General features: G+C 45.0%; 3 protein-coding genes across 7 annotated transcripts; all 3 read right to left on the reverse strand.

The window, feature by feature from the left end:
• Window positions 1–4394: 4394 nt before the first annotated feature.
• On the reverse strand, window positions 4395–58437 carry LOC109905387 (histone-lysine N-methyltransferase 2A). Of its 5 annotated transcripts, none has more exons than XM_020502734.2 (34): window positions 57625–58437; window positions 46204–46276; window positions 41068–44435; window positions 40070–40247; window positions 39593–39827; window positions 39369–39433; window positions 38721–39284; window positions 38434–38513; window positions 36274–36516; window positions 35345–35491; window positions 34581–34679; window positions 34229–34349; window positions 32937–33050; window positions 32409–32593; window positions 30428–30601; window positions 29968–30078; window positions 28230–28303; window positions 21806–22005; window positions 21511–21611; window positions 21279–21416; window positions 18305–18463; window positions 17874–17991; window positions 17322–17400; window positions 17073–17233; window positions 16669–16836; window positions 11949–16557; window positions 11748–11816; window positions 11457–11635; window positions 11181–11255; window positions 10863–11037; window positions 10064–10168; window positions 9759–9842; window positions 9435–9564; window positions 4395–9086 (listed from the first exon to the last, which is right to left on the reverse strand). In XM_020502734.2, exons 1-34 carry the CDS (start codon window positions 57868–57870, stop codon window positions 8811–8813), a joined length of 12903 nt encoding a protein of 4300 aa, XP_020358323.2. In that variant the 5' UTR covers window positions 57871–58437; the 3' UTR covers window positions 4395–8810. The 5 variants fall into 5 exon arrangements, with proteins under 5 accessions (XP_020358323.2, XP_031646303.1, XP_031646301.1 ...); XM_031790443.1 differs by having other exon boundaries at window positions 21806–22008; window positions 34581–34676; window positions 36274–36513; window positions 57625–58436; XM_031790441.1 differs by having other exon boundaries at window positions 21806–22008; window positions 36274–36513; window positions 57625–58436.
• Window positions 58438–63118: 4681 nt separating this feature from the next.
• LOC109905388 (ubiquitin conjugation factor E4 A-like) lies at window positions 63119–85546 on the reverse strand. Its single transcript, XM_020502736.2, has 20 exons — window positions 85438–85546; window positions 83550–83721; window positions 83058–83228; window positions 82102–82214; window positions 81620–81772; window positions 80627–80786; window positions 79872–80074; window positions 79463–79654; window positions 72895–73228; window positions 72624–72750; window positions 71785–72092; window positions 70368–70500; window positions 68191–68381; window positions 67974–68074; window positions 67709–67822; window positions 66920–67094; window positions 65272–65452; window positions 64839–64986; window positions 64587–64744; window positions 63119–64333 (listed from the first exon to the last, which is right to left on the reverse strand). Exons 2-20 carry the CDS (start codon window positions 83677–83679, stop codon window positions 64198–64200), a joined length of 3228 nt encoding a protein of 1075 aa, XP_020358325.1. The 5' UTR covers window positions 83680–83721; window positions 85438–85546; the 3' UTR covers window positions 63119–64197.
• A 4220-nt stretch (window positions 85547–89766) lies between these two features.
• On the reverse strand, window positions 89767–105417 carry nherf4a (NHERF family PDZ scaffold protein 4a). Its single transcript, XM_020502737.2, has 11 exons — window positions 105287–105417; window positions 103968–104150; window positions 103750–103811; window positions 103364–103575; window positions 98865–99069; window positions 92727–92863; window positions 92358–92565; window positions 91816–92012; window positions 91325–91543; window positions 90816–91040; window positions 89767–90677 (listed from the first exon to the last, which is right to left on the reverse strand). Exons 2-11 carry the CDS (start codon window positions 103979–103981, stop codon window positions 90645–90647), a joined length of 1512 nt encoding a protein of 503 aa, XP_020358326.1. The 5' UTR covers window positions 103982–104150; window positions 105287–105417; the 3' UTR covers window positions 89767–90644.
• Window positions 105418–134625: the final 29208 nt, after the last annotated feature.

Below are 134625 nucleotides of genomic sequence, written 5' to 3' on the forward strand. Positions count from 1 at the left end.
GAGCCTTGCGTCTGTAAAAGTTTGTCAGGGTTTTGGGTGACAAGCCAAATTTCTTCAGCCTCCTGAGTTTGAAGAGGCGCTGTTGTGCCATCTTCTCCACACTGTCTGTGTAGGTGGACTATTTCAGTTTGTCTGTGATGTGTACGCCGAGGAACTTAAAACTTTCCACCTTCTCCACTGCTGTCCCTTCGATGTGGTTAGGGTGGTGCTCCCTCTGCTGTTTTCTGAAGTCCACGATCATCTCCTTTGTTTTGTTGATGTTGAGTGAGATGTTGTTTTCCTGACACCATACTCCGAGTGCCCTCACCTCCTCCCTTGTAGTCTCGTCGTTGTTGGTAATCCAGCCCACTATTGTTGTGTCGTCTGCAAACTTGATGATTGAGTTGGAGGCATGCATGGCCATGCAGGCATGGGTGAACAGGGAGTACAGGAGGGGACTGAGCACGCACCCTTGTGGGGCCCCAGTGTTGAGGGTCAGCGAAGTGGAGATGTTGTTTCCTACCTTCACCATCTGGGGGTGGCCCGTCAGAAAGTCCAGGACCCAATTGCCTAGGGCAGGGTCGAGACCCAGGGCCTCCAGCTTGATGATGAGCTTGGAGGGTACTATGGTGTTGAATGCGGAGCTGTAGTCAATGAACAGCATTATTACATAGGTATTCCTTTTTTCCAGATGGGATAGGGCAGTGTGCAGTGTGATGGCGATTGCTTCGTCTGTGGACCTGTTGGGGCGGTATGCAAACTGAAGTGGGTCTAGGATGGCCGGTAAGGAGGAGGTGATATGATCCTTGACTAGTCTCTCGAAGCACTTCATGATGACAGAAGTGAGTGCTATGGGGCGGTAGTCACTTAGTTCAGATCATCTTTTCCTTCTTGGGTACAGGAAAAATGGTAGCCACCTTGAAGCATGTGGGCACAACAGACTGGGATAGGGAGCGATTGAATATGTCCGTAAACACACCAGCCAGCTGGTCTGTGCATGCTTTGAGGACGCAACTAGGGATGCCGTCTGGGTCAGCAGCCTTGCAAGGGTTAACACGTTTAAATGTTTTTCTCACGTCAACCACGGAGAAGGAGGAGGGGGCACTCCATGTTAGCGGGCCGCGACGGTGGTACTGTATTATCCCCAAAGCGGACAAAGAAGGTGTTTAGTTTGTCTGGAAACGTGACGTCGGTGTTCGTGACGTGGCTGGATTTCTTTTTGTAGTCCGTGTTTTCCTGTAGACGTCTCGTGCCTGAGCCCTTGAATTGCGAATCCACCTTGTCCCTGTACTTGCAGTTGCTTGTTTGATTGTATTGTTGAGGGAATAGCTACACTGTTTATATTCAGACATATTCCCAGACCTCTTTCCATGGTTAAATGCGGTGGATCGCGCTTTCAGTTTTACGCGAATGCCACCATCCATCCACAGTTTCTGGTTTTAATAGTCACAGTAGGTACAACATCTCAAATGCACTTCTTTATAAACGCACTCACCGAGTCGGCGTATAGGTCAATGTTGTTCTCTGAGGCTGACCGGAACATATTCCAGTCCGCATGTTCAAAACAATCTTAAAGCGTGGCTTCCAATTGGTCGGACCAGCGTTGAATGGTTCTCGTCACTGGTACATTCTGTTTTAGATTCTGCCTATAAGACGGAAGGAGCAAGATGGCCTCAGTGGTCGGATTTGCTGAAGGGAGGGCGGGGGAGGGCTTTGTATGCATCACAGAAGTTAGAGTAGTAGTGGTCGAGGGTGTTGCGCATGCGCGTAGCGCAATCAATATGCTGGAAGAATTTAGGTAGACTTGTTCTCAAATTTGCTTTGTTAATTAAAATCCCCAGCTACAATAAATGCAGCCCAGGATGTATGGTTTCCAGTATGCATATAGTCCAGTGAAGTTCCTTGATGGCCGTCCTGTTGTCTGCTTGAGGGGGAAGGCACACAGCTGTGAGTGACGAGAATTCTCTAAGGAATTCTAGATCGGGTGAGCAGAAGGACTTGAGTTCCTGTATGTCTTTCTCTTTCTTGTCCTCACCCTCTCTACTTACATCTTCTCCTCCATATCCAGCTTCACACACTCCACCTTGTCATTCCATTTCTCAAATATCTCCACTTTGTTCTCTTTTCTCCCTCTCTTTTGCCTCTCATCTTCTTCAATCCCTCCAACTTCTTTCTTCACCTCCACCTTTGCCTTCTCTTCCACATCGGTTTTCATTCTGACCATCTCCTTTCATTTTCTTCCATCTCTTATCCAGTCAACCTTTTCACTATTTTATTCCTCTTCAACTTCTCTTTCTCCTTGTCCGACTCCAACTTTTCTCCAGTTTCTCTTTGTCTATCCAGACACTTGTCTTTCATAACGGCCTCCTCCCGCTTCTTCTCCTCCTTCCTCACCCTGTTTGTCCTTCTCTGCTACATTTCTCTGCATTGCCTCCTTCTCTTTCCTCTCAACCTCTTCCCTCCTAATTTCCTCCTTTGTGCTCTCGTATCCCTAATCCAACACTTTTATTTAGATTTTCTCTCCTGCCTGGATTTTCTCCAGCAGTCCATAGAGAATTCAGTCCTTCTTCATCTCTGCATCCACTCTCCTTAACGCTATCTCTCAATTTCTTTCCTCCAGCTCTCTCGTTCTGAGGAGCTGGCTGGAAAAGCAATGAGCATGTGAATTAAGCTTTAAAAGGTAGAGGCACGCTAGTATCAGTGGGGTGATCTGGTTAGCTGATTTGAGGAATCCCAGGTCTGGGAGAAGAATATCTAGTGAAATGTGATCAGCTCAATCAGAGGGCTGCTAGCAGGATTATATCTGAGGTGCCACCTGTTGTGTCTTGGAGCACTAAACCCAAAACACTGCCTATTATTTCTATAACACAAACTGCTTCTCAGTTGACCAAAGATGGTTATCTGCTACTACACGTTTGGAACTTGCATTACAATGGAAGTATTTATGAACTAGATTTGTATTCTGAATTGACAACTTAATTTAGGCTTTGTTATAGTTTGGGTTACCCTGCTGCCTTCAAAATAGGTTATGTCAACCGAGGAAATCAAGTTAAGTTTGCAAACTAGATAAACTTAATACCTCACACTTTATATCAGTGGGATACACTTTTTACAATAGGGTACTATGGGGTTCATAAAAATAGAAACTGAGAACTGAACAAGGAGTGACAGATCTGGCCACGGTTTCCCAAAAGCATCCCAAGGCTAAATTCATCATTAGAACCTTTGTAGGAGCATTGTTCAATCTCTGAGCCGTTTCCCAAAACCATAGTTCCTAAAAGTGCACTGAAACTCTCGATATTTACCAACTGCCTCATAAAATAGCTAAAGTGCGTTGTTAGATGTGTTTTTTCCCCCCTATGGCGTCACTTTATACACAGAAGATTTCCGCTAAACATAAAGAGCTCTATTCTAATCTGCCTCTGTGACCGTTAATATCAGAACAAAGTTGACTACAAATAAAGTTGCCAATGTCTTTGCAATTGAACAAGCGAAGGTAAAAAAAAGTTTAAACTTTTCCATGACAGACTGACCAGGTGAATCTAGGTAAAAAGCTATGATCCCTTACTGTCACTTGTAAAATCCACTTCAATCAGTGTAGATGAAGGGGATAGATTTTTAAGCCTTGAGAAAGGGATTGTGTGTGCACCATTGAGGGTGAATGGGCAAGACAATATTTGAGTGCCTTTGAACGCGGTATGGCAGTAGGTGCACCGGTTTGTGTCAAGAACTGCAACGCTGCTGGGTTTTTCACACTCAACGGTTTCCCGTGTGCATCAAGAATGGTCCATCACCCAAAGGACATCCAGCCAACTTGACACAACTGTGGGAAGCATTCGTCAACATGGGCCAGCATCCCTGTAGAACGATTGAGTTTGTAATCTATGCCCTGACAAATTGAGGCTTTTCTGAAGGCAAAAGGGGGTGGTGAAAGTCAATATTAGGACGGTCTATATTTTGCCTGAATCATATGTAAAGTGCGCAATGTGCCAAATGAATGCGATTTAGTGCATCAGAGTAAGCATTAGAATAAGCCCCCTCAATATTTGTAGTCATAAGGTGATGTCTCTCTCTAGGTGCCGATCCATCATCAGGATTGTGAAATAATTACAACGTTAACGTTAAGATTTGAATGGAGAAATCTGATCAGAGAGCAGCACTGCCTTTCTTTCGATCCTATCAGTATCTACATGCTCCAAACGACACTTGGCGAACGCTCTTTCTGCGCGGCGTTTTGGAAAACGCATGTTACATCGTCGGCCGTTGTAGGAACAATGAATGGTTAAAAACATTTGGAAGCCTACGGTGCGTCGCTAAATCGGGGAAATCTAACCCAGCATGTTCTCACTAACACATACGTGGACTATATTCTAGGTTGACAGAACAAGGTACAGAAACGGAGACAGAGCCTTAAGAAAGAGTAAACGAGACATGTTTATTATTTAAACTATCACTTAAATAAAAAAAGTGCATAGAAAATAAACATGATTAGAAACTTTTCTTTTTACAGTTATGTACAATTGTGTTTCCTAATTATACATTCAACCTTAAAGTAGTTTGTGGTTTACTATTGTGGTTCAACTTTCCTTCATTTCTGTGACAGATGAGAGAACACTGATGTACAACTAATAGGGAAAAATAGTATCATCATAATCATCATTATTCTCATGGAGTTCAGGAGGAAATGTTAACAAGACAAAAGGTATATTCAAGGCATAAGAAGAGCCGTTTAACTGTTCCCAAGTCCTACCGCCAACTCCCCTTGATGCCACGTCCCTTCTCAGGCTGATAAGTTCTATACACAAGGAACAATTATAAAATTACAAATCCAGTTCAGTATTTTTTTCCCCAAACTTCTTTCAAGCAGGTTCCCGGCAACTACCTTGACCTGTAAATTCATGGATGTTCCAATACACAAAATAAATAAATAAAAACGTATCATCATTATCACTTTCTATAAAACAAGACATAAGTACAACCAAAGCTTCCAAAGAGAGAGGGGGGGGTGGGTGGTAAGGGAGACATGGAAGACTGTAAAATAACATTTTGGTGGGATTCGTTTTTTCCCCCTGGTCTCCACAAACTCAACTCAATTATACCACCATCAAGTAAGCAGTCTAAAATCCCTGTTAAGAATTTACAAAGAATAAAAAATAAAAAAAAACATTCACTACAACAATCAAACACAAAAACAAAATGGCTGACTTCAAGAAGTTCACAACCACGTTATACATCTCATCACATAAATACTGTTTCTTTTCGCAAAAAAAATGAAAAAAAAGTGAAAGAAACTGCAATGCTCCTGCCAATGGAACATACACAGGCACAGGAAAACTGGTACTGGACATCAATATACAAAGATGATGTACGTTAGTTATTTTAAACTGATACTGTAACATAAAACCATTATAGAGTACATTGAACATTGCTATTAACCATTACAAACCTGCTGTTTGCTACTGTAACTAAGTTTGTCTGTTCATTCCGTATATTGTATAGATACTGAAGTACATGTTACTATTTCTGTTTCGGTATATGTTTTTATGTATATATAGCATAATTACAAGTGAAGGAAAAGGGCCACTGGTGTGGCATGTTATTATGAAGTCCAAGAAACAACGGAATCTATCTGCCATTTAAAAACACTTGACTAATGGGTTGTTGTTCACCAAGTACTGAAACGTCACACTTTACTGCTATGGATCTGTAGTAGAGTCAGAGACGGAGCCTTTGGGATTAGTAAAAGGATTACCAAAGCGATCTTTGAAGTCTTAGTTTATTCAGTGTGACCTTTTGACGTTAAACTAGAAAGCCGTCCCTCAATCTTTTTCCCTCTGAAATGAAACAAACAAACTGTCCTGTGAGGTCATCTTCCCCAGTCTTTTTGTGGGTTCTATTTAACTCAAAAACAAAAACGTGGTTGATACCAGAAATCACCACAATTCAGTTTTTGTATATACATTCATTAAAGACCTAGCAGCAGAATTCAGCATGACCCTGTGCCTCACCCTAAGGCTAGCCAGGATGGGAGGACAGCGAGAGCTGAACCAAAACTGTATCCCTGAATTAGCTGGCAAAACCCAGGCTGCAAGGAAGTTGAGGAGTGTTCACTGTTGGCCTCCAGAGTGGTCCCTGCACTCGGAACGTCCCTTACACACTTGGGAGAAGGTCGAGCAGAAGTGCACTTTCCTGGGGGCCACAATTCCTAAGGGAGCTTAAACAGCATCTGTGCTTGTGGTTTTTAAAACATAGGAACCCATTGTGTTTACAATGAGTAGAACGTCATTTCCCATGTTAATTCAGTGCCTGTCACAAGTGTTGGCAAAGTTATGGTTTCACTTCACAGCCTGGGCAGGGTAAGGGTTGGAGAGATTCTGCGACGGCCTTACAAGATATAAAGTCAACAGACTACGAGGAAAAAACGGATTACAAACCAAAAACATAACAAAAAAAAGTCACTGGCCTGAAGTGGCTCGCTATAGGATAACTGGAGCCAGAGTTGTACAAAGCAGCAATTTGGTGAGCTTCGTTCGAGGAAATATATGCCGGTCATCAACCTATCCACTTTTTGACCCAATGTCCCCATTCTCACCAAAACCGGGACTACTTCTGTCAATCTACTACTGTTACATTTACAAGTCACAGAGTTCTCTAAGCAAAGCGTGCTCAGTTACAACAAATGCAAAGCAAGAGATGTTGATGAACTCTAACAGGGGTTGCATTGTGGTCAATGGTAAACAGTGAGCCTCATCCAACCTTTCCTAACTTCATCAGCTTCTAAAAAAGCTTTCCACGTGTAGCCTGTCTCATGTAAATGCCACAAACCAAATGCTGGACTTTACGAGGGAGTCGATTAGAAACATAAAACATTGACAGGTATTAATATGAAGGCAACACCCCCATGGGGAATCTTGGAGCACTGATGTGGCTATAGGCATTAAACCGGGTTGTCCTTACAGTTTGCGGATTATGGAACGCGTTTGATCCCAAAAGGGAGATTTGGAAATTTGTAGACATGTTTTAATTGATTTTTTAAAGCGTGAATGAACTGCGCACGGTGAAACGCCCAGGTCTGAATGGCCTGGCTGGAGCCTCCGCGTGACGCGTGGAATTAAGGCTGGGAAAAGGTGATATCAGACAGCTATTCCAAAAGATGAGCACTAACAGACTCCATCAAGGGCATATAATAATTCCATGCTGCTAACATGCAGTCAATGGAAATGTCCTTGATTGACAAATAGAGCTACTGGTGGACTGGGCTCAGCGGGGAGCGACAGCTTCAGTCTTTGGAATACAAAAAGAAACATTCAGGCTACAAAATGAAATTAACAGCAACGAAAAAACAGCTTTGAAAAAAGGGCAGCTCAATAAAAAAAAAAATGTAGAGACCAAGCATTAGTGTTTGTAAACCTCTATTTCCTACAAAAATGGCAATAAAATAAATAGGATTTCTTAAAAATATAAATACTATTTATAACATTAAGTGCTATTCACTAGTGAGTGCTTTTTAGTCGTTTGTATAGAAAAATATATATTATTTACATTCTCAAAGCAAGCATGATATTTTTCTGCCCATAACAAAAAAGAGCCAGAAGAGACAAGACTTCAAATGACCCGATAAAAAAAAAAAATTCCTTTGCAACAGTAATTCATGAAATAGGCCATAATTTCAAACGGTCTTAAGGGGAAATCAGATTTAGGGGGATGACGTTTGGTTCTCATCGCTGTAATTCCGGACTCTGTTCTCACCAAATTTCGAATAAGACGACATAACGAGTGCATACCTGCGACACAAATAGATGGCTCAGTCTATCATTTTTCCTATACAAAACCAACAATAACATTTACTACAGCAAAAAAAAAGTCCCTCAACTGTCAGTCCACCAGAATCTCCGCCTAGCTTGCTAGTCACGGCCACGACAATCTAATGACCGCCGCCCGACTACGTGTCTGACAATGACTCTGTACAATTACAGTCGCGCTTAACAATAACATACAACTAGAAAATAAATAATCTACAGGCTTCTTTCTTTCCTTCTGTCGTTTCGACCCCGACTCCCTCTAGTGTTTCTCTTCCTAACACATCTTGCGACTTGTTGCTCTGGACAGGCATAGGAACTATTTACAGTGTCTTTGAATACACAGCGAAGCAGCCCAAGCAAAGCTTTATGTTATTGCGGCTACTCCGAAGGCTGCACGGGATGCACATTCCGACAGGCAGATGTGTATAAACAGATGAGGCCAAGAGAAAAGCGTCCTCTGATCGGTTCTAATACGTCCTCGTTCTATTTCTAAAATGCAGAGAAAATTCCCTTCCACAAATTGCACTTTGGTGTGTAAAATGGAACTCTTACAAGGTGGCAATTCTTCTTTTTGTGTGTGCACATAATCAATGGATTCGATGCTCACACAGAATTGAGATATCATCTCTAGAAAAATAATGCGAGGTGATGTTAAAATTCAGAACAAAAAGGGAGAAAAAAAATATTTTGGAATCAGAGACAGAAAACGTTGACAATTGCTAATCTTACAGTTACCATTTCCTTTGACTTCTCAGAGTCTGAAAAGTAAACAAAAACAACCAGAGGCACAATAATAATTTGTTCTCTTTCAAAAACATAGCTTGTATCGAACTTAACCCGGTCTGTAACGCGCCTCTTTCTGCACAAGCCGTACAGCAAAAAGAGAGGTCAGTACTGGAAGCATCACTTTGCGCTCTAAGACCTGGCATTGCCTGGATGGTGCCACGCTAGTCGAGGCGACTGCTTCGGCAGAGTGGGAGAAGGACCGCTAACGCCACTACCATCACACAGCAGCGTGGGGGGGGTGGGCTAGTTGAGGAACTTGCGGCACTTCTTGGTTCCGCAGTTGCATGGAAGCTTATTGCCCGGCTCCTCGATGGGGAATTTGTAGTCGTAGGTGAGCTCCTCGCCGCGGTAGATCTTACGCGTGGCGAATATGACAATGTGCTTCTGCCCATCCACATTGATGACTCGTGAGTAGCAATTGGGCTCGCACGAATGGTTGATGAAGCGGGCGGCGTTGCCGTGCACGGTGGCGTCCACCACTTCGTAGTCATCAATACGGAACATGTAACAGCCAACGCCCTGTAGAGGGAGGAACGGGAGGAGAAGAGAGTGAGACGCCATTGGCTGAGGATTGCATTATCAAATGACTAAAAGATCCTGACTGATCCTGACTGGTTTAATGATGTTGACACATGAAAACCACATTCAGCAGGGCCCAACATTATAGAACATTCAGACAGAAAATCATTATTCATTATGCAGAACGTCCCTCTCTGACAAGCAGAATAAGGACTCGCGCAAGTTCTTTTCATGACATTTCTATCTGCAACGTTCCACAACGTTTGCCTATCGAAAGGGACCCTGTTCAGACTCGAAACGAATGAGCACAGAGGACTGTGTTCCATTGACGCCTGGCTTCTCCCTCACCTTGCCGTCGTAGTACTTCTCCCGTTTGTCGGTGAGGACAGAGCGGATGACGTTGCCCGAGTACTCGATCACCATCTCCCCCACGTCGATGCTCCTCTTGCAGAAAAGACCTCGGCCATGTATGGCTGACCTGTGAGGGGAGGACACACAGGGGCTAAGTGACAACTGGTTCAACAAAAGGTTTCCCGCTTTTAAACCCACTCTCTGGAACAAGGACGTAGCTACAGCAAAGCTACGGTAGTAGTTCCTCTTCTTGTTAAAAACCACCCCGCTGCATTTGGATTTGTATCAGGCGAAATGTCACGGAGCCAGCGTTTTCCTAACCTGAACACCCCCACCGCCTCCTTGGACGTTCTCTTCAGGTGTCGGAACCTCATGGGCATGGGGAGGTCCATGCTGGTGGCCCGGCTGAAAAACAACAGTAGCACAGTGTGTTACAATGAAGGAAGGATGGTCTACTACCACCGTGAAGCTCCAACCGGTGGATACGGGTATGTGAACAGAAAACCAAGACGACAGACTACAAGTCCATTGTAATAATGATACGGAGAATAAAGAAATAGTCCCTGATTTTCTGAAGTAAAAATAAACTAAAAACAGGAATTGTGTAACGGGGCGGCGTGACTCACCGAGCAGACTTGAGCTGCACCTCCTCGTCCTCCTCGTGAGGGTTGTACTCGGGAGGCTGGCGGTGCTTGGAGGCCAGGAAGTTGAACATGTCAAACACAGACCTCCTGCGGCGAAGGCAGATGGAGCAGACACACAAATCAATGATGCAGACTCTTAACCCTAGGAAGGACCTCTCCCAAATAGGGACTTGAGATTTGTTAACGAAGATGCACAGTTATCGGCTCCAAAACAACAGTGTACAAGCGGCTCACTACATTTTAATTGCTGAAGTAGAATGCATAGATCTGAATTTCTTCAACAATTAAAAGAAAACTAATAGACTCGGGTCCAGCTAAATAAAATAAACTTTAGAAGTGCTTCCTGAACTAATCAATAATTAGACATGATTCATCAGGGTCAAGGTCTCCACCTGTCCAGTCATGACTCAGTGATGACATTAACTTCTTGGTGACAGGGGGGCAGTATTGAGTAGCTTGGATGAATAAGGTGCCCAGAGTAAACTGCCTGCTACTCTGTCCCAGATGCTAATTTATGCATATTATTAGTAGTATTGGATAGAAAACACTGAAGTTTCTAAAACGGTTTGAATGATGTCTGTGAGTATAGAACAGAACTCATATGGCAGGCAAAAACCTGAGAAAAAAATCCAACCAGGAAGTGGGAAATCTGAGGTTTGTAGTTTTTCAACTCTTTGCCATTCCAATATACAGTGTAAATGGGGTCATATTGCACTTCCTACGGCAAATACTGTACATTTGTCTGCATCCTATGCCTTTATGTGTTGGAAGAGGGCTGTACCTCTGGTGGAGCTCGGCGCGGGCCGAGCCATGAGGGTTGATCGGGGGCTTGTCGGCCTCCTCGGGCTTGTGGAAGCGGAAGCGGTAGCTGCGACAGTGCCTGGAACCATACAGCTGCTCCAGCAGGAACACCACGGCATCGTGGAGGACCCCCAGCATCCGCAGACCGTTCACTCCTGAGAGAGAAAGAATGAGAGAGAGAGAGAACAAAAAGGAAGGAGTCGAGGGGTACAGAGGATACAAAGTTTGTGATGAGTGATCATTTCATTCTTCAAAAGAAATGAACCGGCATAAACAAAATAAAAATCTGAAATGGTACCTTCAAAGGAGAGCTCTTTGAGTCTGGCATTGGAGCGGGCCTCCTGGACTTTATCTGTCAGGGACTTCCAGGCCTCTGTGGGTGAGAGGGAGAAGACACGACAGGTCATTGAAGTACACATGTAGTTTTCTTAATCTGCGTGAGGATTTGGAAATGAGAGATCTTGACTGTTAAACATTCACTTCAATAAATGTAGAGCTATTTTCTACCATTGGGCTTCATAACCATGCTGCATGGAAACACGGAGCAAGAGGAAAAGGTCAGGACTTCGGATACCTTCGATACTCTCGCAGCGGATCTGGAAGCCATCATCGCTGCAGATCTCAAAGATGAGTCCCTTCTTGGGCTTGTGGTCCATGGAAGAGTCCCTGCAGCTGCCCTCCTGGTCAGGGGTGGCCACCAGTAGAGAGCCAGCGGTGGTCTCGCCTTTCTCCTCAGGGAACTCACTGGTTTTACTGGTTAGAGCAGGATAAATATTACTGGTTAGAGCAGGAGAAACATTACCCATTGACATTTTAATAGTATAGGAAAAAAATTGGAAATGGATGACAAGCTTGCATGACTTACCTTTTGCAGGTGCCCCTGTCTCTGGGCTTGCCTGTGTCCATGGATTCAGGAGAGACTGGCTCTCTAGAACTGCAGTGGTAGAGGGAATTCAAATATGGATATGTAGCGGATGCCAACCATAGTATCATAACACACTTGTCGTGAAATCAGTATAGTACTAGTTGATTATTTCATGAGTTATCTTTTATGTGAGAATCTTACCCAGGAGTGGAGGGTGCTGCCCGGTCTCCTTTCGTCTCCCGAGGAGACTCTGTCTGCCAACCCTTGTGTTTCTTCCCGCTGGCCTTGTCTGGACTCTGCCTCGTCCGCTTGGCTTTCTGCTTCCCTTTCCCAGAGCCCGTAAATGCCGTTGCTGCAGCGCTACACCTCAGCTCTTGTTTCTGCTCTGATGAGGACCTGGATATAGGCATGGCGCTTGAGCTTTGAGAGCGGGAACTCTGGGAGAACACCCCAACTGGATGTCCCTTGCCGGCGTCTTGTGAGACCGGGCTGGGGGCCAGAGCCACAGGTTGTCCACTAGCATTTGGCGGGTGTTGCTGCCTCTGGAAAGCGCTGCTTTCTGGGTCCACCTGCTGGCTTAAGGACATGCTGATGGTCTGATGGGAGGGAATCACACAGATGCTGCTGGCGATGGAGGTCTGGGCGGGGCTGCACAGCTGAGACATCAGAGGTGCTCCAGACTGGAGGAGCATCTGTTGCTCCGGAAGGCCCAGGTTGTGCGGGGTGGCTTTGAAGAGGAGGCTGCTGATGGGTCCTGTGATTTCAGCAGAGCTGAGCACCGGGGTGCTGAGAGAGACAGAGCCTGGCGCAATGAGGCCTCCGGGCCCGCTGGGCTGAGCCATGGACACCATGTTCAGCACTGCTGACTGGTTAGGGTTGAGCCCCGAGACAGTGCAGGGCAGCAGGTGGGTGGAGGAGTCGTGGCCCAGGATGCCAGGCTGCCCACTGGGAAGAGGCCTCCTCTGCTGGATGGGCTCAAAGTACATGACTCCTGATTTGGGTCTCTTGATAATGTTGGGGACATTGCGGTGAGAAGTGGTGGCGGCCGTGGTCAGGGTGCCCAGCTCGACCAGTCCGGACTGGGCTATCTGTGGCGAAGACAGGTTGATCAGAGTCATGTTGGGTCTCACCTCAGACGGGGCCAGGGTGGGCTGGCTCCTGGAGCGGGCTAGTTTCTTGGTCTTCCGCGGCTGGAGACGGGAAATGGGTCGCTTCTTGCCGTGTCCAGACATGAGCACGGCCGAGGACGTGGAGATGGAGGCGGCGCTGGACACGATGGTCACGTTGGGGGCCAAGTCGTGCCTCCGTCCGGCCTCGGTCACCAGGATCTGGGGCTCATGGGAGGGCACCCCAATCAGGAGGCCGGAGGTGGTGCTGGGAATGCCAGGCTGGAAGCCCGTCTGGGTGGTGCCGGTGAAAGTATGGATTTGAGGGTGATGGGACATGGTGCCCAACACTTTACCCCCAGCAGGATAGATGGGCTGGGAGGTGGTTATCCCGGTGGTGAGCCCTGTGGTTAGAGTCATGGTATCCATCACTCCTGTTGCGCTGACCGATGGGGTGATCTGGATCTTCTGAGTGACACCATTGGGGAGCGTCTGTAGGACGTAGAGGGGCTGCAGATGCTGGTTGACCACTATGAGTTTTTCTGGGCCTTGTTTTAAATGAGAGGTGGTCTGGACAGCCATGCTGGCCACCTGGGAGGGTCCGGGGCTGGCTGAAGATGGAGCAGAGATGTACTTCTGTCCCTGGAGAGGTGGGGTGGGGGAGCTGGGTAGGACGGGGGTCCCAGAGCTCCTGGTCAGATCCTGGTTATCTGCTTCGACCACCTGGCCCAAGGAGGGACTAGTGATATGCTCAAACTGCTCCGGGGTCATGTGGCCTTCTCTTACCTGAGATTCTCGGCTACCTCCACTTCCTTCCTGCTGGCTCTCAGGGGACACACCGGCCCCTCCTCTCTGCTGCTTGTCCTCGCCTCCTTTCTCTGCAATGGTTTCGTCAGAGGCTGCCAGGGACAGTATGGTGCGTTCTGAGCCCTCTGAGATGAGGCCGCCATGGTTCTGGTTGTTGACCGTGGGGCTGCGAGTGGTCAGGACAGAGAGGTCAGAGGGCAGCTCCAGAGGCAGACCATATGGCTCTTCGACCGAGATGGACGTGCTCACCCCACTCTCCGCGGGCTCAGCACTGGCCAGCGGCTGAGGGAAGTCCTCGAAGAGGATGTCTTTGCGGCGGTTGACACCCACCCCATAGCCCTCGTCCAGGGAGAGGAGCTCGGAGGAGGAGGCTTCAGGCTGCTGCCCGAGGGCCTGCATGGAGGGCGTGTTGAGGACAAACTCCATGATGTCCGATGGCAGGATGTTGCCGCAGTCATCACTGTTGTTGTTGTCTGAGTCTGACTTGAGCAGATCAGTGCTAAGTGAGAGCTGGGCCTCCAGGGGGTCCTGTCTCTGGGACGACTTTACCCCACCCAGAGGGAGAGAGCTGTCCTTCTGGCTCTTCCTGCCTTCTCGGCTGTTGTTGCTACTGCTACCGCTGCTCCCACCCCCTCCGCTGCTGTTGTCCACCTCCTTCCCAGAGTCGTGCTCCAGCTTCTCCATGTGCCTCTCTCTGCCCTTCCTCTTTCCTGTGCTCTTGTGGGAAGAGGACGCTGCGGTGGCCGTGGTGGTGGTGGTGTTGGTGGTGCTCGCGCTGGCATCACTCTCTGAGCTGTCATCAATGCCGTCCAGCTGGCCAATCTGCTGGTGGCCCAGGAGGCTCCGGGTGGGAACTCCATCCACAGCAGCAACAACCCTCTCCTCCTTCTCATCCTTCAGGAAGCGCTGCAGCTGAGAGCCCCTCCCCAGGCACTGGTCAATCCCCTCGATTGAGGGCATCACAGGGCCGGGGTTGATGATGGTGCGGGTGAAGTTGTAATAGTATGGATCCTTGTTGGAACACTGGCTGAATCCCCCTTCCTCTTCTTCTCCGCTGTCCCCTGAGGAGGAGTTACTCCTATCGTCTGCCCCGTCCACTTGGCCTTCGGCCGAGCGCCTGCCGCCCCCAGCCTTCCTCTTCCCAGGCCCGTCCCCGCTGCTGCTGTAGAAAGGGATATCCTCCTCTCCATAGGAGCGCACCCCGTAGAAAGGAGTCAGGCCGAAGAACATGTTGGAGCGGGCCCTGGCGCTGCGCCTTGGGTAACGTCGCTTGGCCGAGCCCGAGCAGTCACTGTCGTCCTCGTGGCGTTTGTCCCCGTCGCCGCCTTCCTCCTCCAGTAAGGTGTGGTCGTCCCTGTCGCTGGTCCCCTCGTCCTCGGTGCAGTGAGCCAGGAGTCGCTTCTCCTCGCGGTCCTCGGGGTGCAGTGGCGGGTTGTTCGACACTGAGCAGGCCGACGGGGAGAAGAGCATGGAGCAGGAGGACCTGCGGTGGGGGGGTCCCTCCAGGCCTACTGGACAGATGGAAGTGGTAGTGCAGGAGTCAGAGGAAGTGCTCACGGTGTTGGTCCCGTTCGGGTCGGTCTTCAGCGGCGTCAGGGACGCCTTGACTATAGCCCGCTTTTTGTCTCTAGCAGCCGCGACTTCGTTGGCTGTTACTCTTGCTTGAACCTGTGAAGCCCTCATGCTTCTCTCCGAGGCTATCCTGGGCTGCTTAATGGCCTCTAGGCTGGAGCTGTTCTCAGGACTGGAGAATCTCTCCCTGCTCTTTGAAGATCGTCCTCTTCCCTGATTCTCCAGCTTTTCCACCTCCTGCTTGACAATGGCTTTGGTGTTGTTACTGAGGTTTGCAGCTTTGCTGTTGCAGTTCTGCGAAGTCGGGGTTGGAGCGTTAGTGGTTCCACCAGTCTCGTTAGCATTGTTGTTGTTGAGCGTGGGGTTCTTGTTGCTGTTCTGAGGGGTCTTCTCCCTCTCTTTAGATGCCTCTCGGCTGTCGATTGTTCTGACTTTGGAGTGCTTGTCTTTGGTGGTGGCGGCCGAGTGGCTGGAGGGAACAGCCGGGGTGGCTTGGGAGCTCCGTTTGATGACGTCATCATCGGCCTCCGAAAACCACAGGGGCTTTGTGGCGGCGGCAGGGGCTGGCCCCGACAGATAGTCCTGGGACTGCCTCCCAACGCTTTTGTGGAACAGGGGCTGGGGAGACCCCAATTTCACAGAATCTTTAGAGGCTTGCGCCAAGGTCACACTTCCCTCCTTAGCCAGGTTGCTACTACTACCACCACCACCTCTGTCCTTGGACAGGGTCGTGGTGATATAGTGGCGGGAGTGGAGCGTGACGCCAGCCGACAGGTCAGGGACCTTCCCGCCCTGCTTCCCCTTCTCCGCCTGGGATTTGCTGTTGCTGGCCCTTTGGTGCCCTGTCAGGACACCTGTACCTGGTGGTGGGGAGGTCTGGCTCGCTCCTGCCATCCCTGGGGCCATTGGGGAAAGTTTGGGGTTCTCCCCCACAGCCTGCTTGCAAGGCGCACTTTCTTTCCCACCGTCTGTCTTCATCTCAGAGATGCTGTGGTGGTGTCGGTGTTGACCTCCAGGGCTGGGTGAGCTAGTCTCGCGGCTCTGCGTTCGGACTCCGCCGGCGGGCGGCTTCCCTGTATCCCTTAGACCCAGGTCTCTGGAAGCAGAGGAAGAGGAGAGCACAGGGGGTGGGGTGGAAGAAGAGAGCAGGGCCAATTGGTTCATGGCGGCAGCCACCCCGGCCTGTGGAGGGGAGACTACCTTCTGTCTGGGCTGGGGAGAGAGGGAAGAGGTGCTGTGGCGCCGGGAGCCGATGCTCCTTAGGCTGGAACTCAGAAGGGGGTCCCCCACCGTCACAATCTCATGGGCCGAATGAGAGGATCCGCCTGCAAAACAACATGGACATAAACACATTTTACCATACTGCATGTCTCCACGTGTGAATGGGAGTTTACAATGACAGTTTGAGGTAAATGGGGTAAAGAGTTTGAAGATACCTGGGGATGGAAGTGGTCTAGAGCCAGGGGAGCGCTGGCACGGGGGGTAGCTGGGGTGCCTGTTTCGTGTGTAAACTTTAGGAGGATTGGGGCTGGAGGGCAGCAGGGACAGGCGGTTGGAGGGCTTCAGAGAGTCAAAAGGATCGGGCACCGGAGACAGGGCTTTGTCTGTCAATGAAAAGTTTAATGCAATCAATTCTTCAGATTACTGCATTTTGGAGGAAGAGCTCGCAAGTAAGCATTTCACTGTACAGTTTTCTGCCTGCTGTACCCTGTGCACGTGTCAAATAAACATATTGAATGCGTTTACACGCCGGCAACAAACTAGACCAAATGCAGTGCCGCATAAATTTGAATAATTAATAATGTAGTGATGCAGCATTCTGACTCACACACACACACACCTAAAATGGGCGTAAAAGGGCTATGGGAGATGGTGCGGTTCTCCTCTGGAAGAGCACTCTTCAGGTCAGGCTCCACCACAGTGGGACGACACACCAGGATCCTGCAGGTGTAGACGCAACGCTTCCGGGCGTCTAGAGTGCTCCAGTACACCCTGGAACACCTGTGTTGACAGAAACCAGCAAATTGATCAGCCTTCTGTTGCACTGACTACTTCACATAAAAAGACAGGCGCAGCACTGTGTACTTACTGGTAGCCGATGGGGAAGAGTTTGCGCTCGCAATCCGAGAGCTCGGTCAGTATTCCAAGGCAATCGATGGTCATGGAGCCTACGATGGGGGGGGGGGGAAAGAGAAAAAAAGAGTTAAGAGCCCCTAATCCAAGGAGGCCATTCAGAAACATGTTTGTTGGGCCAGCTAGTGTCTCAAAACGCCGCGGACGTCCCCTGGCCGTTTCACTACTTTGGGAAAGCCCTGAACTAGCACTGCTCATTCACCTAATTCAAGGACTTGATGATCAGTCGACCATTTGAAAAATCAGGTGTGCTGCATAGCGCTGGAATATATGATCAGATAACGGCTGGGGGTCCCAGGGAGAGGTTACAGACAGAGTAAGCAGAGCCATATGTAGTGTGCGTCGCAAACGGCACCCTAATGTCTAAACAAGTACTCTACTTTTGACCAGAGCCCTATGATTCCTGGTCAAAAGTAATGCCATAAATAGGAAATCGGGTGCTGTTTGGGACTAGTCCATAGAGATCTCTATATATGGCTGTGAAGGGGGATAATATAAACATACACACCTATCATCATGTGGATGTTCTCCGGCTGAAGGCCGGTCAGGAATTTCCTCCGCATGCTGATCCCCTCCAGGTCCACTAGGATCCTCCGCGTGACCTCGAAGCCAGACTCGGACACCACCTGGGCAAGGAAGTCATGCATTTCAAACGAAGTACCTACAAGTGCGCCCTTCTCCACACCATGACCACAGTTCGACCCATGCTGCAGTATGATTTCGATAGATACTGGCTAATTGCATGCATGTTGTTTTTACCTTTTACCGGTAAGCCAGAGCTTTAAAAAGAACACACAAAAAAAAAAAACTGACATTGAGTCAACATTTTCATCTGTAAAGTCTTGGTATCTCCTAGATGTTTGTTTGTGTGTGATGCTGCAGGTGGGTAAGGGAGGTGGGCTGAAGAAGATGAGGAAGGAGTTCAGCTTTGCGTCTCACCTCTCCTTTGATGAGGTCCCGGTGGCGCTGGCAGTAGACCTTCTTGTCCTCCAGGAAAACACACTGGCGCTGCCGGGCGCACATGAAGTGGTAGTTTCTGGTGCAGGAGGTCAGGCAGCAGCCCACTGTTGCGCCGGGACGTTGGCAGTTCTCGCAGCGCTGCCGAGAGGAAAACAAACATCACAGGACACTGCCATTAGACATAGATAATCAACAACAACTCAAGGTCATTTGAGTAATAATAATTATGATTTTTTTTTAAAGACACTTTTGTATATTTAGTATCAAGAGCATGCATAATAGAAGACAATGTAAATTATGCACCGAACCAAGTAATGGCAACATGCGTTTTCAAGTGAAACATGCACTACATGACCAAAGGTATGTGGACACCCGCTTGTCAAACCTCTCATCCCAAAATCATAGGCATTAATATGGATTTGGTCCCCCCGTCGCTGCTATACCATCCTCCACTCTTCTGGGAAGGTTTTCCTCTAAATGTTGGAACATTGCTGCGGGGACTTGCTTCCATTTAGTCACAAGAGCAATAGTGGGGTCGGGCACTGATGTTGGGCGATTAGGCCTGGCTCGCAGCCGGTGTTCCAATTTATCCCAAAAGGTGCTTGATGGGGTTGAGTTCAGGGCTCTGTCATGTTCAGGGCTCAGTCATGTTCTCCCAGACCGACCTCAACAAACCATTTCTGTATGGACCTTGCTTTGTGCACAGGGGCGTTGTCATGTTGAAACAGGAAAGAGCCTTCCCAAAAGTTGGAAGAACAGAATCGTCTACAATATCATTGTATGCTGTAGCGTTAAGATCGCCCTTCACTGGACCTAAGGGGCATAACCATGAACCACTCCTCCACCAAACCTTACAGTTGGCACTATGCATTGGGAAGGTAGTGTTCTCCTGGCATCCGCCAAACCCAGATTTTTCCGTTGGACTGTCAGATGGTGAAGCACGATTTATCGCTCCAACTGACGAACTGATGAAAGGTGGCATCCTATGACGGTGCCACGTTGAAAGTCACAGCTCTTCAATAAGGCCATTCTACAGCCAGTTTGTCTATGGAGATTGCATGGCTGTATGTTCAATTTTACACACCTGTCAGCAACGCGTGGCTGAAACAGCCAAATCCACAAATTTTAAGGGGTGTCCACATACTAAATTAATACACACACATACAAAAGATGGAATATCCATTTACTAAAAATAAACAGAGCGTTCGCAAAGTATTCGGACCCCTGGACTTTTTCCCAAACAAATTTACGATAAAGCGTAAATGTATTTAAAAAAAATGTTTTCCCCCCCTACACACAATACCCAATTATGACAAAGCAAAAATTGTTTTTTTTACAGAAGTATTAAGACCCTTACTCAGTATTTTGTTGAAGCACCTTTGGCAGCGATTCCAGCCTCGAGTCTTCTTGAGTATGACGCTACAAGCTTGGCACACCTGTACTTGGGGAGTTACTCCTATTCTTCTCTGCAGATCCTCTCAAGCGCTGTCAGGTTGGATGGGGAGCATTGAAGCACAGCTATTTTCAGGTCTTACCAGAGATGTTTGATCGGGTTCAAGTACGGGCTCCGGCTGGGCCACGAGGACATTCAAAGACTTGTCCAGAAGCTACTCCTGCATTGTCTTGGCTGTGTGCTTAGGGTCATTGTCATGTTGGAAGGTGAACCTTTGCCCCAGTCTGAGGTCCTGAGTGCTCTGGAGCAGGTTTTCATTAATTTTTTAAAGGTTTTATTTAATTTAACCTTTATTAAATAAACTAGGCAAGTCAGTTAAGAAAAAAAATTCTTATTTACAATGACTGCCTACTCCATCCAAACCCGGACGACACTGGACCAATTGTGCGCTGCCCTATGGGACTCCCAATCACGGCCGGATGTGATACAGCCTGGATTCGAACTAGGTACTATAGTGACGCCTCTTGCAACGAGTTGCAGTTTTTTAGACCGCTGCGCTACTCAGGAGCCCAAAATCCTTCAAGGATCTCAACATTGCTCCGTTCATCTTCGCTGTGATCCTGACTAGCAGTCCCTGCTGCTGAAAAACATCCCCACAGCATGATACTGCCACCACCATGCTTCACCCTTTGGGATGGTGCCAGGTTTCCTCCAGACGTGACGCTTGACATTCAGGCCAAAGAGCTCAATCTTGGTTTCATCAGACCAGAGAATCTTGTTTCTCATGGTCTGAGATTCCTTTAGGTGCTTTTTTGCAAACTCCAAATGGGCTGTGCCTTTTACTAAGGCCACTCTACCATAAAGGCCTGATTGGTGGAGTGCTACAGAGAGATGGGAGAACCTTCCAGAAGGACAACCATCTCCACAGAGGAACTCTGTCAGAGTGACCATAGTGTTCTTGGTCACCTCCCTGACCAAATCCTTTCTCCCCCGATTTTGGCCAGGTGGCCTGCTCTGGGAAGAGTCTTGGTGGCTCCAAACTTATTCCATTTAAGAATGATGAGGCCACTGTGTTTTTGGGGACCTTCAATACTGAATAAATGTTTTTGGTACCCTTCCCCAGAGCTGTGCCTCGACACAATCCTGTCTCTTCGACCTCTTGGCTTGGTTTTTACTCTAACATGCACTGTCAACTGTGGGACCTTCTATAGACGGGTGTGTGCCTTTCTAAATCATGTCCAACTAATTGAGTTTACCATAGGTGGACTCCAATCAGGTTGTAGAAACATCTCAAGGATGATCAATGCAAACAGGATGCACCTGAGCTCAATTGAGCCTCATAGCAAAGGGTCTGAATACTTTAGAAAAGCAAAAGTTTCTAATAACCCATTTTCACTTTGTCATTATGGGGTATTGTGTGTAGATTGCAGAGGACTGTTTTAATACATTTTATACTCAGGCTGTAAAGTCAAATCATGCGGAAAAAGCCAAGGTGTCTGAATATTTTCCAAAAGCACTGTACATCTCATACAAATAGCTATTTTGGTTTATTAGTCTTACCAACTGTTTCCCTCGGATCACGGCCATGTGGACGTTTTTCAGAGAGCCATCATCATCCTCGAACACCTCGGCTGACCACAGGGCACAGTTCACGTGGGTCCACTCGTTCTGCCCGATGTACAGCAGCCTGCCGCCCTCCTGAAACCAGACACAAGCACAAAGAACACGATCAAGAGCTGTACCACGACTAATCGCGACTGCTAAGGTGGTGTTTAGCCCAACTTTGACTTACGTTGGTGTTATCATCTCCGTACATGAGACACAGCACACACTGGCGGTTGTCACTGACACCAGGGGGTGGGAGCAGCTCAGGACCGTCTTCACAGCTCAGGTCTGAGAGAGACAAGAAAGCAAGTCACAAACACATCATTTCCTGCAACTGAAACAGTATCAAAAAGTGTATCCATTAAATACTTCGTGTAGGTGTGTAACCCAAATGGCACCATATTCCCTATATAGTATATAGGGAACGGGTGCACTACTTTTGTCCCTAGGTGTTGCCCTATAGTTGTGTTGAGCAGACTCACCGTGGAGCATAGGGGGTGTTTGAGGAAGTAGAGGCCGGGGCGGAGGGGGGGAGTAGGGCTCTCCGGGGGTCTTGGGGCAAGGGGCCGGGATGATCTTCTTCCTGAGGGGCTGCCCGGCGCGGGCGATCTCCTCGCGCTCCTGCCACTGGGCATAGTTGTGGTCCAGGGAGGGGGGCAACACAGCGTTGGGGAGGAGGCCACTGCTGCAAGAAAAACAGACAGGTATAGACTCAGACCCGCTTTGAATCGTATATAAAATGCATCCTTCCACACTTTGTTGTTGTTGAATTTTTACCCCTTTTTCACCCCAATTTCATGCTATCCAATTGTTTAATAGCTACTATCTTGTCTTATCGCTACAACTCCCGTACGGGCTCGGGAGAGACGAAGGTTGAAAGTCATGCGTCCTCCGATACACAACCCAACCAAGCCGCACTACTTCTTAACACAGCGCCATCCAACCCGGAAGCCAGCCGCACCAATGTGTGTCGGAGCAAATACCGTGTACCTGGCAACCTTGGTTAGCGCGCACTGCGCCCGGCCCGCCACAGGAGCCGCTGGTGCGCGATGAGACAAGGATTTCCCTACCAGCCAAACCCTCCCTAACCCGGACGACGCTAGGCCAAATTGTGCGTCGCCCCACGGACCTCCCGGTCGCGGCCGGTTACGACAAAGCCTGGGCGCGATCCCAGAGTCTCTGGTGGCACAGCTGGCGCTGCAGTACAGCGCCCTTAACCACTGCGCCACCCGGGAGGCCGGCCTTCCACTCTTGAAGAGTCAACATTGACTTGGTGAAAGCAAGTTCACACTGCATTGATTTCACCAATTATTGCAATTTAGATGAGTGAATACAGTACTTCAAGAAAGTACAGCAAGAACATAGGAACAGGGTCTAACACAGATTGCAATAATTCTCAAACACAACTGTTATACCGAAAAGCAGTACATTTTCAAGAGCGCAGACAATCCAAAATGTAAATTATAATCTTCTGAACGACTCACTAAAAATTGGGTTTACAACTTTAATTAGCCAAAACACAAAAAAGGCCAAGGTAGCAGATAATGGACCCTATCAGATATTTATGTAGTTGGTTCTGTTTAGTACCTAATATATACATTGCATTCGGAAGGTATTCAGTTGCAGCCTTACTCTAAAACGGATTAAAATTGTTTTTCCCCCTTCTATCTACACACAACAACCCATAAAAAAACGTAAATATTACATAAATATTCAGACCCTTCCCTCAGTACTTTGTTGAAGCACCTTTAGTTGCGCTCCACACTGCCCTTTCCCACCTGGACAAAAGGAACACCTACGTGAGAATGCTATTTATTGACAACAGCTCAGCGTTCAACACCGTAGTGCCTTCAAAGCTCATCACTAAGCTAAGGACCCTGGGACTAAACACCTCCCTTTGCAACTGGATCCTGGACTTCCTGACGGGCCGCCCCCAGGTGGTAAGGGTAGGCAACAACATCTGCCACGCTAATCCTCAACATGGGGGCCCCTCCGGGGTTCGTGCTCAGTCCTCCTATACTCCGTTAACCCATGACCGCAAGGCCAGGTATGACTCCAACACCATCATTAAGTTTGCAGACGACAAACCAGTGATAGGCTGATCCCCGAGAACAATGAAACAGCCTATAGGGAGAAGGTCAGAGACCTGGTTGTGTGGTGCCAGGATAGCAACATCTACCTTCAAGTGTTCAAGAAAAAAGGAGATTATGTAGACGACAGGAGAAGGAGGACCAAGCCTGCCCCCCATTCTCATCGACGGGGCTGTAGTTGAGAGTTGGTTGAGAGCTTCAAGTTCCTTGGTGTCCACATCACCAAAAAACGATCATGGTACAAACACACCAAGACAGTCGTGAAGAGGGCACGACAAAGCCCATTCCCCCTCAGGAGACTGAAAAGATTGGCATGGGTCCTCAGAGCCTCAAAAAGGTTATACAGCTGCACCATCGAGAGCATCCTGGCTGGTTGCATCAACACCTGGTATGGCAACTGCTCGGACTCTGACCGCAAGGCACTAGAGGGTAGTACATACGGCTCAGTACATCACTGGGGCCAAGCTTCCTGCCATCCAGGCTGTGTCAGAGGAAGGCCCTAACAATTGTCAAAGACTCCAGATACCTTAGTCAAAGATGGTTCTCTCTGCTACAGCAAGGCAAGCTGTACCGGAGCGCCAAGTCTTCACAACTTCTACCCCCAAGCCATAAGACTCCTGAACAGCTAATCAAGTGGCTACCCAGACTATTTGCATTGTCCCCCCGCTCCCCCATCCCCTCTTTTAGCACTGCTGCTACTCTCTGGTTCTCTGCCTACATATTAGAGGTCGACCGATTATGATTTTTCAACGCCGATACAGATTATTGGAGGACCTAAAAAAAGATGATACCGATTAGTCGGCCGATTAAAAAATTTTAATTTGTAATAATGACAATTACAACAATACTGAATGAACACTTATTTTAACTTAATATAAGTGGTTAAGGGCACTGTACTGCAGCGCCAGCTGTGCCACCAGAGACTCTGGGTTCGCAGCCAGGCTGTCGTAACCGGCCGCTTCCCGGGAGGTCCGTGGGGCAACGCACAATTGGCCTAGCGTCATCCAGGTTAGGGAGGGGTTTGCCGGTAGGGATATCCTTGTCTCATCATGCACCAGCGACTCCTGTGGCGGGCCGGGCGCAGTGTGCGCTAACCAAGGTGCACAGTGTTTCCTCCGACACATTGGTGCGGCTGGCTTCCGGGTTGGATGCGCGCTGTGTTAAGAAGCAGTTGTGTTGTGTATCGGAGGACGCATGACTTTCAACCTTAGTCTCTCCCGAGCCCGTACGGGAGTTGTAGCAATGAGACAAGATAGTAGCTACTAAACAATTGGATACCATGTAATTGGGGAGAAAACAGGGTCAAATTTAAAAGTTGGTTTAAATAAAGCAAAAACAAAGTGTTGGAGAAGAAAATAAAAGTGCAATATGTGCCATGGAAGAAAGCTAATATTTAAGTTCCTTGCTCAGAACACGAGAACATATGAAAGCTGGGGGTTCCTTATAACACGAGGTCTTCAATATTCCCAGGTAAGACGTTTTAGGTTGTAGTTATTATAGGACTATTTCTCTCTATACCATTTGAATTTCATTAACCTTTGACTATTGGATGTTCTTAAAGGTACTTTAGTATTGCCAGTGGAACAGTATAGGTTCCGTTCCTCTCCTCGCTCCTCCCTGGGCTCGAACCAGGAACACAACGACAACAGCCACCCTCGAAGCAGCGTTACCCATGCAGAACAAGGGGAATAAGTACTCCAAGCCTCAGAGCGATTGACGTTTGAAACGCTATTAGCCCGCACCCCGCTAACTAGCTTGCCATTTCACATTGGTTACACCAGCCTAATCTCGGGTGTTGATAGGCTTGAAGTCATAAACAGCTCAATGTTTGACGCACAACGAAGAGCTGCTGGCAAAACGCACGAAAGTGCTGGTTGAATTAATGCTTACGAGCCTGCTGCTGCCTACCACCGCTCAGTCAGACTGCTCTATAAAATCATAGACTTAGTTATAACATAGTAACACAGAAATACGAGCCGTAGGTCATTCATATGGTCAAATCCGGAAACTATCATCTCGAAAACAAGACGTTTATTCTTTCAGTGAAATACGGAACCGTTCCGTATTTTATCTAAGGGGTGGCATCCATTAGTCTAAATATTCCTGTGACATTGAATGTTGTGTAATGTTATAATTACGTAAAATTCTGGCAAATTAGTTTGCAATGAGCCAGGCAGCCCAAACTGTTGCATAGACTCTGCGTGCAATGAACGCAAGAGAAGTGATACAATTTCACCTGGTTAATATTGCCTGCTAACCTGGATTTATTTTAGCTAAATTTGCAGGTTTAAAAATATATACTTCGGTGTATTGATTTTAAGGAAGACATTGATGTTCATGGTTAGGTACACATTGGAGCAACGATACGCACCGCATCGATTAGATGCAACCCAGGACACGCTAGATAAACTAGTAATATCATCAACCATGTGTAGTTAACTAGTGATTATGATTGATCGATTTTTTATAAGATAAGTTTAATGCTAGCTAGCAACTTAACTTGGGTTACTGCATTCGCATAACAGGCAGTCTCCTCGTAGTGTGCAATGAGAGGCAGATGGTTAGAGCGTTGGACTAGTTAACTGTAAGGTTGCAAGTATGGATCCCTCGAGCTGACAAGATGAAAATCTGTCGTTCTGCCCCTGAACGAGGCAGTTAACCCACCGTTCCAAGCCGTCATTGAAAATAAGAACGTGTTCTTAACTGACTTGCCGAGTTAAATAAAGATTAAATAAAATGTGCAAATAAATTGGGGGCAAATCAGTGTCCAAAAACACCGATTTCTGATTGCATAGAAAACTTGAAATCGGCCCTAATTAAAATAGTCGATTCCGGTAAATCGGTCGACCTCTACATATTACCTCGACTAACGTGAGCCGCCGCACATCGACTCTGTACAGGTACCCCCGGTATATAGCCTCACTACTGTTATTTTACTCAAGTCTTAAAGTAAAAAATAAAATTTTTCTTAAACCGGCATTGTTGGTTAAGGTATGTAAGCATTTCATTCTAAGGTCTACGCCTGTTGTATTCGGCACATGTGAAATACCATTTGATTAGATTTGATCCCTCCCCTGATTGGAGTAAACTAATGGACAACTACTAAGGCTTCTACATATTATATACATTTTACAGATGCAGTACAGTTTACAATAGTTATGCTGTGTTGGTTTTTCGTCCCATCCTTTTTTCAACTGTGCCGTTTCAAAAGTTCTGAAACTTTCTATTCTTATAGATTTGACATTTTGTGAATTCAAGAAACATCTTTGATAAGAGTGTTATCCGTCAATTGACTGACTTTAAAGAAATTAGCCAACAGGGCTATTTGCAGTTAGTTAGTTCCAGGTAAACATTGCAATTCTTCTTCCTGGACCTGCGACCAAAAAGAAGCTGCATACAGACAGTACCAAAACAAAAGGACCTACATATTCTGATCTGGGATGGCTATACCCCATATATCATTCCTGCAAGAATTTTGTATAATAATTCAAATTGAAAAATGAAGTTTTGAATCCAGCATTGTTTTGTGTATCAGTTCCTAAACCATATGCCATGGAATCGGTACATCGGAAATCTCTTCAACTCTTTTGCAACCTGTATGGCGCAGCTGTCAATTTTTGGGTCCTTAAATTAAACTAGTATACTTTATTTATCACCATTTTCTTTAGCCAATTTTGGTCTTTAATGCAGGGCTGACAGACAAGTTCCTTACTTTCTCCCCCTTCCACTTGCTGGAATTAGTTGGTTGTAATAAGCTAGCTCTTTCACTTACACGGTGAAGCCTTGAATAATGCGCGCTCTGCTGGCTGTTTTTAATACTTTATAAGCCACGTTGTTGGTCCGGACAGCATCCACTTTGAAAAGCAATGCTTCGCTGAAGCCCCCCTTCCATCGTTGTGCCCCGCAGATTGACGAGTAGATGGCCAATTTGTCCGCCTCATTCTTACAAATGTATCGCACTTTTTCCAAAGTGTTTAATTTGCGTTGCTATAGAGGCACACTGGCACTTGTTTATTCAAGCTGGCCGAGCTTTGTGTGGTAGGGTGCAGCAACACTTCCTATGCAATTGCTAGCTAGCTCCATACTACTATGCCACAACTTCTTTCTTAAATTGTTTTTACCCCTGAGTATATGAAGGGTGAGCATGGCTTTTTAATTCCTCACTGTGCAATGCTGACCGCGAGGCTTTGTCAGGTTGTTTCCGTAGTTATAGCCGATTTGGAAAAAAACTCTAACCAAACTTATAGAACAATATTAAAAGTATTCTAAAAAAAAATCAAGATGAGTTTTTGATTTGGGAATGTTTTCTTGGGGTGTTCCAAGTTACTATATGCGTTTCTGGCATTGAGAAATAGCTGCTACACGCACTTTAAATATTTAAGTTCAACAAAAATGGGGTTGGAAGGCAGGACTAAAAATCGGTGCTGCTGAAACCGCAGGGCGACCACAGAGGAGTGTTCAAAGCTCATTATGACAAAGAGGACACGGGCTGGCCCCCTTCACACAATGGAAGTGGGACCATGCACAATTCATGATCTATGGCAAGAGAGCTAAACATTCAGATGGACTTGGCTCCTCGAGCGGGTCAGTCGGTGTTTACACAGTTACGTAGGGGCCTACAACGCATGGGAGTATCAGACAGTACATTGAAAAGTTAAGTTCACTTAGGATATAAGCTGTATCTTGAGTCATAATCTACTGGAACAATAATTCAGTGTCATTTCAATATGAATCATTAATGCGACAGGCAGCATGTGTACTGATCTATTAGACTCTTGTGTAATCTCATTGATATGTTGCTGTTATAAACACTCACTTGGTGGAGAATTTGTGCGTTTCCCAGAATCTGGACTCCTTGACTTTGAACCAAGGGAATACGCGCTCCATTTGCTGCAACAGAGACGGGGAAAATAGACGTTAAAGGCCCACTGCAGTCAAAAACCTGAGTTGCATGTTTTCTATACATTTCTCCACTATGAGGTTGTAGTAATACTGTGAAAATTATGAAAATGCCCTTTTAGTGTAAGAGCAGGTTGAAAAGACCAGCTGAAATGTCAGCCTGTCTTGGTGGGATGGAGTTTTGGCCTTCGATGGTGACGTCGCCATGCGGTAAATTAGTTCATAGACCAATAAGCATTCTAAACCTCTCTGCCAATAACAGCTCATTTTTAGTTTTCCCTTCCCCACTCAGACCACTGACATTCCTAGCCAAATTCTTGCTTGAGAAATTGCCCTTTGCTTAGAGAGGCTATTCTTTTATATATATTTTTTATTTAACCATTTTAATTGAAAAACAGTTAAGGAACTTAAATTGTTAAACAGAAATTATTTAATATGGAGATAAAAACATACATTGGGCCCTTAAAAAAAAAAAGGTACAGTCTCAGACCTGGGCATTTTTTAAATAGTTTAAGAATATAAACTTAAACTGTGTCAAGAGCTTAGCACCACTGTCTTAACATAACCCAAAATGACTCAAATAGAAACAAAAGCAAACAGCTATAGCTTCATCCCAAATGACACCTTACGCCCTACATAGTGCACTACTTTTGAAATCAGGGTGAATACTAGTATACTGAACAAAAATATAAATGCAACATGTAGGTCCCATATTTCATGAGCTGAAATAAAAGATCCCATAAATATTCCATATGCACAAAAAGCTTAATTCTCTCAAATTGTGCACAAATTTGTTTATATACCTGTTAATGAGCATCTCATTTTCAAAGATAATCCATCTACCTGACAGGTGTGGCATATCAAGAAAATGATTAAAGAGCCATTATCGTTACACAGGTGCACCTTGTGCTTGGGACAATAAAAGGCCATTCTAAAATGTGCAATTGTGCCACAACGCCACAGATGTCTCAAGTTGAGGGAGTGCGCAATCGGCATGCCGACTGCCAGAGAATGGAATGGAATGTTTCCCTACTGACTCAAACTTTGTTTCGAAAATTTGGCAGTACGTCCGACCGGCCTCACAACCGCAGAGCAGGTGTATGGCGTCATGTGGTCGAGCGGTTTGCTGATGTCAGCGTTGTGAACAGGAGTGCACCATGGTGGCGGTGCGGTTATGGTACGGGCAGGCAAAAGCTACGGACAACGAACACAATTGCATTTTATCGATGGCAATTTGAATGCACAGAGATACCGTGGCGATATCCTATGGCCCATTGTCGTGCCACAATCAACAGCCTGATCAACTCTATGTGAAGGAGATGTGTCGCACTGCATGAGGCAAATGGTGGTCACACCATATACTGACTGGTTTTCTGATCCAAGCCCCTACCTTAAAAATAAAAAAAGGTATCTCTGACCAACAGATGCATATCTGTATTCCCAGTTATGTGAAATGTATAGATTAGGGCTTGATGAATTTATTTCAATTTAATTATATCCTTGGGAGTTAAATAAAGGTTAAATAAAAATATAAAAATTAACTCGGTAAAATCTTAAATTGTTGCATGTTGCATTTATATATATTTCCTCAGCATACTACTGAAGCGGAGGCTGAGCAAGCTCTCTGTAGGCCAATTCCTGTTGGCTCTCCTCACCCGGATAAAGAAGGACTTGACCATGCTATTGGCTTTCCTGTTCTCTGGCTGCCCGCCGTCTGAGTTGATGGCCATCTGGATGATCTTCACTACGTCGTCACTGAACTCAAGCTGAAAGAAAGGAGAAAACACCGCACTGAGTGAGTGACACACTGCCCTCCATCTCATCCCCCTCTCTGACAGTGAACTGCGTTTGAACTGAGCGAAGAGAGCTCCCCGAGGGAAGAGCATTCATGCCACTACTCAGGTGTCTGTGGATAATGTGGCTCTGCACTCATACAAACATAGCTCCTGTTCTCACACAATGCTGGGTGGATGCGGATGGGATGAAAGGATTGAAATGGACTGAGACAACAGAGTCTGCAAATATTCAAACCACTTTTGCGGGGCAGTTGATTGATTGTGTTTTCAAAGTGCCAGGTTGTGAGATCACATGAGTGGGATGCGATTTTAGACCCACCACAGACTTGTAGCGCCCAGTGGCTAACTTCTTCTCCACCGACTCCAGGTCGAGGGGGGAGTCGTTGGGGGGCTTGACCTCGGTCAGGACCGGGGGGTCGGGTCCCTCGGGGGAGCGACGTGTGGGTAAGCTCTCCTCCGTCTCAGGGTTCAACTCAGGCGGCTTCATCACAGCCTAAAGAGAGCGAGAGATGGGGATATAGCGGGGTGGGGGAGACAGTCAAATGACAAAATACATCTGATCTATTTATCCATTTGCTCTCCTAACATGTCAGACATAGAAAGAAAATATGTACAGTGGCAAGAAACAAGTATGTGAACCCTTTAGAATGATCTGGATTTCTGCATAAATTGAGTCATCAAATTTGATCTGATCGTCATCTAAGTCACAACAATAGTCTGCTTAAATTAAAAACAAACATTTTATATTGATTCTACATCATTTAAAACATTCACAGTGTAGGTTGGGGAAAGTATGTGAACCCCTAGGCTAATGTCCAATCATTGAGCCGAGATATGGCTGCCCTGCCATATAAAAAAAACGAAGAAAACATTTGAGTTTGCTAATTAATAAGAAGCATTGCTTGATGTGAACCATGCCAAACAAAAGAGATCTCAGAAGACCTCTAAGATTAAGAATTGTTGACTTGCATAAAGCTGGAAAGGGTTACAAAATCTAAAAGCCTTGCTGTTTATCAGTCCACAGTAAAACAAATTGTCTATAAATGGAGAAAGTTCAGCACGGTTGCTACTCTCCCTAGGAGTGGCCGTCCTGATTACTGCAAGAGTACAGCGCAGAATGCTCAATGAGATTAACAAGAATCCTAGAGTGTCAGCTAAAGATTTACAGAAATCTGTGGAACATGCTAACATCTCTGTTGACGAATCTATGTTATGTAAAACACTATACAAGAAAGGTGTTCATGGGAGGACACCACGGTAGAAGCCACTGCACGTCTGAAGTTCGCAAAAGAGCATCTGGCAAAATATTCTGTGGACAGATGAAACTAAAGTTGAGTTGTTTGGAAGGAAGGAAAACACACTATGTGTGGAGAAAAAGGCACAGCACAGCACACCAACATCAAAACCTCATCCCAACTGTAAACTATGGTGGAGGGTGCATCATGGTTTAGGACTGCTTTGCTGCCTCAGCTTGCCATCAGACAAAAAATGAATTCCCAAGTTTATCAAGACATTTTGCAGGAGAATGTAAGGCTATCTGTCCTCCAATTGAAGCTCAACAGAAGTTGGGTGATGCAACAGGACAACGACCCAAAACACAGAAGTAAATCAAAAACAGAATAAAATACGACTTCTGGAATGGCCCAGTCAGAGTCCTGACCTCAACCCGATTGAGATGCTGTGGCATGACCTCAAGAGGTTCACACCAGACATCCCAAGAATATTTCTGAACTGAAGCAGTTTTGTAAAGAGGAATGGTCAAAAATACCTCCTGACTGTTGTGCAGGTCTGATCTGCAACTACAGAAAACGTTTGAGGTTATTGCTGCCAAAGGAGGGTCAACCAGTTATTAAATCCAAGAGTTCACGTACTTTTCCCACCCTGCACTGTGAATGTTTACACGGTGTGTTCAATAAAGACTTATAAAGATTCTAAGAAAACTTAGAATTGTTTGTGTTAATAGTTTAAGCAGACTATTTGTCTATTGTGGTGACTGAAATGTTATGATCAATTTATGCAGAATAATTCCAAAGGGTTGACATACTTTATGCCACTGTTTAATCTGTTGGGCCAGGTGTTTTTCCCTGGTCATGCGACCAAACCAGGACAAACTCTAGGCTCTAGTTATAGCCGACATTCCAGTCCCCAGAGTTTTTCCTGACCCCTGTCACATGAGCAGGAAAAACTTGGCCAGGTTACATCCCATAACCAGAGCTTTAAGTCTTTCCCTGGCGAAGTTACACGGTCAGGAAAAACTCCTGGCCCTAAACATGCAACCCGACATCCCCTTCTCTCCTCACCTGTCTGTAGCGGAGCAGGTGCGTGGAGGTGCGGGAGTTGAGCAGCGCGGTGAGGACCCGGCGCACCAGGCCCTGCAGCTCCTTCTCCAGGGCCGTCCTCCACTCGGCCGGCTGGCGCTTCGTACAGCTGGTGCAGGTGTAGGCCACACTCTCTGGCAGATTGGAAAGCAGCTCGTACATCTCGTCTGGTCGTGGGAGACAAGGGAGCAGAGAGGGAGGTTGACTATTTACACTCATTTATCAGTCAATTCTCAGTATCAAAAAGTGTTGACAACAGATCCATGCCGAGTATATGACTGCAGAAAGGCATTTTACAGGTGTTTTTGGGTATATCAACAGAAATTGAAATTGATATCAACACATTTAAATATAATACCCCTAAGTAGTGAACATATAGCAGCCAAATGAGAGAACAGTGCCGAGTTCAAATCTGTATCACATAACAGGAGAGGTGATGAAAAACAGACAGACTGAAAGATGGCAATTGTTTCCAGTGAGTCGAGTTGTGAAACAAGAGTGCCCGCTAACCTGTGAGGTTCTCACACTTGGAGTGGACCCAGTGGTCGCACCTCCCACACTGCATCATCTTGCTGTCGTAGTCGTCGTCGTCATAGCACTTATCGCAAAGGGGGCAGAAGTTACCTGGAAAACACAAGTCGTTGGGGCATAGAAAAAAATCATCTCTCTCCCCAAACCCTACTCAACCCTTCTCATAGTACTGAGGAGACAGATGCCAGGGTCGTGTTCTTTAGGGACAAAACTGACTGAAACCAGAAGGGATTACCTGGACTTTGCTGACTAAAAACATTGTTTTCTGTAGCAAAACATTTTATATATCGGTGTGCCTCCTAATGAATGCTTTTGACATTTTCCTTGGTCAATTACAGATGTAGACAGTGAGGCAATAGCCCGAGTACTGTAGAGCTACATCCTTCTACATTACTTGAGACCAGAGGTCTCAATTTGGTCGCATTTGTGACTAAATATTTTGCTGTGTGACCATGAGTTTTATTTGGGGAGTACTGTGTGACTCATCTCCCAGAAAAATAGTTGTTGTAATGACAGGGCTTCGATGTATCGTTGTTTCCAAGTGCCCTAGAGAAACTAGCGAGTGCACATTCGATAGCGTCCTGGTTGCACCACTACTACTACAGCGAAAACGGCTTGCCTCTAAGCCCAACCAGGTCAAGAGCTGACCCATATTAAATGGTGCAACATTTTTACGTTCCTGTCGCAGCTCGCCGAGACCGCATTACACATTCATAAACTATGTCTTGGGCAGTTCTAAAAGTAGTCACGGGTGGACGTGGTTAACCATTTGTTTACACTTTGCTCAGTCATGTTACCTCATTGACTGGATAACAACCTGGTTTGGGCGGGGGGGGGGGGGGCACAGAAAGGAAAAGGGATAGCTTCTTCAGGACGACAATGATTGACAGATCTCTTGCATGTTGTCATCACAAACCTGACGTTTTAAAGAGACAGTGTACCATTTTCAACGTGATGCGTCACAATAGGAAGAGTTATTTTACACAATGTAGAAACCTAATATTCCACAAAAGACTACTTTCAATGACAGGTATTCGTATCAACGTTTAAGCTTTTATAATAAACAAAATATGTATTTAGTGTTACATATTCATTTCTAGGAAAAAAAAGGAAAAAAAGTGCTTCAAAAGTATCTCAAAAGCAGCCCAATACAGGCTCTATCAATTGTGTAAAAAAAGGTTCTGGGTTCCATGTGGTGCTCCTAACTTTAAGTTGGGAGCACCAGTGTAACCAATACAAAATTATTATTTATGGTCCAGCTTGTGACTCACCTTTAGCGAAAAGTTTGGCACAGTCATGACATAGGGAGAAGTCATGTGACCACTGGGCATCCCAGGCCTTCCCGGGTTTTGTGGCCCCGCAACTCTTACAGCGAACACACTTGGTGCAGATCTGGACACGAGGACACAGAGGGAGAATTCATGACAAACTCATTCAATGACAATTAATGGTTAAACAAAAAGGCAGGCAGTTAACCAGTCTAAACCTTACCCTAAACTTCACCAATGTCAATCTATATGCATAGCCCTAACCTTGTGGGTCTGCTGGCCAGATATACACTAACAAAAAAACAAATTTTACTGCTTGGATGAGGGAGCAGGAGAAGAAAGGCGTGATGCATACCCAGACTCGTTTCTTCTTGGTGGGTCTGGTGGGATGGTTGGGTCCCAGGCACTCGGGGTGATAGCTGTTTCGGCACGTCTCACACTCCAGAAGTTGCTGCTTTGGGGAAGAAGAGGTGGAGAGAAGCAAGTTAGCAACCTAACTGCCAATCTTGCCTCACTTTGTAATTAGACAAACATTGAAGCTTGAAATTTAAATCTCTCTCTACCTCTTTGTGGAAGACATTGAATAGAGCCAGACATTACAGGGATAATGATATAGCAAGGCTAGACAAGGGATGGGAAGTTTTCCTCCCAATAGTGCATACCGAAAGGCCTTCATCATGATATTGTTATGGTACGTGTCCCAAATGACATCTTATTCAACATTTAAAGCACTCCGTTTTGACCTGGTCTGGTCAAAAGTAGTGCACTAAAAAGGGAACAATTTGGGACACATACATTATTTGTCTGGCTCAAAACCCTGATTAGAATGACAAAGAGGAGTAAACAGCATGATTAAGTAACTGGTTCTGTAATGAATATTTTCTGAAAAGTCCCCGTGGGATATTGGAAAATCCCCATCCCAATCTAATAACTCAGGAAGATGAGGGCGTGTCATTATGAGATTTCAAAAGAATGTTGTTTCGCTTTAGCTTCGTGAATTAACATTCATGCGTTTCTTTCCACAAGCAGGAGAAGAAATGACCACAAACAAATACACAATCTCAAACCGCTAAATAGCCTTTGTTACTCACTCAAATCATTCGAAAGGGAGAGCCTTACTTTAGTCTTCTGGTGCTGGAGGCCACAGGTGTGGCAGAAGCGGCAGCGGCGGCAACACCAGTTCTCCCACTGCTCCTCCAGAGGGCGCTCAGTCTCCCCCAAGCAGAAGAGATGGAAGGGCTCGCAGCACACCTGGCAGAAGACAAACTGGAGGAGAAGGAGAGGGAGGCGTGTTGGTGCAGCACACAGTCAGTGGGGAGTTTTCAGTCGGTTCCAAATGAATAAAAATGGGGACTAAAGTGGGATGTGTGGATATAAAAAGGCTGTGTGTGAGAGAGGAATTATTCAGACACTTTGAACTGCCTGAAGACTACCACTATGGGTCTAAACCATGTGGCATGTGTGCCATCTGAGTGTTTGTTGCTGTATACTATACTAGGGTATTTAGATATTCCGACGGTATGATTATCAATACCCTCACCGGGGCGTTCTACACCACTGCTTATAACTAACTATAGTTAACTAAGATGTGCCAAATAGATTCTATCCAGCTCAGGGCTCCAGCTATGCATTTGGATTGCCAAATTGCTAGCCAAGTGGTTAGATGGCAAGATCAAGCTTCTTGGTTACAGCAGAGACAATCAATCCCCTCCTGGACCAAGAATCCCCTCCTACCTAAATTGTTTTGGTAATACCGTATACTGTACAGAATATGTATGTAAATCTGAATACCTTCCAAACCCATTCGTAGCCTTTGATATGTCATAGTGTGCCCGCTGGTGCTGTCCGGTACAACCCTGTGATAGACTAGCAGCCTGTCCAGGGGGTGTACCACCATGTTATGTTAGAGGAGTAGCTCACTTTATTAAATTGTTCTTTTGAAATACAAAGAAGCTCTCCTTTTCCCTCATTTTGAGAGTGAGGCCAGCCGGTCCTCACCTTGGTAGAGAGAGCGAGAGAGAGCTTTGCAAGTGGCGCCCGTGACTCACCTCGACGTTGCCACTGCTGGCACAGAGGAAGCAGACGACCCGCGGGGTGATTGGCACGGAGGTGAGGAGGCCGAGGCCGCCCGTGGCCCACACGTTTTCCACGTCATGGTCCTTCTTAAAATCCACTCTGATTCTGTGCACTCCGTCGCAGGGCACTTTCTGCTTGGCGGTGCCCCCAGTCGAGGGAGTGCTCAGCAAGTTTAAAGTACTGCTCTCAGGTTTGTTGGCCAACGGCTTCTGCTGCTGGGGAGGTAGAGGAGAGGGGTCAGGGATGAAGGCCAAGTGGCATGCATGGGACTTACGGAATATAATTGTATATCACTTAATTGCCCATCCAAAGATGGACATTTATTTGCCTTTGGCAACGCCTTACAAAAAACGTCATGTCATAAAGGGAACTGCAGAATAGGGCTGTGGCGGTCATGGAATTTGGTCAGCCAGTTCTTGTCATGCAAAAGACTGACGGTCTCACGGTAACTGACCGTTAACAAACAGAAACACATCTAACATTTCCAGGCTTCCACGCCACATACAAGCAGCTGATGCACATCTTTGGAACATCAACATTGAAGAAAGTCTAATAAATGTATTTTAAAAATGTACACCATGACAATAAATCCATATTTCTTTTTTAGGCAGGTCTAAAGAACCATTATGATATGAAGAAAACGCATTTCAGAAGATGAGTTGGCCTACTGTATGTTTTCTGGCTACACACCATACCATAGGATGTAGGCTTGTTCATTTAGAAGACAAGATATGCTTATAAGTCCCGTGCCATTAATCGCATAGTAAGAAGAATATAACTGAATAAATAAGACATTTTTCCCATTCCAGGGTAAGTGTGCATATGAAGTGGCTATGTTGAGCGTAAAAGTGATCACTTAAAAACCAGGTCCTATATGCTAGATTTAGAGTTATCTGGCACCTTTAGTTGTGAAGGATAGGTCGCAGGCGCTGTTCTCTCGTCAAGTGATCACGTCATTCGTATGCACTCGAATAGCAAATGGAGGCCGCTTTTCTGCCGGTTCTCATACCTACCTACCTACCTACCTGGTCAAAAGTTTTAGAACACCTACTCATTCAAGGGTTTCTTTATTTTGACTATTTTCTACATTGTAGAATAATAGTGAAGACATCAAAAACTATGAAATAACACATATGGAATCATGTAGTAACCAAAAAAGTAAAGTTACCAGACTCAGAAATTGCGGCCCAAATAAATGCTTCACAGAGTTCAAGTAACAGACATCAACATTAACGGTTCAGAGGAGGCTATGTGAAGCAGGCCTTCATGGTCGAATTGCTGCAAAGAAACCACTACTAAAGGACACCAATAAGAATAGACTTGCTTGGGCCAAGAAACACGAGCAACGGACATTAGACCGGTGGAATATGTCCTTTGGTCTGGAGTCCAAATTTGAGATTTTTGCTTCCAACCGCTGTGTCTTTGTGAGATGCAGAGTAGGGGAACGAATGATCTCCGCATGTGTGGTTCCCACCGTGAAGCATGGAGGTGGTGGTATGATGGTGTGGGGGGGGCTTTGCTGATGACACTGTCAGCGATTTATTTAGAATTCAAGGCACACTTAACCAGCACGGCTACCACAGCATTCTACAGCTAGTAACCCCCCCCAAAAAAAGTTAAACAAATCCAAAATATATTTAACTCTTTTTTTGGTTCCTACATGATTCCATATGTGCGATTTCATAGTTTTGAAATCTTCAATATTATTCTTCTACAATGTAGAAAATAGTAAAAATAAAGAAGAATGAGTAGTTGTGTCCAAACTTTTGACCGGTACTGTGTGTGTGTGTGTGTGTGTGTGTGTGTGTGTGTGTGTGTGTGTGTGTGTTTTTTCACTCAGTTTCAATCGGCTGTTGAACTTCATCCTTCAAATGAATCATCCCCAGTGAGATGAGTTTTAAAAGCATGATACTGTTTTGATGATAAGTGTTTGTGATTTTTGATTGCATTTGCATTGATGTCAGAGTGGTTAGATGGACAATAGAGCCCTGAGTATCAGGCCATTAGCGACCTGATGGTTGTTAGCGAGTTAGGTACTACCAACGCAAGTCCTGAGTGCATAAGAGTCATGACTCATGACTGCCGGTGTGGCGGTAAGACAGTCACCGCAACAGCCCTAGTGCAGAACATACCTTCTCTTTTGGTTTGGTGGGTTTAGGTGGTGGTGGGACAGAGCGAGGAGTCTGTTTCTTCATTTGTTTCCCTTCGGGTGCTGAGGAGACACAGAGCAAAGAGCAAAGACATTTAGAGCAAATCAGTGCTTTAGACCGCATCAAGAGAGAAACTTAATTATATTATTTAATAGCGTTAACAGTTGGATATACTAACGTGCAAGGGAAAACAGCTATATTCTAGCCATTTCAGAAAGGGGTCATCATAACCATTACAATTGGAGATTTCATGCTATGGCTCCTCCTACCAGTGTCTGTGATGGGCGCGGCTAAGCTCTGCTGCTGGGGCTTCCTCTTGGTTTCTGTGGGCGGAGACTTGGAAGCCCCTGCGCCCTCCTTTTTTGCAGTCCCCTGGGTGGGCTGTGGCCTCGGATGCTGCTGTGGTGGCTGCTGGGGCTGGGGTGTTGGTGGGGAGGGGGAGCTCTGGAGTGAGGAGGACGATGAGGAAGAGAAGGAGGAAGGGGAGGAGGGAGGGGTGGGCTGCTGGGGCTTACGTTCCTTCCTACTAGCAGCACCCGTGGGTGCCGGTGCAGGATGTTTCTGGTCTTGCCCAGGGGCGGTGGTGCAGCTGGGGGTCTGGTCGTTTGGGGGAGTAGGGTTGTCGTCTGGGGGGGACTGCAACTGCGGCGGTGACTGTTTTTGCTTCTCCTCACCTGGCTTCGGGGGAGGGGTTACACTCTTTTTGCGAGGGGGCTCCTCCTTCAAAGGGGGCGGGACCTGTTTGAGACTGGGCTCAGTGCTTGTTGGGCCCTTGACGGGGTGTAAAGCCTCCTTTTTTTCAGACAGTTTGTTCTTCTTCTTGTATTTTTTGCCTAAAAATAAAAATGATACAATCCCATCAATTACACTGAGAACTGTGAATGACAAAGACAATGTGGCTTTATGCAGACACAGACCTTTCACTTGCTTCTTGAGAAAAATCTTGGAAGGCATCCACTGCAAGTTCTGACACTTTCGGACCCTGCGACAACATACAAGCATTACAGTCAGTCACATTGTCACATTACAGTCACATTACAGTCAGTCACATCAGTCAAACATTGTGGCGTGAAATGAGTGAGACTGGGATAATCGCTCAACTCAAGTCAACATAACAGGATTCTCAATTTCTCATACTCACTTGCAACACTGCTTCTTGATATTGCGGCCCCCGAACTTGGGCTTGTCCAGGCAGTTGGTGCAGACTCCGCAGTCGTCGGGGACCTGGCAGCCGGGACACTGCCTGCAGCGCCGCGACCGCCGCCCTTTCCTGGGCGCCGCCCCTCCCTCCTGGATGATCTTGGTGTGCCTCATCACCGGCTTGATGGGAGGGGACTGGGGCTCCGCCTCCTCCGAGCCCGCCACTGAAGATTTGTCTGGGGGGAGCATTCACAGCATAATATGGTGACGGATCAAAAAAAGGTCCCAAGTGGAAACAGGTAATCACTCTTGTAATGGGGTGCCAGGCCAGGAACATATGAAACAGAATGAGATACGGCCCTTATCATCAAACGCCACGACTTCATTGATTTGTCGGAGGAGCATTTGATTATGCGAGCAGTTCATACTTCATTACAAATATTCAAAAGGGGGCGTGCCCGTTTAACACGGATCTCACCATCATTCCCCATGGAAGACAGGATCTTCTCCCTCTCCTCCCACGGCAAGGCACTGAGAGTGGGCATGTCGTCGGGGAACACGGCCCGGTTGCGGCCCAGGGCCACAGCGGCGCGCCGACACACGTGCTTGATGCGCGGCCCTCGCACCGACGTCTCCGAAGAGTCGCTCTCATGACTCTGGTGGAGTAAAGCCAAAACAAATCTGCACAGTTAAAACTCACTTCACTGGCTCGAGAAAGTGGCCGAATTCTGGGTCTGTGTTTAAATTATGATTTTTTAACATTTTTATTAAAAATCTATGTTAACTCTAAATCAGTCTCTGAAAGGGGCTACTCTGTAATAGGGCTGTCCCAATACCAGTATTGAGAAGCTATGCAGATTCGTGGAAAGGAAGCAAAGCATGAAGCAGAGTTCCATTTGAGGAAAATAGTTATGTTGCAGACACATAGCCTGTTATCGCAGTCACATTTTGTTTATTTTCCAAGCTATAGACTACCATACAATCATTTACATACAGCAAAGTCTTGAAGCAGAGGTCAGTCTGCTTCAAGTTCTTTTTGTTTTGGTGGAAAATCAAGTATCACCATACTGGTATCGTGACAGCCCTAATCTGTAAACCATCATTCTCAATGCTCTCTTACCAGTTGACGACAGTCCTCTTAAATACATACACATCTTTCGGGGGTGGTTTTTCTAAAGGAGAACATATTTGTGCACGTCTGTCTGCATAATGCATAATGTACAACGTGGTTTGGCAGAATTCCCCTTGAATAAACCCCTTTCAGGGACATTCCTGCTATCAAGTTTCAGTCAGTGTTCAAAACACTCACAGTGCTATTGATGGCTGCAAACATTCTCAGAATCATGTCAAATGATTTCATTGTGGTTGTGAGGAGACAGCAATAAAACATATCAAAACCCTTTCCGTGTTCAAGTAAACCAACAGAAATACGGAGAAGCGGAGAAGAGGCTGCGGGGGAGGAAGAGGGGAACTAACCTGAACTTTAGGATGGTCTGGGGATTTCAGCGACTTGCTCTTCTCGATTTTGAACAACTGCGCTTTGGCCTTCTTCAGCAGGCCTGCCACCCGCTTGTCAGCCACAGGCTGCTTCTCGGCGTGCGCCAGCATGGAGCCCAAGGATGGGACCGCCGGGGGCTTCTTGCAGCCGGTCTGCCCCATGGGAAGGCCTGCCTGCTGGGCAGGGACACATGTTGTTTTCTCCTTCTCCCCAAGTTCAGCCTCTGGCCCCCTCTCCGAAGGCCGGGTCTTTTTGGAGGCGCGGCCCTTGGTCAAGATAAGGGGGATAGAGGAGTGGACTGCAGCCCTTTCTACAGGTGATGCCTCTGTACCAGAGTCCACGGGAACAGACTTCTTCCTCCCAGGTGTCTTTTTAGGAGCGAGGGAGGTCAGAGACTCCTCCCCTTCCCGCCCCTCCCCGGCAAACAGGCTGGGTGTCCTATTGGGAGAGGCGTCTGGAGTGGACGCCTTGCCTCTCCTCTCCCAATCTTTTCTGCCCTCCCTTTTGTTCTCTTTCTCACGCTCTCTGCTTTTCTCAGCCTCCCTTTCCTTCTCCTTGACAGGAGCAGAGTCCCGGGAAGCCGAGGCGCTCCTCTCTCTCCCCCCTTTCCCAGCACCGCGGCCCGTCTCCTGGGGGCTGGAAGTGAAGAGAGAGAAGAGTTGGGAAGAGGAGCAAGAAGCGGAGTTGCTACCCGCACCGCCACCACCAAGGCTCCCGGCTGCTCTATGTCCGTCGGAGGAGGAAGGTCCGTGTGTGGAGTGGCCCAGGGGGCCCGGTGAGAAGGTGCTGAAAGCAGCAGGCGTTAAGGCACTAGTGGGCAGAGAGCTGGAGGAAGTACTGGTGCTGCTGGCACCAGTGGAGATGGAGCCTGTCAGCACAGACGGTTCAGAGGGACCTTTTCCGGGCGGGGCCCCTGGCTGGCTGCTCCTTGTAGTCATGGAGTGTGAGGGGGACCGGGGTTGACCTCGCAGGGGTCCTGGGGTCGTCCTCTTCTTGCGTCTCACCGACCGGCCCGACTTGGGGGAGGACTGGAGGGGAGACAGCGATCCCGGGCTGCTCCCCGATGACGACTGCAGGGTGACCGACTCAAAGATGCGCGAGTGCGCCTCGCTGGGAGTGAAGCGCGGGGCGCGCAGCAGGGGGCTGCGCTTCTGGAGTGGCGACTCGAAGCGGGACGAGGGGTGCTGCTGGTGGTGGTGGTGATGTAGTGGAGAGAACAGGCGGGTGCCTGCCCCGGACCCACCGCCCGGCGCCGGGTAACCCGCTGAAGCAACCGCCCCGGTACCAGCGCCATGGGGCATTAGACCCACGTCTTGAGCCGTGAGAGGTGGAGGGCGGAAGTTGTCGAAGATAGGCTTGCGGATAAGGCCCTCCTTGGCATACTTAGCGGAGGAGAAGTACTGCTGATCGGTGCGAGACCGAGATGTCCAGCGGAAGGTGGGCTCTCTCAGGATGGACCTGCGCTTGTCCTGCAGGCTGGAGAGCACCAATGACTGGCCCTGGAGAAACGGGTGGGGCAGGATCCAAGGGGAGTGGGGGTGATGCTCCGCTGTGTTGGAGCCTGACTGGGCCTGCTGCGGGGAGCTAAGGAGAAGGGGGGGCGGGGGGGACGAAGAGGCGGCAGAGGCGGCCTGTTGAGAGTTGGACATCAAAACTCCCGTGGCCGGGCTGATGATAGCCTTCTTCCCTCCGGTGACCAGGCTGCCTCTTCCCCTCGCCCCAAGGCTGCCCCTGCCCACACCCTGCCCTCTGCGGCCCCTCCGGCCCCGCTCAATCAGAACACGCTGCTCCGGCTCGGGCTCTGACGGATGCCTGGAGGAGTGCAGCATGTCCCCCTCCCTCTCTCCCTGGGAGGATGTGGAGTGGTCTCGCTCGTCGTCATGCTCATCATCAGGCTCGGACAGGGCCTGAGTGCCCTCCGAAGCCTGGGAGTCGCACGACGAGTCGTCCAGACTGGGGCTGCTGGATCGGGACGACTCACCCGACGAGAGCTGGGAGGAGTGCAGGGACACCGCGCTGGAGCCACACGAGGCGACACTGCTGCTGAAGCGCCCATTGCTGGTGCTGTTGTTGCAGCTGTTGTTGAGCAGGCTGGCCGCCACGGCCGTGGCCCTGCTGGGTGTGACAGTGGGAGGCGGGGGAGGGATGGTGTCGACCGGAGCTGCGGTCACAGCTTTAGCAGCGGTGACTGCAGCTGTAGACGCCCGCATGGGGGAGGCCGCCGAAGAGGGATGGGGGGCAGCGACGGGGGGCGGAACAGCATCTAACCGTGCCATCTTCATGTGGGGGTGAGAGGCGCCGAAGCTGCCTTCGTCCTCGATGAAGCGCTTTGGGGTTTTAATGATGCGCAGCGAGACAGTGCTCACCACGGGCATGATGAACTGCCTGATGTTCTTCAGCTGCGTTCTCCTCCTCCTCCGGATGCCTGCCTCCATGGCTGCTGCCCCTTGGCCTCCTATGGCAACCACCTCCTTATCTAACAGTTTTTTTTTCTGCGCACCTTTCTTGGCACGCTGCAGCAGCTGCTTGGCGATTGCGGCGTCAGTGCGTTTGGAGGGGGGAACGATGCGCACGGGCTTGATGTGGCGAGGGCTGGTTCTCAGGTTCAGTGGCCTGCCCAGCTTGGAGGGAGAGGATGAGGGGAGCGGGCTTGAGGAGCTGTGGACATCGGGGCTGTCGTCCTCCTCAGCAAAGTGGGACGCCCTGAGCTTAGACTGCTGTTGAGGAGTGTGGGGGTCCGTATCTCTGTCCCGGCGGACGCTGAAGGACGTTTGTTTGGTTTCCTCTGAACAAGAGGCCTGGGCAGCAGCAGCCTCGGCTTTGAGGCGCTCGGCAGATGGAGGCCGTCCTCGTCTGCGCCGGGGCACACCGGGCACCGGCACACACTTCCTGGCGATGGCCTTGAGTGGGCTGAGTTTGACCTCCCGCAGCCGCTTCAGTTTGGTCACCTTGGATTCACGGCTCGCTTTGGGAGGCTTGGCCTCTGTGTCGTGCTGCTGCACGGAGCCCAGGGGTGTTCTCTTTGTGGCTTTCCTCTCCTCGTCCCGGTCCTTGCGGTGTGTAGTTGTGGAGCTGTGCTCCTGCCCCACCTGCCTGCTGTCATTGTCTGTATGGCTGCCGGCCTGCAAACTTCTCTGGGTGCCAGAGGCCGGAGGACGGCCTCTCCTCTTCTCTCCAGAGCCAGGTGGCCTCCCGGGAAGCCGCTTGGCCTTCTCCACAGGCCACTCCTGGCCCTCGGGTTTCCCCGAGGAAGGCGAGGGGGAAGGGCCGGCGCCTGCGGGCCCTTTCTGTGCAGTCAGGGCCCGCGGGGGTCGGCCTCTGGGCTTCTTCTCCTGCGTGGGAGTAACTGGTACAAAACAAACAAAAATAATGGGTTTCAAATAAGTGGGGCGACATCTACTACTTTTGAGAGAGATAGATATATACACACACACACACACACACACACACACGACTAAAAGTATGTGGACACCTACTTGTCAAACATCTCATTCCAATATCTTTGGCATTAAAAGGAGGTTCTGCTCAGCGACTTTCTCTATTCAACCTGACAGAGCTTGAGAGGATCTGCAGAGAAGAATGGGAGAAACTCCCAAAATACAGGTGTGCCAAACTTGTAGTGTCATACCCAAGAAGACTCGAGGCTGTAATCGCTGCCAAAAGGAGCTTCAAAGTACAGAGTAAAGGGTCTGAATGCATGTGTAAATGTGGTATTTCAGTTAATTTTTTAAATAAAATGTGCAAAAATGTCTAAAACCCTGTTTTGCGTCATCATTATGGGGTATTGTGTAAATTCCCAAGGATTTAAAAAATATATACATTTTAGAATAAGGCTGTAACGTAAGAAAATGTTGAAAAAGTAAAAGGGGCCTTTATACTTTCCGAATGCACTGTATATACACACACAAAAGTATGTGGACACCGCTTCAAATGAGTGGATTCGGCAACAATGGCTCAGCCACGAAATGGTAGGCCACATATGCTCACATAATGGGACTGCCAAGTGCTGAAGCGTGCAAAAATCAACTGTCTTCGGTTGCAACACTCACTACCAAGTCGCAAACTGTTTCTGGGAGCAGCATCAGCACAAGAACTGTTCGTCGAAAGCTTCATGAAATGGTTTTCCATGGCCGAGCAGCCACACACAAGCCAAAGATCACCATGTGCAATGCAAAGCGTCGGCTGGAGTGGTGTAAAGCATCGCCGCCATTGCACTCTGGAGCAGTGGAAATGCGTTCTCTGGAGTGATGAGTCACACTTCACCATCTGGTAGTCCGATGGACAAATCTGGGTTTGGCGGATGCGAGGAGAACGCTACCTGCCCGAATGTATAGACACTGACAGTTGTGGGTGCATTGCATGATGTATTGTTGTCTCTACCTTCTTGCTGTTGTCCGTGCCCAATAATGTTTTTACCATGTGCTGCTGCCATGTGTTGCTGCCATGATGTGTTGTCATCTTAGGTATCTTTATGTAGTGTTGTCTCTTGTCGTGATGCGTGTTTTGTCGCCATTGTAAATAATAATTTGTTTTTAACTGACTTTAAAATAAAAAGGTTAAATAAAATAGAAATAGTGCCAAATGTGCAGTTGAGAGGAGGAGGAATATTGGTCTGGGGCTGTTTGTCCATGGTTTGGGCTAGGCCCCTAAACGGTACAGCATACAAAGACATTCTAGATGATTCTGTGCTTCCAACTTTGTGGCAACAGTTTTGGGAAGGCCCATTCCTGATTCAGCATGACAACGCCACCGAGAACAAAGCGAGGTCCATACAGAATTTGTTTGTCAAGATCAGTGCGGAAGAACTTGACTGACCTGCACAGAGCCCTGACCTCAACTCCATCAAGCACCTTTGGGATGAATTGGAATGTCAACTATGAGCCAGGCCTAATCGCACAACATCAGTGCCCGACTTCACCAATGCTCTCGTGACTGAATGGAAGCAAGTCCTTGCAGCAAAGTTCCAGCATCTAGCGGAAAGCCTTCCCAGAGGAGTGGCGCAGCAAAGGGGGACCAACTCCATATTAATGGCCATGATTTTGGAATGAGATGTTGGACGAGCAGGCGTCCACATACTTTTGGTCATGTAGCGTACATAAATAAAAACACCTCACCTGCCAACGTCCTCGACTGACTCTGCATTCTTCGGTGTTCACTGACTGTACCAAAGCCTCCAAACGCTCCTTCCTATGGCGGGAAAAGACAAGAAACATTCAATCTGACCAAAACGTTAACACGTTTGCCGAAATACTTCAATAGAATAACAGCATGATTAAAGTGTTGTTTTTTTAAAGGTCAAAGTGATGAATGAATAAACTGATTTCAGAATTCAAAGCATCCAAAGACACAATATTCAGGCCTAGCTGTGCACTTCAGTCATCCCTGTACTGAAACCACTCACAATGAAGAGTTTAGTCCCCTTAAAATTACAGTAGTCCCATCTCACTTTCACCAGGCTGCTGACTCACTCCAGTCAGATTCCAGTCATTCCGTTTCCCTATGCTTTCCAGATTAGGTGCCTAAACCCGCTGGAGAAGGTTGTCAGAACGTTAGACATTCTCAATTTGAAAATGTCCAACTCGGAGCTGAGTAACACAGTAAAGCCAAAACCACAAGTCAGACGAGCATTTTCCTGTCTTAGGTAAATGCTAAGCTGATTAGGCACGCTCAGGGAAAAAGTCCCACCATCTAAAATATCTGAATAAGAGGCCAGGTGGAAAAAAGCCAAGAAGAGCAATTGAAGCAGGGGTCCACGTTAGAGTTCAGAAATCAACCTTTTCAAACGCAGAGCATAAGAAATAAAAATAAGCTGCGTTTTAAACCATTTCACCTGCGTTTTATACTGAAAGCCAAGTTGTTGTTTTTTCTTCAATAAGAGTGATCAGGGGAATGCAAATATACTATTCCCTTCACAGAAAATACATTAGTGCAAAACATAATTCAGCAGAAAATATCTTAATTTTCATCAGAAGCGCAAAACTATTTGGCTAGGAGCCACACAAGTAAATGAGCTTACAATGAAAAAGCAAGGTACTTGTGCAAAAATGATGGTGGCCATATCATGGTGGCCATGATTGTTTCAATGATAAACATTAGAACTATGTATCCAGCTACATTTTCTGTTTGGCTTGAAGTTAATCTGGCATTTTACCTGAGAAAAGTAGGCTACAGTGAGAAAAGTAGCAGAGAAATGTAGCTACACAGTCAAGAGTGCAGTCTGCTGATATAATGCCTGTTAGTGAATTCCCATCCTGGGGAAGAGCAACTGAAACACAAAATGTATCTGATGTCAGGCAGTAGTGATGCACCGATATAATATTTTTAGCCGATATCCTATATTGTCCTTGTCAAAAAAAATATTAAAAAAAATAACGATAACCGATACTTTTCAGCATTCTAGTACAGTTAAATATCTAACACACACACACATGGACGCAGCGGTCTAAGGCACTGCATCTCAGTGCAAGAGGCATCACTACAGTCCCTGGTTCAAAACCAGGCTGTATCACATCCGGCAGCGACTGGGAGTCCTATAGGGCGGCACAAATTGGCCCAGCGTCATCCGGACCGTCACTGTAAATAAGAATGTGTTTTTAACTGACTTGCCTAATTAAAGAAAAGGTCACACACACAGACTAACCAAAAGTTATTTTGTCGGAATTTACATAAATCCCCATTAGCAGTAAAACATAACCAAACGTATTTCTTTCACTCATTTGCTGTGATGTTTCATTGTTCATATGTTTCATTCTCAACCAGGATTTCTATGGAATGCCATTTGGATCTTTGTGTGTCAAAAAATATACTAGCAATATGTCAAATAACACGACAAACTGTTTCAGTAGCTATAGTTAGCTAGCTAACTACATAGCTAGGCGTCATCTAAAATAATCCTAATTTATAAAACAGTTCTTATTTGGTTAATGGTGGTCAGACACATCTATGCGAAGCTAGCCACAATAAGGATTAGGTACAATAGTGGAATTTGCGCTTAGCCTTCAAAATAAAAAGGTATGGCATAATTCTACTATTTGTATTCATTTGCATCACTGTCAGTTACATACTTTTATTTTGAAGTTAAACCGCAAATTCCACTATTGTACCCAATCCTTATTGTGGCTAGCTTCACAACACATAACCCGGTCCGGTCGAGCATCACTAGCCAGATGAAGCTAGCTGGCTGCTTATGTTTGCTTGGGAAACAGGGTGAAGTAGCTGACTAGCTATTTATTTTCATATACTGAAGTTCAATTTCAATAGACGAACAACAAGTGGCAACCTAGCTAATTACTCACAAGGATCCCTAAATCATTGCTAAGAATAATGAAAATGACTGCAGGTTCTACTGGTGATTGTTTTCAGGTTGGTTACATTGGTGCTAGCTAGCTACCCCAGCAGTTGTGGTCAAACAAATTATGCTTTATTACCAATGCGGTATTGCAAACACCGGCCATGAACAAACTTTGTTTTGTACAGCTTTGACAGTGCTACTATCTTTGACACGCAAAGACCCAAACGGCGTTCCATAGTATGCATGTCGTGAAGCTAATAGCAGTGACGCTATTACTGTGTAACTCCGGTAAGGCAACATCTGAAAAAAAATAGCTCACTTGGTAGTGTGTACCGGGTGCTCGACCAGTCAGCGAAAGTCAACATCACCCACAACAGAGAACGGTTGATTGTCAAGGGCAATGAATTCCATTATCTTTGCTTTAATGAATTTCGGCTGAGTTGCCTCGCTGAAAAATGCCTTACTCTTTCAAATGACTGCTCGATCAACACAGAAGACATTGTGGGCTGGGTTAGGAGTCCTGTGTTGCACGTGTAGCGCAACATTTCACATTCCGTTATATAGGTATGCACGGTAGCTTTCACATCGGTTTTTAAAACCTGTTTTGGAGACTGGTTTTTGTTCGGAATTCCAGATGACTGACGTGACCCGTTACTCAGGCCCAGAAACTAGGATATGCATATACTTGGTAGCATTGGATAGAAAACTCTGAAGTTTCTAAAACTGTTAAAATAATGTCTGTGAGTATAACAGAACTGATATGGCAAGAGAAAACCCGAGGGAAATCCATCCAGGTCTTTTTTTTTTTTTGAGGTCACAGGCCATTTCAGTGGTAGCCTATGGGAAATACAAATAGATAGGACCCACATTGCAGTTTCTATGGCTTCCACTAGATGTCAACAGTCTTTAGAAAGGGTTTCAGGCTCGTTTTTTTTTTTAAATGAGCAAGTAGTTGGAGTTCTTCCAAGGTGTCTCATTAGAAAAGTAGTCTTGTTGGTGCGTGAATGAGGTGCTCGCTCTTCGTTATTTATCTTCCCTATTGAACATACTATTCTACTATAAAACGCCCATTCATTGTGTAGCTGGGACCATTGGGATTGCAAACAGAGGAAGATCTTCAAAAAGGTAAGTGATTTATTTAAAATCGCTATTTGTGATTTTGTGACGCCTGTGCTAATTGAAAAAGTATTTGTGTGGGGCGCTGTCCTCAGATAATTGCATGGTATGCTTTCGGCATAAAGCCTTTTTGAAATCTGACAACACAGTTGGATTAACAAGAAGTTAAGTTTTTAAATTATGTATGACACTTGTATTTTCATGAATGCTTAATATTACGATTTTTGTATTTTGAATTTCCCGCTCTGCAATTTTACTGGATGTTGTCGTAGGTGTCACGCTAGGGGTTCACGCGCCAAAAGAGGTTATCGTCGGCGTTAAAACTAGACAGAGCCGATACTGATGTGGCATTTTTAGCTAATATCGGCCAATTACGATATCTTTCATCCCTAATAAGAAGCATTTAACAAAAGCAGCAAGATATTTCTTAGGCACTCTTTTTTGCTGTGTGAAAAACACAGAATTCTGCGTTAACCAGGCCCCTGTGAACTAAGGGCTTTTTCGTAGCCTATACCACAAAAGGAAAATTGCTGAATAAGCCTATTAGCATAGCTAGATAGAGAAGCTACAGATAGATATTTCATCAGATGTATAAAACGTGAAGCATCCGGATGGCATTCATGGTATGGTAGTAAATATGGTAGTGAGAGGAAGCCCAGTGGCCGGCAGTGGGAGAAGATGGATTTGGGCCAACATTCTGCAAATGTACTTATCGATGAAACATTTGATCTCAATACAGTTCTGTTCCCAAAAAAACTAGAATCGGTTACCAACAGAGTGGACAAGACAGAGGGCTGCATCTGAAATGACTCCCTATATCATACACTGGTTAAATGTATTGAAGAGAAATTGTCATTTTAATCCATAGAGACGTGAAGGAGAAGCTCGTCGGAAGAGCCTTTGACAAAGTTGCAAAAAATGGCATTGTTTAAAAGGAATGCAAAGGCAAATTGAGATATTGCACATGCGCACTTCAGAGCAGACGTTCCCCAACAGAAATATGCTAATGTTTGCTAGAACGCGCCATCGGATCTAGCTCGTGCTTGGCTCTGCCCACTATGGCTCATTTGTTCCCATTTGAAACGACAAGCTGTGGCCTACCTTGGTTTAGTTCTAAAATCTTTGGGGAAACATTTCATATAGCATTTGATGGCCACAGGCAGTCATAAGGCTACACAGATGTATTTAATGATATCTATTGCACCGTTGAGAATGACATTTGTTTCTCTTCACTTCCAGGAAGTACCATCAAAGCACACAGGTATCCATAGCAGCAGTGGTTGCTAGGCTGCCTAACATCTGCTGTGATGTCACCCACTCAGTCAGGTCATCTTTGAGAGGGCCTGATTGGATGACTCATCTCCTGACATAACACACACACATTCACTTATTGGGGTACTTATTGTAATTTCCTCTTAAATGTTTCTCTCTTCTACATTTTGAGGTAAGGCACAGTGAACGAGGCCATCTGTAGGAGTTACCGGAATTCAAAAATTCCAAAGCAACCCAAACAGCATGTTACACATGACTAATAGTGATCTCTCAGTTGACTAGGCTGCGTCTCAAATGCCTGTTTAAAACACTACTTGTGTCAAAAGTAGCACACTAGACAGGGAATAGGGTGTCATATGGGACACAACCCTCGTCTACAACTGTACATGATGATGGTGAACCTAATCAGTACAGTCTCTACGGTGGGGTGTGGGATACTTTATATCAGGATATAAAACGAGTCACAATCACAGCACCAGGAAGTGTGTCCTTGGATTGATTCAATTAAAGATCCGCTCCGCTCACTTGGAATTGGACAGAAATGGAATATTACTCAGTCTCCAGGAGCCTCCATTTGTAATTATGTCTGGGCCACAGGATGAGTGTGTAACAGTAATTATAGAGAAAGCAGATAAAACAGGAGGCAGACGGACTCAATGTCCTCCAACACCAAGGTGGGACTCTGCTCATGAACTGCAAAATGCCTGTAAATTTAACAGCAAACTTATATTGTCAGCTTAACTATCACAAGTATTGTTGTTTATGACAGTCAGCAGTACTGACCATTAGAGACTTCGACAACTGGGCAAGTTAAGAGGCCAAAGACAACTCATATATGTATGTCAGAAAACAAAAAAAGTCCTTAGATGCCCATCTTTGCTAGGCCTTACCCCCACAGATCATCCACAGCCACCCAACCCTAGGGCTGGTGAGATTAATATCTCAACGTTCCCGTGGAAGTCTTTTGTGTGACTCCGTGTCAGAGGAGTGGGGGTGTGTCATTTCATAATCTTTATTTAGAGCAGCATGTGGGGCTGCAGTTTAAGTCCCTTCGGCCCAGTTTGTAGAGCAGCTGCTGTCTAGGAGTCCACACTACAGTTTTAACTCCAACCTGAATAGCACAGCCAACTTGTTAACATCACATTTACTATTAATATAGTGATTAGGCCACATTCGGTCAGCTGCAATTTAATTTGGCATATAGCCTAGATTTTTGTTTGTGACGACAAGTGTTGATCATTTGCAATATAATAGCAGCCTCAAATGACCAGCTTTGCCGTTTTAAAATAATTTATTTTTAAATCATGTTGCCCACCGATACCTGAATTTTTAGATCGATCCATCTCTCACTTCAACTCTGACACTGATTGACTCTGTGCTGCAGTTCATACAGGCAGTGTTTCTCAGCATCTTCTCAGGCAGGCTGCTAAAGCTGTTGGTTGGTTGCAGGAAACTAAGGGGGGCGGAAATTGACAAACGCGAGTAGCTCGATGACATCACAGCTCTGCCTCTCTGGCACACACAAACACTCGTCCTCCCTTCGCGTGAACCACACCGCAAGATGTAAACAGAGCCAAAACACGAGGGGAGGAAGAGGAAAGGGGGATGGGCAGAAAATGAGGATGTGTGTGTGTGTGTGTAAAAGGGGGAGGTGGGGGGCAGCATCTTGACCACCTGGTACAGCAACTGAGCCTGTGCATGTCTCCAGGGGGACTGCGAGGATGAAAAGGGGTTGGGGTTGAACACGCTCGCACAGAAGCAAGCTAAATCCCAATCTAAACAAGCCTCCCACACACTAAAAGCCTCCCACTCCCCGTGCAGCCAGCCATGCGCTACAGAGGCACACACTCACTCCGCGCCCACAGGCAACCCGGGGAGAGCAGCATGCTGCGAAACCAAAAAGGCTTATGGGCTTGCTTGCAGGACAGGGAGCCACCTGCTACGGCTAGGACAGGGGAAGGCAGGTAGCCTTGCGGTTAAGAACATTGTGCCAGTAACCGACAGTTCGCTGGTTCGAATCCCCGAGATGACTAGGTGAAGAAAAAAAAATGAAAAAAAATGTCTGTGCTCTTGAACAAGGCCATAATGTAGAATGTCTACTAAATCAATGAGTGTCTACAAAACAAATAAAAATGTAGAATGTACAGTCAGGGAGAAAGGCAGCATGCATAGCCTAGTCGGAAGGCTCTTATTAGAAGAGGGTGACAAAAGCCTTTGTCGTCTACTCAGACTCTACATTTTCTTACTCCTGCTTGTGTTTGTTACCCATCCACAACATGCTAATTTGAACCTACATTTCCACATCATGAATTGCCTCGTCTTTCCTCGTAGATTAGCTAAAACAGAGCAACAAGTCCAATTCAATGCGGAGATGTTCATGTTCCGGTCTGCTAGTTGGGCCTGTCCCTTGCAAGCACATAACTATCAGAGCGGATGTAAAAGTGGTTTAAGGTATTCGGTTTTGCATCACTAGCAAGTGGGTGTATGTGGGCGAGGTGAGAAGCCCAATGTGACTGTTCTTGAATCAGAAGAACACTAGTTAGCTCTATTCAGCTAACCCTTTATAAAATGTATTCACCTACTTTCAACATCTACTGTCATTTCAAAACACCAGGCAGAGAAGTCCCAGCAGTAGCTCCCTTTAAAACGCAGAGTAAATGAGAGTCACTGAGGGCTGCTCTGCTCTTCAGGACTGCTGATGCGCCACACACACACATGGCTGCCTGCCATCCCTGTAACCCCATATATCCACATCATGTAGTGCAACTGATCATTAACTCTCAGCCCTGGCATATTTGAAAGCTGTAAATTCAACTTTCAAGTTTGGAGCTATCTAAATGCCTAGAGAACCTTAAGTACCCCTTTAATTACTAGCATTGTTAAAAGTTTAAACTTTGACGCTTCCCCCAGAATTCTAAATAATTTCATACTGTATAATTATCTGTCGAGACATCTGCCTTTTGAAGTTTCAGAGAGTCCTTGTACATCACTGCGCAAAACCCCGAGTCAATATCGAGAGGTGTCAGGGGGAAAAAAGTATGCCAAGAGACTTGCTTTGCAGTTTGAAAATTCTGAACGTGGTCAGGGAATAAGATTACGAGCACAGGGAGAACTCAATCTGTGTTTATTTAACAATTGCGATTGATGCAATGAATGGAGGGCAGGATAAAACAGCATGATATTTTGTAATACACAACTGTATTATTCAAATGTGGGCTACAAGAATAAAAACCAAACAAAAAAACGGAAAAGGTCTGGAGCTGGGTACAGACAAATGTGCCTCCTGATCATATTCTCATGATAGTAATTTGGAGCAGCCTTCCCTCAAAATCCACACTGATACCTCTGAGCAGCCGAATGAAGAGCTAGAGGCTTCACTCCGATTTACTATGGATACTTCTCCCCTCCTTTGAATTTCAATTGAGGAGGAGATCATACTGTAATGTATATGCCCTTCCGGTGGCACATTCCTAATAAAAGGCCACTGGGGAATTCTGGTCAGATTGCTCTGGCCAATGACTGATTTTTTAAATTTTATTTAGGCAAGTCAGTTAAGAACAAATTCTTATTTATAATGACTTCCTACACCAGCCAAACCCAGACTATGCTGGGCCAATTGTGGGTTGTGATACAGCCTGGATTCGAACCAGGGTGTCTGTAGTGATGCCTCTAGCACCGAGATGCAGTGCCTTAGACCGCTGCGCCAATCGGGAGTCTCGGAAGAATTCAAGAAAAAAAAAGTGAATTCTGAGTGTCCCACTAAAGATTGATATTCGCCTCTCTCGGGTGCCAAAATACTGGGGGAAAAAAACAGATACTGCTAGAATTGATGGCTCATGTTCCCAACACCTCACACCCACAGTGGCAGAGAGAGGCAGCTCCGACCAGCACCCATCAAAACAAAGCTGAAGACGCCTCCTGCGAGGTGTAATAAGGGGCATAAAGTATGGGGGACCAACCCCACACACAATTGATGGCTTTCTCACAGCCCTGAAAGCAGAGGTGAAAACCCTTTGGCCGCCTGCTAGAGCAGAATAAAGCAGTGGATGGGAGGGTCTGTGACTAATTCTCCTCCCAGCGTAGTCCCTAGGGGAGGAGGCTTCGCTCTTCACCCTTTGATATCAGTGCCTGTGCTCTTTCAGCCGTCTGCACTTCATGAAAGCTGGACTAAAAGCAGACAAAGCTTCCTGCTTGGATCCACACACTGTCTCGGGGACGGGAGCTCCGCCATATAAATAGGGCAAACACCTGCTGGACCCCTTCCGCCCAAACAACATTTAGCAAAAACCAGTGAGGCAAAGCATTCAGTTTGCTAACATCTATTCAGCTGCACTTGTGTGAGGGATTGACATCGGTCTTAAATCGGAGTCAAGCGAGAGGGGTTTGATTCTAAAGACAAAACAAAAGTGAGTCTGATTTTTGTTAAAGGCCAAACAAATGTCCCCAAAAAGACACCTTTGGCAGATGGGCGCTTAAATAGACAACCATCATTTGGCTGGATCAATAAACATTTAAATACCCAATTCAAAAGCCTACAAATGCTGCAATTTGAACAACAATGGTCTACAAGCCCTCTTTTGAGGGATCCCAAAAGGCTTGGCTAATCTATTCCAAAGTGGCAGCTGTCAGAAGAAAAGTTGAGCTCAGACGGCCCCTGTGTGGCTGAAGTGGATTTGGGTCTGCTTGGAAGGCGGGGCTCAGTGTCCGGCTGCTCCATGAGCTCAGCAGGCTGCGATGAGCCAGAACAATCCTGCCCAGGCGCAACAGCCACTGAATGAAATCACAATGCTGTGTCTGCAACATCCATGAGTGGCAAGTTACACTGGGATTTTGGCCGTATGTCCCCACCGCATCCCAGCGTGTTTCCCCCGCTCTTTGTGTGTCTTGGGATAGAGGGGGACATGTTGATCTGCCTTCCTATTAAAAAAGAAAAGTGTTAGCCCAGACAGAGGGACTCATTTCTATAGCACTGGCCAGCATCAAAGTAGATTATATTAACCTTTCGGCTAATCTACTAGTGATGGTAGGAGACGTGTAAACACACAGGACAGAATCAGTGTTTCCAGATACCGCAATAGTTCTTATGATAAGGGGCTTATTGAAAAATCACACATGAGGGAGTGAGGGACTGGAGGAACCTCAAAATATATTTTCTTAACATCAAACCTGAATTACCCCAATAAGTACTCTAATATAACAGTACATCTTACAACGTTGATAAAGTGTTGAGTTACCCTCCATGTCCGATTCTACTACAACACTAGGGTCTACTCCCACTGCATTGAACGCGTGCTCATCATGAAAAAATAAAGATGGTAGTTCGCTAAACCCGAACACACCCCCACATCACAAGGTCCGACAACAAAAAAAAAGGCTCGTTATTGTAGCTCGCTAGCCTACCGTCAGTACTTAGAAAGATGGAATTCGGAGGAGCACACATCAAACACACATGACACTGGCGAACCATTCTCAGCCCACCAAAAAAATTGTAGTTCGCTAGCACTTCATCAGATGTCCACAATGCCGACATTATTTTGATACTACGCACTGTGTGAAGACGGGGGAAAACATGTCCACCTCCCATTTTCCTATGGATCAGCAATAGCTAGCTACCGTGGCGTAGTGCGTAGCATGGTAACGTTAGGTTCATGAGCTAAACACTTAGCCAAATGTGCGAGTCTTACTACAAAAGCTCAAATCCATCACTTAGCGAGATACCCCGACCATTAGCCATACCCAAATATCTAAATCGACAATGTTGTTTCTAACTATTGTAGCGTCTACCTAGCAACTTTAGAAGCGTGGATCAAGGCAGAAAGACGAATAGTAGCTAGCTGATCATTTAGGCAAGGTAAATAGCCTCGTTCGATGGTTAGCATTGAACTGACACCTCGCAGCAAGCTATGGATAACGACAGCTTCTTGAACTCTTCGATTTACTATAGGTGTTTAATGCTAAGCTAGTCAATGTTTGCAAAATAAAGTGTCTAACGTTCCTAGGTTATTGCAATTCAAATGACTTGAGTATAATTAACGTTAGGTAGCTAGATGCCTTAACAAGAATCAAAAACATGAAGTTCAGGTTAACTTGTCCTCCCTAAATTGACATGTTTTGTTTTCAAACAGGAACCTCGCTAGCTAACCGGGAGGTCCCATGCTACAGTGTTAATCAATGTAACACTAGCATCACAGAAATGTACCAAAGACTGAGCCAACGTTAGCTAAAGTTAGCATGTTACTGTATCACACTGGCTCGTAGGACCTAATCCTGAACTCTGAAGAGGAGTTGATGGTGAGATATTATGAGGCTCTATCCCCACAAGTCACCACTCCACAACTAAGCCAACAATGGCCGCTAACCAGATACTGTAGCTTTATATCACATCCCTCTATTTTCGCCTCTGTGGCAATGTTAGACAACTAGACAGACAATAATGAATTCACTTTGGCCAAATTTTGTCTAGAAAGTCACCAGGCTACTTTTAACTATTCACAACATCAGCACCGTTGGTGCTACTCAGATAGCTACTGATCCTAAACGGACTTCCTTGTTGTGACTTGTGTGGTGAATCAATGTGAAAGGGATAACGTAACGTTAGTAACAGCACATGGATTGAAGCATGTTGATGGGCTTGATACCCAGTGTGGGGATCAAGGCCAAACAAAAAGTTAACTAGTCTGTGATGACAAGTTGAGTCACACTCCGAACACCGAATACGGAGGCAGCAACATAACTCCTTGGTACTATACCATTGCTAGCGCGTGTTCGACACTTCATGTTACACTTCTCAATGCAGCGATTTCACATTAGCAAGCTAGCTAACAACCAACCACAATCAAGTTGGTCTTTCACTTACCTCCCCGCTGCTTGAACCACTCGACTCTCCCAAAACATCCCGAAATTTCTGCAGGTTGCAACCGATAGCAGATGAGACCTGTAACGCAGCATCAAAGCCGGGTCCGAGCCCAGCCGTGTTCGGGTGGGTCCCTGTGCCACTTCGAAGGGAGGCAGTGACCCGGATTCGGCCCGCTCTCCTCCCGGTGCCTAAGTTGCTGCTCCCTCCGGGCCGAGCGGGGAACCGCCACCGACAGCTGTGCGCCATTTTACACTCTGCCTGTCTGCCCTAGGATCAGAGAGCTCAGTGGGCGTAGCCCTAAACCAGCGTTTCACATAACCCCCGCACCCTTCACCACCGTGAAAAACATCCGTATCCATGTTGCGGGGTGGAGATAAAGTGGCCCCGAATATGCATTTATTCAATGTTCCTAGTCAAAAAGCGTATATCCATAGCATAGCTAAACAGGTTCCAGGGCCGTGTCCGGAAAAACACCTAACGGTCCTTAGCTACTGATGCTTGATCCATCTCAGAGAACCGATTAAATTCCTAATTATATGATCCATCCAACGCTAGCCCACACGAAAGATGTGTAGCTGCCAGCCAACTAGAAAGCCACGAACTCGCAGTCAAACAGAGCAGTCGTAGCTAGCTAACGAACAGCTAATAGCTAGCTAACGCTGATCTTCACAACTATGCCAATAGATACATATATTACATTTAGTCGACGAATCCCAAATGGCAGACTGGAAATTAAAGTATCTAACGTTAGCTAGACCGTGTCTTACAACATGACGTGGTAGACCAACTTGCTAGCTAGCCACATTTTAACGTTAGTTCGAAAGTGTAGACTGGCAACAAAATAAATAGATACATTTTCTTAATTAAACAATGATTGAAACAACTAGCTAGGTATTTGACCAAAAAAAAAATATAACTGCGACTACACATACAAGTGGTTGAATTTCTATCAGGAAGTAGCTAGGCTTAAGTTTTTATTTATTTAATTGCGCCATAAACAACCTGATATGAGCAGAAGGAACGTGGTCATATATGGGTCAGACATCGATCGGGATTGGTGCCAAAATCATGAAAACGCAAAGCATAAATTGCTTACTTTCATAAATCCTACAAGACAGTCACTAACACTGTTTTTGGTCTGTTATTAAACTTTTAATTACAATTGGAAGTGTTAAAATTGCAATGCACCTGCAATTGTAACTGAAATACACGACATAATGAAATACTTAATTTACACTAATTTACAGTCTTTAATGATAGTTAATTTATCATTTATTTGTATAACAGTTACTTCAACTATATTTACACTATAACTTGATCACCTGTATAACACAAGATTATGTAATATATGATTTCTTATTTCAGATGTCAGAAACACAAACACTGCAGTTGAAAATAAATCTAAATAAAAATATTTTAACTATTTGTCAGAAACAAATTGCACTTTCATCTCAGCTACTTAAATCAATTAGAAGCCATACCCTTCCAGATTTTTTGAAAACAACAGGTTCACTAACCTTACTATGGGCCCTTCCCAACAATGCAGAGGGAAAAATTAAAAGAGAAATAATAGAATAATAGACAAATAATAGCACAAGGAATAAATACACGATGAGTAACAATAACTTGGCAATATACACAGGGTACCCGAACCGAGTCGATGTGCAGGGGTATGAAGTAATTGAGGTATAAATGTACATCATGCTGTGTGGATGTTTTTCAGTGGCAGGCACTGGGAGACTAGTCAGGATCGAAGGAAAGATGAACAGAGCGAAGTCAAATCAATTCAAATCCAATTTATTTGTCACATGCGCTGAATAAAACAGGTGTAGACCTTACAGTGAAATGCTTACTTACAAGCCCTTAACCAACAATGCAGTTTTAAGAAAATATTTTTTTTAGCTAAGAGATGAGAATAACAAATGATTAAAGAGCAGCAGTAAATAACAATAGCGGGGCTATATACAGGGGGAACCGGTACAGAGTCAATGTGCGGGGGCACCAGTGTCTTGGTAATTGAGGTAATATTGTTGGTATATTAAAGTGACTATGCATAGATAATAACAGAGAGTAGCAGCAGTGTTCCAGAGGGGGGGGGGGGCTAATACGAATAGTCTGGGTAGCCATTTGATTAGCTGTTCAGGAGTCTTATGGCTTGGGGGTAGAAGCTATTTAGGAGCCTCTTGGACCTAGACTTGGCACTCTGGTACCGTTTGCCGTGCGGTAGCAGAGAGGACAGTCTATGACTAGGGTGGCTGGAGTCTTTGACAATTTGTAGGACCTTCCTCTGACACAGCCTGGTATAGAGGTCCTGGGTGGCAGGAAGCTTGGCCCCAGTGATGTACTGGGCTGTATGCACTACCCTCTGGAGGCCGAGCATTTGCCATACCAGGCAGTGATGCAACCACCATCGAGGATGCTCTCGATGGTGCAGCTGTAAAACATTTTGAGAATCTGAGGACCCTTTCCAAATCTTTTCAGTCTCCTGAGGGGGAATATGTTTTGTTGTGCAGGAGTGGCTTCAGTGTGTGCTGATTTATAAAAAAGAATCACATCTCCATAAATATTCAGACTCTTTACTCAGTACTTTGTTGAAGCACCTTTGGCAGTGATTACAGCATCGAGTCTTCTTCGGTATGACGCTACAAGCTTGGCACACCTGTATTTGGGGAGTTTCTCCCATTCTTCTCTGCAGATCCTCTGAAGCTCTGTCAGTTTAGATTGGGAGCGTTGCTGCACATCTATTTTCAGGTCTCTCCAGAGCTGTTCGATTGGGTTCAAGTCCGGGCTCTGGCTGGGCAAATCAAGGACATTCAGAGACCTGTCCCAAAGCCACTCCTGCATTGTCTTTGCTGTGTGCTTAGGGTTGTTATCCTGTTGTAAGGTGAACCTTCGCCCCAGTCTGAGGTCCTGAGCGCTCTGGAGCACGTTTTCATTAAGGATCTCTCAGTACTTTGCTCCGTTCATCTTTGCCTCGATCCTCTCTAGTCTCCCAGTCCCTGAAAAACATTCCCACAGCATGATGCTGCCACCACCATGCTTCACCATAGGGATGGTGCCAGGTTTCCTCCAGACGTGACGCTTGGCATTCAGGCCAAAGAGTTACATTTTGGTTACATCAGACCAGAGAATCTTGTTTGTCATGTTCTGAGAGTCTTTAGGTGCCTTTTGGAAAACTCCAAGCGGGCTGTCATGTGCCTTTTACTGAGGAATGGCTTCCTGCTGCAGAGATGTTTGTCCTTCTGGAAGGTTCTCCCATCTCCACAGGGGAACTCTGGAACTGACCATAGGGTTCTTGGTCACCTTCCTGACCAAGGCCCTTCTCCTCGATTGCTCAGTTTGGCTGGGCGGCCAGCTCTGGGAAGAGTCTTGGTGATTCCAAACTTCTTTTAAGAATGATGGAGGCCACTGTGTTCTTGGGGACCTTCAATGCTGCAGAAATATTTTGGTACCCTTCCCCAGATCTGTGCCTCGACAAAATCCTGTCTCAGAGCGCTACGGACTATTCCTTCGAACCCATGTCTCGGTTTTTGCTCTGACATGCGCTGTCAATTGTGGGACCTTGTATAGACAGGTATGTGCCTTTCCAAATAATTACTAATCAATTGACTTTATCACAGGTGGACACCAATCAAGTTGTAGAAACATGTCAAGGAGCATCAATGGAAACAGGATGCACCTGAGCTCAATTTCAAGTCTCATAGGCAAGGGTCTGAAGACAAGGGGTCTGAATACTTTCCAAAGGCACTGTACTTGAATAAAAGGAAGGGGCATGGATCAGTAAACCAGTCACAATCTGGTGTGACCACCATTTGCCTCATGCAGCGTGACAAATCTAATTTGCATAGAATTGATCAAGCTGATTGATTGTGGCCTGTTTAATGTTGTCCCACTCCTCTTCAATGGCTGTGCGATGTTGCTGGATATTGGCGGGAACTGGAACACGCTGTCGTACACGTCGATTCAGATTATCCCAAACATCCACAGTGTCTCCTGACCCCTCCTGTCTCAGCCTCCAGTATTTATGCTGCAGTAGTTTATGTGTCGGGGGCTAGGGTCAGTTTGTTATATCTGGAGTACTGCTCCTGTCCTATTCGGTGTCCTGTGTGAATCTAAGTGTGCGTTCTCTAATTCTCTCCTTCTCTTTCTTTCTCTCTCTCGAAGGACCTGAGCCCTAGGACCATGCCCCAGGACTACCTGACATGATGACTCCTTGCTGTCCCCAGTCCACCTGGCCGTGCTGCTGCTCCAGTTTCAACTGTTCTGCCTTATTATTATTCGACCATGCTGGTCATTTATGAACATTTGAACATCTTGGCCATGTTCTGTTATAATCTCCACCCGGCACAGCCAGAAGAGGACTGGCCACCCCACATAGCCTGGTTCCTCTCTAGGTTTCTTCCTAGGTTTTGGCCTTTCTAGGGAGTTTTTCCCTAGCCACCGTGCTTCTACACCTGCATTGCTTGCTGTTTGGGGTTTTAGGCTGGGTTTCTGTACAGCACTTTGAGATATCAGCTGATGTACAAAGGGCTATATAAATACATTTTATTTTATTTGATGCTCAATGGGTGACATGTCTGGTGAGTATATGCAGGCCATGGAAGAACTGGGGCATTTTCAGCTTCCAGGAATTGTGTACAGATCCTTGTAAAATGGGGCCGTGCACTAAACGTGATGGTGGCGAATGAATGGCACACCGATGAGCCTCAGAATCTCCTCACGGTATCTCTGTGCATTCAAATTGTCATTGATAAAATGCAATTGTGTTCATTGTCCATAGTTTACGCCATCCCATACCATTACCTCACCGCCACCATGGGGCACTCTGTTCACAACGTTGACATCAGCAAACCCACTCGTATGCTCAGCACAGTTGAAACTGGGATTCATCCACGAAGAGCACGCTTCTCCAGCGTGCCAGTGGCCATCAAAGGTGAGCCCACTGAAGTCAGTTACGATGCCAAACTGCAGTCAGGTCAAGACCCTGCTGAGGACGACAAGCACGCAGATGAGCATCCCTGAGATGGTTTCTGACAGTTTGTGCAGAAATTCTTCAGTTGTGCAAACCCACAGTTTCATCAGCTGTCTGGGTATCTGGTCTCAGACCATTCCCCAGGTGAAGAAGCCGGATGTGGAGGTCCTGGGCTGGCGCGGTTACACATGGTCTGCGGCTGTGAGGCCGGTTGGACATACTGCCAAATTCTCTAAAACTACATTGGAGGCAGAGAATTGAACATTCAAAAGGAGAAATGCTCACTAACAGGGATGTACACAAATTTGTGCTCATTAAACATGGGACGAACACTTTGCATGTTGTGTTTATATTTCTGTTCAGCGTAATTGGATAGTGTTGGTTGGTAAAAACGTTGTTCAGTTCCTAATACACCATACAATTAGCATTATGTTATGTTAACTTTAGTACTTAATGAATGAGTATTGGAAATAAATGAGTTATTGCCTGTTATTAGGCTACTGGAAGAAGTAATGCAAAAGATTGATACTGTAACACGTCAAAGCTTTATTTATTAGTCATACTGTACATTCAAAATACATTGACAGTTAAAATATTGCATTATAATTTCACTCTGGTAATCATCATGTTAGTAGATACACCACATACAAATGCATGCTATCAAATGGGCATTCTCTCACACGTGTTCTACTAATTTCTTCGGCAAATCACACTTTACTTTGCATTAAGTCTCAAATTCCAAACAAGAGCAACTCGCACAAGTTACAAACTGCTTTGTAAATAACCAATAGCAAGTGACACCCAAACTCCTACATTGTCTATACCATCTCTTGTTTAGGATTTAAGACATATCCGTTGACAGCGCATTTGATACCATAAATGCAACAAAGACAATATAATAACTTGAAAAATGTCTGGTCGATGAAATTAAAGCAAGGCTGGTGGTTTTAGGCACCGATTCTTTAAATTAAGATTGGTTAGCCCACATTTTATTACATGGGTATTATATGCTTGCATAAGACATTATTTCAATTGTAAATGCTAAATAACGTTAGATAATGTTGTTTAGGTTCGTAGTGCATATTGACCTTAGGGTTACTATAGAGACACGGGGCAATTAATAAGACATGACATTTTCTTGTTCTGAAGTCCATGTTCAGTATACTTTGCCTACTTTTAAAATATAAAACATTTGGCAGAGCTGATATTCATTTAGGAATTCCTAAACGACTAATGTCCAGTTAGACCAGTGGTTCTGACCAGACTGCAACCACTAATGGTAAACAGCATATTCTCTGAAGCAGGGGGCAGAATTCTAAAACCACCATAGGGCACATGAATGTAGCAGTGCAACTCGGTTTTCAATTGCACCACTACCTGCTCTCTTGACAGTTTTTGAGACATGGGATCTTCCATTGACAAGTGAGGGTATTTGAGTGATGTGCGCTGCATGAGAGGGAGAAACCAATGTCTCACGTGGTTTGAGGTCCGAAGCTTGAAGGCAAGCACACATGGATGAGTCATAGTGGAACATACTACTGCCGGTAAGGAGGTGAGGGAAGGTATGGTACAATCATAGTTTGTTTGAGAAGATCCCAGGGCTAGCCACTAGGGCCCATCTGCAGCCGCTCCTGCTTATGCTGGGCCAGCCACTGTAAGATCTGTTGCTTCAGCTCCTCGTTGGGCCGGATCTGATCCATTGTGAGTGGACTGCGGTTGAACGGGTCTGTCTGATCACTGTAGGGAAATGAAAATTGCTACTCAATATCGTACAAAAAAACCGTGATCTCGGGCCTTATGTTTCAAGCCGCTCAAAGTAAGACTGCTGATTTAGGACCAGTTTTGCCTTTTAGATAACAATGAATAAGACTACACGGACAAGGGGGGACCTGATCCTAGATCAGCACTCCTATTCTGAGATGCTTGATGCATGCAGACCCTGGAATAAACCAGCAGCACGTAGACATGCTACTCCTAAGGGATCACTCACCTGAGTAAATGCCGTGCTATGGTCGAGCGATCAACCGTGACATTGGAGGAGGGGAGCAGCACAGGGTCGAGCATCAGTGTGGACATAATGGGGTCCAGGAAGTCGTCTGGGGCATCCGCGTACGTTTCCTCATCCTGCAGCTGTCGGTCTGCATGAGACTAAGACAGGAGAGAGGCAGTAGTTATTCATTTAGGGTCATGGTATGGAGAGGGCATAGTGGTACAGTGTAAGGTGATTTTATACAGATCTAACCTTTATTTTGTCAGCAAGGAGACCGAAACCAACAATAACTTCTCCGGGCTTGTTGATCTTCTTCAGGACTCGGACAGTCTGAGAGAAGAGCGTGGGAGAGTAGGAGCGCCCGTCTTTTGGGACAGTGGCACAGAAATTCTCTTCATCACTGCCGAAGAGAAAACAGACATTGTTAGAGTCACTAGAAACCAAATGGCCACCTTATATGCCACACATGGATTTAAATTGTACTTTTTTTTAAAAGGTTGAACTAATTTAGCTATGCTTGCCTGGCACAATTGAACCATCCAAAACATGCAAACACCACCCACCTGGCACTCCAGGCAAACGCTCAAAATATTTGATCGGCTGAAGAAGTACAGATGGAAAAAGCAAGGGAATTTCAACCCAGAACAACTTCTGGGCCTTGAAATACTGCCTTTTTGAAACGTACCCCAGGTTAAGGTAGATGGTGCAGATATCGGAGACCAGTTGTTGAGGCTTGAAGTCAAACTCGCTGAAGTCTTTCACCTTCAGGGCGCCCATCTTGGGGCCAACCAGGTGCTGCAGGAAGTGGTTGAGCATGGAGATGATCCTCTCGGCCATGAAAGGGTGCACAAAAATACACTTGATCTCTGGGATATCATGGAGAGGGAGAAGCGAGTAGGAGTTTCAATAAATTCATATATACAGAGTGTACAAAACACCTGCTCTTTCCATGACAGATCGACCAGGTGAATCCAAGTGAAAGCTATGATCCCTTATTGATGTCACTTGTTAAATCCACTTCAATCAGTGTAGAAGAAGGGGAGGAGATCGGTTAAATAAGTATTTTTAACCCTTGAGACAAGGATTGTGAATGTGTGCCATTCAGAGGGTGAATGGGCAAGACAAAATATTTAAATGCCTTTGAACTGGGTATGGTAGTAGGTGCCAGGCACACCAATTTGAGTGTCAAGAACTGCAACGCTGAGCCTCCCAGGTGGCGCAGTGGTCTAAGGCCACCAGAGATTCTGGGTTCGAGCCCAGGCTCTGTCGCAGCGGGCCGCGACCGGAAGGCCCATGGGGCGGCGCACAATTCGCCCAGCATCATCTGGGTTAGGGAGGGTTTGGCCGGCAGAGAAATCCTTGTCTCATCGCGCACTAGCCACTCCTGTGGCGGGCCGGGCGCAGTGCACGCTGACCAGGTTGCCAGGTGTACGGTGTTTCCTCCGACACATTGGTGCGGCTGGCTTCCGGGTTGGATGGGCATTGTGTCAAGAAGCAGTGCGGCTTGGTTGGCTTGTGTTTCGGAGGACACATGTAGTAGAGGCTGGTGAGGTGAGGACGACTCATAGTAATGGTCGGAATGGAATGGTATAAAACGTATAGATACCATTCTTATACCATTCTTGGTGTGCTTAGTACCATTCGTTGGTTGTATTCCAGGCATTACAATGAGCCCGTCCGCTGATTTAAAGTGTCATCAGCCACTACTGAGATGGATATAAGTCAACATAAGTCAATGCTAGTAATGTCCTTTTCATAAAACGAAGGCTCTCGCCCTTCGCCTCTCCCGAGTCCGTACGGGAGTTGCAGCGATGAGACAATTGGAAACCACGAAATTGGGGAGAAAAAATATATAAATAAAATATAAATAAATTAAAAAGAATTGCAACTCTGCTGGGTTTTTCACGCTCAACAGTTTCCCATGTGTATCAAGAATGGTCCACCACCCAAAGGACATCAAACCAACTTGACACAACTGTGGGAAGAATTGGGAGTCAACATGGACCAGCATCCCTGTGGAACGCGTTAGACACCTTGTAGCGTCCATGCCCTGACAAATTGAGGCTGTTCTGAGGGCAAAGGGGGGTGTAACTCAATATGAGAAAGGTGTTCCTAATGTTTTGTATCCTCAGTGTACAACACAGTGCCATCAAATATAAAGTATTGCCATTTACCTTAAACAGGTCAAACTCTTAATTCTGCTCAATGAATTGGACAATGATGTTTTTTTTTAAATACACAAACACCCATAGTTTGTGTAGCTCTAGGTCGAGACGCATGTCCAAGACATTATCCACTCATTGTTTTCCATTCACCCTCCCTCTCCAACTAACCCGATGTGAGGAAAGCCAGTGTGCCGATGGTCTCGTTGGACATGATGTTATGGAAGCGTGCCAGCTGTCCCAACATCTGCAGACTGGACTCCTTCTCCCTGAGGGCATCAGGAGCCAGGCCCTCCCACTCGCCATGGTCCTTCTCCAGCTGCAGAAGCTTAATCTTGCTCAGGTACTACCACAGAAAAGGACCAGATCAGAGGGAAGTAGTGAGAAAATCGGACCGAGTTTAAAACGTAGGATCTTCGGATAAACCAGGGAATACACAACTAGATTCAGCCGAGGGCCAATTTCTTCTTCAGCGGATGGGTCAGGCGGCCGGAACATAATAATAAATCATTTGTAGACTGCAAATTGACTGCAAGAAGCCCAAACAGACATATTTTATTTAAACATAATCATTTCAAACCTTGCTTACATTTGTACACGATCACATATACATTAACTCTCTATTGTGTGTGGGAATACTTTGGAACAGATTTCCAAAATCAAAACCAATTGGAGCTGATTTGCGGATGTTTTTACAGTCTTTTAGGTCCCCCAAAAAATGAATAAAAAGATAGATCAGTAGAGGCTGGTGAGGTGAGGACGACTCATAGTAATGGTCGGAATGGAATGGTATAAAACGCATAGAAACCGTGTGCTTAGTACCATTCCAGGCATTACAATGAGCCCGTCCGCCGATTTAAAGTGTCATCAGCCACTACTGAGATGGATATAAGTCAACATAAGTCAACGCTAGGAATGCCCTTTTCATAAAACGAGCAAGAAACGCTGACAGTTTCTCACCTGTATAGCTTCGTCGAGTAGGAAGATGGCGTCGTTCATCAGGAGATTCAGATACCGCAGGAAGAGTGGAGGATTCATGGCCTCGAGGTTCTCGGATGCATAAACAGCAAGACTCTGAAGTGAACAACATTCCACATAAGAATTTCGGGGCCTTATGGTGCAGAACTGAAGAGCAATAGCCATGTGTTTTCTACGGTCTTCAATAAGGACTACTCTAAATGTGGTACCATCTAAATAACTGAGAAAAAAAGGGAAACAAGCTTGCCTTAATGCTCTCTCTGTAGCTCTCCTTCCCCCACATGAACTTGAGGATGGGATACATAGGTCTCCTGTAGTTGAACTTCTGTTCAAACTGGTGAGGGTCACCTGAGGAGAAAAGTCAATAACATACAAGTCACATGCATGCACTTGAGCTTCATTACAAAGGTTTGAATTCTAACACACACAAAAACATGTGCGCAAGACACACACACTAAACCCACCAGTGAACTCAATGTCCACAAACACAGCAATGAGTGCCTCAGCCAGGTGAGGTGCATGGTGGTAGGAGCAGAAGACCCTTTGACGCTGGAACATGATTGGCTGGGCTGTTCCAGCCGACGCCGGTTCCATGTGGGGCATCACTGCCTCCAGCACCTCTGCCAGCTTCGCCCGCAAATGAGGGTTCTTCATCCTGGGTACATGGGTAAAGAGTAACACAATAGGAACATTGATGAGTCCGAATGGTAGACGCATTTACCCCTTAGGAATATCACATCCAGAAGAGTGACTTATAACAGCCAATGGCGATCCACAATTGAGATGTACAATACCCTGAGGACTGTTTACTACCGTTCAAATGTTTTGGGTCACTTAGAAATGTCCTTGCAAAATTAATAGGAAATAGTCAAGATGTTGACAAGGTTATAAATAATAATTGTTTATTGTAATAATAATATTGTCCTTCAAACTTTGCTTTCATCAAAGAATCCTCAATTTGCAGCAATTCTTGCAGACCTTTGGCATTCCAGTTGTCAATTTGTTGAGGTAATCTGAAGAGATTTCAGCCAATGCTTCCTGAAGCACCTCCCACAAGTTGGATTGGCTTCTTACGTAATATACGGTCAAGCTGCTCCCAAAACAGCTCAATAGGGTTGAGATGTTACTGCGCTGGCCACTCCATTATAGACAGAATACCAGCTGCGTCTTCCCTAAATAATTAATGCATAGTTTGGAGCTGTGCTTTGGGTCATTGTCCTGTTGTATGTGGAAATTGGCTCCAATTAAGCGCCGTCCACAGGGTATGTACCTTTATTTATTTAACCAGGCAGGTCAGTTAAGAACACATTCTTATTTTCAATGACGGCCTGGGAACAGTGGGTTAACAGCCTGTTCAGGGGCAGAACGACAGATTTGTACCTTGTCAGCTCGGGGGTTTGAACTCACAACCTTCCGGTTACTAGTCCAACGCTCTAACCACTAGGCTACCCTGCCACCCCCGGTATGGCATGGTGTTGCAAAATGGAGTGATAGCTTTCCTTCAAGATCCCTTTTACCCTGTACAAATCTCCCACTTTACCACCACCAAAGCCCCCCAGACCATCAAATAGCCTCCACCATGCTTGACAGATGGCGTCAAGCACTGCTCTAGCATCTTTTCATTTCATCTCATAAATGTTCTTCTTTGTGATTCGTACACCTCAAACTTAGATTTGTCTGTCCATAACCCTTTTTTCCAATCTTCCTCTGTCCAGGGTCTGTTCTTTTGCCCATCTTAACCTTTTATTTTTATTGGCCAGTCTGAGATATGGCTTTTTCTTTGCAACTCTGCCTAGAAGGCCAGCATCCCGGAGTCGCCACTTCACTGTTGACGTTTAGACTGGTGTTTTGCGGGTACTATTTAATGAAGCTGCCAGTTGAGGACTTGATGCATCGGTTCCTCAAACTAGACATGTACTTGTCCTCTTGCTCAGTTGTGCACTGGGGCCACCCACTCGTTCTATTCTGGTTAGGGCCAGTTTGCGCTGTTCTGTGAAAGGAGTAGTACACAGCGTTGTACGAGTTCTTCAGTTTCTTAGCAATTTCTTGCATGGAATAGCCTTCATTTCTCAGAACAAGAACAGACTGACGAGTTCCAGAAGAAAGTTATTTGTTTCTGGCCATTTGAGCCTGTAATCGAACCCACAAATGCTGATGCTCCAGACACTCAACTAGTCTAAAGATGGACAGTTTTATTGCTTCTTTAATCAGAACAACAGTTTTCAGCTGTGCTAACATAATTGCAAAAGGATTTTCTAATGATCATTCAGCCTTTTAACATTTTAAACTTGGATTAGTTAACACAACGTGCCATTTGGAACACAGGAGTGATGGTTGCTGATAATGGGCCTCTGTACGCCTATGTAGATATTCCATGAAAAATCTGCCATTTCCAGCTACAATAATCATTTACAACATTAACAATGTCTACACTATATTTATGATCAATTTGATGTTATTTTAAACGGACCAAAAAATGAGCTTTTCTTTCAACAAAAAAAACAAGGAAATGTATAAATGACCCCAAAGTTTTGAAAAGTAGCGTATGTACCAGGATACATGAATATTATGCACAAACATTTGGCCTGGTACTGTGTGTGCGCACGGGTGAACTCAATGCCTCCCCTTCTCTTCCCCCTACCTCTCCACGTTTCCCATGAACACAGTGATGAAGTTGAGGACCTGCTCCAAGCTGTCGGCAGAAGACTCCAGGACCTCGTCGGCGAAGCGGCGGAGGAAGACAAAGAAATCTCCCAAGTTCTCCGCAAAGAACTCTGCAGACGTACAAGAATCCTTTTGATAACCAACCCCTCTTAGTAGTCGTAATAAACTCTCTCCCAGAGGCGGCTGGTGGGAGGGGCTACATGAGGACGGGCTCTTTTTAAATGGCTGGGAATGGAGTCAAACACGTTGTTTCCGTGTGTTTGGTGTTTCCATTAATTCCATTCCAGCAATAACAATGAGCCCGTCCTCCTATAGTTACTCCCGTCAGCCTCCTCTGCTCTCTACTTGTGTTATTCTCTCACAACTCTTCTATAGCCCTGTCATTGGGCAAATGATTATTATTTTTGCTGCTATTTAGCACAGTGGTTCCCAACCTTTAATGAACCGTGGCACATCTTGATGGGATAAAACAATTCTGTGGCACACCTAAAATGGCCCTATTAATTAATTTAGTGGTAACGACCCCCATCTTATCTGATCCTTAATCATCTATTTTCCGTGATAAACATTCTTTTATAGATTAAATGGGGATTATTTGAACTGTTTTTTTATAGTACCTTACTCATGATGACTCATTTGTGTGTACCCCTTTAAGAGGGTCCCGCAATCTGCGCAGAAAAAAAAAAAAAAACGTAAAATACTGTAGGTCTTAAGTTTTGAAAGGTTTGAGCTAGAGACGAGCGGTTTTCTGCATTGTAAAGGTGCAACCACAGCCACAAAGCCATGTTCCGTTTGTTTCTATGGCAGAGGCTGTGGTACAGCTAAGACTTGCCTGTGCTAATGGTTCTCACAGGCGAAGTTAAATGATACAAAATGACTTTGCTCATGATGCCGGACCCTCAAAAAAGATACAAATGTAACAGCCTGAGCGAACTGGACTTGAAACAACGATACAGATAAAACCATGTGCCATTCAATGTATTATCTGAGCGGCACTGGTGCTCCCACTCCCACAGGTCATGTTTATAAGTGAGTGTTCCAACACAATGATCAAGATTAGGAAGCCATTTACGGCACACCTGGTTGAAAACCACTGATTTAGCACCTCCATTGTACGCACTGACTGCAGGTCAGCATAAGAGCATCTGTCAAATGTCTGAAAACGTGATGTCAAGGTTGATGGCGCAACACTGAAAGGAAAGTTGGAGTTGTTGATGGCCTTTTCTGCTCATGGGGCGATTGGTCTAAGGAAGTAAACAAGCCAGGTTGACGGAAAGCTTCACCTGCAATGACTGTGATACTTGGTTGTCTTTCCTACCTTAGTTAAATACTCTGACTAAGTCGCCAAAAAAAAAAAAAGTCAAAATGACGAAGCGGTAGAGAGGGGTAGCTACCTGGCATGTGACAGAGCAGGCTGTTGTGTAGCGGCGGCAGGGGGAAGGAGAGCTGGGCGTGCTCGGGCCCCTGGTTGCTGAGGCCCAGTTGAACCAGGAGTGTGGCGCTGGACGCCTGCAGGTTGAGGCAGCACTGCAGCATGCCCGGCTGGGTGGCTGCTGCCTTGGTCGACAGGTAGACCGTCATGAGGCGCTCGAACTGCTCGCGGAGCTGCTCGGCCGCTAGGCCGCCCGTGAGCTGGGCCTCCCGCCACGTACCCTGCAGCCGGTGGAGCGACTGGTTCATCTTCACCATCTGCTCGTGGAGTCTAGGGAGAAGCAAGAAGACACAATACAACTTTCTTAACCATATGTCACAGGGAACAATTGAAATTTGTCAAGGTCCAGTTCACAATGTTAGATACAGTACATATTGCTCAGCTGTTATGAAGGAGAACACTGAGATGTTATCACAAGTCTAGTCCAAGGGCCAGATCGAGCCTTCTCCTGGACTTAAACCCATGCTCAATGAGAACTACCACTGAGAGGTTTTTTGTGTGTCAAGGAACAAGGCTTAATCTAGGTCAGACAAACAGCACCAAAGGCATTGTGTACTAACATGGTAAATAGAACTGTCTTCATGCACAAACCCAAAACCAAGTAATATACTAATGTTCATCATATGGATAAAGCATTGCTAGGTCTGGGGTGTATTCAGTGAGGCGATATGCTCAGAAATTTGCAGATAGAAATGCACCGAATAGACCGGACATGATTCCCTATTCTACTTGAAAGACAATCATATCGAGCCTATCATTTTAATTATATCTAAATGCTCTGTAACGTTGCCAGTTAGTTACCTGTGGAAGCCCAGGTGAAGGGTCATCTGGGTGAGGATGAGGTTCTCAGTGAGGAGGCTGTACGACTGGGCGTACTCCACCGACTGCTGGGGGGGAAGTGGGACGAGACACGTCTCTTTGTCCAGACCTAATGATCAATGAGAAAATGAGGACAGGTTCATATTCACTAACATAAAATAGAGAATGAGCTATGTAAAAAGGACATCCAATGATCCATACCCACGTGCACGCATATGCAAGAGTGCACATACAAACGTGCACACACACAGACCTCTGGCATGCACGTTGCGGTTGCGCCGCTCCTCCTCGCTGAGCTCCTTGAGGGCGCAGTAGGTGGGGTTGAAGGTGAGCAGCTTGGGCGAGCGCGGCCGGCAGAAGGGCTGGCACAGCTTGAGCAGCGCGGCGCCCAGGTTGAGGAAGAAGGCGTCTGAGGCGTACATCTGGAAGAAGATTTCGGGCATCTGGTTGGCCCAGATCTTGGTGCGCCCGGCGTTGGCTTGCAGGCAGCCGCCCAGCCAGGAGAGCAGCAGGTGACGCGTCTCACCCGACTGCTGCAGCAGGTTCTTCAGGAGCTGGTGCAGCTTGTCATGGAACTGGCCCATGAACTGGGACAAAAGGAAGACAGGATATGTCAATAAGTAGACGGGAGCAGAGTATGTGAGCGGAGTAGAGCGGTCTGAAATCCTGCTCGTCCTTCGCCGGCACTCCAAGTCTTTTCCAACCGCTCCGCTAAAAACGTCTCTGAGCTCACAAAGAAAAACTGCTGATCCAGATTCGCTACATTTATTAAAATCCCTATATTATTTCAAGGCTACAGCCTACAAAGAAATAAATTGTGAAGCACTTGCGAGTGCGACACAAATGCTGATTGGGACATAAAGCACTCAGCATTTAAAAAACATTTTGTGGTATTAAACCATAGGTCTATAAATTGCATATATAGGCTGTGACTTACTTATAATTAATTACAAATAAAAAAAATAAAAAATGCCTTCTATACACACAGTGCCAGTCAAAAGTTTGTACACACCTACTCATTCAAGGGTTTCTCTTTATTTGGTCTATTTTCTAGGTGTGCCTTGTTAAAAAGTTCATTTGTGGAATTTCTTTCCTTCTTAACGCGTTTCAGCCAATCAGTTGTGTTGTGACAAGGAAGGGGGGGTAATACAGAAGATGGCCCTATTTGGTAAAAGACCAAGTCCATATTATGGCAAGAACAGCTCAAATAAGCAAAGAGAAAGGACAGTCCACCATTACTTTAAGACATGAAGGTCAGTCAATCTGGAAAATTGTGCAGTTGCAAAAACCATCAAGTGCTATAATAAAACTGTCTCATGAGGACCGCCACAGGAAAGGAAGACTCAGTTACCTCTGCGGCAGAGTAAAAGTTCATTAGAGTTAATAGCCTCAGAAATTGCAGCCCAAATAAATGCTTCACGGAGTTCAAGTAACAGACACATCAACATCAACTGTTCAGAGGAGACTGCGTGAATCAGGCCTTCATGGTCGAGGTGCTGTAAAGAAACCACTATTAAAAAGGACACCAATAAGAAGAAGAAACTAGCTTGGGCAAAGAAACACGAGCAATGGACATCAGACCGTTGGAAATCTGTGCTTTGGTCCGATGAGTCCAAATTTGAGATGTTTGTTTGCAACAACCATGTCTTTGTGAGACGCAGAGTAAGTGAACAGATTATGCTGGTGACACTATCTGGTTTATTTAGAATTCAAGGCACACTTAACCAGCATGACTACCACAGCATTCTGCAGCAACACACCATCCCATCTGGTTTGCGCTTAGTGGGACTATCATTTGTTTTTCAACAGGACAATGACCCAAAACACACCTCCAGGCTGTGTAAGGGCTATTTGACCAGGAAGGAGAGTGATGGAGTGTTGCATCAGATGACCTGGCCTTCACAATCACCTGACCTCAAGCCAATTGAGATGTTTTGGGATGAGTTGGACTGTGGAGTGAAGGAAAAGCTGCCAAAAAGTGCTCAGCATATGTGGGAACTCCTTCAAGACAGTTGGAAAAGCATTCCTCATGAAGCTGGTTGAGATAATGCTAAGAGTGTGCAAAGCTGTCAAGGAAAAGGGTGGCTACTTAGAAGAATCTCAAATATCTTTTGATTTGTTTAACACTTTTTTGGTTACCAACTGGCAGGTGTCTTCACTGACATTTTCAACATGTCCCTGATTGAGTCTGTAATACCAACATGTTTCAAGCAGAAAACCATAGTCCCTGTGCCCAAGAACACAAAGGCAACCTGCCTAAATGACTAAATACCCGTAGCACTCACGTCTGTAGCCATGAAGTGCTTTGAAAGGTTGGTAATGGCTCAAAACAACAGCATTATCCCAGAAACCCTAGACCCACTCCAATTTGCATACCACCCAAACAGATCCACAGATGATGCAATCTCTATTGCACTCCACACTGCCCTTTCCCACCTGGACAAAAGGAACACTTATGGGAGAACGCTATTAATTGACAACAGCTCAGCCTTCAACACCATAGTACCCTCAAAGCTCATCACTAAGCTAAGGAACCTGGGACTAAACACCTCCCTCTGCAACTGGATCCTGGACTTCCTGACGGGCCGCCTCCAGGTGGTGAGGGTAGGTAGCAACACATAAGCCACGCTGATCCTCAACACTGGAGCTCCCCAGGGGTGCATGCTCAGTTCCCTCTTGTACTCTCTGTTCACCCACAACAGCATGGCCAGGCACGAGTCTAACACCATCATTAAGTTTGCAGACGACACAACAGTGGTAGGCCTGATCACCGACAACGACGAGGCATCCTATAGGGTGGGAGGTCAGAGACCTGGCCGGGTGGTGCCAGAACAACAACCTATCCCGCAACGTAACCAAGACTAAGGAGATGATTGTGGACTACAGGAAAAGGAGGACCGAGCATGCCCCCATTCTCATCGGAGGGGCTGTAGTGGAGCAGGTTGAGAACTTCAAGTTCCTTGGTGTCCACATCACCAACAACCTAACATGGTCTAAGCACACCAAGACAGTCGTGAAGAGTGCACGACAAAGCCTATTCCCCCTCAGGAAACTAAAATGATTTGGCATGGGTCCTGAGAACATCGAGAGCATCTGATTGGTTGCATCACTGCCTGGTACGGCAATTGCTTGGCCTCTGACCGCAAGGCACTACAGAGGGTAGTGCGTACGGTCCAGTACATCACTGGGGCTAAGCAGCATGCCATCCAGGACCTCTACACCAGGCGGTGTCAGAGGAAGGCCCTAAAAATAGTCAAAGACCCCAGCCACCCCAGTCATAGACTGTTCTCTCCACTACTGCATGGCAAGCGGTACCGGAGTGCCAAGTCTAGAACAAAAAGGCTTCTCAACAGTTTTTACCCCCAAGCCATAAGACTCCTGAACAGGTAATCAAATGGCTACCCGGACTATTTGCATTGTGTGCCCCCCCAAACCCTCTTTCACGCTGCTGCTACTCTCTGTTTATCATATATGCATAGTCACTTTAACTATACATTCATGTACATACTACCTCAATTGGGCCGACCAACCAGTGCTCCCACACATTGGCTAACCGGGCTATCTGCATTGTGTCCCACCACCCGCCCACCCCTCTTTTACGCTACTGCTACGCTCTGTTCATCATATATGCAGTCACTTTAACGATATCTACATGTACTTACTACTTCAATCAGCCTGACTAACCTGTGTCTGTATGTAGATTCTGTCTCTCACAGTTGAAGTGTACCTATGATAACAATTAGACCTCTACATGTTTTGTAAGTAGGAAAACCTGCAAAATCGGCAGTGTATCAAATACTTGTTCTCCCCACTGTATCACCAGTTGTACATTTACCGTTAATTCCTATAATTTCTAATCTACAATGTGTTACTTTGGTTAGTAATTTATTTGAATGCATTCAATATTATTCTCGTCTTTCTGTTCTTATTGTAGGAGTGGACACATTGTTTGCAGAGTGCACAACCTATGCTACACTTGTGAGAAACAAGTTTTGGTTTATTTAATTCCATTTACGAGGCTCCCTGGCCTGCACGCAAATGTGCACATTTGGGGATCTGATAGTATTTCTTATTGGCTTAACGCACCACCACTAATGACCTGTGGAGCTTCTCAAAGTAATGTTTTCTTCACCTCAAACGGCGTTCCCACAAAGTCTGTTTTTACATTCGAGAGTTCTAATAGTTCCTCAATGTATTTGAAAAATCTTTCCTGCGCTCTCCCTTTCAATGACCACTTAGCATGAAAAGGAAAATCGAATGCTCTGATCCAATGGAAACGTCATAAAATAGGCTTCTTATCTGTGCTCAACTTGGACTGAAATCGGTTCCGGTACTCATTTTGGGTGCGTGTACTGTTTAAATTTAGGTGCAGGAGCTCCACAATACTTTGAAGCTAATATTCTGTAAGACTAACAGGGTTTGAGGTGCCGGTACTCAGCTCCAGTGAGCTCCTGCCCAAGTCAAGCATGGCTTCTTATCCCTTGTGCAAATAGCCTACAGCTGTGTATTCGCTAGCACAGTCTGAGCCGGACCTAATGTTCAGGTTCCTTGCAGACAGGCCATGTGTAGCCAATGTGATTTATAGGATATTTATTTTTAATCTGGATATTTTCTACCTGCAGGCTGTTGGCTTTATGTAGGTTATTTTTTTACATAGATGGCAATGGCTTTAGAAGTTACTTTTTAGGTTTGCATCATTTTCATTTCGATGGAGATCATTTTGATTACCCACATGACAATGAATTTGAGATATGAAGACGTTATAAATTACATTCAACTGTTTCATGAACATTTGCATATGAAAACCATACCTGGCAGATCGGTAGAAATTGTAAGATAAATTGGTTGCCGACTCCTTGTGTAGCCTATTACTGGCAAAGCCAGCAGGAGCGGAAGGACAATAGTTGGGTCAGGTTAAGTTATCTCTGGCGCCCTCGAGGCATCAAACTGTAAGCTTAAAGCATTAGACAAGCTCAATGCACATATTTGATTTGATCAAAACACATAGGATGTGCTCAATTGATTGGTCGAAAGAACAGACGACTTTCGGTCGATCAAGATTTGTCAGGGACAGCCTTAAAAAGGTAGGCCTAAAGGTTTTTAAGCAAAATAACCCAATAAAAACAGAAAGCTCCTTGAAAGTAGGAATATGCTAGGCCTATTGGACCAAAATAAATTATGGCCTATTGTATAGATAATAGAACAAAAAAGAAGAACATTTCAGAGATCAGATTTTTACTTTATAAATACTTCGCTACAATGACACACTTAGTTACCTACCCACCTCGTTCCTTTATTTTAGCATGTGCACGTAGTAAGTACATCATCATGATTCTTTAGTTGTGGACACTACATTACCACACTCCCTCTCTTGCTCTTCGTCCTCATCTTTGTAAGTCACCTTGATTTAGCACCTGTGTGTTTTATCAGTTCCTTTATGAAAATATTTAGCAAACTCCATGACAGTAGCTTAAGCAAGGGGCTATAGCAGCACCCAATAAGACTACAAATGCATGCTGGGTAGGGCATGCCCCGAGCTCGTGAAGTGAGTGCTACTGAAGCTCTCTCTACTGGAACGAAATTGGAGTGGGTAAGACGGCCAATGCTCCAGCCTTTGGGAATCTCGCGCCGTGCTCCAATGAAATTAGGCACACTCCGCTCCTCGCTCTGCTCCACTCACATACTCTGGCACGGGAGGTGATCACTTAACAACACTGTAACCTACACTTGTTGTTCTACTGGTGTGTTTATATAGATCTTGTGGTGAACTCTCTGGACAAAGCCCCATGTTATGTTGTTAGTGGATCATTTCGGCACGACAGTTCTTGTTTAATTCAGATTTTAAAAAATACCCCTGAATGCTATGATACCCTGTTATTGTCTGAAACCTATTGAAGCGATATTTAAAACAGGGGTGCTCAAACTTTTGGGCTTGGTGGGCTATGTTCATAAGGTTAATAACTTGAATGTGTTTCAAACGACTTAAAGATGCACTATGCAGAAATCCCTCCACCAGTTCGCCTAATTTCAGTTTATGTGACAAAACAAGCAAGTATAGTGTAGCGAATCATTGTACCATCTACACCGTTGCGGAATATATTTTCCATACCCAAAAATACTGTATTTTCAGCTGGTGTACAAAACCAAAAGACGCAAAAATGAAATTTAAGACTGGAAGCATAGAAATAGAGCACATAGAACAAATCTACTGCTTCTTAGACTCGCTTTCAACGAGAATGACATATCTATAACTTACATTTCTATGTGAATTTTGTTGGCTACCCCAAAAAGTTACATATTGCAGCTTTAAATATGGTGACGGTATTGGAAAGTTCAGGAAAACCTCAGGGAAACTCATCAGGCATTAGTGCCTCTAGCCTTTTGGGGTGGAACAAAACATTTTAGTGCCTGCCTTCTTGGCAGTGGATAATTGCATAATTATTATGCATTGTTAAAGTAAAATCTTCAGCAATTCTTCACATTTTGGCATGCGGTGTAGAGAAAATGTTGCTGTTTTAAAACTAATTACATGCAATTCTACAAATTCTGCCATGGGGTAGAGAGAAAATGTTATAATATCCTGCAATTCTACACATTTTGCTATAAGGTGAATAATTGTTTTTGCAGTTTTAAAGCAAATGTCCTGCTATTCTACACATTGTGTAGCTTAGACTAAGCTAGTGTCTGACCATTGGCAGTAAGCTAGATGTAGGCCTAAGTGGGGTTTTGGAGACACAGAAGAAGACGGGGTCCGTCCCAAATAACATTAAATTCCATATATATAGTGCACTACTTTTGACCAAAGACTCTAGTGCCCTTACCTGGTGTATGTTGGACTCCTGCACCTTCATTTCTTGTGGACTGGAGCGTGAGGGGTTGAGGAAGAAGCCGTGACCCTCCACCACCCCTGGGGTCTTCAGCAGACAAGAGATACTCAACACAGTGCCAAGGAGGGTCTTCTGATACTGAAGCCCATTGTTGGGATCTTTGGGTTGGATGTGCTCCACCAATACCTGGAGGAAGACAATTTGAAGTATATTATATTAGCAAAGAGTAAACTACTTTTGAGATCAAGGTTGTCCATCTCAGACATATGAATGCAGTTGTTGTACAAATAATAATAATAATAATAATAATCTTGTTATGAATAGTATAAAATATAAACAAGTAATAATCATGGTTGTAGAAAACAGTCCAGAGGAGTGATGACGATGCATTACGGCCCCTGACCGTAGCGATGTCTTTTTGGCGGCTGAAGTATAGGAGCAGGTCCAGGTAGGAGAAAAGCAGCAGCTGGCAGAGATCCAAGTCTTTCACACGGCCTTGGAAGATATCAAGCACGGGCCCGATCACCTCGCTGAAGGTGCGCACCTCCTGGTCAGCCAACAGGCCAGCGATCACCTCCTCCACGAACTCCACCACCTCGTCCAGCTCTGCGACGCACAACAGAAAGCACACTTAATGTCAGGGTTTTTCTTGGCTCAGAAAGGGGATTAGGTATAGAGAAAAAAAAACTGTTTCATAGCCCTGTATAGTGCAGAAAATATGCTGTACTTTACAGAACCAAACGTGTACAGGATTTTTCCTGGCTCAAAAAAGGGCTTAGGTATATAGCAGAAAAAAATTACCTGTATATATAGCCTACACAGTTCAGTAAAGTATATTCTCTGTATTGTACAGGCATCTTTCCCACCCTTTTCTGGACACAAACCACACACAACATCATCAGGACCTTATATGACAACACACAGCAATGTGAGGCTATTATGCACTAATAAATACAGATAGACAAGTTCAAACCAGTCTAAACCAGTTCTTTCATCAGCAGGTGCAGACTAGACTAAGTTACAGCACATCCTGTCTTGGGAGGCCTCAACAGTTGATACCTGAGCAGCAAACACCACTTTCTTTGGCTACTGAGATGGAACAGAACCGGAATCCTCAGACAGTCAGGGGGTGGGGTTTTAATAATTGAATGGACTCACGGGCTCCGCCGACTCCCTCTAGCAGCAAATCCAGTAGCTGCTCGTACACGTTCTGTCTGATGTAGATCTCGGGGGTGAGCAGGACCGTGCGCGTGTTGGACACCGTCAGGTTCTTACAGCGCACCGCGTACGACAGCAGCTTCTCCGGTACCTTGGTGACCTGAGGGTGTGTAATGTCAGGAGGGAGCAGGGAGGTTAAGAATTTGTCCCATCATTGTCAGCAATGGAGCACAAACTAAACATGCTTTATTTAGCCTTTATGCAGATTGAAATTATCTAGACATAACCAGCAGATTTAACCTTTAGACAGGTCATTCATTATGTTCAGTAAGACTATTTACCATGTCACACTATTTCGCTTTACATTGTGCCATGCAGCACGGTTTAGACACAGTGTACAAAACATTAGGAACACTTTTCTCATTGAGTTGCACCCCCCCCCCCCCCCTTTTGCCCTCGGAACTGCCTTAATTTGTCGGGCATGGACTCTAAAAGGTGTCGAAAGCGTTCCACAGGGATGATGGTCCATGTTGACTCCAATGCTTCCCATAGTTGTGTCAAGTTAGTTTGATGTCCTTTGGGTGACGGAGCATTCTTGATACACATGGGAAACTGTTGAGCGTGAAAAACCCAGCAGCGTTGCAGTTCTTGACACAACCAGTGCGCCTGGCACCTACTACCATTCACCCTCTGAATGACACGCATACACAATCAATTGTCTCAAGGCTTAAAAATCTTTCTTTAACCTGTCTCCCCTTCATCTACACTGATTGAAGTGGATTTAACAAGTGGCATCAATAAGGGATCACAGCTTTCACCTGGATTCACCTAGCAAGTCACGGAAAGAGCAGGTGTTCCTAATGTTTTGCAAAGTCCGTGTTTGCCTTTTAAAATTGTCCTACACAGCACACTTCTCCTGACTGAATTATGGCTGGGAATTCGTGGAGAAAGAAATTAGGAATGAGAGTGAGTGCTGTGGTATGTGACCCCCACCTCTTCCTTGGCTCTCTGGTAGCAGGCGTAGAGGAACGGTATGGCGCACTTGTCCCCAGCGTCTCGGTCGGCAGAGAGATTCACAGCATTACACGAGGTCATGTAGATGAGGTGGTTTCCTGGCTCCAGCATCAATAATCTGTTGAAGAGTGCCTGATATAAAAAATAAAAAATGTTTTTAAAAACTTAGCCAACATTCTGTACTATGAACTTCATGTACTTACTTACTGATCTCTGCTCCTTGTGGAGCATATGGTCTCGATGAACTTTGTTCACTATGCATTTTTCACTATTCCATCTTCTTAGAGTAGACAATGCACTGTATACTTAATAAGCCTAGTCCCCTGACACTTACAAGCCAGTGAGGAAATCGGTATGGGAAGACACAGTACTGTACATGTGGATCTTATGGCATCGAGGTCAACTGAGCTGACCAGCGAACAGTTCGCCACCACCATTACCAATGTCCAGTCCTATTGTACCTGCTCGATGTTGTCCATGTCCAGCCAGTCTTGACCGTCCATCTCAGCGGCCATTTCCACCAGGAACACACAGCGTGGAGGAATCCCATTGCCTCCTCTCAGACTGGGGTCACCTGAAGTCAAACAATAGTTCATGTTTTACTTTTCACTTAGAGCAAACAGGGTCATTCATGACTCATTCCAGCATCTAGTTTATGAGTATTGAGCTGGGGTGAGTCATTTACTGTTTACTGGATGGCCCTGAAATGGAATCCTAAAAGAGGCCAGCGGTCCAGTAGCACCAAAGAGCACGAACAGATTAGATTAGATTTAGACTAGAAATGGACAGACAGGGGCTCTGTCATCAGGGCACTTTCATGCCAGTCAGTGAGGGATGATGAGCGGGAAAAGAGGAGGCGGCGGACGGTAATCTGGGACCTGTAGACCCCCTTGATGACACAGCCTCTGAGTCAGCCAGTTGGCTGATCACTCTCTGTCTAATCTAGTACACACAGTGACAGCGTGAAGAAAAGACCGCCAGGAAGGATGGTTGTACTGAATTCCCATGAGTTGAAGAAGGAGTTGAAGACAGATGTAAGTCACACATTGACCATGCCCCCAATACAGCACCTCAGATCAATCAACAGAAAACAGAGGGAAATAAAGAAGGCAGTCGGAATGGGGGCCTGGTTATTAAAACAAGGGGATGTTGATGGGTGATTAATCAAGCCATCGCTTGTGTATGGGCACACAAAGGGTTGCCTGGGAAACAGACTGATTTTCTTTAGTTCATACCACTACAGTACATCATATAGACCCAGCCAGGCAACATTAAGTGTTGTTTACATGACAACAAGATTCAGTAAACTAGAAGGGACAAGTGGCATCACGCTGCCACTCCAATCGAAACGGTGTCCTAAATGAAGAAACGCGGTGTAAACGCGCTAATACGCTCCAATCTAACTTCCTGCACTCACTGTTGTCCAAGGTGATGAGGAAGATCCTCTGGATCATGTGGTTGATGTTGAGCTGTTCGCACAGCTCCTGCCGCGACAGGAAGGAGCGGCTGATCTCGGCCACCGAGTCGTCATTGTCTTCGATGCTGTCTGAGTTCTCCGACTCGGACTGACTTCCCTCCGAGTCCTCCGCTGCAATACAAGATAAGCCAGCAAATATAAGAAACCGTATGAGGTCATTGTCAAACGTCAAGCCAGTGAGCGTGCTGCACCATATCAGTGATGTTTAAGTTATACAGACAGGCTATAGCCTATACAAGTAGCACAGTGAACCATTAGAGCAGGAGTGGCCACGTGGTTTGGAGGCCTTCATTCCAACCCAGCACTAAAACACCACCAATTCAACTAATCAAGGTCCTGCCATGCAGCCGATTAGTCAGGTCATGTGTGCTAGAGCTGGGCTGGAGCAAAAGCCTGCATGCCCTGTAACTCCTCCTTGGGAGGGTAACTCACATGGTGGTTCGCCATGGTGCAAAGGTGGTTTCTGGCCCGATGCAAACTGCTTGGCGTCGGCGAGGGAGCTGAAAAGGGCAGCGAAGGGGTTGCGGGAGATGTTTTGGTTGTTGTTCCCCTGGTCAGTCATCTCACTGGACCATAGACTCCATCAACAGGTGCTGGCACCAGCCTGGACAGAGAGGTACACTGTGGTATGGAACACTGGACTAGGTGAGTTCAAACAAATCTATAGAAGTTGTTTCAAGTGTATCGGACTCTGAAATCACGAACCTGTTTGCTAACGATCCACTCCTTATATGCTACTCTGTGTCAAGTAGTGCCAAGGAGTGGAATGATAACTCAAACAGACTGGTACCTCTAGGCTAAACCCAGACGGTATGCATTTTCATTCAGGCCAGAGGAATAACAGAAACCCAATGTTAATTTGTGAACCACAGACTGACTGGTTAGCTTATTGACAGGGCTCCACAGTGCTACCATTTTTGGGGCATAAGATGCCAAATATTTTGCTGTGCTACCTGGAATTTTGGTAGCACCAGTGCCCCAAGAAAAAAACAAAAAAAATCCCCCAGGTAATAAGTGTTGTATTGAATTCTTTGCTGTCCCTCTGCCCACAGCCTCAGTAGCATGCAAACGTGGTGGCACGGAAAGAAAGGAAGGGAGAACTTCTTTAGGAGATGAGCTTCAAAAGCAGCTAGGAACCATATAGGCTATATCTCAATCTTATTTTTTTTAATTTTTTTTTTACATGTGCTCCTAAACCCTGTATTTTAACATATAAAATGTATTATATAAATCCATTGATTCTTGAAAAGTATAACATAATGCCCCATTAGTTCAACTGTCTTACCCCATCTGAAGCCAAAATATAGCTTGTTTTTCCAATGTATGTAAACAGAGTAAATGTAAACAACCTCTGTATAGCCTCAAAACATGGTTAAAACTATAAGGCTGATATCTAGTCTGTCCTTGCAGCCATAGCTGTCTATACATTTGAGTGTGGTTATATTTCTCCAGGCCCATCCCTCAACCTTTGATGGAAACTGTGGCGGGGACCATTCTTTGTTATTGTTTCAACTGCTGATTGCTGCTGTAATACCTAAAATATTTTTCATTCTGCTCCTAGATATCGTTGTGTGCTCCTACATTTTTCAAAATGTAGAGCACGTGTCACAGTAGAGTCATGATTGAATGCCGATGTTTACTGTTTGACTGAAATAAGGCAGAAGAGCACATGTGTTACAGTACAGAGTCCTGAATCAATGCGGATGTTTACTGTTTGACTGAAATATGGCAGCATAGACAGACTGCCAACAGATGGACGTCTTCCATCTTACACTTTGATTTTGCATAATGTAAGTACATTATTATCATCATCGTCATTATGATGATGCGTAGGAAAGGGTCTGTCAACGTCATGTGGTGGTAGGCTGGACACCTGTAACATGCTAGTTAGTCACATAGCTGATTAGATTGCAAACTAGCTAGCTAGTACCTGGCTAGCTAATTAACGAGCTGTCAAGTGATGTAACTATATCACAACAAACTAATAAAGTGATGTGTTATTTGAAGGAAGGGCACATAGCTAGCTAGCCACTTGTCTTTCGATAACTCGAATCAATTGCATAATGACTCAATAAGCAAGCTGATAATGTAGCTCGCTAGTCGTCAGTGAATCACCGGTTCCGCTCAAGTAGCTCGCTAGCTAGCAGTCGCCGTATTTAGCTGGCAAGCTAGTTAACTTTAGGCTAGCAGATGGACTGCACATGATCCAGGTAAGTTGTCAAGCCCGCTGTACTTTGTCAGTTACGGGGCAAAACTTGACTCTTTTGACAGATGTCAAACAAAAAAAAGCAGATATTCAAATATCGGAATATTGTCATACCTGAAACAACAGCAGATAACGTGTATTTCAATTAGCTAGAAAAGCTTTCTTTCCTCTGCTTTGGTTCTCGCACCGCTGTGAAGCAGGCAAGAATAACTAAGTACGTCCGGGTCACGGATCGCTTTAATTCTTCGCAATAAATGTCCCGTCCTGTATAATTTGTCAATTCATGATAAGAACGAAAATGATGGAAAATGTGCACAACTATCGATATATTATATACTAGTTATCATACAAAGAATAATATAACGTTTTTCTAAGATATGTAATTGATTTGTTCAAGCCTAAATGGTCAACAATGTTTTTTGTGTGTGTACTCCTATCATTCATTGCACCACACAAACTTATCTGTAAATTGTGTCACAGTAACAATCTACTCATGAACACTTATAGTTTCCAAATCCAGAGTTAACTCCCGGAGGAGTGTTGCTGCTCATTTGGTGGCCCTTATAGAGTGGCCCATCAACTTAAATCCAATCATATTTTTGTGCTTTTGTACTTGTCTTTTGTATCAGATTCTACTAATCAGTTTATAAGTAGAAAAATGTTTGGTAGAACTGGGATTAAACAAAGGCTTGCACACTTTGTGGTTCCTTAAGAGCAGGTTGGAAAGGTTGGAAAACCAACTGAACCAGATTTTCCTCTGTTTTTGCCTGTGCTTAATTCCATTCAGTTTTCTTTTTTTACCCTGAAAAACTCCTTAGTCCTTAACGATTACAAGCCTACCCATAAGGCCATGCAGCCACCCCTATGCTTTAAAAATATGAAGAGTGGTACTCAGTAATGTGTTGTATTGGATTTGCCCCAAACATAATTGCTTTGCCACATTTTATTTCAGAATTACTTTAGTACCTTGTTGTAAACAGGATGCATGTTTTGGAATATATTTATTCTGTATAGGCTTCCTTCTTTTTACTCTGTCGATTAGTTTATTATTGTGGAGTAACTACAATGCTGTTGATCCATCCTCAGTTTTCTCCAATCACAGCCATTCAACTCTGTAACTGTTTAAAAGTCATCATTGGCCTCTTGGTGAAATCTCTGAGCGGTTTCCTTCTTCTCCGGCAACTGTGTTAGGAAGAACGGTATTGGTATTTTATTAGGATCTCCATTAGCTGTTGTGAAAGCAGCAACTACTCTTCCTGGGGTCCACACAAAACATGAAACATGACATAATATAGAACATTAATAGATGTTAAAGAACAAGTCAAGGACAGAACTACATAAATTATATTTGTAGTGACTGGGTTTATTGATACACCATCCAAAGTGTAATTTATAACTTCACCATGCTCAAAGGGATATTCAATGTCTGCATCAGTAGGTGCCCTTCTTTGCGAGGTATTGAAAAACCTCCCTGGTTTTTGTGGTTGAATCTGTGTTTGAAATTCACTGCTCGACTGGGGGACCTTACAGATAATTGTATGTGTGGGTTACAGAGATGAGGTAATCATTCAAAAATCATGTTAAACACTTTTATTGCACACAGAATGAATCCATGCAATATGTGACTTGTTAAGCACATTTTTACTCCTGAACTTATTTCGGCTTGCCATAACAAAGGGATGGAATACTTATTGACTGATGACATTTCAGCTCTTAATTTTAAATTAATATGTCAAAAATAAACATAATTCCACTTTGACATAATGGGGTATTGTGTGTAGGACAGTGATCAAAAATCAAAATGTAATCAATCTTAAATTCAGGCTGTAACACAACCAAATGTGAAAAAAGTCCAAGGGTGTCAATACTTTATGAAGGCAGTGTTTGTTCGATAGGAAATATAGCCGCAAAATTAGCAGCGTCACTGCTGGGGGTGTAAAGTCTGGATTTGGAAACTAAAAGTGCATCTGATTAGAGTGCACCATTATTACTTAATTTAATACCTTTTTTGGCAGAGCTGAGAAAAAAAATTTGCTTGCGCAACAGGCATCTATATCGGTAAACTAATACAAGTAATGGCCCAGAGCACTACTTTTGTGAAAACATTATTATAATTTTGTATATATATTTGTTTTACCAATATTTTTTATTATTCTGATTTTCAAGGGGTACTACAGCTGATGACCTACACACAATACCCCATAATGTCAAAGTGGAATTATTATTATTATAATCATTATAGATTTTTACAAATGAATAAAAAATGAGGAGCTGAAATGTCTTGAGTCAATAAGTATGCAGTCCCTTTGTTATAACCAGCCTAAATAAGTTCAGGAGTAAAAGTTTGCTTAATAAGTCGCATATTAATTTGTAGGGGCACACTCTGTGCAATAATATTGTTTAACATGATTTTTGAATGACCACCCCACACATACAATTTTCTGTAAGTTCCCTCAGTCGAGCAGTGAATTTCCAACACAGATTCAACAAGGGAGGTTTTCCAATGCCTCGAACAGAAGGGCACCTATTGGTAGAATGGTAAAAAAAATAAAGCAGACATTGAATATCCCTTTGAGCATGGTGAGGTTATTAATTACACTTTGGACAGTGTTTCAATACACCAAGTCACTAAAAAGATAATTTATGTAGTTCTGTCCTTGATCTGATGTCTGTTAATGTTCTATATTATGTCATGTTTCATGTTTTGTGTGGATCTCAGGAAGAGTAGCTGCTGCTTTCACAACAGCTAATGGAGATCCTAATAAAATACCAATACTGTTCTACCTAACACAGTTGCCGGAGAGGAAAGAAACCACTCTGGGATTTCACCAAGAGGCCAATGGTGACTTTAAAACACTTACAGAGTTGAATGGCTGTGATAGGAGAAATCTGAAGATGGATTAACAACATTGTAGTTACTCCACAATACTAAACTAATCGACAGAGTGAAAAGAAGGAAGCCTATACAAAACAGATATATTCCAAAATATGCATCTGGTTTGCAACAAGGTACTAAATTAATACTGACAAAAAATTCACTTCTTGTCCTGAATATGATGTGTTGTATTGTATTTCCCTAAACATATTACTGAGTACCAGTCTCCATATTTTCAAGCATAGTGGTGGCTGCATCATGTTATGGGTATGCTTGTAATCATTAAGAACTGGGGAGTTTTTTAGGATAAAAAAATAAACGGAATGGAGCTAAGCACAGGCATAAACCTAGAGGAAAACCTGGTTCAATCCACTTTCCTGTAAGGCATCTAGGTGTATCAGGAAAGGAGGAGTCAGGCGCAGGACACAGAGATGAGTAATTCACGTAACTTGACTCAAAACAACAAATGTTCCAAGAAGGAAAATAATCAAGCTCACAAATACAGACCAACTTACAACGAACAAACACGCACAAAACCATGGGGGAACCAGAGGGTTAAATAAGGAACATATAATTATGGGAATGGAAACCAGGTATGTACAATGAAGACAAAACAAATGGAAAATGAAAAGTGGATCGGTGGCGGCTAGAAAACTGGTGACGTTGACCGCCGAACACTGCCCGAACAAGGAGAGGGACCAACTTCGGCGGAAGTCGTGACATTCCCACTAGACACCAAGAGATTAATTCACTCTTCAGCAGGACAATAACCTAAAACACAAGGCCAAATCTACACGGGAGTTGCTTACCGAGAAGACATTGAATGATCCTGAGTAGCAGAGTTACAGTTTTGACTTAAATCTACTTATGGCAAGACCTGAAAATGGTTGTCTAGCAATGATCAAAAAGCCTCTTTGACAGAGCTTGAAGAATTTTGAAAAGAATAATGGGCAAATGTTGCACAATAAAGGTGTGGAAAGCTCTTAAGAGACTTAACTGCAAAGACTCATAGCTGTAATCGTTGCCAAAGATGCATCCACTAAACATGACTAAGGTGTGTGAAAACTGGGTCATTATGGGGTATTGTGTGTAAATGGTTGAGAAGAAAAAAATCTATGGAATCCATTTTGAAGTCAGCCTGTAACACATCAAAATGTGGAATGAGTCAAGGGGTATGAATACTTTCTGAAGGCGGTGTATGTCCAATATGGAAAAATCAATTGATGGGCCACTATAAGTGCTGCAAAATGAGTAGCAACACTTCTGAAACCCGCCCACGTTCGCATACGCTGAGCTATTGCACTATCCAGGGGGTTATTTCAACAGTCTAAAGAGGTTTCCTCTCCGCATATCCTTGTCTGGACTGATAAAGTAGGCCTCAACTAAATCTAGGGTGAACTAAACCTATACTAAACATCAGATCATTGCAGCAGAAATAGTGACGATGAGGAAATGGCAGGCTGGTGAGCTTGAATAGCGCTCAATGCATGAGTGCGACCTTAGCGATTGCATGACCTCGTCAAGAGGTTAAGACCTCTCTTGGTGTAATGGTAAAGATGTCAAAAGAATCCATGTTAGGTATTTGCTTTAATATGAAATTCTGCAAAGGCTGAAGTAGGTCTTGTGTGTGCACTGTAGATACTCACTGAATCTCCCTCCACCTTTACCTATCAGAATTCAGCTTGTAATGGACGTTTTATAATTAGGTGTTGTTTGATGACACAAACAAGGATCAACACAGTACAAGCAGAAAAATGTAAATACTCAAAATAAACAAAACATAATTTTGTCTATACTTGCATAGCTATATACTGTAGATTGAACTAGTTTTATGCAATTGTATGGCTCGTCAAGTGCTTAGTGATAGATCTTTAAACTTTGCGCACCTCATTGAATCATTGCATGCAATAACGGTCATAGATTCTCAACTGACTGATGTTTTTACCATTTTATTTTGTTTATCCTGATTTCACCTTAGAATAAACCTGAACTTCATTATCCCATCGTATACACATGAGATATTAATAATTGAAACAGTGTGCAATCTACTCTGCAAATCCTCCATTGCAAGAAGCAGGTCATAGCATAACTCTAGTCCTGACAAAGAGGACATGTGAGATTGGGAGATGTGGAGCGAAGGGTGCTCCCAATGGCACCCTCCCCCCCCCCATAGGGCCCTGGTCAAAATTAGTCCACTATATAGGGAATAGGATGGCATTTAGGACACAGCGCAGGCCAAGCATCTATTTCAGTCCTTCTCTTTCAGGTTGCATTTAGAAGTAGAGGGAATAGCTTCACTGATTTTGTCCTGCACTGTGTTATCATTGGGACATGACTGAGTGACTGCAGCTGTTTGTTGTTGATGCTGTGCCAGTGCCAGATCCTCTGTTAGGTGAGATGCCTAATGTTGTCTTCATAACGACTTGGGTCACTTCTCAGCATTCCATCACAAGAAAGCATCATTCGTTTTCTCTAAAACCTGCAACATATTAGATTAATAAGTATTATTTATCTCAATCTGTAGTATTAATATTTGTATCTGTGTGGTGTGTGTGTGTGTGTGTGTGTGTGTGTGTGTGTGTGTGTGTGTGAGTGCATGCATGTGAGTGTTCCTCACCTGAGTGCTGTGGAGTGTGACCCCAGGAGTGATTGGAAGCCCATTATGTTTGAGTCTCTCATACCCTGACCTCTCCACAACCAGTAATTTCAACGACGACTCGCTCTTCTTTATCAGCATCACGACGTCCTCAAAGTACTCATTCTCTACATTCTGGCCATTTACCTCCACAACGACATCCCCTTCCCACAGCCCAGCCCTATGTCCTGAGCCCTTTACCACCACCTGCAGGACAAAAGAAAACTGTAGCCATAACCGTGCCACTCATTTCTCATACAAACCATCTGAACACCTGCCTTCCTCATTATAGCAATGCATGTGGAAAACAACACAGCAGATCAACATTGGGAACTTTTGATTGAGGATAGCTGTTACTCGTTAGCACAACTTTGATTGGGGGTGTTTCAAATTGCCTATTTATGTCAGGAAACAATAATAGAGATTACAACAAATAAATGAGCGAGAGATCGATGATAAGGGTGTTATGTTGTTGATGTTCAAAGGAATACCTGGCCTATGAACGTTCCTGGCTCATGTTGAACACAGCCCAGATTAAACCCAAAGCCTGATTCTTCTCTCTCGAGGACACAGAGTCTTGGACAAGGAAGTGAGCCATGCTCATTTTTACTCAGCCCATCCTGATTCTCAGTGCAAGGGGACTGTGTCTTCCTCATCCCCTCCCCTTCTGGCAGACTGTCCTCATGGAATAGCAGGGGAGATAGACCCAACTGCGGTAGGGAACAGAATAGACTGTTTTTGACTGGGAAGGTATTTTTAGTTGACATAATTCTTAGACAATCTTGTATTTGGTGTCAGCATTGATCTAAGCAACATCTTAACATAGTCATCATCTTACTGTAATTTCCTCGCGAGGTTCAATAAAAAATACAATTCAGGAAAACTCAGAGGATCCTACTGACTACAGTATCAATATTCTAACACCAGAACTCGCATGACTCCTAATTTCCAAACTGCACATGACCTCCGTCCACTTACACACCTGCGTGTAGAAGTCTCTTCCGTGTATGGGCATGGTGGTGAGGCTAACCCGGTTGCCACTCTTCCTCACTGTCCTGACAATATCCTCATGCTCCATGGACTCCGAAGGCTGCCCATTGACCGCCAGCAGCAAGTCTCCATCCTGCATGCCAGCCTCTTCTGCTGGACTCCCCACATCCACCTCACGGAGTAGGTGAGCTGGAATGGACAACAAGCAATTCAGCTCAGCCAGCAGGTATAATGTTCATGACTTGTTATAAGCATTGTTATAAGCATGTATCATGAGTCTTTCTAATGTCCTATTACAAGGTTTGTAATGTCCACAGTATGTATTCTATGCAGCATGTTTTCTACGGACTTAAAATGACTGTCATTTAGTTAGGATCATTAAGAGATGACAATAGGATATTAGAAGGTGGTCATAGTAGGTGCTTGTAACATGGTCGTGCATACTTACAAAAAATTGAAGTTTCTAGCAAAAAAAGTGTATTGTTAGATGATGTGTGTGTGTGTGTGTGTGCTGTATGTGTGCCTCATTCTCACCAATAGGCCCCCCTGATGTCAACCTCTCTTGTCGTAATAAGAAGCCGTATCCATCTGACCCCTGGACTAGATGCATCGTTGTGGGTCTGTGTGGCAGGTTGTGAGAGCCGGCCATGATCGGCAAGATTGGCAGTTTCCGTCGGACGTAGCTCGCTTCACTTTCTCTGTCGATGACGAGGACGGTCACATGGACGCTACATTTCTTCACCTGAGCAGTACACAGAGATAAACTTGAGGGAGAAGTGAGGAGCATGCTAGCATGTGCACACACACACACTCACAGACATACTAAGACACACACACACACACATCTGCCATGTGGGTTTGTTTACTAAGAGCAGTTCCGAGAAGGAGGGTCTGTATGCTTACCATTTTACTGATAGCTGAATGGGTGAGCGTTGATACCATGGCACCGTTGATCCACACCAGTCTATCTCCGCTACGCACCCCTGCCCTCTTTGCAGGACCCTCACTTACTGTGCTTAACATGTATTGACCCTTCTGACCTGGAGAGATAAAAAAAAAACAGACACAAACAAACATGTCCACAGAGATCCTCTCTTCGGGAATCAAATCTTATTTGTCACATATGCCGAATACAATAGGTGTAGACTCAACCGTGAAATGCTTACTTATGAGCTCTTTACCAACAAAGCAGAGTTAAAAAGTATGTAAAATAACAGTAAAATAATAATAAAGAGGCTATGTACAAGGTACCGAGTCAATGTGCAGGGGTACGAGGTAGTTGAGTTAATTATGTCCGTGTAGGTAGGGGTAAAAGTGACTGGGCAATCAGGATAGATAATAAATAAAGTAGAAGCAGCGTATGTACGGTGCCTTCGGAAAGTATTCAGGCCCCTTGACTTTTTCCACATTTTGTTAGGTTCCAGCCCTATTCTAAAATGAATTAAATATTTTTTTCTTCCCTCATCAATCTACACATAATACCCTATAATGACAGAGCAAAAACAGGTTTAGACATTTTTGCTAATTTAATACAAATAAAAAACAGAAATATTACATTTACATAAGTACATTTACACTTTACTCAGTATTGTGTTGAAGTACCTTTGGCAGCTATTACAGCCTCAAGTCTTCTTGGGTATGACGCTACAAGCTTGGCACACCTGTATTTGGAAAGTTTCTCCCATTCTTCACTGCAGATCATCTCAAACTCTGTCAAATTGGATGGGGAGTGTTGCTGCACAGCTATTTTCAGGTCTCTCCAGAGATGTTCGATAGGGTTCAAGTCCGGGCTCTGGCGGCGCCACTCAAGGACATTCAGAGACTTGACCCGAAGCCACTCCTGCGTTGTCTTGGCTGTGTGCTTAGGGTCGTTGAATTGTTGGAAGGTCTACCTTCGCACAGTCTGAGATCCTGAGTGCTCTGGAGCAGGTTTTCATCAAGGATCTCTCTGTACTTTGCTCCGTTCATCTATGCCTCGATCCTGACTAGTTTCCCAGTCCCTGCCGCTGAAAATCATCCCCACAGGATGTTCTGCCACCACCATGCTTCACTGTAGGAATGGTCCAAGGTTTCCTCCAGACATGACGCAAGGCATTCAGGCCAAAGAGTTTAATCTGGTTTCATCAGACAAAAGAATCTTGTTTCTCATGGTCTGAGAGTCTTTAGGTGCCTTTTAGCAAATTCCACGCGGGCTGTCTGAGGAGTGGCTTCCGTCTGGCCCCTCTACCATAAAGGCCTGATTGGTGGAGTGCTGCAGAGATGGTTGTCCTTCTGGAAGATTCTCCCATCTCCACAGAGGAAAAGCCGCGCTACAATCCAAAGATTCATAGAAGCCCTTCCAGACTCTCTCCAACTACCCAAGGATGAGGAGTACAAAAATTGGTTAACCACCTAACTGAGGAACTAAATGTAACCTTGCTTAATATCCTAGATACAGTCGCACCCCTAAAAAAAATTGCCATAAGAAACTAGCTCCCTGATATACAGAAAATACCCGAGCACTGAAGCAAGCTTCCAGAAAATTGGAATGGAAATGGTGCTCCACCGAACTTGAAGTCTTCCGACTAGCTTGGAAAGACAGTGCTGTGCGATATCGAAGAGCCCTCACTGCTGCTCGATCATCCTATTTTTCCAACTTAATTGAGGAGAATAAGAACAATCCAACATTTATTTTTGATACTGTCGCAAAGCGAACTAAAAAGCAGCATTCCCCAAGAGAGGATGGCTTTCACTTCAGCAGTGATAAATTCATTAACTTCTTCCATGAAAAGATCATGATCATTAGAAAGCAAATTACGGACTCCTCTTTAAATCTGCATATTTCTCCAAAGCTCAGTTGTCCTGAGTCTCCACAACACTGCCAAGACCTAGGATCAAGGGAGACACTCCAGTTTTTTAATCCTATATCTCTTGAGACATTCATGAAAATAGTAATGGCCTCTAAACCTTCAAGCTGTTGCGTAGCAACTCACTGCCTTCCTGAAGACAAACAATGTATACGAAACGGTTCAGTCTGGTTTTAGACCCCATCATAGCACTGAGACTGCACTCGAAGGTGGTAAATTACCTTTTAATGGCGTCAGACCAAGGCTTTGCATCTGTCCTCGTGCTCCTAGACCTTAGTGCTGCTTTTGACACCATCGATCACCACATTCTTTTGGAGAGATTGGAAACCCAAATTGGTCTACATGGACAAGTTCAGGCCTGGTTTAGATCTTATCTGTCGGAAAGATGTTTGTTTGTGTCTGTGGATGGTTTTTCCTCTGACAAATCAACTGTACGTTTTGGTGTTCCTCAAGGTTCCGTTTTAGGACCACTATTGTTTTCACTATATATTTTACCTCTTGGTGATGTCATTCGGAAACATAATGTTAACTGTATCATCCGTATGTCACTGCTATACGAATGATACACAGCTGTATATTTTAATGAAACATGGTGAAGCCCCAAAATTGCCCTCCCTGGAAGCCTGTGTTTCAGACATAAGGAAGTGGATGGCGGCAAATGTTCTCCTTTTAAACTCGGACATAACAGAGATGCTAGTTCTAGGTCCCAAGAAGCAAAGAGATCTTCTGTTTGATCTGACAATTAATATGATGGTTGTACAGTCATCTAAAAAAAAACTGTGTAGAACCTCAGCGTTACTCTGAACCCTGATCTCTCTTTTGATGAACATATCAAGACTACTTCAAGGACAGCTTTTTTCCATCCATGTAACATTGCAAAAAATCTGAAAGATTTTGTACAAAAATGATGCAGAAATGTTCATCCATGCTTTTGTCACTTCTATATTAGACTACTGCAATGCTCTACTTTCCGGCTACCCGGATAAAGCACTAAATAAACTTCAGTTAGTGCTAAACACAGCTGCTAGAATATTGACTAGAACCAAAAAATATGATCATATTACTCCAGTGCTAGCCTCTCTACACTGGCTTCCTGTTAAGACTAGGGCTGATTTCAAGGTTTTACTGCTAACCTACAAAGCATTACATGGGCTTGCGCCTACCTATCTCTCCAATTTGGTCCTGCCGTGCATACCTACACGTAGGCTATGGTCACAAGACGCAGGCCTTGTCCCTAGAGTTTCTAAGCAAACAGCTGGAGGCAGGGCTTTCTCCTTTAGAGCTCCATTTTTATGGAATGGTCTGCCTACCCATGTGAGAGACGCAGACTCGGTCTCGACCTTTAAGTCTTTATTGAAGACTCATCTCTTCAGTAGGTCCTATGATTGAGTGTAGTCTGGGCCAGGGGTGTGAAGGTGAACGGAAAGGCACTGGAGCGACGAACCGCCCTTGCTGTCTCTGCCTGGCCGGTTCCCCTCTCTCCACCGGGATTCTCTGGCTCTAACCCTATTACGAGTGCTGAGTCACTGTCTTACTGGTGCTCTTCCATGCCGTCCCTAGGGGGGGTGCGTCACTTGAGTGGGTTGAGTCACTGACGTGTCTTCCTGTCCGGATTGGCAGATTGGTCTCCGTCCCAGGGGCAGAGTGGTGCCTGGGAGAAGTCCCGGGGCAGACTGCGCTTCAGGCATTGAGCATGGCAGAACGGGCTCCAGCCCATGATGTCACCAGCAATCCAGTCTATGATGGGATTGTGTCACTGGAGCCAAAAGAATCCCAACATCACAGGAACCTGAGGAGACTTAATGAGCAGGAATTTGATCGTCTCTCTCACACATAGGTTGATGGGGGTGGTATTGTGGGTAACTTGACCTACAGATTGCCCGTCCACTGCTCTAACGTCCATGGGAATGGAGAGGGGCTGAGTGGGGATTTCCAGCTCCGATTCCAAGGTAGCGTCCATAAAGCACTCATCGGCCCCAGAGTTGATGAGTACCCGGAGAGATTTCGATTGGTTCCCCCACAGCAAAATGGCATGAATTGGTGATGCGAGTACAGGGAGAGGAAAAGTTATCCGTATGGCCCACCAGAGTACTCGCTCCTACCGGTGAGCTTGGTCTTTTAGTGGACAGGTGGAGACAAAATTACCAGTAGTCCCGCAATACAGGCAACTCTTAGTGTGAAGCCTTTTTGCCGTTCGGCTGGAGACAGCCTAGCTCTGCCTAGTTGCATTGGCTCGGAAAGAGGTGAATCGGCAGACTTCGGAGACTCTCTTGGGAACTCGGGTAGCCTTGGCTTCTCTCGGTAACAGAGCCATCGGGAACTTCCGGGATGCCTCGGAGGTGAGGTGGTATCAAATCTCCTCTCCTTCCTTCATTCCCGTAGTCGCTATCAATCCGAATGGTCATCCGAATGGTCAATCCGAATGGCCCAGGCTGCAAGCTCGTCCTTTACTTCCTCCAAAACTGTGCAGGAACATGTCGAACAATGCTTCCGGGTTCCAGGCACTCTCAGCTGCCAACATGCAGAAACCCACCGCGTAGTCTGCTACCACACTGCGGAAGTCCGAAGCTAGAGTAACTTCTGGGCAGCTTCTCTCCCGGACAATGGAGCATCGAAAACTTTCTTTACCTCCGCCACGAACTCCTCCAGACTGAAGCATACAGCCGACTGTTGTTCCCATACTGCCGTTGCCCAGGCGAGAGCCCTCGCAGACATTAGCGTGACGAGGTACGCTATCTTAGAGGGGTCCGAGGGGAAGGAGGAGGGTTGCAGCTCGATGATGAGGGAACACTGAGCAAGAAATGCCTGACAAGCGCTCGACTCTCAATTGAAGCATCCCGGGGGAGGTAAGCAGATTTCCCAGTAAACTGGGGTGGCCGGGGAGGCATTGCTGCTAACAGCCAGGTTACTGAGGTGCTGGGAGGTTACAGTCGTGGTAGGCTGCCTAACAGACAACCCCACAGAATTGCTCCAGCAATGTGTTCAACACTTGGTCATGGCGTTCGGCCAAGGTCTGAAACCCTTCCATAAGACCACAAAGCAACTCCTCGTGCCTTCCAATGGTGGCTCCTTGGGAGGAGATGGTGTTGCGGAACTGGTCCGAGTCTGCTGGGTCAGTCATGGCCAGTTCCTAGTATCACGTTTTAGGGAAGACCCAGATGCAGACAGTGTCGAAGTAACATTATTTATTACTAGATCAGGGGGCAGGCAAAATGACAGGTCAAAGGCAGGCAAAGGTACAGAACGGCAAGCAGTCTCAGGGTTAGGGCAGGCAGAGGTCAATAATCCAGTGTGATGTGACAAGGTACAGAACGGCAGGCAGGCTTAGGGTCAGGGCAGGCAGAATGGTCAAAACTGGGAAAACTAGAAAACAGGAACTAGAAACAGACAGGAGCAAGGGGGAAAACACTGATAGGCTTGACGAACAGGCAACAGACAAACAGAGAACACAGCTATAAATACACTGGGGATAATGGGGAAGATGGGAGACACCTGGAGGGAGGTGGAGACAAGCACAAAGACAGGTGAAATAGATCAGGGTGTGGCAGCCTCAGAGCTCTACGGACAATTCCGACCTCATGGTTTCGTTTTTGCTGTGGGACCTTATATAGACAGGTGTGTGCCTTTCCAAATGATGTCCAATCAATAGAATTTACCACAGGTGGACTCCAATCTAGTTGTAGAATAGGAGAACCCTTTTGGTTGCAGGTATAAACCTTTACACAGAGGGTTTTTACATGGAACCCAAAAGAGTTCTACCTGGAACAGAAAAGGGTTCTACCTGGAACCAAAAAGGGTTCTCCTATGGGGATAGCCAAAGAACCCTTTTGGAACCCTATTTTCTAAGAGCGAAGTCAAGATGCTCTCAATGGTGCAGCTCAGGGCCCATGCCAAATATTTGGCATAATCATACTATGCAGGCCTTAACATTTACATTAACTCTGCACAAGATTTTGATATTGAAAAGATGAGAAAGATGCCAGAGTTTGATTGAGTGGCAAACATCTCATCTCTCGACCGTCTCTCGACTAACCCTAAATCAACCTAGGTTGATAACCTGAGTTCAATTCCACAGTCCGCCGTTTCTCAAATTTGACTCGACTCTTATCTGCCTTCCCGTCTCCCCCGCTCTCCTTCCTACTGTTTAGCACATCATCTGCCAAAAAAGATTACGGACTGAATAACTCATAGCTACCTTCAATGGGGATGATGCTGATTCCCAGACCTAAGACAGGGTCTCTGGTGATGTGACACAGCCTGGGCCGGGAACATGTCTCCCCTCGGTAAGCCCTGGTCAGAGCCTGGATGTCCAGTCCCTGGGCCAGCGCCTCCTTATACTCCTCCCCCTTCAGAACCAGCAGGAACAGCTGCAGCCCACATGCCTGGATTCTCTGCACCACCTGTCAATCAGAGCAGAACATGCTGCAGCTACGAAACAAAGACTCTGTTTAGACCAAGTAGGTAAGCCTTGTCCCAGCCAGAATGGTGTGTGGCAGCTTTATGTGCAGAGGACACTGTCGGATGTAGCGTGTGGCAGCTTTATGTGCAGAGGACACTGTCGGATGTAGCGTGTGGCAGCTTTATGTGCAGAGGACACTGTCGGATGTAGCGTGTGGCAGCTTTATGTGCAGAGGACACTGTCGGATGTAGCGTGTGGCAGCTTTATGTGCAGAGGACACTGTCGGATGTAACGTGTGGCAGCTTTATGTGCAGAGGACACTGTCGGATGTAACATGTGGCAGCTTTATGTGCAGAGGACGCTGTCGGATGTAGCGTGTGGCACCTTTATGTGCAGAGGACACTGTCGAATGTAGCGTGTGGCAGCTTTATGTAGCGTGTGGCAGCTTTATGTGCAGAGGACACTGTCGAATGTAGCGTATGTCAGCTTTATGTAGCGTGTGGCAGCTTTATGTGCAGAGGACACTGTCAGATGTAGGGTGTGGCAGCTTTATGTAGCGTGTGGCAGCTTTATGTGCACAGGACACTGTCGGATGTAGGGTGTGGCAGCTTCATGTAGCGTGTGGCAGCTTTATGTGCAGAGGACACTGTCGAATGTAGCGTATGGCAGCTTTATGTAGCGTGTGGCAGCTTTATGTGCAGAGGACACTGTCGGATGTAGTGTGTGGCAGCTTTATGTAGCGTGTGGCAGCTTTATGTGCAGAGGACACTGTCGGATGTAGCGTGTGGCAGCTTTATGTGCAGAAGACACTGTCGAATGTAGCGTGTGGCAGCTTTATGTAGCGTGTGGCAGCTTTATGTGCAGAGGACACTGTCGGTTGTAGGGTGTGGCAGCTTTATGTAGCGTGTGGCAGCTTTATGTGCAGAGGACACTGTCGGATGTAACGTGTGGCAGCTTTATGTAGCGTGTGGCAGCTTTATGTGCAGAGGACACTGTCGGATGTAGCGTGTGGCAGCTTTATGTAGCGTGTGGCAGCTTTATGTGCAGAGGACAATGTCGGATGTAGCGTGTGGCAGCTTTATGAGGCGTGTGGCAGCTTTATGAGGCGTGTGGCAGCTTTATGAGGCGTGTGGCAGCTTTATGTCGCGTGTGGCAGCTTTATGTCGCGTGTGGCAGCTTTATGTCGCGTGTGGCAGCTTTATGTGCAGAGGACACTGTCAGATGTAGGGTGTGGCAGCTTTATGTAGCGTGTGGCAGCTTTATGTGCACAGGACACTGTCGGATGTAGGGTGTGGCAGCTTCATGTAGCGTGTGGCAGCTTTATGTGCAGAGGACACTGTCGAATGTAGCGTATGGCAGCTTTATGTAGCGTGTGGCAGCTTTATGTGCAGAGGACACTGTCAGATGTAGGGTGTGGCAGCTTTATGTAGCGTGTGGCAGATTTATGTGCAGAGGACACTGTCGGATGTAGTGTGTGGCAGCTTTATGTAGCGTGTGGCAGCTTTATGTGCAGAGGACACTGTCGGATGTAGCGTGTGGCAGCTTTATGTGCAGAAGACACTGTCGAATGTAGCGTGTGGCAGCTTTATGTGCAGAGGACACTGTCGGTTGTAGGGTGTGGCAGCTTTATGTAGCGTGTGGCAGCTTTATGTGCAGAGGACACTGTCGGATGTAACGTGTGGCAGCTTTATGTGCAGAGGACACTGTCGGATGTAGCGTGTGGCAGCTTTATGTAGCGTGTGGCAGCTTTATGTGCAGAGGACAATGTCGGATGTAGCGTGTGGCAGCTTTATGAGGCGTGTGGCAGCTTTATGAGGCGTGTGGCAGCTTTATGAGGCGTGTGGCAGCTTTATGTCGCGTGTGGCAGCTTTATGTCGCGTGTGGCAGCTTTATGTGCAGAGGACACTGTCGGATGTAGCATGTGGCAGCTTTATGTGCAGAGGACACTGTCGGATGTAATGTGTGGCAGCTTTATGTGCAGAGGACGCTGTCGGATGTAGCGTGTGGCACCTTTATGTGCAGAGGACACTGTCGAATGTAGCGTGTGGCAGCTTTATGTAGCGTGTGGCAGCTTTATGTGCAGAGGACACTGTCAGATGTAGGGTGTCGCAGCTTTATGTAGCGTGTGGCAGCTTTATGTGCAGAGGACACTGTCGAATGTAGCGTATGGCAGCTTTATGTAGCGTGTGGCAGCTTTATGTGCAGAGGACACTGTCAGATGTAGGGTGTGGCAGCTTTATGTGCAGAGGACACTGTCGGATGTAGGGTGTGGCAGCTTTATGTAGCGTGTGGCAGCTTTATGTGCAGAGGACACTGTCGGATGTAACGTGTGGCAGCTTTATGTGCAGAGGACAATGTCGGATGTAGCGTGTGGCAGCTTTATGAGGCGTGTGGCAGCTTTATGAGGCGTGTGGCAGCTTTATGAGGCGTGTGGCAGCTTTATGAGGCGTGTGGCAGCTTTATGTCGCGTGTGGCAGCTTTATGTGCAGAGGACACTGTCAGATGTAGGGTGTGGCAGCTTTCTGTAGCGTGTGGCAGCTTTATGTGCAGAGGACACTGTCAGATGTAGGGTGTGGCAGCTTTCTGTAGCGTGTGGCAGCTTTATGTGCAGAGGACACTGTCGGATGTAGGGTGTGGCAGCTTCATGTAGCGTCTGGCAGCTTTATGTGCAGAGGACACTGTCGAATGTAGCGTATGGCAGCTTTATGTAGCGTGAGGCAGCTTTATGTGCAGAGGACACTGTCAGATGTAGGGTGTGGCAGCTTTATGTAGCGTGTGGCAGCTTTATGTGCAGAGGACACTGTCGGATGTAGTGTGTGGCAGCTTTATGTAGCGTGTGGCAGCTTTATGTCCAGAGGACACTGTCGGATGTAGCGTGTGGCAGCTTTATGTGCAGAGGACACTGTCGGATGTAACGTGTGGCAGCTTTATGTGCAGAGGACACTGTCGGATGTAGCGTGTGGCAGCTTTATGTAGCGTGTGGCAGCTTTATGTGCAGAGGACAATGTCGGATGTAGTGTGTGGCAGCTTTATGAGGCGTGTGGCAGCTTTATGAGGCGTGTGGCAGCTTTATGTCGCGTGTGGCAGCTTTATGTGCAGAGGACACTGTCGGATGTAGCATGTGGCAGCTTTATGTGCAGAGGACACTGTCGGATGTAACGTGTGGCAGCTTTATGTGCAGAGGACGATGTCGGATGTAGCGTGTGGCACCTTTATGTGCAGAGGACACTGTCGAATGTAGCGTGTGGCAGCTTTATGTAGCGTGTGGCAGCTTTATGTGCAGAGGACACTGTCAGATGTAGGGTGTGGCAGCTTTCTGTAGCGTGTGGCAGCTTTATGTGCAGAGGACACTGTCGGATGTAGGGTGTGGCAGCTTCATGTAGCGTCTGGCAGCTTTATGTGCAGAGGACACTGTCGAATGTAGCGTATGGCAGCTTTATGTAGCGTGTGGCAGCTTTATGTGCAGAGGACACTGTCAGATGTAGGGTGTGGCAGCTTTATGTAGCGTGTGGCAGCTTTATGTAGCGTGTGGCAGCTTTATGTGCAGAGGACACTGTCAGATGTAGGGTGTGGCAGCTTTATGTAGCGTGTGGCAGCTTTATGTGCAGAGGACACTGTCGGATGTAGTGTGTGGCAGCTTTATGTAGCGTGTGGCAGCTTTATGAGGCGTGTGGCAGCTTTATGAGGCGTGTGGCAGCTTTATGTCGCGTGTGGCAGCTTTATGTAGCGTGTGGCAGCTTTATGTGCAGAGGACAATGTCGGATGTAGTGTGTGGCAGCTTTATGAGGCGTGTGGCAGCTTTATGAGGCGTGTGGCAGCTTTATGTCGCGTGTGGCAGCTTTATGTCGCGTGTGGCAGCTTTATGTCGCGTGTGGCAGCTTTATGTCGCGTGTGGCAGCTTTATGTCGCGTGTGGCAGCTTTATGTAGCGTGTGGCAGCTTTATGTAGCATGTGGCAGCTTTATTTGCAGAGGACACTGTCGGAAATAGCGTGTGGCAGCTTTATGTAGCGTGTGGCAGCTTTATGTAGCGTGTGGCAGCTGTATGTAACGTGTGGCAGCTTTATGTAACGTGTGGCAGCTTTATGTAGCGTGTGGTAGCTTTATGTAGCGTGTGGCAGCTTTATGTAGCGTGTGGCACTGTCGGAGACATTGTAAGAGAAGAGGTTCTCTCAGTTCTGACCCACATGTGATGAAGCAGACGCACATTACGTACAGAACTCACATCTGTGTGCCAAAGCTTTAAGAAACGTGTGCACAGTGATTCCACTGACATAACGGTACGTCTGGTTCTCACCCTCGGGAACTCCATGTTGTCGACAAATTCCTCGTTGACCTCCAGCACACGGTCCCCGTCCCTGAGCCCACTGAGCGCTGCAGGACTCCACGGATCCACCTGGCGGACAACATAGCCCCGGCAGCTCCTCTCCATTCGCAGACGGAAGCCAAAACTCTGGCCCTCTTTGCACTTTATCTGGCACAGGCGGGGTACCGGACTGGGGTCTGGCTCTGGAGGGCAAGACAAAACACTGCCATTGACATAGCATGGACATTGTGTGTGGATACCTAAAGAAGTCAGGTTTATCTTGATTACTATGATTGATGAACTAGTGTTCGTCAGACCATCTTCCATGCGTTGGGAAATGATGGATGATTTTGGATGTGTTCGTTCTCAAACCTTACCCGGGTCGTCTGAGATGATCAAGGCTGGATTGTCGATCCCCTCTTTCGGATTAAAGGTGAATCTTTTGAGTAAGGAAAATAAAAAAAGTCAAAGTTTAAACATGAATTGGCTTTAAGGATGTGTGTTAAGGACATATTCGATAATGTCCTATTTTGTATTATGACAATTGTCTCTAGTCCAATTAGTAGCCATCAAAACAAGAACAAAAAAAACTTACCTTGGAAATTCCATTGCATCCTCAAGACCTAGAATGACAGAAAAAAGAAAAATCCCTCAAGTTTGTTTTCTCTGCAGTAATGATTCCAGGAATGACCTTCTCCCTGTGGCTGTGTGTCCTTGGTCCAAACATCCAGGTTACTCATCTCCAAATGAAATCCGGTGCCTTCAGAAAGTAATTAGGCTGTAACACAACAAAATGTGGAATAAGTCAAGGGGTATGAATACTTTCTGTGTGTTCCCCATGCCCTGTCCGGACACAATCAAAGGTGATCATTAGCTCAAATATTTAACGTCTCTCCAACATCCAGCCCTTCTACTTTTCTATGTTTAGCTGTACAGTAAATGTCCTTACGGATTACTTTGATGAATGAATCGTAGTGAGAGAAAAAAAACCTGTGACCCGTGTCACAGCATAGCATTTGATAGGCACAGTCAAGTCATTCATTACTTATTAATGTAATGTCATTCTAAGGTTTGGCTTAGTCTTTCCTCATGAATATCCTAACCTGGCCTAATGACTAACATTAGGATGAGGAGGATACTCACACTCACACGCCCCAGCATGCCAGTCCTTATACAAGCATTTCCATTTCTTATTTGCATACAGAATTCATCCCTACCCTTCCTGCTCGACTGTTACACACACACAGACACACACACCCACATTCAACCTCTTGGCAAGGAGAGGTCTGTGCAGGCTGTCAGGTTGTTAGTGGTGATATCTGCAGTGTCATGTTCCCAGCTATCTGCTGACTGTCATTATTCTAGCTGTGGAGGGACCGGACAGCTTTTATCACAGGGCTTTTATTAAAGGAAGGCTGCCTTTTTTCTATTATAGGTAGACCTAGAAAGGACTGGCGATGTTGTATGTTGACTATCAACATGTTTATTTTGGGTTCAGCAGTCAATGTAGGCTAGCATATTCATGTATGCTGAGGGGGTAGCAGTTAACAATTCATTATTCACCCCCCCCCCCAAAAAATGTACAGTCTTCATTTTCATTTTTAGAATCAAACAAGTTACTTCGTAGCACTGTCACACAACACAGAAGGCTACCTTTAATCACCAATGATTAAACACACTTTAGAACACACTCACAAGGCTATTGTAATGCACAATGCTATTTGAATATACAAATCTCATATTGTGCACTCTTTCTAAAGCAAGACCATGCCTTGTGAAACGTAGAAGCATGTCTGTGTCTTGACATAGACAACAATAGAGACTGGTCTTGGGAAAGGCCTTGCACCAAAACGTATACATTGAACATTATATCCTCTTGTCCTTGTGTGTAGATGTAGAAAAACAGACTCTTACCCGCGGTGCACCTCGTGGCTGCTGTCTGTCCTTGTGTCTGGACGTCCTCCTGGCTGCCTGAGGTTGTGTGGAGGTGCAAGGTACACAGCAGATTGTGACGTTAAGATTCCTCTGTATGTCAGCATTTGAGACGGTAACTCCTTCTTCCTCCACCACAACACTAGGCCTCCTAGGGCTTAATGTTTAGCTAACCTGTGACCAGACCTGGTAACCCATCACAACACTGAACACTCCCCAGGTTTCTTAGATAAGTGCTATCATAAAATGGTTTACGAGCTTAAACAACTTTAAGCTGATACCAACAATTTGACAATATTGACTACACTGTTAAGGCCACTGGGGGTCATGGGTGCTACACTGCAGGTGAAAAAATGGTGCAAAACGTTGGTGGTTGATTAGTGGCACAATGAGACGAAAACAGCAATGAGCCTATCTGGAAATTCTATGAGGATCTAGGTTAGCCCTCTGGTTTCAATGTGTTGGTGCGGGGACCTTGAGTAGATCATTGTCCATTCTAAACCTGATGTAATTCATTTCAAAATATACATACTGTAATGACATTGATTTGGACTTTGAAGTTCATGGGTGATCTTCAATTCATTGAATCAAAGTGCACATTACTTCTCTATATTGTGGCAAGAGCAAAAAAGTAATCCTATTGGTCAATAGACTATGATTATTATTTTTTTGTAAGCAAAGGAGGTTTGATGATGCAGCACAGCACATCCTGCATTGAATACATTACATGCAACACTTAATGTATTTTCAAGTATCAATCCATGTTGCTCCATTTTATCCAGTGATTGTTCCTAATTAAAACAGCGAAACACTCATTAATGAGCCCAAACACAACACATTTCAACACATTGTAACCTACTTGAATATCTCTTAAACACCAACAGACATACTCAAGCAAAAAAACAGGGAGAAGATACAAAATACTACAAATGTGGAACACAGAGTACACAAGGAGACCCAAAACAAATATATCTACTTGCATAATAGGGTATGCGACACCTTCCTACGTAGGCTTGAAAAGGACTCTTTCAGTTTCACACCATTATATGTTATTCAATCAATTTTGCATAGATTTGGCTGTCCCACTTCTCACATGCTAAAATTCTTCAAGGCTATGGATACGTGGGCTTATGCTATGGTTGAAAGTGGAAGACTTTGTACATACTGAATGAATACTGAATACCGCACATTGAACATGACGGCCTCTTCTATGTCACCACCACATCAGTCAGTCTTCAGGACACCATCACCACCACCATCACCAGGCTTACGGAGGCTCCGGCCTGGCCTTCAATGGCTCAGACTGCTTGGATTATAAAGAGCAGACACTCGTGGAAACTCAACTTTAATGCAAGTGACTGCTTGGACTACAAAGACCAGGCCTCCTGGAGGTTCCAAGTCTTGTGAGGAAGACCAGGGGACTCATGTCTTGTGATTGGTTTACTTTTTTTTCTCCCTTCTGTATTTTCCCTCCTTCCCTATTTGGTTTCCTCACTCATAATTTGTTGATTTTTAAAGAGAAAAAAGTATATGAAGTTTAAAAAGTAACAGCAATTATAGTTTGTATGGACAGAAGCTCATTGATTGGACTAATTTTTATTATTTTCAAAATTAAATGCAGCCATCATGGTAATTAAATCAACACAACCCACAAATATCCCAAAACAACTTAAATCCCAAAATACTTATTTCACCACTATATTTTTGCAAGTTATAGGCAGGCGTACAAAACGTGCATACAAAATAGTTCACACACACAACGTTCTCAAAGGTTCTCAGAATTGTCACCAACAGATACAGTCAAACAAAATGAAGGATCATGGCTCATGTTAAAATTCCCAAACATTGCTTTTCCATTATTTGGCACTCTCGTCAGTCCTTGTCGGGATCTTCTTCAGTAGTAATCGCAGGGTCTGCCTGACGCCGTTCTCCACCCTGCGGAAGTGCATCGTTTCCCAGAAGCTTGGCGCCTGCTGCCTGCCCCCACTCCAGGTCCCAGTGGAAGATCTGCAGCTGTTCCCAGACGAGTTCCCGTTCCCAGACGAGTTCCCGCTCCCAGGGCGAGGCGTTCTTACTGTTGACGCTCAGGATGGGGTGCCAGTCCTCCGAGATGTCCGAGCATTCGGTGACGGAGGCCAGCACCTTCACGCGCCGCCTCGTGCCTCCCTGCTCCAGTGGGACTTCTCGCACGTACAGGGACTGTTTCCCCACGTTGCTGAGAGGATTCGGGTAACCTACATATAGACACATTCATGTGGTTATTGTTATTCTTAGTGTTACTTTGGATTATTACTTTTTATTTGAGCCTACTTGGTAAATATTTTCTTCTTGAACTGCACGGTTGGTTAAGGTCTTGTAAGTAAGCATTTCACGGTAAAGTCTACGCTTGTTATATTCAGCGCATGTGGCAAATAAAGTTTGATTTGATTCAAACGCCACTTCATACAGAGACGATACATAAGTGCATGATGAAAAGAAAATAGCCCAAATAAAATACTAAAGAAACCATAGTGGTCGAGTCACGTAAGTTCTTTTTTTTTAAAATAGGGGTCTGCAGCTGTTGGCCCACGAGCAAAATCTGGCCCCCACAGAATAATGATATGCCCCACTTAATCCCATTTACTGTAATTCCAGGACATGTTGATACGGTGATGATTAGTTTACTGCACAGTGTGGATGATCAGGTGCTCACTGCAGGCGTACACCAGGGTCAGAGCAGCGTTGTCCCCGATGTTGTTGTAGGCCACGTTGAGCTCCTGCAGGCCAGTGTGCTTGTTGAGCCTCTCGGCAAGCTCGCGGGCCCCTGTATCGCCCATGCCCATGTGCATCAGGGACAGCTGTCCTGAGAGACTGGTTCCCTGGCAGGGTGTCCAGCAGACAGCGAGCCCTGGACTTCAACAGGGGGGTTATAACACAGGCTACAGAGGGACAGTCACAGGACACTGTATCAGCATTCAGACTGGACAAGTGAAGACTGGTTGAAACAGCATATCTGTTAGTTAGACATTAGACCAACACTCGTTTGGACAAGTTGTCTATCTTCATACATTAAACATCTTATTTGAAGTGTAATGTGTGCAAGTTCTTACATAAGAGAAATTGCCACTTTCTGACCAAAGCAAATTAATAAATAAGGCAATATTTATTTAAAGCTTTAATTATACTGAAGTTGTAAATTCCTTTGATGAGTCAATATTATTATTACCATTGTCTACCTTTTGAGCCATAGAAAAGGCAATAAGGCCATAAACCTGGTAAAGAGTCAGCGTCTTAATGTAGAGAACTAATAGTACTGTTGGGGTTAAGTAGTATATCTTTCAGGAGAATGCAGGACTCAGGACCCAGGCTATTAAACTGGAGACAACAGAGAGAAAAAAAGCATACACAGCTATCACAAACACATGCCCACACACGTGTTAGCCTGCAAACCACGAACCTCCAGGTACTGTCAATAGAACAATAAAATATAATAAAAAAACACAGATTACACTCCTTTTAAACTTGTGAACTCCAGATTAAAAGCTTGAACACAGATTAAACTCCATGTGGCAGGTCTTGATGAAGTAACACCATGCTTTTTTTTTTTTACAACCACAACCAAAGAGCAGGCCAGGCTCAATAACCTGATAACACTCAAATAGAAAGCTCACACCCTGATCTGTTTCACCTGTCTTTGTGCTTGTCTCCACCCCCCTCCAGGTGTTTCCCATCTTCCCCATTATCCCCAGTGTATTTATACCTGTGTTCTCTGTTTGTCTGTTGCCAGTTCGTTTTGTTTCGTGAAACCTACCAGCAGCTGTTCCCCTGCGCCTGTCTGTTCTTGCGCCTGTTTTCTAGTCCTTCCTGGTTTTGACCTTTCTGCCTGCCCAGAGCCCGCCTGCAGTTCTATACCTTGCCCCATCTCACTGGATTATTGACCCCTGCCTGCCCTGACCCTGAGACTGCCTGCTGTTCTGGACCTTTTGCACCCTGTCTGGATTACTGACCTCTGCCTGACTTTGACCTGTCGTTTGCCTGCCCCTGTACTAGAAAATCGACACCGTCTGCATCTGGGTCATACCTGAAACCTGATAGATATCAAAGGTTATATTATGGCTAGCAAAGTCTCCCGTTACTCTCAATGCGCCTTCCTTTCGATACTCAGCAATGGCATCACAATATCATGTTTTCAATGCCCACAGGGAGTACACTTTTTACGCAGCAAGTCAAACACATTTAGGCTACAATGTCAAACCTACCATGAATGAATCCGTGAATGATACTGGATGGATCAAGTCAGGACCTGATATGTCACAGTGGCAGTTAATGATTTTAAGGCCTCCTTTGCAAACATTAATTAGCAATACAAGCCAAAAGCAGCAAATATTGCTGCATGTTTGTACACCGCTGAGTAAATGGAGGATTTGGAGTGTTACTGATAAGGCTTTGGGCCACCTTAGATTTACCATCTGTATTCTGAAAATTATAACATAACTCAATAAGGTGAACAGTGGGTATATGTTACTTAGTAGGTAGAAATACACTAGTAATGTGACGTTTTTACTGTGGTAAGTAGTGACTGTTGCCATGGACAGATTTAAGAGGTCAATCTTGTGAGAATCCTATTTCCCAAGCTCCTAACAAAAAAAGTTGAATTGACTAAAGCCCCACACATCGAGACTTCTCTTACTTGAGGTTGAGGGTGTGGCAGAAGGCGGGTCACAGAATGGTCAGCAGGTCATTGGTCAGATGACAGGAAGAAAGGTCCAGCTCCTCCAGGTGGTACCTCAAGAGTATACAGGCCAGCACAGAGCTCAGGACGAAGCACTTGAGGGGCGTCAATGCACAAGTGGGGCAGCTTGATGCTGCGGATGGAGAGCAGGACCTCCGCCGTGAGCCTGGGATTCTGGTACTCGTAGAGGAGCACCAGCAGGACCATGAGCTCCTCAGAGGGCTGCCACTTAACATGCCGAGTCTCACTCAACAACAGTGATTATTTCTCTACTTACATGTCACAACAGGTAGCATGTCTCCAGGTCACACAAAATACGGATCGAGCACTAAGACTCGTACATTATGGGGTGGTTTCCTGGACACAGATTAAGCCTAGTCCTGGAATAAAAAGCAAGCTCAATGGAGAATCGCCATTAAAAAAAAATACGCTTTTTAGTCCGGTAGTATGCTTAATCTGTGTCCAGGAAACAGCCCCTATGTGTTGTCTGTTTACACTGTATGTAAGGGTGGAACTGTAAAATGTACATGTCTGGGTGATGAGTAGTTGCTTTGGTGTTTGTGTCAAATGTGCACGTCTGTGGAAGAGAATGTTGACTAACCTGTGACATGAGCTCATCTTCCTAGGAGTGACTCTGCTTGCCAGTGGGCTGAGGTTCACATATAAAGGCAAACACAGTCACCACATCATATCATTCTCAGTGGTTATAAGGAATACATAATACATACAGTGTAGAGTAAATGATTATAATGACGATTCTGATCCAACCATTAATGTATACATTGTGTCCCTGGCCTGGGATGATGGAAGTTCAACATGTAGCTAGATGTGGTAGTTCATTACTTGTTGCTTTTATCTCTTATTCTTATCCGTATATTTTTTGAAACGGCATTGTTGGTTAGGGGCTCGTAAGTAAGCATTTCTCCTGTTCACTTGATTTGAGTAGGCTTGACACATTGTTGCCCATGAAAGGAAGTTAGTCTAGCGAACAAGTATTTTAGCCACGTATCCTAGGATAACAAAAACGAAAAGATTGTACAGTCATAGACCCCCCCCCCCCCCCCATCATATTTAATTTACGTTGATTTGGACTAAATTGTTTTTTGGTATCTTTTAGTTGTCACTGTATTAGACTAAGCAGAGGTGATTATGTTCAAGTTGAAATGGTCCTGGAATAGTGGAGGCAGAGCCTGTTTTCTTTGCGACTTGCTGTAACTTTCCGAGGTTCTAAATCAATAATTGTTTAGTAGTCCCAAAATGTTTGAAAAATGTACTTGCTTGACCATGCTATAGGTCATGTACCTGTTTGTAACATTCAATATGCTTTGTGGACTTCACTGGACAGAGTTTTCTCTCTGGTTTTGTGATGAAACAAAGGTGTGGTTGAATTTATTCTGCCACTGTCTTCTCATTGTCTTGGCCTTAGGCCTATATATCATGGTGTCAAGGCATATGAACTAACTGGTTATAGAGCAAACAACAATTATCACAACCGGTTGTAATTTGTCTTTTTTCCCCTGGCTTGGCATCCCCGGTACCCACGGTACCCACGCACAGCTACTGGAGGCAGCTCCTGCTTTCTTTGAGACTTGAGGTAACTCTCTGTGGTTCTAAATCAATAGTTGTTTAGTAGTCCGAAAATGTCGGAGACATTAACTTGCCTGACTATGCTGTAGGTAATGTAACTGTTTGTTACATACATGCTTTATGGACCGCACAGAGGTTGTTCTCAGGTTATGTGATGAAGAAAATGTGTGGTTGAATTTATTCTGCCACTAGCTAGGTTTCCATCCAATTGGTGACATATTTATATGTGAATACTCTAGAATCTGCATTAAAGAAAATAAAAAATATCGATCATAATGTCACCAGAATAAGACCCTCAATATTTATCTGAGGTAAAGACAGTTTCAAGTTGGATATTATCTCCCTCACTAGCTTTAAGCACCAGCTGTCAGAGCAGCTCACAGATCACCGCACCTGTACATAGCCCATCTGTAAATAGCCCATCCAACTACCTCATCCCCATACTGTATTTATTTATTTATTTATCTTGCTCCTTTGCACCCCAGTATCTCTACTTGCACATTCATCTTCTGCACATCTACCATTCCAGTGTTTAATTGCTATATTGTAATTACTTCGCCACCATGGCCTATTTATTGCTTTACCTCCCTTATCCTACCTCATTTGCACATGCTGTATATAGACTTTTACTACTGTATTATTGATTGTATGTTTGCTTATTCAATGTGTAACTCTGTGTTGTTGTATGTTTCGAACTGCTTTGCTTTATCCTGGCAAGGTCACAGTTGCAAATGAGAACTTGTTCTCAACTAGCCTACCTGGTTAAATAAAGGTGAAATAAAAAATACAAATAAATAAATATTCAACGGATATTCGCGCTTTGAAACCTCAATAGCTTTCAAACCACTTGAGCCACAAACTCCAAATAAGTGTCATGATGTTGGAAAAATTGCGCACAACATTGCACAGATCTTATTTTCACGATTTTGACATTAATTCACTTTCCAAAGTTAATAAGCATGCGGAAATGTGAGCAGCATTTTGTATTCCGAGTTGAATTAGTTAGGGAGTGTAAACAAAAAGTTTTTTTACATTCGAATTTCAATAGCTCCTTGGTCATGTGACCTACAGTACTTGACTCAGACAAGGTTCAGAATGTCCACTAACTACCCTTCTATATTGCACACCCTTTAGTTGGTCCATTTTCATCTCACAAGATTTTACATGAATTCTTCAAAATAAAACAATGAAATAGCTCCTTGATCATGTGACCTACTGACTTCAAACAAGGTTCAGAATGTCATGTGACGCCTTTAGCACTGAGATGCAGTACCTTAGACCGCTGCGCCACTCGGGAGTGGTCATTCAGACAAGGAGGTGAGTGAAAATGTTGTTGTGTTGTTTGATGCAAGAAACCACTTTACAAAATACAATGCATTATTATTCCTATAAAATTATGACAGAGAATCAGACAAATTATGGTATCCTCTGCATATTGGCTATTTAGCTTATTCAAGCCTGTCTCAAAATGCAACACTGCCCATTAAGACAAAAAAGCTCTTTACCTGACTCACTTTTCAAAGAGCTCTTATAGGAAGCAATCACTCCCCTATTGCTGACTACAAATTATCTAGAACTGGGCTAATAACTCACTAACTAGCAAAGGATATGAACTAAATGTGCACACGTAGCTACATGCAGCTCTCGCTTTGATCTCAAAATAAGCCACATCTACTCACTACTGCTCATGCTGTAAACACAGTCCAGTTCAGTTCAAGTAAATGGCATAGATCTATATATGGCAATGGTCTATTTGCATATAGCCCTGCTGCAGCTCTGATTGTTTATGCCACACTGGTCTGTGCAGAGTACGGGTCAATGAGTAATATGTCAACGCAATAGAATCCTACTCTGATGCGTTCTGCCTACAACAAAATCTATTGCATAGTTTGGTTTTGGTATGATGCATTGAAAGTGGCTAATATTGCATTGATTTGATCATAATGCCACAATAATGGGAAATGTTGATAGTGTTAACAGTGAAAACTCTAGAACAGTGATCACCAACCTTTTCTGAGTCAAGATCACTTTGAGTCAAAATGCAAGCCAAGATCTTACCGCTCATTTTTTTAACATGATTTTTTAAAAACTGAAGTTTATGCAACAGTAACCAATTCAAAACCATACTGTAGCAATGATGTCTGTGCAGTAAGCTATAGGCCCAATACATTATTGTTGCATATTGGTTTTGCTTGAATTGCCCTACCAATGCATTGTTGTTCGGGCCAAAAATTATATTTCAAAATTTGAGGTAGGTTATATGATCACACCGGTAATAGATCTGTATTACTTGTGAAGCTTGTGAAGCAAGTCTGAGGGTCTGCCTCAACATCCCTCTCCCTTTCTTCCAGTGACACTGACCAAAAAGGGACACCGTCTTTCAGCTGAAACTTGAGTGGCACCGCATTATTATGCACAAATTCATGTTGGTACTCCTATGAACAGAAATATTGAAATATTCATGGACATTAAAAAAAATACACAATCCGCTAATAATAACAACAACACAAGCCTATAGATACACTTTCCTACACATTCATTACTTCTGCAGTGCTTGTTGTAGCGCTAGTAAAATTTGAAAAACATGCATTTTATGGCTTATAAAAGCGTTGAATACAAAGTGTTGACAGTGCTAAGTAAGAACTTAAACATGAACTCAATCCAAAAAACAGCATCTCTTTGCTGTATTCATTGACAGTCTCTCTAGTCATGGTTTTGAACATTTTGAAATATCACAGTATCAACTTTGCTGTAGCTTTCTTTTATGCCTGCAACATTACAGCAGACACAGTCATCTGAGCCATCCGATTGGCCAGCGGTAGGCCTATAGTGCAATGCATAAACCAAATGCCCCCTTTTGTTGTAGGTGGGTACAGTATTTGGTAGCTCTTAAACTCTAGGCAGCATTCTTTCTCCTCCCTATAGTTTTCAGCAGTTCGCTTCGCCCATGGCTGGCTCATGTGAACTACAATCCCGACACTGTTTTAAAGTTTAGAAAACATCAATAATCATTGCTTACGATAATGCTTTTGGGAACATACGGCCCTTATCTTTCATCAGCGAGAAAGAATCCTTCAAATTAAAAAAGATACATTTACTGTAGCAGTTTTGCACAGATCCATACATGGGTGCCTCCATCCGACACAACTACACTTTCGCCACATTTCCCGAGTTATGCTAGATGCTCCGAACACCGGAACATCCTGCAATAATTGGATGTTGAGACTTTTTATAAATTCATGGTAATTCACAACTGAGCTGTATTCTTGCACAGGTGGTCTCCTCCGTCTTCAGTGGGTTTTTCCACAAACAAGCGCTGTAACATGGACACATGGCTGTGTGGGAACCCCTAAACTATAGGTGTGTATCAAATCAAAGTTTATTTGTCACGTGCACCGAATACCTTACAGTGAAATGCTTACTTACAGGCTCTAACCAACAGTGCAATTTATAAGTTCAAAAAAAGGTATTAGGTGAACAATAGATAAGTAAAGAAATAAAAAAACAACAGTAAAAAAGACAGTGAAAAATAACAGTAGCGAGGCAATAACAGTAGAGAGGCTATATACAGGCACCGGTTAGTCGGGCTGATTGAGGTAGTATGTACATGTAGGTATGGTTAAAGTGACTATGCATATGATAAACAGAGAGTAGCAGCAGCATAAAGGAGGGGTTGGGGTGGCACCCAATGCAAATAGTCCGGGTAGCCATTTGATTACCTGTTCAGGAGTCTTATGGCCTGGGGGTAAAAACTGTTGAGAAGCCTTTTGGTCCTAGACTTGGCACTCTGGTACCGTTTGCCATACGGTAGTGTCTATGACTGGGGTGGCTGGGTTCTTTGACTATTTTTAGGGCCTTCCTCTGACACCGCCTGGTATAGAGGTCCTGGATGGCAGGCAGCTTAGCCCCAGTGATGTACTGGGCCATACGCACTACCCTCTGTACCGCCTTACGGTCAGATGCAGAGCAATTTTCATACCAGGCAGTGATGTAACCGGATGCTCTCGATGGTGCAGCTGTAGAACCTTTTGAGGATCTGAGGATCACTTCAGTCCAGTCGATGTTAATGGGGGCCCTCCTTTTTCTATTGTCCACGATCAGCTCCTTTGTCTTGCTCCCATTGAGAGAGAGGTTGTTGTCTCTGACCTCCTCCCTCCTCTCATTGTTGTCGGTGATCAGGCCTACCACTGTTGTGTCATCAGCAAACCTTTTTTTGTTGTTGTTGAATTTTACCCCTTTTTCTCCCCAATTTTGTGGTATCCAATTGTTTTTAGTAGCTACTATCTTGTCTCATCGCTACAACTCCTGTATGGGCTCGGGAGAGACGAAGGTTGAAAGTCATGCGTCCTCCGATACACAACCCAACCAAGCCGCACTGCTTCTTAACACAGCGCGCATCCAACCCGGAAGCCAGCCGCACCAATGCGTCGGAGGAAACACCGTGCACCTGGTAACCTTGGTTAGCGCACACTGTACCCGGCCCGCCACAGGAGTCGCTGGTGCGTGATGAGACAAGGATATCCCTACCGGCCAAGCCCTCCCTAACCTGGACAACGCTAGGCCAATTGTGCGTCGCCCCAAGGACCTCCTGGTCGCGGCCGGTTACGACAGAGCCTTTGAGCGAACCCAGGGTCTCTGGTGGCACAGCTGGCGCTGCAGTACAGCGCCCTTAACCACTGCGCCACCCGGGAGGCCATCATCAGCAAACTTAATGATTGTCTTGGAGTCTGAGAGAATTAGAAAAGCCTCTGAGTATTTGTTACGTAAATTGGGCAAAAAGGGTCTTATTTGTAACATGTGAGTTATGTCCATACACATTACAGATGATGAAAATAGCATTGTCAAGTTTAACAGTTACTATGAACCATCTACCATCGTTTTGACAACATATGTAGTAATGTAGTTAGCCTACATATCAATGCATACTGTAGCGGTTTCAGGGGTTGTGTGGTGGATGGAGGGTACGTGCCTGCGAGGTTTCTTTGTTTTCTGGCTACCAGGACCACGGACAGCAATGTGAAGTATTCCCCAGAGGCAGGACCATGGACAGCTCAGGGGGAACCTTCTAGACAGCAGCATAACAGCCATACCTGTCTCCAGTTGTAATCAGAGCCAATCAGAAACAATCACACACTGGTGGTGTGTGTTTGTATGTGTAAACCATGCATTACAAATATCTTGCCGCCGAAACTGCCACAATACACACCAAAAGAAAGATGCCCAGGGTCCCTTCTCATCTGCGTGAACGTGCCTTAGGCGTGCTGCAAGGAGGCGTGAGGACTGCAGATGTGACCAGGGCAATAAATTGCAATGTCCGTACTGTGAGACGCATAAGACAGCGCTACAGGGAGACAGGACGGACAGCTGATCGTCTTTGCAGTGGCAGACCACGTGTAACAACACCTGCACAGGATTGGTACATCCGAACATCACACCTGTGGGACAGGTACAGGATGGCAACAACAACTGCCCAAAGTAACACCAGGAACGCACAATCCCTCCATCAGTGCTCAGACTGTCCGCAATAGGCTGAGAGAGGCTGGACTGAGGGCTTGTTGTAAGGCAGGTCCTCACCAGACATCACCGGCAACAACGTTGGGCATAAACCCACCGTCGCTGGACCAGACTGGACTGGCAAAAAGTGCTCTTCACTGACGATTTGCGTTTATCGTCGAAGGAATGAGCGTTACACCGAGGCCTGTACTCTGGAGCGGGATCGATTTGGAGGTGGAGAGTCCGTCATGGTCTGGGGTGGTGTGTCACAGCATCATAGAACTGAGCTTGTTGTCATTGCAGGCAATCTCAACGCTGTGCGTTACAGGGAAGACATCCTCCTCCCTCATATGGTATCCTTCCTGCAGGCTCATGCTGACATGACCCTCCAGCATAACAATGCCACCAGCCATACTGCTCGTTCTATGCGTGATTTCCTGCAAGACAGGAATGTCAGTGTTCTGCCATGGCCAGCGAAGAGCCCGGATCTCAATCCCAATGAGCCTGTCAGGGACCTGTTGGATCGGAGGGTGAGGGCTAGGGCCATTCCCCCCCAGAAATGTCAGGGAACTTGCAGGTACCTTGGTGGAAGAGTGGGGTAACATCTCACAGCAAGAACTGGCAAATCTGGCGCAGTCCATGAGGAGGAGATGCACAGCAGTACTTAATGCAGCTGGTGGCCACACCAAATACTGACTGTTACTTTTGATTTTGACCCCCCCCCCCCCTTTGTTCAGGAACACATTATTCAATTTCTGTTAGTCACATGTCTGTGGAACTTGTGCAGTTTATGTCTCTGTTGATGTTCATACAAATATTTACACATGTTAAGTTTGCTAAAAATAAACAGAGTTGACAGTGAGAGGTCGTTTCTTTTTTTGCTGAGTTTAGTTCGAACTGTAAATTTACTCGTGGCAGTACAGTAAATGGCTGTACTCACAGTTCAAGTGTGGTTCATCTCATCAGAGTTAACAGTAATCTTTCTTCGATGAACTCGTGTGGGGCCTTGAACCTAGCCTTCTTTCCCTCTTGTCGAGCCTTCTGTATAAGCGGCCACAGTTTCTCCCTGGCATTCTGATCCTGTGGTATCAGAGCCTCTTTGATGCGGAGCTAATTCTCGTCCAGAAACTTGTTCCCCTTCGCCATTTTCTAGATGTCCCTGTAGTGGTGCATAGTGAAGTGCAGGATGACATTGCAAGGGGGTCCATCATATGTTTGTTTCCTAAGTTGATGTACCATGTCAATCACATCTCTTAGCTTGTCTTTGATGCACAGTCACCTTTCCCAGGATATTGATGACTGCTTCCCTAATGTCCTCTACCTCTCTTACACCTTGTATTTTCAGATTCCACCTGTGAGAGTATCGTTGAAGTTCAGCTACATTCTCAAACAGCTCATTATTTTGGGATTGCAGTTTCTTCAGCTCGTTTTCCTTGTTCTCGCTCACAACTGTGTGAAGCTGACGGACAGTCTCTGACAAATGATCAATCTTCTTTGATGTTTCTTCGGTCGCCCGCTCTATGATGGACACTTTGGAGAACGTGGCGTCTTGTTTATTAGTCAGGGTCTGGATTGCAGAGAGAAGTTCAAACATGGAAATGTCCTCTCTCACTTTTTTCTCCGGTGGGTATTTTATTGGGATCTGAGGTGGAGGTTGCAAGGATCTCGTCCTGGTCTGTCTTGTTCTTTCTCTTGCTTGAGTTTGCTGCATCTTGTGTATCCATGCTGCTCTGGCTCTTGACGTAGCTAGCTAGCATGCCTGCCGTCTTCTGTGAGGCTCGGATATTCTATCTTCTGTTGTCTTTCTGTTGTTCTTCCCTTTCAACTTGACAAAAACAATCTCTAAACTTGCCATATGTAGCTAAAACAAGTTATAGTTAGTTTCTTGCTGTAATATTAGACTGTTAACCACCTAACCTTCAAAGTTTCTTGGACAAGTGAGAAAACACACCCTCTCACAGCGTCGCCATCTTGGCCCCCAACAGGCTACATTGTTGCTCAATGAAAGATATGTCCAATGGCGAAATACACATATTCCATATAAAACACAAGGATAAAAAGAGCTCAGTCTACTGGTGACAGTGACAGAAAGCCCTGACTACGGTGCCTTTGGAGATACTTTTTTGTACGCATGCACGACAATTAAGAAAAATGTAACAAAATGAAGCATAGCCGTTGCCAAGTTTAAGGCATATCTACTTTTTGAACTTCTTAGGGATCAGCCCCATTTTTTTAATTTTTGCTTAAAATGACATACCCAAATCTAACTGCTTGAAGCAAGGATATGCATATTCTTGGTACCATTTGAAAGGAAACACTTTGAAGTTTGTGGAAATGTGAAATTAATGTAGGACAATATAGCACAATAGATCTGGTCGAAGAAAATATTATTTTTTATTTTTTTAATGAACCTTTATTTAACTAGGCAAGTAAGTACAAATTCTTATTTACAATGACGCCTATAACTGTGAGCCTCCCTATGGGACTCCCAATCACAGCCGGATGTGATGCAGCCTGGATTCGAACCAGGTACTGCAGTGTGTTAGACGACTGTGCCAGTCGGGTGCCCAATATTGTATGTTGACTTTGACATGTTGTGGCTTTCGGATTTACAATATAAAAGAATATAAATATAAAGACTCGTATTTCACTTACCTAAGGTAACGTTAGCAGGTAACGTTAGCGTCCTCTCCTTTAGTTGCTGTCTATTACATTTTTCTGCAAGAATATCGTCCAAAATCTGTATACTTGGACTTTGATTTAGCTTTTCCAGTATTAGTAGCCATATTGTAAGTTCAACATTTGCAAAACACATAACTTCTCTAGGGTAAGGGGCAGCATTTGGAATTTTGGATGAAAAGCATGCCCAAATTAAACTGCTTTCTACACAGGCCCAGAAGATAAGATATGCATATAATTAGTAGTTTGGATAGAAAACACTCTAAAGTTTCCAAAACGGTTAAAATAATGTCTGTGAGTATAACAGAACTGATTTGGCAGGTGAAAACCTGAGAAAAATCCATTCAGGGAGAATGATTTGTGTGTGTAGTTTTCTATTCAATGCCATTACAGTATCCATTGACTTAGGACTCAAATTGCAGTTCCTATGCCTTCCACTACATGTCAACAGTCTTTAGAAATTGTTTCAGGCTTGTATTCTGAAAAATGAGGGAGTAAGAGCACTCTGAATGAGTGGACCCTGCCATGTCACAGAGCTTTTTCATGCGCGCGACCAGAGAGAGTGCCTTTCTTGTTTACCTTTTATTTTGACAACGTTATTGTCCAGTTGAAATATTATCGATTATTTAGGCTAAAAACAACCTGAGGATTGAATATAAATATCGTTTGACGTGTTTCTATGAACTTTACAGATACAATTTGGATTTTTTGTCTGCGTTTGAGCCTGTGGATTACTGAAGAAAAGGCACGAACAAAACTAAGGTTTTCAGATATAAAGAGAGACTTTATCGAACAAAAGGAACATTTATTGAATAAATGAATGTCTTCTGAGTGCAAACATATGAAGATCATCAAAGGTAAGGGATTCATTTTATCTCTATTTCTGACTTGTGTAACTCTTCTACTTGGCTGGTTACTGTTTGTAATGATTTGTCTGCTGGCTATGTTCTCAAATAATTGTAAGGTATGCTTTCACCGTAAAGTATTTTTTTAAAATCTGACACCGTGGTTGGATTCACAAGAAGTTAATCTTTAAACCAATGTAAAATAGTTGTATCTTTTCTGAATTTTTATAATGAGTATTTCTGTATTTGAATTTGGAGCTCTTCAATCTCACTGGATGTTGGCCAGGTGGGACGCCCACATACCCTAGAGAGGATAACTCACAGATATGCGTAACGTGCTTCGCCATATTCTTGCATGAATGTCCAAAAAGAAGTAGCCTCCTGGCGCACAAGGTTAGCTGGACGATTGTGTGACGGATACGAGGTTTCCCCCACACTCCAAAGCCCAGCTCATTGGCTATCTCGCTAGCTTGGTTTGAACACGATTGGCGCTCATTTGACAAAGTTACAGTCAATCAAGTGAACACTGCCCGTGTCATCGTCGTGCCATGATGATGTCGCTCCCTTACAAAAATTGCTGTCCTATAGGATAACCTACATGCCAAACAACATAGTGAAGTCTGGTTACATTCTAGGGTGTCTGATGAATAAATACTAATGTAATTTGAATGGTTGAAACAACGTTTAGCGTTAGATTTGACAGATATCTTTCTTTGCAAGTTGAACGAGTGGAAATACAAAATCGATCGCGCATGCTATATGGACATTTTGAGGATATGAAAAAGCATTTTATCTAACAAAACAAAACTACATATTATCTCTGGGACTGTTAGGATGGCAAATCAGAGCAAGATTTCAGAATGTAAGTACACGTTTCACCTTTAGATGGGAATGTATCAAACCTGTCGCTGTAAAAAAAAGTGTTTTGTTGTTTTGTGCTCTCCTCAAACAATAGCATGGCATTTTTTCATAGTAATAGCTACTGTAAATTGACGGGACACCGATCCCGAAGAAGTTTCTAAACGGTTACCAAAACATTCATGACTGAGTTGACAAAATGTAATCTTTTAGGAGCCATTACATAGCCTTAGTAACTCTGAATATGTTACCTCTCTTTTCAGAAGTCAGGCATCACAACATACCCACATTACCAACCTTGCAGATGCCAAATGACTGAGATACTTTGTTGACTCGTCTATCCGGAATGATTTGAACGTTCAAAAACGCTTGTGCGCAAGAAGAAATTATGACCACAATTATTTTCATGTTGCGCAATGTAGGCCAGCCCACCGCCTCAGCTGAGCTGACTGTGGTTCTGGTTCTGTCAGTAAGCGTATGCCTGATGCCCATTACCCTTGTATGAGAAAGCATGCCGTAGCCTACTTTGGGTGGCTGGAATCCTGGAAGTTCTTGCACTCCTGTAGATCTGAAATAATTGGATGGTGAAACTTACTATATCTCCAATCTTAATTGCCGATAGCGATGCATTTCCGTAAGTGGATGAATTGGTCCAATATAATAATTATAGATAACAATTCTAGAGTGCAGTCTAAAAACAAACAAGGAATACATAATCCTGAGTAGCCTAACTATAGTTAGTTCAACTAATAGAGGCCAAGTCTTTGCGTGCATTCATCCTCCAAAGATGAAAGGGACAGGTTCATGGCTTGATCTGAGGAAGCTGGTCAGGGAGATGGTTGATGAAGAGTCTGGTGACGATCATGTAGAGGGCTACTCTGGTAACCAGCCTGAGTCGTGTAGCTACTGGACTTCTCCTCCTTCACAATGTATGACACCCACTTTGGTGATGCTTCAAAAGCTCTGGGTGCCAGAAAACTCACCACACACAGTTCAGAGTAGTAGCCAGTTGTCCTCACTACTAGGCTTGCATTTTTACTGCCTCTCACAGTTTTAGGTGACTCTTCAATTGATGTTTTCAAAAGACCAGGAACCAGCAGCCAGGTGAAACAAAAAAGCTGGTACAGTGTCCAATCGCATCATTCCAACAAAAACAATTTGCCAGATAGCTAACCAATCCAAAAAGATTTGCCAGGCCATCTACAAATCGTGACAAAACCACCAGAAATATGCAGTATGGCAAAGCCTGAACACTCAGAAAAAAAGTTAACAATGACCAGTGGCAATTTTAGCATGTAAATCTTGGTAGGTAGGGCTAACTCCACCAACATTTTTGTTGATGCCAGCAAAGCCAGTACACAACACAACACTAAACAATACATAAATTGCACTATAACGGTGACAAACGGTGCCCACAAACTGTTAATGCCTACATACAGCTGTCCCAGCAGCAGAGCTTTCCTTCAGCACCATGGAGGGAATCCTTACCACTGCTAAATCTGGCTATCAGCAGAGCCTTGTCTGGCAGTGATAACAGTTCATTCAGCCTCATCTACTGCCTTTAAAAAAAACATGGCTGATATGGCTGACTTGCTTAAACAAATGTGACTTCTACTGACAATTGAGATGTACAAGCTATGGCATAAGGGAAGGACTAGCGGATAAGAGGCAATCCATACTTTTGATTGAGACATTAATGAGCGAGCTAGGACGGATGTAGTCAATATAACTATTTGTTCAGCACTTTTGAAATGCACAGCAACAGAATTCAGAACATGGGCCATTCTTACAGTATTCTCCTTGTACACCAAGTCAGAGCTGTAGGATAAATAAAGTGGGGCATATGAGCAGACAATGAAAGCTCTTACAATATTCAAAGATTACATTTCTCTAAAGCAGGCCACATGTGCACCACCAAGTCAGAATAGTAGGCTAAATTATGAGGAGGAAAGGGACCAAATTATTAAGGTGAGGCACATGGGCTGCTAACAGCTTACTACACAACATACACTTAGTATTACTTTCTTAACTACAGTATACATCTCTCCCTGGCATTTTACATAATTTATCCAGCAGCATACAATACAGTGATCAGTTTACCCCGCGATTCGGTTGCTACAGTTGATTTGGACATTTTCAACTAGCAGTTTTTTTTACATTTACAGGAGAGTATATCTTGGTTTGGTCAATATCCACTGGGCGAAGCAAATTAGTAGGCTTACATCCATTGCTTTTTCCCCCATTTATGTTTCTTCTCCTCTCCTGAAAAGAGACTCAAGCAGACCACATCCCTGGGTCGCTCCTCTTTTCAGTTCGCTGCAGCTAGCGACTGGAACGAGCTGCAACAAACACTCAAACTGGACAGTTTTATCTCAATCTCGTCATTCAAAGACTCAATCATGGATACTCTTACTGACAGTTGTGGCTGCTTTGTGTGATGTGTAGTTGTTTCTACCTTCTTGCCCTTTGTGCTGTTGTCTGTGCCCAATAATGTTTGTACCATATTTTGTGCTGCTACCAAGTTGTGTTGCTACCATGTTGTTTTTATGTAGTGTTGCTACCATGCTGTGTTGTCATGTGTTGCTGCCTTGCTATGTTGTTGTCTTAGGTGTCTCTTTATGTAGTGTTGCATTGTCTCTCTTGTCGTGATGTGTGTTTTGTCCTATATTTATATTGTATTTATTTTCTATCCCAGGCCCCTTCCCCGCAGGAGGCCTTTTGCCTTTTGTTTGGCCGTCAATGTAAATAATAATTTGTTCTTAACTGACTTGCCTAGTTAAATACATGTTAAATAAAAAGCCCTTCTTGTTGCCAGTAATTACTCAGCAATAAATGTCTATTCACAATGTTTTCAACATAGAGAGCAAGTAGGTTTTAGCTTATGCAAAGGTTTAGCTAAGCAAGATTGAAATCGAGGAACTATGTATCTATACAAGTGTGTTCATGTTTGGTTGTTGGGATTGTGGTTTTAGTCCGACAATCAGGGTGGGTGGGGTTTTTCTTCTTCTTTGTTTTCTATGTTTAATGTTGTTTCCTTCCTAAAGAGACACATAGGTCACTTCAGTGTTCAAACTAAAGTTAAAACATTTCCTGACTATTTACATATGAGGGATTACCATTCGGTTACATATTTGAAACCCAACCCATGCTTAATCCACTAAAATATGTCACATTCAACCTAAAAGGACTTAATAACAGCCCGATTTAAGAGGAAAATAGTCTATACATACCTTAAGAAATGAATGGCTGACATTGTGTTTTTACAAGAAACATCTAACAGCCAGTGAACACAAGAAATTCAAGAGGGAATGGGTAGGACAAGTTTTTGCATCCTCTTTTAACTCCAAAGCAAGAGGAACTGCAATTTTGATAAGTAGACACATCCCCTTCTGTGTCAGCAACACCATCTCTGATCCCTCCGGTAGGTTTGTTTTGGTGCAGGGGCATATGTTTTCAGAGTCAACAACACCATCTCTGATCCCTCTGGCAGGTTTGTTTTTGGTGCAGGGGCATATGTTTTCAGAGTCAACAACATCATCTCTGATCCCTCTGGCAGGTTTGTTTTGGTGCAGGGGTATATGTTTTCAGAGTCAACAACACCATCTCTGATCCCTCTGGCAGGTTTGTTTTGGTGCAGGGGTATATGTTTTCAGAGTCAACAACACCATCTCTGATCCCTCTGGCAGGTTTGTTTTGGTGCAGGGGCATATGTTTTCAGAGTCAACAACATCATCTCTGATCCCTCTGGCAGGTTTGTTTTTGGTGCAGGGGCATATGTTTTCAGTGTCAACAACATCATCTCTGATCCCTCTGGCAGGTTTGTTTTGGTGCAGGGGTATATGTTTTCAGAGTCAACAACACCATCTCTGATCCCTCTGGCAGGTTTGTTTTGGTGCAGGGGTATATGTTTTCAGAGTCAACAACACCATCTCTGATCCCTCTGGCAGGTTTGTTTTGGTGCAGGGGCATATGTTTTCAGAGTCAACAACATCATCTCTGATCCCTCTGGCAGGTTTGTTTTGGTGCAGGGGCATATGTTTTCAGAGTCAACAACATCATCTCTGATCCCTCTGGCAGGTTTGTTTTGGTGCAGGGGTATATGTTTTCAGAGTCAACAACACCATCTCTGATCCCTCTGGCAGGTTTGTTTTGGTGCAGGGGTATATGTTTTCAGAGTCAACAACACCATCTCTGATCCCTCTGGCAGGTTTGTTTTGGTGCAGGGGCATATGTTTTCAGAGTCAACAACATCATCTCTGATCCCTCTGGCAGGTTTGTTTTGGTGCAGGGGCATATGTTTTCAGAGTCAACAACATCATCTCTGATCCCTCTGGCAGGTTTGTTTTGGTGCAGGGGTATATGTTTTCAGAGTCTTGGACCCTATTGAATTTTTTTATGCTTCTAACTTCGATGACCATATTTACTCAGAATGTCTTCCTTCAGGTTGCTCAAGCACCACCAGGATCTCTAACTGGCTGGAGGAGATTTAAATGTTTATAAACCTCTGATAAACCCTCCCTTCTTACCAAAGCCGCCAAGCTCACCATGTCATTCATGAAGGATCTCAATTTACTAGACATCTGAATGGGACTACTCATTTTATTCACACCCACAGAACACACACACGCATATATCACTTTTTGCTATCAACCCAACTGTTTCATAGAGTGTTAGACACCGATTATCTCCCTAGATTGCTTAGTGACCATTCTCCTCTGGTATTATCAATCTCCATTCCTACTAAGGTAAATGGAGCATGTAGATGGAGACTAAATTCTACACTTCTGAAGCAACCTGATTTTTATGCATTCATCAAAGAGCAGATCAATATTTTTTACTTTGACAAACAAATCCTCCACTCCTGACAGTTTAATTCTTTGGGGCGCAACAGCTGGTGCATGAAATCTAAGGAAGTCTCTAGATTTTGCTCGCCTGAAGTAGAGTATATTGTGATAAATTGCAGGACACACTACTTGCGTAGAGAGTTCTCAGCTATACTTTTCATGGCTGTTTATTTACCACCACAAACAGATTATGGCACTAAGACCGCACTCAGTAAGCTGTATAAGGAAATAAGCAAATAGGAAACCACTCACCAAGAGGTGGTGCTCCTAGTGGCCGGAAACTTTAATGCAGGGAAACTTAAATCAGTTCTACCAAATCTTTATCAACATGTTAAATGTGTAACCAGAGGGAAAGAAATTCTAGATAACCTGTACTCCACACACAGAGATGCGTACAAAGCTCTCCCTCGCCCTCCATTTTGTAAATCCGACCACAACTCTATCCTCCTGATTCCTGCTTAAAAGCTCAAATTAAATCAGGAAGCACCAGTGACTCGGTCTATAACAAAGTGGTCAGATGAAGCAGATGCTAAACTACAGGACTGTTTTGCTATCACAGACTAGAACATGTTCCGGGATTCTTCCGATGACATTGAGGAATACACCACATCAGTCACTGGCTTTATCAATAAGTGCATCGAGGACGTCGTCCCCACAGTGACTATACATACATACCCCGACCAGAAGCCATGGATTACAGGCAACATTCGCCCTGAGCTAAAGGGTAGAGCTGTCGCTTTCAAGGTGCGGGACTCTAACCCGGAAGCTTACAAGAAATGCATGAGAGCATCAGCTGTTCCGGACGACTGTATGATCACGCTCTCCGTAGCTGACGTGAGTAAGACCTTTAAACAGGTCAACATTCACAAGGCTGCGGGGCCAGACGGATTACCAGGTGTGCTCCGGGCATGTGCTGACCAATGTGTCCCTGATTGAGTCTGTAATACCAACATGTTTCAAGCAGAAAACCATAGTCCCTGTGCCCAAGAACACAAAGGCAACCTGCCTAAATGACTACAGACCCTTAGCACTCATGTCCGTAGCCATGAAGTGCTTTGAAAGGCTGGTCATGGCTCACATCAACAGCATTATCCCAGACACCCTAGACCCACTCCAATTTGCATACCGCCCAAACAGATCCACAGATGATGCAATCTCTATTGCACTCCACACTGCCCTTTCCCACCTGGACAAAAGGAACACCTATGTGAGAATGCTATTAATTGACTGCAGCTCAGCATTCAACACCATAGTACCCTCAAAGCTCATCACTAAGCTAAAGAACCTGGGACTAAACACCTCCCTCTGCAACTGGATCCTGGACTTGCTGACGGGCCGCCCCCAGGTGGTGAGGGTAGGTAGCAACACATCTGCCACGCTGATCCTCAACACTGGAGCTCCCCAGGGGTGCATGCTCAGTTCCCTCTTGTACTCTCTGTTCACCCACGACTGCATCGCCAGGCACGACTCCAACACCATCATTAAGTTTGCAGACGACACAACAGTGGTAGCCCTGATCACCGACAACGACGTGACAGCCTATAGGGAGGAGGTCAGAGACCTGGCCGGGTGGAGCCAGAATAACAACCTATCCCTCAACGTAACCAAGACTAAGGAGATGATTGTGGACTACAGGAAAAGGAGCACACCCCCATTCTCATCGACAGGGCTGTAGTGGAGCAGGTTGAGAGCTTCAAGTTCCTTGGTGTCCACATCAACAACAAACTAGAATGGTCCAAACACACCAAGACAGTCATGAAGAGGGCACGACAAAGCCTATTCCCCCTCAGGAAACTAAAATGATTTGGCATGGGTCCTGAGATCCTCAAAAGGTTCTACAGCTGCAACATTGACAGCATCCTGACCGGTTGCATCCCTGCCTGGCACGGTAATTGCTCGGCCTCCAACCGCAAGGCACTTCAGAAGGTAATGCGTACGGCCCAGTACATCACTGGGACAAAGCTGCCTGCCATCCAGGACCTCTACACCAGGGGGTGTCAGAGGAAGGCCCTAAAAATTGTCAATGACCCCAGCCACCCCAGTCATAGACTGTTCTCTCTACTACCGCATGGCAAGCGGTACCGGAGTGCCAAATCTAGGACAAAAAGGCTTCTCAACAGTTTTTACCCCCAAGCCATAAGACTCCTGAACAGGTAACCAAATGGTTACCCGGACTATTTGCATTGTGTGCCACCCCAACCCCTCTTTTACTCTGCTGCTACTCTCTGTTTATCATATATGCATAGTCACTTTAACTATACATTCATGTACATACTACCTCAATAATCCTGATTAACCGGTGTCTGTATATAGCTTTGCTACTGTTATTTTCAAATGTCTTTTTACTGTTGTTTTATTTCTTAACATACCCCCCCCCCACACACACACACACACACACACACACACATACTTTTTTCCCTGCACTATTGGTTAGAGCCTGTAAGTAAGCATTTCACTGTAAGGTCTACTACACCTGTTGTATATGACAAATAAACTTTGATTTGATTTGAAAGCCTATCTGAGGGGGCAGATCATTGGCTATGCTAAAGGGTTGAAGAGAAAACACAGTGCCGAACTGAATGTCCTTGAATCTGAAATCTCTGAGCTTGAGAAAACCTACCAAAGAGGCCCAACTAAAGACCTATACAGGATTTTGGTGAATAAAAAATGGAAATATAATACTCTGAACACGTATCAAGCTGAGAGGGCCATGACTAAATCAAAACAGCGTTACTACGAGCTTGTAGAGAAAGCACACAAAGTATTGGCATGGCAACTGAAAGCAGAGGAAAGTAAAAGGACAATTAACGCTACAGAAACTCTTACTAATGCGAAATCTTTTGACCCCACTGAAATTAATGATACTTTTAAGAAATATTACGAGGCCTTATACTTCTCAATCAAGCGATGCTCTATCAGAGATCGACTCTTATCTCCTCCCTCAACGTCCCATGCCTTTCAGAGGAAGACAGAGAGCGCCTCAGTGAACAGTTCTCAATCTCTGAATTGTTGGAGTCCATTAAATCCTTACCATCTAATAAATCTCCCGGGGAGGATGGCTGCCCTCCAGATTTCTGAAAATAATCTAAGGAGCTGTTCGTCCCCTACCTTATGGAGGTACTTAAAAAAGCCCTGGAAGGACAACTGCTTTCCAGAGTCTTTCTCACAAACTGTGAATACAGTAATTCACAGGAAAGGGAAAATGTTAAAGTGCGCCTCCTATAGACCAATCTCTCTCCTTAATACAGATTGTAAACTGGTCACCGAGATGCTATCTAAGAGACTGGAGTCATGTCCCCCTGTTGGTCTAACCAGATCAGACTGGCTTCATAATTAATAGACTGTCCTCCAAGAATCTCCGAAGGATATTTGATATATCTCACCTTGCTAACAAAAACAAAAAACCTAGTGTCGCAGTCTCCCTCGACGCCAAAAAGGCCTTTGATATGGTCTAATGGCCATATCTCTTTCGCGTCTTGGAAAAGTTTGGTTTAGGCACTGTGTTTGTACATTTGATAAAAAATCACTCTACAAATCTCCTAAAGCTAGGATTGCTACCAATGGGATTACTTCCTCCTCTTTTACATCTCTATAGGGGAACAGAAAAGGTTTCCCAATTAGCCCCCACCTCTTCGTCCTCGCCATCGAAATGCTGGCTGAGACCATTAGAACGTGCCCTGACATACATGGCTTTGAGGTGGGCCCCCATACCCATAAATTATCACTTTTTGCGGACAACCTTATCTTATTTCTAATTTACCCAGAACATTCCCTCTCTCACTTACAGAACCTATTAGAGTAGTATAGTTATTTCTCTGAATATATTGTTGAAGTCGCAAGATCACATACACCTTAGCCAAATACATTTAAGCTCAGTTTTAAACTCAGTTTATGCCATCTATTTTGTGAAGTGCACCAGTTCCTCCTGCAGCAAAGCACCCCACAACATGATGCTGCCATCCCAGTGCTTCACGGTTGGGATGGTGTTCTTTGGCTTGCAAGCCTCCTCCTTTTCCTCTAAACATAACGATGGTCATTAGGGTTAAACAGCTCAATTTTTGTTTCATCAGCCCAGAGGACATTTCTCAGAAAAGTAGAATCTTTGTCCCCATGTGCAAACCGTAGTCTGGCTTTTTTATGGCAGTTATGGATCAGTGACTTCTTCCTTGCTGAGTGGCCTTTCAGTTTATGTTGATATAGGACTCATTTTACTGTGGATATAGATACTTTTGTACCTGTTTCCTCCAGCATCTTCACAAGGTCCTTTGCTGTTGTTCTGGAATTGATTTGCACTTTTCGCACCAAAGTACGTTCATGTCTAGGAGACAGAACGTGTCTCCTTCCTGAGCGGTATGACGCCTGCGTGGTCCCATGGTGTTTATACTTGCGTACTATTGTTTGTACAGATGAACATGGTACCTTCAGGGGTTTGGAAGAAAAAGAAACACACACCTATTTAGGCGAGGTGCTGGCTAGCGGAGTAGAAAACTTGAAAATAAAAGAGAGCAGCACACTCTAGGAGCTCAGATGCAAAAATGTAATTACCAACGTTTTGACAGCCAAGCTGTCTTCATCAGGGTATAATCACAAACTCTGCGGAATGACTCGTTTATATAGTGTCAAAAGACACAGGTGTCTGTAATCATGGCCAAGAGTGGCCTAATATCATTGGTTAATTCTCAAATATTAAAATGGCATACAGAGAACAGCATACAAACCACAAATGGATAGCATACGATTATAGATTCATTTTAGACTACACAAGCTTACAAACAATTACAATGGCAAAGTAACAATAATCACAAGAATGGCTTCAGATCAAAGTCTACGTTGAGACCGAAGGGAGCAAGGGTCTTTAAGTTAAAGATCCAGGCAGCCTCTCTTTTTTTTTTTACAATAAATTATCAAGGTCACCCCCTCTCCTAGTGAGGGTGACATGTTCGATGCCAATATAACGCAGAGACAAAATCGAGTGGCCTGCCTCCAAAAAGTGGGCCGCAACTGTGTAAGTCAAGTTTTTGCACCTAATGGTGCTACGATGCTCTGAGATACGTACTTTTAATTTGCGCTTTGTTTTACCCACATCATTTTTACCACAAGGACAAGTTATAAGATAAATAACTGCCTTAGTGGAGCACATCATAACACCTTTGATTGGGATCGATTTCCCTGTTTGTGGGTGTTTGAAGGATCTACATTTATAAGTGCCATTGCATTGAGCACAGCCATTGCACTTGTAATTTCAATCCAGTAGGGGCGCAAATAGACGTTGTTCAGGAATATCTTGGGGTGGTAAATCAGAGTGTACCAACTGGTCTCTGAGATTTCTGCCCCGCGAGAATATGACCAAGGGAAGGTCTGAAAACACATTACCGAGACTATCATCGGATTTTAGAATGTGCCAATGTTTGTGAACGATTCCCTTAATTTGTTCAGAACGCTTTGAATAGCGGGTAGTTAGAAGACAAGAATGCATCTTTTTGCGAGACTGACCTTGAAAAAGGTCATGTCTCGTTTTGTTTGGAATTTTCTCAATGGCAATATTAATCTGATCATTTTTGTAGCCCCTCTCCATTAACTTTATTTGCGTCTCAGCCATATTTCTGTCAAAATCGGATAGTTTTTTGCAAATTCTTTTGATTCGACAGAATTGGCTGTAGGACAAACTATTTTTCAAGGGAAGTGGGTGACAACTATCAGCCCTCAACAAACTGTTACAATCAGTAGGTTTCCTGTAAAGATCAGTGTATAGAACATTATCTTCACACAAGATCAGAAGATCAAGAAAGAGTGTGCGGCTGTCTTTTATTTTCAAACCATCAGGCGTTTGGAAATTGCTCCCAAGGATGAACCAGACTTGTGGAGGTCTACAATCATTTTATGAAGTCTTGGCTGATTTCTTTTGATTTTCACATGATGTCAATTATAGAGGCATTGAGTTTGCAGGTAGGCCTTCAAATACATCCTATCAGAAGCTTCTAAAGCCTTGACATTTCTGGAATTTTCCAAGCTGTTTAAAAGCACAGTCAATTTAGAGTATGTAAACTTGCCACTGGAATTGTGATACAGTGAATTATAAGTGAAATAATCTGTCTGTAAACAATTGTTGGAAATTGTTGGAAAAATTACTTGCGTCATGCACAAAGTAGATGTCCTAACCGACTTGCCAAAACTCTAGTTTGTTAACAAGAAATTTGTGGAGTGGTTGAAAACCAAGTTTTAATGACTCCGACATAAATGTATGTAAACTTCCTACTTCAACTGTAAGGTCAATTTTGATAAAAGCAAAATATTACTGGTCTGTCTTTGACCATCATACCATCAAGCATAAGTTTCCTTTTAGATGGTTTCCTGTGGGCTTCACATATTTGGGAATAATGGTGAATGATAACCTGAACAACCTCTATAAACTCAATCTGGCCAGCTTGTTGAAAAAGGTGGAGGGTAACCTGTGTAAATGGATGGACGTGCCTCTCACTCTATTGGGTAAAATTAATGTAATTCAAATGAATGTCCTGCCCAGATATCTATGTTTGTTTTAATCTCTCCCCATCTCCGTGCCCACAGCATTCTTTTCCTCTCTCGACAAGCTGACCAGACGGTTTATTTGGCACGGCAAAGTCCCTAGCCTGGACAAACTGACCCTTGATTATGGTCAAGCATATTGGACTGTTAGCTGAATAGCTCCATCAGCCAATTTCTTGGGCCACTATACATATTTTGCCAATTGGACTTGGACCCCTCTGCTACTCGGAACCCTGCTAATTCATCACGACTGGTCTATCGACATCACCGCACGCGGAGGCTAAAACAAACTTTCCTCCGTCGAGCTGTCCATCTAAGGCCCTTCTGCTAGCTTGCTAGCGCCGGCCTGCTAGCTGTCTGAATTGCCGTGTCTCCAGCCAGCCCAACCACTCACTGGACCCCTATGATCACTCGGCTATGCATGCCTTTCCCTAATATCAATATGCCTTGTCCATTACTGTCCTGGTTAGTGATTATTGTCTTATTTCACTGTAGAGCCTCTAGCCCTACTCAATATGCCTTAACCAACCATTTAGTTCCACCCACATATGCGGTGACATCACCTGGTTTAAACGTCTCTAGAGACAATATCTCCCTCATCATTACTCAATGCCTAGGTTTACCTCCAATGTACTCACATCCTACCATACCTTTGTCTGTACATTATGCCTTGAATCTATTCTATCGCACCCAGAAACCTGCTCCTTTTACTGAACATACTAGACGACCAGTTCTGTTAGCCTTTAGCCATACCCTTATCCTACTCTCCCTCTGTTCCTATGGTGATGTAGAGGTTAATCCAGGCCCTGCAGTGCCTAGATCCACTCCTACTCCCCAGGTGCTCTCATTTGTTGACTTCTGTAACTGTAAATGCCTTGGTTTCATGCATGTTAACATTAAAAGCCTCCTCCCTAAGTTTGTTTTATTCACTGCTTTAGCACACTCTGCCAACCCGGGTGTCCTAGCTGTGTCTGAATCCTGGCCTAGGAAGACCTAAACCAAAAACCATGAAATTTCTGTCCCTAAATATAACATTTTCCGACAAGATAGAACTGCCAAAGGGTGCAGTGTTGCAATCAACTGCAGAGATAACCTGCAGAGTTCTGTCTTACTATCCAGGTCTGTAACCAAACAATTTGAGCTTCTACTTTTAAAAATCCACCTTTCCAGAAACAAGTCTCTCACCGTTGCCGCTTGTTATAGACCCCCCTCAGCCCCCAGTTGTGCCCTGGACACCATATGTGAATTGATCGCCCCCCATCTATCTTCAGAGTTCGTACTGTTAAGTGAACTAAACTGGGACATGTTTAACACCCCGGCCGTCCTACAATCTAAGCTAGATGCCCTCAATCTCACACAAATCATCAGGGAACCTACCAGGTACAACCCTAAATCTGTAACCATGGGCACCCTCTTAGATATCATCCTGACCAACCTGCCCTCTAAATACACCTCTGCTGTCTTCAACCAGGATCTCAGCAATCACTGCCTCATTGCCTGTGTGTGTACTGGGTCCGTGGTCAAACGACCACCCCTCATCACTGTCAAACACTCCCTAAAATACTTCAGCGAGCAGGCCTTTCTAATCGACTGGGTATCCTGGAAGGATATTGACCACATCCCGTCAGTAGAGGATGCCTGGTTATTCTTTAAAAGTGCCTTCCTCACCATCTTAAATAGGCATGCCCCATTCAAAAAATTTAGAACCAGGAACAGATATAGCCCTTGGTTCTCTCCAGACCTGACTGACCTTGACCAGCACAAAAACATCCTGTGGCA

Source organism: Oncorhynchus kisutch, linkage group LG15, assembly GCF_002021735.2.
Source record: "Oncorhynchus kisutch isolate 150728-3 linkage group LG15, Okis_V2, whole genome shotgun sequence".
Taxonomy (NCBI): Eukaryota; Metazoa; Chordata; class Actinopteri; order Salmoniformes; family Salmonidae; genus Oncorhynchus; species Oncorhynchus kisutch.

What these genes read in the sequence shown, in the direction of transcription:
- LOC109905387 (XM_020502733.2), bottom strand. Translation starts at nt 57,870, where the DNA reads ATGGCGCACAGCTGTCGGTGGCGGTTCCCCGCTCGGCCCGGAGGGAGC. An exon ending in TCAGTCGAGGACGTTGGCAG is followed by an intron (nt 44,436 to 46,203) that starts GTGAGGTGTTTT and finishes GTTTTGTACCAG; the next exon opens with TTACTCCCACGCAGGAGAAG. An exon ending in GAGGCGGTGGGGGTGTTCAG is followed by an intron (nt 9,565 to 9,758) that starts GTTAGGAAAACG and finishes CTCCCCTCACAG; the next exon opens with GTCAGCCATACATGGCCGAG.
- LOC109905388 (XM_020502736.2), bottom strand. Translation starts at nt 83,679, where the DNA reads ATGACTGACCAGGGGAACAACAACCAAAACATCTCCCGCAACCCCTTC. An exon ending in ACATGGACAACATCGAGCAG is followed by an intron (nt 81,773 to 82,101) that starts GTACAATAGGAC and finishes TTTTTATATCAG; the next exon opens with GCACTCTTCAACAGATTATT. An exon ending in ATAGCACGGCATTTACTCAG is followed by an intron (nt 64,334 to 64,586) that starts GTGAGTGATCCC and finishes ATTTCCCTACAG; the next exon opens with TGATCAGACAGACCCGTTCA.
- nherf4a (XM_020502737.2), bottom strand. An exon ending in GATCATCTCAGACGACCCGG is followed by an intron (nt 103,576 to 103,749) that starts GTAAGGTTTGAG and finishes CTTGCCCTCCAG; the next exon opens with AGCCAGACCCCAGTCCGGTA. An exon ending in TCACACTCCACAGCACTCAG is followed by an intron (nt 90,678 to 90,815) that starts GTGAGGAACACT and finishes AATATGTTGCAG; the next exon opens with GTTTTAGAGAAAACGAATGA.